At 41.7% G+C, this 144,179-nt stretch overlaps 1 protein-coding gene and 1 non-coding gene across 3 annotated transcripts; one reads left to right on the forward strand and one right to left on the reverse strand.

Moving 5' to 3' along the window:
- The first annotated feature begins 24,834 nt into the window (after nucleotides 1–24,834).
- Nucleotides 24,835–24,941, forward strand: LOC148802366 (small nucleolar RNA R71). Its single transcript, XR_016083259.1, has one exon. It is a non-coding gene; the product is annotated as a small nucleolar RNA R71 (small nucleolar RNA).
- Nucleotides 24,942–30,779: 5,838 nt separating this feature from the next.
- LOC104587803 (EAP30/Vps36 family protein) lies at nucleotides 30,780–95,917 on the reverse strand. Of its 2 annotated transcripts, none has more exons than XM_010245525.3 (9): nucleotides 95,210–95,917; nucleotides 79,457–79,660; nucleotides 54,147–54,240; nucleotides 54,016–54,073; nucleotides 53,740–53,812; nucleotides 41,832–41,967; nucleotides 41,666–41,750; nucleotides 31,219–31,272; nucleotides 30,780–31,116 (listed from the first exon to the last, which is right to left on the reverse strand). In XM_010245525.3, the coding sequence occupies exons 1-9, from the start codon at nucleotides 95,816–95,818 to the stop codon at nucleotides 31,113–31,115; spliced, it is 1,317 nt and encodes a 438-aa protein (XP_010243827.1). In that variant the 5' UTR covers nucleotides 95,819–95,917; the 3' UTR covers nucleotides 30,780–31,112. The 2 variants fall into 2 exon arrangements, with proteins under 2 accessions (XP_010243827.1, XP_010243828.1); XM_010245526.3 differs by having other exon boundaries at nucleotides 53,740–53,809; nucleotides 95,210–95,915.
- Between the last annotated feature and the right edge of the window lie 48,262 nt (nucleotides 95,918–144,179).

A 144,179-nucleotide genomic window follows, 5' to 3' on the forward strand; every position in this document is an offset into this window, starting at 1 on the left:
ACTGATAAAAGAAAAACAAGAATCAGTCAGATAGGGCTGTTCGCACAATCCATCCTACAAAACAGAGGTTAGATCACAGTTTATAGTTTCATAAACTGCAAATCGCAGATAGCGATTCTCCCATCTGCGAAATCTCCTTCCTTGCACCGCCATCTTCGATCCAAAATAAAAATAAATAGATAACTTAAATTCTATTATAATTACATCAGATCGAATGCCTATACATTCAGTCTAAAAATAAAAAAAAAATATATTTTATAGACCAAATGTAATAAAATAAATCAAGAAACTACAAAATCGCAGGTTCCCTGCACCATTCAAGATTTCGATCTCCTTGTGTACGAACAGCCCATAAATCAAGAAAATTACAAAGAACAATTCTAAATAATAATTAGAATTATAAAATTTAATTTCAGATTAATTGCCCATCAACTGGAAACAAATTTTCCAGAAAAACCTTATATTTGCGCAAATTGGGTAGAACGCCTTCTGCCCATTTGCGCAGGTTCAGATTTGATCCAATTCGGTTCAAGATTTGAACCATGGCTCTGATACCACTAAAGGGATGAGATATCCATCGTATGGACGCCCGAATCTTACGAAATAGAATGGGTGAATTTCAAAAATTTCTTTCCATCCTATTGGGAATCATATTCCCTATTTTAGAAAAATCATATTTTTCAAGGATCAATCTTGAACCAAGAACCAAACCAGATCTGAACAAAAATAGTAGGAGAGGGATATACCTGATACAGAGAAATAGTATCTCCCAATGGAGGTGTTCACACCCAAGGAAGAAACCAAAAACGGTTCCCACTGAAGATGGCGTAGTGTAGGATGGAGCAGAATCAGCAACATTTTTCAAAAGAACTAGATCTTTCGCAAGAATCAGTTGGATGACATGTGAGTACTACTTCCAATCAGCCCTTTCACAAAGGACTGATATCAAGATCCAATCTTGATCACTCCTAACAAGAGGAGATCGAACTGGCAGATATAGCGGTGGCAGGAAGGAGGCGGCAATAGAGATTCAACGCAGTGATGCAGAATTCTCTCTTCTGTGATTTCAGCTCTGAAGAGGATGTGAATATGAATGTCTTCTAAAGGCTGCCGCCCCCTACTCCTTTTATAAGCTTAAAGGGATCAGCTCCTAATCCCATTAGGAGTTGTCGATCCAAATCATATTTGGATCAGAATTCCCTTTAAGTGATAAGGGTAAACCCTTATCTTATCTGTAGATTAGATCAGCCCCCTCCTAATCCTATTAGGAGGTTTCCAGATCTGAATCACAATCAGATCTGGACTCTCTGATTGGATAGGGTTGAGACCCAATTCTATCTGCTAATCTAATCTCAGAATCTGCCCCTTATTTAACTGATCAAATCAGCCCAGTTTGAAATGGGCTTTAGGCCCAACAAGGTTATGTGCTCACTTAGCCTTCCAAACTGCTGCCCAGTTGGGCTTCCTTGTATGGTGTGGGACCCAAACATTGATCTACACATCCGCCACATGGGTTTAGCCCAACCTTTGTTACAAGGCCTGGCCGAATACACTGTTATGGACAGTTCACCCCCTGAAACCCATCACATGGGCTTTATGGATCCAACACTTACCCAAAGTGGTCCATGGGCCAAGCCACCTTGTAACACCCAGGGACTGCGGGCAGATGCAAGATTAGCCCATCAGGTATTACCCTCAATGGCCTTACACTTAACCTCTCAGCCCATAATGATCAAACACTGCCCGACAAGAGAGGACCTCTCCCTCGGCTGCAAGGAACAGTGTTGCACTCTCTACTCACATGGATCTCGGGAATTAAAACCTTTTGCAAACATTTAGAAACCGTAATATATATACTTTTATATCTCATATAAAATATATTTTGCAAAACAAATCTCAACAATTGAAATCGGCTGCCGGCAGTCTTAGTTTTCATCAGAGAGAGTGCATTCCCGATCATTACCTTTGTTTGACCAAGGGGCTGATCCTGTCACTATGATTACCCACTCAGATGAATTCTCAGATTGTCCCAACATACCCAGGTTTTGACCCCCGCTAAGGATCTCACTGATTGGCATATCAAAGACAGCCCAATCCGACACCTAGTGCAGTATCATAATCGAGTCTAGGGGTCAGGTGTAACTTTCCAGTTTTGCCCATCAATCTCTAAGGTCCTGGGCAATACTCAAAATCTGGTCCGGTTCAAAGATTCAATTAATCCTACACTGCATGTACCTCGGGTCTCACCCTGGTGGCAGAGACAGGCCACCCTATCCGACTTGGTGGCACATTAGTGTCAGTCTTATTAGAATAGATCTCCACAGACCGACCTACTGGCTGTGAACATTCTAAACTAACACGAGTCTCATAAGTGTCTAGTTTAAGGGTATTACACAGAAACACACCACAGGAACATGAATCAAATATGTATTTTATTCATTTACAATAAATGTCATAAGTTCATCAAACTGATTGGAGCTAATGGCATACAAAACTGTCTAACACCAACTGTTGCCCAACTGAAATCTTATGGGTGAACAGTAGTTTGGCCCATCAAGGAGAACATCCCAACAGCAGTTTGGCTCACCAAGAACAGCAGCATAACCGCAGCCCTAAGGGAGGCCCCAAAAGGGCGGCTAACTTTAGAGAATGAAGAGAGGCTGAAAGGAAGAGTATAAAAGGAAAAGAAAAAGAGAGAATTAGGGTTCGGACCCCTGAAGACAAAACCAAAGAAGAAGAAGAGGAACTGCTAGAGAAGAAAGAAGGCTGCTGAATGCGAATTGAAGAGGAGATCGAAGGTTGATGCAGAAATATTAGGTTGTCTTCTTCTTTGATTCTGCAATTTGGTAACCTAGATTTGATTAGGGTTTCTTGATGTTTCTTTATTGATTCTTTCCTTTCATTCTTTCTTTTATGTGAACCCTAATGGACTTCAAATCTGATATGTGATTAATGTTTTAGCAGATCCGATTGATTGTGATTTATTCTTGGGATTCTTGATTAGGGTTTTTGATTAATAGAATAAGCTTGGCCGAATTGTTCTTGTTCTTGGATTACTTGAATTGCTTGAGAAAGGGTTTAGGTAATCAGATCAACTAATCAAGAAAATGTACTGGGTATGTTCCCTATGCCTGAAGGATTACTTGAATTGCTGGAAGAAGAGGAACATAATTCTTAAAGGATGTTCCCTACGCCTCGGCCGTGGAGAGCATCATGTATGCCATGCTGTGCACTTGTCCTGACATTGCTTAGGCAGTGAGTGTGGTAAGCAGATTCCAATCCAACCCAGTGTAGGAGTATTGGACTGCTGTGAAAAACATACTTAAGTACCTTCGAAGGACAAAAGAGTTTTGTCTGGTATTCGATGGTAGCTCACTACAGATCCAGGGGTATACTGATGTCAACTTCTAGTCAAATCTAGATGATAGAATGTTTACATCTAGGTATGTTTTCATGATAGGATCGTGTGTTGTTTGCTAGAAAAGCAGGAAACAGGGGTCCACGACGGATTCCACAACCGAAGCCGAATACATTGCTGCAAGTGAAGCTGCTAAAGAAGTCGTATGGATGAAGAAGTTCATTCATGAATTGGGAGTAGTTAAATCCAGCACATCACCCATTCCACTGTTGTGTGACAACACTGGAGCTATTGCTAAGGCTAAGGAGCCACGAGCCCACTCGAAGTTGAATCACATCGATAGGAAGTACCATGTACAACAGGAGATAGTTAGAAGAAGGGACATCCTGATTCAGAAGGTAGCATCAGCAGAGAATGTAGCAGACCCATTGACTAAAACCCTAACACAAAAAGTGTTTGAGAAACACGTGGAAAGTATGGGACTTCGGCTTGTACCAGATTGGACCTAAGTGCAAGTGGAAGCTGTTAGACAGTGTATGCCCTTAGCTCCAATCAGAATGATGTACCTAATGACATTTATTGTAAATGAATAAAGTACATATTTGATTCATGTTATTATGGTGTGTTTCTGTGTAATACCCTTAAAATGGACACATATGAGACTCATGTTAATTTAGAATCTTTACAGCCGTTGGATAGATCTAGGGAGATTTATCCTGCCAAGGCTAACGCTGATGTGCCGCCAAGTTGGTTAGGGTGGCTCGTCTCAGCTGCCAGGGTGAGACCTGAGGTACATGTAGTGTGGGTTTTCTTAAAGCCGCCCTGAACTGGACCAGAAATCTAGTATTGCCCTGGACCTTGGAGATAGATGGGCAAAATTGGAATGTTACACCTGACCCCTAGACTCGATTATGATACTGCACTAGGTGCCGGATTGGGTTGTCTTTGATATGCCAATCAGTGAGATCCTTAGAAGGGGTCAAAACCTAGGTATGTTGGGACAGTCCGAGAATTCATCTGAGTGGGTGATCATAGTGACAGGATCAGCCCCTTTTTCGGACAAAGTGAATGATCAGGGATGCACTCTCTCTTATGGAAACTAAAGCTACCGGTAGCCAATTTCAATCGTTGAAATTTGTTTTTGCAAAATATATTTATATAAAGATATACATATATATATTATGGTTTCAAAATGTTTGCAAAAGGTTTTAATTCCCGGGATCCATGTGAGTAGAGAGTGCAGCAATGTTCCTTGCAGCCGAGGGAGAGGTCCTCTCTTGTCGGGCAGTGTTTGATCATTATGGGCTGAGAGGTTAAGTGTAAGACCATTGAGGGTAATACCTGATGGGCTAATCTTGCATCTACCCACAGTCCTTGGGTTTTTATAAGGTGGCTTGACCTAGGGACCACTTAGTGTAAGTGTTGGGTCCAAAAAGGGCCCATGGTGATGGGCTCAGGGGTTCACTGTTTCCTACAGTGAATTCGGCCAAGCCTTGTAAAAGAGGCTGGGCTGAACCCAAGTGGCTGATGTGTAGATCAATGTTTGGGTCCCATGCCATACAAGGATACCAAATTGGGCAGCAGTTTGGAGGCTGAATGAGCACATGACTTAATGGGCCTAAAGCCCAATTCAAACTGGTATAATATGATTATTTAGAAGGGGGGCAGTTCTTGGATTTAGATCAGCAGATAGGATAAGGAGTTATCCCTATCCACTCAGAGAGTCCAGATCCAAATAAAGATTTGGATTAGGAAACTCCTAATAAGATTAGGAGGGCTGATCTTGATCTATAGATAAGATAAAGGTCTATCCTTATCGAGAGTTCAGATCCAAATAAGATTTGGATTAGGAAACTCCTAATAGGATTAGGAGGAGCTCTCTTTAAGGCTATAAATAGAGGAGGAGGGTGAACCCTACTTCATCCTTCAAGTCTACAGAGTCAAGAGAGAAGACAGCTCCAGTCAAACTGACGCCATCTTCTACTCTTGCCTCCCTCTATTGCTTCCGCCGTAGCCAGTTCATTCTCCACCTGTAGGAGCGATCAAGAAATGTTCTTGATATCAGTTTTTGGTGAAAAACTGATCTGAAGTTGGGCTCACTCACCCTCCATCGAATTCTTGCTGAAGAGTTCGGTTCTTGCTAAAGAACCACCTATAGATTCCGCTCCACCCTATGCTATGTCATCTTCAATGGGAGTAGTCTTTGGCATTTTCCTTGGGCATGAACACTTTCGTTGGGAGTTACTGTTACTCCATATCAGGTACATCCCTCTCCTACCTTTGGTTTCAGATCTGGTTCGGTTTAGGGTTCAAGATTAATCCTTGAAAATGCAGTTTTCTAAAAGGGTTGTTCCTTGCAGCCGAGGGAGAGGTCCTCTCTTGTCGGGCAGTGCTTGATCATTAAGGGCTGAGAGGTTAAGTGTAAGACCATTTAGGATAATACCTGATGGGCAAATCTTGCACCTGCCCATAGTCCATGGGTTTTTATAAGATGGCTTGGCCCAGGGACCACTTAATGTAAGTGTTGGGCCCATAGGGTCCATGTGATGGGCTCAAGGGTTTACTGAGTTTTTCAGTGAATTCGGTTGGGCCTTGTAATAAAGGCTGGGCCGAACCCACGTGGCTGGTGTGTAGATCAATGCTTGGGTCCCTCGCCAAACAAAGAAGCCCAACTGGGCAGTAGATTGGAGACTAGTTAAACACTGAACACTTAATGAGCCAAAAGCCCATTTCGAGCTGGGCTGATATGATCACCCATCCATGGGGCGAATCTGAGATTAATGTTAGTAAAAGGATAGGGCCTTTAACCTTAATGTGCTCCCTCCTTCTCTTCAAGAAACTTCTAGGAGTTGCCGCCCCTAGTTCCCTCTGGGCTGTCATTTGGGCTGCAACTTAGCTTGCTTTTGAGCACATGTAGGCTGCACTCTAGGCTATTCTTTGGGCTGAAACTGGGCTGAAACTGGGCCGAAATTTCCTTCTTGCTAGGCTTCTTCCCTTGAGTTTTCCAAAGAGTTAGCTTGCATTACTTGGGCCGAATGAAAACTCCCTTGCTCTCAAGGCTGGGCTGGACTGAACTTGATAAATTTTGGGCTTTCTTTTCTTGCTTTTGCCTTCTTTTTCTCGAGTTGGCTGCCCCTGAAATCTTTTATTGCAATTAAGCTAAAAATAGGGCAAAATTTAATTAAACCGGCATAAAATTTCATGCAAAAACCACATAAAAATATAGATAAATTGTAGGTTCATCACATTACCTGGGACACCTCCCACTATCCCTGAGCTCTCCTCATCAAGAACAACTTCCTGACGATGATTGTTCAGGATGTAATCATCTTCCAAAAAATGGGCATTTTGACTACAGAACACCTTCTGTTCTCCTGGGTCTTAGAATAGGTAACCCACAGAGCCTTTGGGGAAGCCTACGAATAGGCAAGCTGGTCTTGGATTCTAATTTGTTCGCACTCGTTCTTTTAACATGTGATAGACAACCCCAAATCTTCAAATGTCTTACACTTGATTTCTTTCCAATCCAAAGCTCATAGGGAGTCTTCGAAACTGATTTGGTTGGAACCCGGTTCAGCACGTATATCGTAATCTCCAATGCGTAACCCCAAAAGGATGTGGGTTACTCTGAGTTCACGAGAAGTAATCAGACCATATCCAATAAAGTCCGGTTCCTCCTCTCTGAAACACCGTTTAGTTGTGGTGTAGCAGGAGGAGCTAACTGTGATACTATCCCATTGACCTTCAAGTAGTCCCTGAATTCGTCAGAGAGATACTTGCCACCTCGATCCGATCAAAGGGTCTTAATTTCTCTCCCTAACTATTTCTTGACCTTTTGTCTGACTCTCTGAACTTTTCAAAGAATTCAGACTTGTGTCTCATTTGGTACACGTAACCACACCGAGAGAAATCATCGGTGAATGTTATAAAATAGACATGCTGGTTACGTGTCCTAACACTCATGGGACCACATACATCAGTATGTATAAGGTCAAACGTACCTGTACATCTTTTAGGCTTACCGTTAAATGGTCGTTTCATCATCTTACCCTAAAGGCAAGGTTCACAGGTTGGAAGATCTTCTACAGTTGGAAGATCTTCTACAGTTAGAAGATCATCTACATGTTGGAAGATCTTCTACGGTAATGCCACAGGCACGTGGGATTAACTGTATCACGGGTTCTTTTCTTGGGGATGTCACCCGAAGTAGTTTCGGCTATGTTAGTTTCTAGAGAATGATGGAGAACATAGAGACCATTCTCAAGCTCTCCGTATGCAAGGAAATCAAATTTCTTCCCAAATTCTGTACATAAAAACAATCTTTTAGTACAATAGTTCCTTCTCTAAAAATTAACTCTATAGTTCATATAGCTGTAGCTGCAACACTTGCAAATGTCCCCAAGTAAATAGTCACTTCTCTGTCACTCAGTCTTCTGCTTATTCTGAACCCCTGCAGTGAGTTACAAACATGAGTCGAAGCCCCAGAGTCAATACACCAGGAAGCAAAAGTTATCAACAAATTGGTTTCTATGACACAGGATTCGAAATTACCTTGTCTCTTGGATTCCAGGTACTGAGGACAGTTCCTCTTCCAGTGGCCGGCCTGCTTGCAGAAGTGACAAGCATCTGATGCTCTGCCTTTCTTCTACTTCTTAGACTGAGTAGATTTCTTCTGAGGCTTTCTCTTTGCCTATCTCTTTGCCTTCCTCTTCTTCTTGCCCGATTTGCTGGCTTCAATAAGCATGGCAATGGGTTCATCCTTCTTAATCATTTCCTCAGCCCTCTACAACATATAGTTGAGTTCCTAGATGCTAACATTTAGCTTGTTCATGTTATAATTCATGATGAACTGATAGAAGAAAGGAGGCAAAGAATTTAGGATGGCGTCCACCTTTGCGACATGGTCAAGCCCGGATCCAAGAGCCTCAAGTTCATTAATATAACCCATCATCCGAAGACAATGGTCATGAACCTATTGGTTCTTGGACATCTGTGCGGTCAAGAACTGCTTCAAGACCTTCTGCCGAGTATAACGATTCTGCTCTTCGTACATCATCCTTAGACTATCCAAGATATCCTTGGACAATTCGATTTGATCAAACTGTCACTGTATCAGATTATCCAAGGAGGCAATGATGTAGCAGTGGGCTAGGGAATTTTTCTCTTCCCATTCCTGGTAGTCCCTCCTACGGGCCTCAGAAGACCTATCAATCGGACGTTCCGGGGCAGGATTCTTAGCTACTTTGTCCAACTTCTCTCAAGTGAGGACCAGTATAAGGTTACGGTACCAGTCAGCATAGTTTGGGCCCTTAATTTTGTTGTCGTCCAACAGTTTAGCGAATTGCCCTTTTGCCATTTTTGATAAAAAGCAAACATTAGTCCACAACCTAATTTGATTCATTTATGCACATAGGTATGGCTTTTAATCTATGTTCCATTTCCATTTATTCATCTCCGAGATTTCCCTCCTATCTTAGTGACGAAGACTGCGAATTATCTCTCTGGAAATGTGGGAAATCACATAGGGTGCATGGAGCCAACTGTTTCAACTGAATAACCCCACCACCTTTCTGTGAAGGATCATATCCACTCATCGTATGAGCTTTCCCTTTGGCCTCTGTCAGACAAGTTTCATTGTCATTTTAGGTTAAACCTTTTTGTCTAGTGAGTGCTCACCCATCATATTCATGAACGCCAAGGTACCGTGAGAGAGTCTTCCATTTTAGGATAGGCCCCTCCCACATCGGTCTATGACTCCGCTATCATCTTATGAAACATTCCAACAAATCCAGCAGCAAATGGATAACCCAATTTTATGGTGCATTTCCTCATTACTGAAGGACCCATCTTCAAGCTAACGATGGAAGGCCTTTAGAGAGTTCATCATATGTATCTCCCTATCACATGCACACATATTTCAGTTGGGAACAAAAGTTACGCCCTAGTTTGATTTAGGTCAAACCAAAGTGGCTCCCACTAACTTTCATAAAGCCAGTTTTTGGTGGGCCCTAAACGGCTAGGGTTCCGCACGGTTCCTCTTGGGAGGTGTGGGGCCCACCACGAAAGGAGGTCATCCAATGACCTTAAGGACACAATGGCAATGATGTGCATTCAGTCATGGTGTGCGCAAGAGCCACTATCGTATCAGCATGAGCCAAGTACTTATAGCCCATGAATGTTGCACATCACACATCCATACATCACATGCAAGGATAAAATTGATCCAATCAATTAATATCTGTAAAACCCATTATTAAAGCCCAATTATTATCCATAATATTACTGATTAATATTATCTAGGTATATGGGCTGAATAGCAAAGAGCAGTTCGGCCCATATAGCTTTTGTGTAGTTAATGGGCTTAAGCAGTTTTAACACTTTAAAACTGGGTTTTACAGGTGTGGGCCAAATTAGGTCTTGGAATTAACTATCAATCCCTTGACCCAAGACTGAAAAATTAGGGCTGAGAACAGCCCCCATTGAACCACAGATTCGGTCCAACCAGTTTGGTCCAATCTGGTTCGAATGGGTCTAGGGTTTGATTTTTAATTCAAGATTTGATCTGAAATTAAATTACTGATTACAGACAATCAAGAATCAGTACTAGGGCTTTTCGCAGATCAGCTACCTGCAAAACAGATGTTAGATTTCTGTTTGCAGTTACACAAACTGCAAATCGCAGATAGCGAAACTCTAATCTACGAAATCTCCTCCTTCTACGCAATCAGCTTCGATCTTTTATAAAATAAAATAGAAAAACCCTAGTTTTCTATTAATGTTACATCAGATCGAATTCCTATACATTCAGTCTAGAAAATAAAAAAAAAAAAAAACTAATTACAGACCAAATGTAAAAGAACTGCAAAACCGCTGATTTCCTACGCCAATCAAGATTGTGATCTCCACCATACGAACAGCCCATAAATCAAGATAAATAAAAAGAACAGTTCTAAATATAAATCAGATAAAAAAATATTTAATTTTAGATCAATTGCCCATAATATGGGAACCGATTTCCCAGAAAATCAATTATCTGTGCAAATCGGGTAGAACGCCTTTTGCCCATTTGCGCAGTTTTAGATTTGATCTATTTCGGTTGATTTGAACCTAGCTCTGATACCATTGAAGGGCTGAGAGATCCATCATATGGATAGCCGAACCCTATAGGTAGGTAGAGCGAAATTTCAAAAATTTCTCTCTCTCTCATATGAGAATCACATTCCCTATTTTAGAAAACTGCATTTTCACAGATCAATCTTGAACCTAAACCGGACCAGATCTGAAACCAGAAGGTAGGAGAGGGATATACCTGATACGGAGTAACAGTAACTCCCAACGAAGGTGTTCACGCCTAAGGAAAATGCCAAAGACTGCTCCCACTGAAGATGACACAGCGTAGGGTGGAGCAGAATCAGCAGGTGGTTCTTTAGCAAGAATCAAACTCTTCAACAAGAATTCGATGGAGGGTGAGTGGGCACAAATTCAAATCAGTTTTTCACCAAAAACAGATATCAAGAACGCTTCTTGATCGCCCTACAGGTGGAGAACAAACGGACTATGGCGGCAGCAATAGAGGGAGGCAAGAGCAGATGATGGCGTCAATCTAACTGGAGTTGTCTTCTCTCTTGAATCTGTAATCTTGTTGGGTGAATTAGGGTTCGCCCTTCTCCTCTATTTATAGCCTTAAGGAGAATTTCTTGTAATCCCATTAGGAGTTTCCCAATCCAAGTCTTATTAGGATCTGGACTCTCTTTAAAACCCTTATCTTATCTGTAGATAAAGATCAGCCCTCCTAATCTTATTAGGAGTTTCTTAATCCAAATCTTTATTTGGATCTGGACTCTCTGAGTGGATAGGGATAACTCCCTATCATATCTATTGATCTAAATCCCAGAACCGCCCCTCCTTTAAATAATCATATTATACCAGTTCGAATTAGGCTTTAGGCCCATTAAGTCTATGTGCTCATTCAGCCTCCAATCTGCTGCCCAGTTGGGTATCCTTGTATGGCGTGGGACCCAAACATTGATCTACACATCAGCCACATGGGTGAACCCCTGAGTCCATAACCATGGGCTCTTAATGGGCCCAACATTTACACTAAATGGTCCTTGGGTCAAGCCACCTTATAAAAACCCAAGGACTGTGGGCAGATGCAAGATTAGCCCATCAAGCATTACCCTGAAAGGTCTTACACTTAACCTCTCAGCCCATAATGATCAAACATTGCCCGACAAGAGAGGACCTCTCCCTCAGCTGCAAGGAACAATGTTGCACGATCTACTCACATGGATCCCAAGAATTAAAACCTTTTGCAAACATTTTGAAACCGTAATATATATATATATGAAGGGAGAGAAAAATTTTTGAAATATGCCCCGTATTCCGCAATCTTTGGGTGTCCAAGGGATGGGATGGATCTCTCATCCCTTCAATGGTATCAGAGCCAGGTTCAAATCTTGAACCAGTTTGTTTCAGATCTGAACCTGCACAAATGGGCAGAAGGTGTTCTACTCGAATTGCGCAGATATGGGTTTTGGGAAATTTGTTCCCAAACTTAATGGGCAAATAATCTGAAATTAATTTTACATGAATCTGATTATTATTTAGAATTGTTCTTTATGATTTTCTTGATTTATGGGCTGTTCGTACAAAAGGAGATCGATTTCTTGGTTTGCACTAGAAACCTGCGATTTTGCAGTTCTTGAATTATTTATGGTTTGTAAATAATTTTTTTTAATTTTCTAGACTCAATGTATAGGTATTCGATCTGATGTAATTATTAATAGAAATAAGATTTCCATTTATTTTATTTTGGATCGAAGATGGCGGCGCAGAAAAGGAGATTTCACAGAGAAGGAGATTTCGCAGATGGAAGAATCGCTATCTGCGATTTGCAGTTTTTGAAACTGCATTCCGTGATCTAACCTCTGTTTTGCAGGATGGATTGTGCGAAAAGCCCTGATTACTGATTCTTGTTTTTCTTTTATCAGTATTTAATTTCAGATTATTTTCTTGAATTAAAGATTTGATTAAAGATCAAACCCTAGACCCATTCGAACCAAGATTGGTTCAAATAGTTTGAATCGAATCTAGGATTTAATCAAGGCTGAAAGTCAGCCCTAATTTTCCCACTAATGGGCCTAAGGATTGGTGTTTAATTAAATCGTTAATTTGGCCCAACCTGTAAAGGCCCAGTTTTAAAAGGTTAAAACTGCTAACAGCCCACTTGACATTTAAAGCTATATGGGTTGAACCATTTGGCCCATATACCTAGATAATATTAATAGTTAATATTATGGATTTAAAATGGGCTTCAAATGGGCCTTACAGATGATTAATGGATTGGATCAATTTTATCCTTGCATGTGATGTATGGATGTGTAATGTGCTACGTACATGGGCCATAAGTACTTGGCCCATGCTCAATCGACAGTGGCTCTTGCGCACACCATGGCTGAATGCACATCATTGCCATGGTGTCCCATTTGGTCATTGGATGACCTCCCTCAGTGGTGGGCCCCACACCTCATCAAGAGGTTACGTGTGGAACCCAAGCCGATTCAGGCCCATCGAAATCTGGCTTTATGAAAGTCAGTGGGAGCCACTTTGGTTTGACCTAAAATAAGAACTAGGGCGTAATTAACTGTTCCCTCCGGCTAATATGAGTGCATGTGATAGGGAGATTCATATGATGAACTCTCTAAAGGCCTTCCATCATTAGCATGAGGATGGGTCCTTCAGTAATGAGGAAACGCACTAGAAAATGGGCTATCCATTTGCTGTTGGGCTTGTCTGAGTGTTTCATAAGATGACAGGGGCGTCATAGACCGATGTGGGAGGGGCTTCACCAGAAAATGGGAACTCTCTCGCGGTACCTTGGTGTTCACGAATATGATGGGTAAGCAATCACTAGACAGAAAGGTTTACCTGAAAATGGCTTTGAACCTTGTCTGACAGAGGCCAAAAGGAAAACTCATATGATGAGTGGATATGATCCTTCACAGAAAGGTGGTGGGGTTATGCAGCTGAAACAGTTGGCTCCATGCACCCTTTGTGAGACGAATAAATGGAAATTGATCGTAGATTAAAATCCATATCTATGAAATGAACATGAATCAAATTAGGTTGTGGACTGATGTTTGCTCTTTTATCAGAAAATGGCAAACGGATCTTTTGCAAAACTGCTTGATGACAACAAGTTGAAGGGCCCAAAGTATGCTGACTGGTACAGGAACCTTATGCTGGTCCTAGCTTCTGAAAAGCTGGACAAAGTGGCAAAGAATCCTGCCCCGGAGCGTCCAGGTGATAGGGCTTATGAGGTCCGAAGGAGAGACAATCAAGAATGGGAGGAGAAAAACTCCCTTGCCCGGTGTTACATCAATGCCTCCTCGGACAACCCGATACAGAGGCAGTTCGATCAGATCAAATTTGCCAAAGATATATTGGACAGTCTCAGGACAATGTATGTAGAGCAGAATCGTTCTACTCGACAAAAGGTCTTGAAACAGTTCATGACCGCACAAATGTCCAAGGGTCAACAAGTTCACGACCATTGTCTTCGGATGATGCGATACATCAATGAACTGGAGGCTCTTGGATCCGGGCTGGACCTTGCAACCCCGACAGATGCTATCCTTAACTCTTTGCCTCCTTCCTTTAATCCGTTCATCATGAACTACAACATGAACAAGCTGAATGTCAGCTTGCAAGAGCTTAGCAATATGTTCCAAAGAGCTGAAGAACTGATTAGAAAGGATGAGCCTGTAGCCATGCTTGTTGAATCTGGCAAGACAGGCAAGAGAAAGAGGAAGGCAAAGAAGCCTCAAAAGAAAGCCACTAAGAGCAAGAAGCAGAAGAAAGACAAAGCATCGGATGCCTGTCACTTCGAAACTTGTGTTATAGAAACCAATTTGTTGGTAGCTTCTGCGTCCTGGTGTATTGACTCCGGGGCTTCAACTCATGCGTGTAACTCACTGTAGGGGTTCAAAGTAAGCAGAAGGCTGAGTGAAGGAGAAGTCACAATCTACTTGGGGACTACTGCAACTGTTGCAGCCGCGGCCATAGGAACCGTGGAGTTATTTTTTAGAGAAGGAATAATTGTACTGAAAGATTGTCTTTATGTACAAAATTTAAGGAGGAATTTGATTTTTGTCTCAAAACTGTGTGCAGATGGTTATTCTGTCTTCTTTAGTAATACGATTACTATTAAAAGAAACAACAGATTCATCGCATACGGGGAACTGGAGAACGGTCTCTATGTTCTACATCCTTCTCTAGAAACTAACATAACTGAAACTACGTCGACTGAAATCCCCAAGAAGAGAGCCCGTGATACAGTTAATCCCACGTGTCTGTGGCATTACCGACTTGGCAACATCGGTGTTGACCGAATCACAAGGTTGGTAAAGGATGGTCCTTTGGATTTTCTAACTGTAGAAGATCTTCCCACTTGTGAGCCTTGCCAACAAGGCAAGATGACGAAACGGCCATTTAATGGGAAGCCTGAAAGATGTACAGGCACACTTGACCTAATACATACCGATGTATGTGGTCCCCTGAGTGTTAGGACACGAAATCAACACGTGTATTTCATCACCTTCACAGATGATTTTTCACGATATGGTTACGAGTACCTAATGAGACACAAGTCTGAATCCTTTGAAAAGTTTAAAGAGTTTAGACAAGAGGTCAAGAAACAGTTAAGGAGAGAAATTAAAGCCCTCCGATCAGATCGAGGTGGCGAGTATCTCTCTGACGAATTCAGGGACTACTTAAAGGACAATGGGATAGTATCACAATTAGCTCCTCCTGCTACACCACAACTTAACGGTGTTTCAGAGAGGAGGAATAGGACCTTATTGGATATGGTCCGGTCACTTCTCATACACTCAGAGTTACCCACATCCTTTTGGGGTTACGCATTAGAGACTGCGATTTATGTGTTGAATCGGGTTCCAACCAAATCGGTTCTGAATACTCCATATGAACTTTGGACCGGAAAGAAACCAAGTGTCAGATACTTGAAGATTTGGGGTTGTCCAACACACGTTAAAAGAACGAGTGCAGACAAGTTGGAATCCAAGACCAGTCGTTGCCTATTTGTAGGCTACCCAAAAGGCTCTGTAGGTTATCTATTCTATGACCCAAGTGAGCAGAAAGTGTTATATAGTTGAAATGCGCAATTCTTGGAAACCGATTATATCCTGGACACCCATCATCAGGAAATTGTTCTTGATGAGGAGATCTCAGGAGCAGTGGGAGATGTCCCACAAGTTCTAGGTAGTGACCAACCTAGAAGATCCACTCGGGTATCCAAGCCACCAGGCCGTTATGGTTATGACTAGGATAGTTACCTGGTGGAAACCTTGACTAGTGAGGAGGACCCCGTGACTTACGCGGAAGCTATGTTGGGCATAGATTCCTAGAAGTGGGTGGAGGCCATGAAAGCAGAGATGGACTCAATGGAGACCAATGGAGTCTGGACTCTAGTAGATCCGCCCTTCGGGGTGAAAACAATCGGTTGCAAATGGATTTACAAGAGGAAGAAGGGCCCCGATGGTAAGGTTGAGACCTTCAAAGCCCGCCTGGTGGCGAAAGGGTACACTCAAAAAGAGGGCATCGATTATGAGGAAACCTTTTCGCCTGTGGCCATGCTTAAATCCATTAGGATCCTGCTAGCTGTAGCAGCATACCATGATTATGAGATTTGGCAGATGGATGTCAAAACTGCATTCCTGAATGGAGATCTTACTGAAAATATCTATATGCAGCAGCCGCAAGGCTTCATTGCTGCAAGATAGGAAAACATGGTATGTAAACTTAACAGATCCATTTATGGACTTAAGAAAGCTTCTAGAAGTGGGAACATCCGTTTTAATTCTGCTGTCAAATCATTTGACTTCGAGCCGAATCCGAATGAACCCTGTATCTACAGGAAGTACAGTGGAGATAAGGTTACCTTCTTGGTTCTGTATGTAGATGACATTCTACTCATTGGGAATGATGTATGAATGTTAACTACGGTGAAAGTATGGCTATCACAGCAATTCTCCATGAAAGATCTTGGAGAAGCCTCCTATATACTGGGTCTTCAACTCTATAGAGATAGATCGAAGCGGATAATAGGATTATCCCAATCTGCTTACATTAACAAAATAGTCCAGAGATACAGCATGGAAAACTCCACGAAAGGAAATGTTCCTTTCAGGCACGGAGTCACTCTCTCCAAGAAGATGTCTCCCAAGACTTCTGAGGAGATTGATGGCATGAAAGACGTTCCTTATGCCTCAACCATAGGGAGCATCATGTATGCCATGCTGTGCACTCGTCCTGACATAGCTCAGGCAGTGATTGTAGTAAGCAGATTTCAGGCTAACCTAGGGCAGGAGCATTGGACTGTTGTGAAAAACATACTTAAGTACCTTCAAAGGACAAAAGAGTTTTGTCTAGTATTCGACGGTAGCTCACTACAGATCCAAGGGCATACAGATGCCGATTTCCTGTTAGACCCAGATGATAGAAAGTCTACATCTGGATATGTTTTCACGATAGGATCGTGTGTTGTTTGCTAGAAAACCAACAAAGAGGGGTCCACTACAGACTCCACGACCGAGGCCGAGTACATTGCCGCAAGTGAGGCTGCCAAAGAAGCCGTGTGGATGAAGAAGTTCGTTCACGAGTTGGGAGTAGTTCCGTCCAGCACATCACCCATCCCATTGTTGTGTGACAACAATGGAGCCATTGCTCAGGCTAAGGAGCCTCGAGCCCACTCGAAGTCGAAGCACATCGAGAGGAAGTACCACGTACTGCGGGAGATTGTTGGTAGAGGGGACGTCCTGATTCAGAAAGTAGCGTCAGCGGAAAATGTAGCAGACCCATTGACAAAGCCACTATCACAGAAAGTGTTTGAGAAACACGTGGAAATCATGGGACTCCGGCTAGTACCTGATTGGACCTAAGTGCAAGTGGGAGCTGTTAGACAATTTTGTATGCCCTTTGCTTCAATCAGAATGATGTACTTTATGAGTTTATTGTAAATGAATAAAACTGCATATTTGATTCATGTTCTCTTGGTATGTTTCTGTGTAATACCCTTAAACTGGACACTTAATGAGACTCGTGTTAGTTTAGAATGTTCACAGCCTGTGGGTCGGTCTGGGGAGACCTATCTAGACAAGGCTGACACTGTGGTGCCACCAAGTCGGTTGGGGTGGCCTGTCTCAGCTGTCAGGGTGAGACCCTAGGCACATATAGTGTAGGATTAATTGAATCTATGAATTGGACCAGATTTCTAATATTGCCCTGGACCTTGGAGATTGATGGGCAAAACTGGAAAGTTACACCCGACCCCTAGACTCGATTATGATACTGCACTAGGTGTCAGATTGGACTATCTTTGATATACCAATCAGTGAGATCCTTAGCGGGGTTCAAAACCTGGGTATGTTGGGACAGTCCGAGAATTCATCTGAGTGAGTGATCATAGTGACAGGATCAGCCCCTTTGTCGGACAAAGGTAATGATCGAGGATGCACTCTCACTGATGGAAACCAAGACTGCTGGCAGCCGATTTCAACCGTTGAGATATATATATATATATATATATATGTATGTATATCTCTATATAAATATATTTTGCAAAACAAATTTCAATAGTTGAAATCGGTTGCCGGCAGCTTTGGTTTCCATCAGAGAGAGTGCATCCCCGATCATTCACTTTGTCCGACAAAGGGGCTGATCATGTCACTATGATCACCCACTTAGATGAATTCTCGAACTGTCCCAACATACCTCGGTTTTGACCCTCTAAGGATCTCACTGATTGGCATATCAAAGACAGTCCAATCCAACACATAGTGCAGTATCATAATCGAGTGATCCCCGATGCTCTTGCTGAAGATGTCGTTCCCCCTCCGGCCCAGGACAAGGCGCAGGCGTAGACTTCCCCCCTTGTCACCAAACTCACTAGGAAGTCCTCATGGACCTGGCCTTGCACCAGGACCCCTAAATGATCATTGGTACCCTAGCAGGGCTCCTCCCTTCCTATTTTGTTCTGTTGCTGTAATAATTCTGTTGTTTTTTTTTTTTAGCACAATACAAAATTTTGTAAAGGCTATACAAGATCAAAATTGAATAGTGAAGGAAGTGAATGAAGCCATTTTTTGTGTACACTGTGTTTTGTGTATGTTGTTTCTTTCCTCCTTCTATCTTTTTTCATTTCTTTTGTATATAAGAGGTCCTTGCCCCTCCGAAAGGTTGAAACCACGATACACAAGGCACATATGTTTCAGACGTAGCATTCGTTTATTTTGTTAGACAGTGTATGCCCTTAGCTTCTATCAGAATGATGTACATTATGACATTTAATGTAAATGAATAAACTACATATTTGATTCATGTTATTATAGTGTGTTTCTATGTATACCCTTAAACTGGACACATATAAGACTCGTGTTAGTTTATAATCTTCATAGCCGTTAGATAGATCTGGGGAGATTTATCCTGCCAAGGCTAACACTAATGAGCTGCCAAGTTGGTTGGGGTGGCTTGTCTCAGCTTCCAATGTGAGGCCTGAGGTACATGTAGTGTGGGCTTTCTTGAAACCCTGAACCGGACCAGAATTCCAGTATTGCCTTGGACCGTGGAGATAGATGGGCAAAACTGAAATGTTACACCTGACCCCTAGACTCGATTATGATACTACACTTGGTGTTGGATTGGGCTGTATTTGATATGCCAATAAGTGAGATCCTTAGAGCGGGTCAAAACCTGGGTATGTTGGGATAGTTTGAGAATTCATCTGAGTGGGTAATCACAGTGACAGGATCAGCCCCTTTGTCAGACAAAGTGAATGATCGGGGATGCACTCTCTCTGATGAAAACCAAAACTACCGGCAGTCGATTTCAACCATTGAAATTTGTTTTGCAAAATATATTTCTATAGAGATACACACACACACACACACACAGATATATATATATATATATATATATATATATATATATATATATATATATATATATATATTTGTTTCAAAATGTTTGCAAAAGGTTTTAATTCCTAGGATCCATGTGAGTAGAGAGTGCAGCACTGTACCTTGCAGCCGAGGGAGAGGTCCTCTCTTGTCTGGCAGTGTTTGATCATTATGGGCTGAGAGGTTTAATTCCTAGCAATATGTCGCAAAGGGCCGAGGACTTACTTAAGAAGGATGAGCCTGTGGTGATGCTTGTTGAAGCTAATAAAACGGGCAAGAAAAAGAGGAAGGCAAAGAAGCCTCGGAAGAAGACTACCAAGCCCAAGAAGCAGAAGAAGGACAGGACAGCAGATGCATGTCACTTCTGCAAACAAACTGGCCACTGGAAGAGGAACTGTCCTCAATACCTAGAATCCAAGAAAGGTAATTTCGAATCTTGTGTCATACAAACTAATTTATTGGTGGCTTCTACGTCCTGGTGTATTGACTCCGGGGCTTCAACTGATGCGTGTAACTCACTGTAAGGGTTCAAGGTAAGCAGAAGGCTGAATGATGGAGATGTGATGCTCTACTTGGGGACTTCTGCAAGCGTTGCAGCTACGACAATAGGCACCGTAGAATTAAAATTTAGAGAAGGAAATATTGTACTTAAAGATTGTCTTTTTGTGCAAAATATAAGAAGAAATTTGATTTCTGTCTCAAAACTGTGTGCGGATGGATATTCTGTCTTTTTCAGTAATACGATTAGTGTTAAAAGAAACAATAAATTCATCGCATATGGGGAACTGGAGAACGGTCTCTATGTTCTACATCCTTCTCTAGAAACTAACATAGCCAAAACTACGTCGGCCGAAATCCCCAAGAAAAGAGCACGTGATACAGTTAATCCCACTTGCCTGTGGCATTACCGACTTGGCCACATCGGTATTGACCGAATCACAAGACTAGTAAAGGATGGTCCTTTGGAACTTCTAACTATAGAAGATCTTCCAACCTGTGAGCCTTGCCTTCAGGGTAAGATGACAAAGAGGCCATTTATCGGTAAGCCTGAAAGATGTACAGGCACGCTTGACCTTATACATACTGATGTATGTGGTCCCCTGAGTGTTAGGACCCGTAACCAACACGTGTATTTCATTACGTTCACCAATGACTATTCTTGGTATGGTTACGTGTACCTAATGAAACATAAGTCTGAATCCTTTGAAAAGTTCATAGAGTTCAGACAAGAGGTCGAGAAATAGTTAAGGAGAGAAATTAAGTCCCTTCAATCAGATCGAGGCAGCGAATATCTCTCTGACGAATTCAAGGACTACTTGAAGGTAAACGGGATAGTATCACAGTTACCTCCTCCTGCTACACCACAACTTAACGGTGTTTCAGAGAGGAGGAATAGGACCCTATTAGATATGGTCCAGTCACTTCTCATCCATTCAGAGTTCCCCACATCCTTTTGGGGATACGCATTAGAGACTGCGATATATGTGCTGAACCGGGTTCCAACCAAATCGGTTCCTAAGACTCCCTATGAGTTATGGACCGGAAAGAAACCAAGTGTACGACACTTGAAGATTTGGGGTTGTCCGGCTCATGTTAAAAGAACTAATCCGGACAAATTGGAATCCAAGACCAGCCGATGCCTATTCGTAGGCTACCCAAAGGGCTCAGTGGGCTACCTATTCTATGATCCAAGTGAGCAGAAGGTGTTCTGCAGTCGGAATGTGCAATTCTTGGAAAATGACTACATCTTGGACAATCTTCGTTAGGAAATTGTTCTTGATGAGGAGAGCCCAGATACAGTGGGAGGTGTCCCACAAGTTCCAAGTAGTGACTAACCTAGAAGATCTACCCGGGTGTCTAGTTCACCGGTCCGTTGTGGTTACGATCAGGATAGTTACCTGGTCGAAACCTTGACTAGTGAAGAGGATCCCGTAACTTATACGGAAGCTATGTTGGACATAGACTCCCTTAAATGGGAAGATGCCATGAAAGCTGAGATGGACTTAATGGAGACCAATGGAGTCTAGACTCTAGTGGATCCGCCCTCTGGGGTAAAAGCAATTGGTTGCAAATGGATCTACAAGAGGAAGAAGGGCCCCAATGGCAGGGTTGAGACCTACAAAGCTCGTCTGGTGATGAAAGAATACACTCATAAAGAAGGCATCGATTATGAGGAAACCTTTTCGCCCGTGGCCATGCTTAAATCCATTAGGATCCTGCTAGCTGTAGCAGCTTACTATGACTATGAGATTTGGCAGATGGATGTCAAAACTGCGTTCCTGAATGGAGATCTTACTGAAGATATCTATATGCAGCAACCGCAAGGTTTTGTAGCTGTGGGTCAGGAACACATGGTTTGTAAGTTGAATAGATCCATATATGGACTCAAGCAAGCTTCTAGAAGTTGGAACATCCGATTTGACTCTATGGTCAAAAGGTTTGATTTTGAGCAAAATCCGGGTGAACCCTGTGTTTACATGAAGACCAGTGGTGACAAGGTTACGTTTCTGTATCTGTATGTAGATTTTGCTCATTGGGAATGATGTAGGAATGTTAACTATGATAAAAGTATGGCTATCACGGCAATTCTCCATGAAAGACCTTGGAGAAGCCTCCTATATTCTGGGTCTTCGACTCTATAGAGATAGATCGAAGCGGATAATAGGATTATCCTAATCTGCTTATATTGACAAAATAGTCAAGAGATACAGCATGGAAAACTCCAAGAAAGGAAATTTTCCTTTCAGGCATGGAGTCAATATCTCCAAGAAGATGTCTCCAAAGACCTCTAAGGAGATCGAGAGCATGAAAGACGTTCCCTATGCCTCAGCCGCAGGGAGCATCATGTATGCTATGTTGTGCACTCTTCCTGACATCGCCCAGGCAGTGAGTGTAGTGAGCAAATTCTAGGCCAACCCAGGGCATGAGCATTGGACTGTTGTGAAATGCATACTTAAGTACCTTCGAAGGACAAAAGAGTTTTGTCTGGTATTCGATGGTAGTTCACTACAGATCCAAGGGTATACAGTTGCGGATTTCCAGTCGGATCCGGATGATAGAAAGTCTACATCTGGATATGTTTTCACGAAAGGATCGTGTGCTGTTTGCTGGAAAAGTAGCAAACAGGGGTCCACAGCAGACTCCACAACCGAGGCCGAATACATTGCTGCAAGTGAAGCTGCCAAGGAAGCCGTGTGGATGAAGAAGTTCGTTCACGAATTGGGAGTAGTTCCGTCCAGCACATCACCCATCCCATTGTTGTGTGACAACAATGGAGTGATTGCTCAGGCTAAAGAGCCACGAGCCCACTCGAAGTCGAAGCACATCGAGAGGAAGTACCACGTACTCCGGGAGATTGTTGGTAGAGGGGATATCTTGATTCAGAAGGTAGCATCAGCAGAGAATGTAGCAGACCCATTGACTAAGCCACTGACACAAAAAGTGTTCGAGAAACACGTGGAAAGTATGAGACTCTGGCTTATACCAGATTGGACCTAAGTGCAAGTGGGAGCTGTTAGATAGTTGTATGCCCTTAGCTTCAATCAGAATTATGTACATTATGAATTTATTGTAAATGAATAAAGTACTCATTTGATTCATGTTCTTGTGGTGTGTTTCTGTGTAATACCCTTAAACTGGACACTTAATGAGACTTGTGTTTGTTTAGAATGTTCACAGCCATTGGGTAAGTCTGGGGAGATTTATCCTGCCAAGGCTGACACTGATGTGCGGCCAACTGTTGGAGTGGCTTGTCTCAGCTACCAGGGTGAGACCCGAAGCACATGCAGTGTAGGATTAATAGAACCTCTGAACCCGACCAGATTTCCAGTATTGCCCTGAACCTTGGAGATAGATGGAAAAAACTGGAAAGTTACACCTAACCCCTAAACTCGATTATGATACTACACTAGGTGTTGTATTGGGTTGTCTTTGATGTACCAATCAGTGAGATCCTTAGTGGGGGTCAAAACCTAGGTATGTTGGGACAGTCCGAGAATTCATCTGAGTGGGTGATCATAGTGACAGGATCAGCCCCTTTGTCGGACAAAGGTAATGATCAGGGATGCACTCTCTCTGATGGAAACAAAGACTACTGGCAGCCGATTTCAAATGTTGAGATTTTTCTTTTGCAAAATATATTTATATAAAGATATATATATATATATATATATATATATGTTATGGTTTCAAAATGATTTGCAAAACTTTTTAATTCCCAGGATCCATGTAAGCGGAGAGTGCAACACTGTTCCTTGCAGTCGAGGGAGAGGTCCTCCCTTGTCGGGGAGTGTTTGATAATTATGGGCTGAGAGGTCAAGTGTAAGACCATTGAGGATAATACATGATGGGCTAATCTTGCATCTGCCCACAGTCCCTGGGTGTTACAAGGTGGCTTGGCCCAGGGACCACTTAGGGTAAGTGTTGGGCCCATAGAGCCCACAAGATGGGTTTCAGGGGGTGCACTGTCCATAACAGTGTATTCGGCCAGGCCTTATAACAAAGGCTGGGCTGAACCCATGTGGCTGATGTGTAGATCAATGTTTGGGTCCCACGCCATACAAGGAAGCCCAACTAGGCAGCAGTTTAGAAGGCTAAGTGAGTACATAACCTTAAATGGGCCTTAAGCCCATTTCGAACTGGGCTGATTTGATTAGTCAATTAAAAGGGGCGAATTCTGAGATGGATCAACTGATAGAATTGGGCCTAGACCCTATCCACTTGGAGAGTCCAAGATCTAAATGAGATTTAGATCTGGAAGCCTCCTAATTAGATTAGGAGATGGTTGATTTGATCTGCAGATAAGATAAGGGTTATCTCTTATCACTTAAAGGGACTTCTAATCCAAATATGATTTGGATTAGCAACTCCTAATGGGATTAGGAGCTGATCCCTTTAAGATTATGAAAGGAGAAAGGGGTGGCAACAGTTAGTGATTGACGTTCAATTTTCTTCAGAGCTAAAAATCACAAGAAGAGAGATTTTTGCACCCTGCGAATTCTCTCTTGCCGCCTCCTTCCTGCCACCGCCATCACCTTTAGTTCGATCTCCAGTTCTTGGGAGAAATCAAGATCTGATCTTGATTCCAATTTTTTGGGAAAATATTGGTTGGAGCTGTACTCACAAGTCGTCCAGTTGATTCTTGCAAAGGGTCAAGTTCTTTTGGAAGAACATTGTTGATTCTGCTCCATCCTGCACTGCGCCATTTTCAGTGGGAACAGATTTTGGATCCTTCCTTGGGCGTGAACACCTCCATTGGGAGATATTGCTTCTCTGTATCAGGTACATCCTCCCTCCTACTCCTTTTGGTTCAGATCTGGTTTGGTTTTTGATTCAAGATTGATCCTTGAAAAACATGTTTTTCAATTATAGGGAATTCGATTCCCTACAAAGATGGGAGAAATTTTTGAAATTCGCCCTTTCCATTCCGCAAGACTTGGGCGTCCATGTGATGGATATCCCATCCCTTCAATATTAGCTTGAGCCATTTGGCCAGCACCTCGATCACCATTAGGACACTTTCTTTGCAAGTCTTTGAACCTTTCCCATGCTTCATAGAGAGTCTCTCCATCAAACTGAGTGAAACTGGTGATGTCATGCCTCAATTTAGCAGTTTTTCCTGGTGGGAAGTATTTTGCTAGAAATGCCTTTGTGAGCTGATCCCATGTAGTAATTGATCCCGAAGCTTGAGAAATTAACCATGTTTTCGCTTTGTCTCTAAGAGAAAAAGGGAAAAGCCTCAGTCTAATGGCATCATCAAAAACGCCATTCATTTTGAAGGTATCACAGATCTCCAAGAAATTTGCCAAATGAGCATTGGCGTCTTCCATAACTCCTACCCCGAATTGAGACTGCTGAACCATCTGAATGATTGCTGGTTTGATCTCAAAATTATTAGCTGCAACCGTTGGCCTTTCAATGCTAGGCTGAATTGTCGAAGTTGGTATGGCAAATTCGCGCAAGGATCTATTAGCATCGTTTTCCATCTCTTCTTCTTTTCTTACTCCCTTAAAAGCTTCTTGATTAATTTGTGTTCCTCCTTCCTAACTTTCCAGCTCCCTACCCTGTCTTCTTTCTCCTTTTTGAGCCTCTCCTTTTTGGCTTTAGTTAAAGCTTTGCACCTATGGTCAATTTCAAGATCTAGATCTTCTAATCAGGCATTTGGATCTATTCGCATAAACAGTTAAAAGGTTGTGCAATGAGCAAAACAAAAAGACAGATTTTTTTTTATTTAAAAAGAATAAGTGGTCTAAAGTAATAGAGTGTATCAAAATTTTTTTGATATTGACAGTATTGCCTTCCCCGGCAATGACGCCAAAAACTTGTACGATTTCTGCAAGTATACAGATTGTGGGCAAGTAATAGTGTGTGAATAGAGTGTCGATCCCACAGGGAAGGTGTTTTCACATTTTGAGGTTCCCTGAGTTCCGTGTCCGAGGGGCGGGTCTTCCATCTAAGTTTTCCAGTTGAAATGTGCTGGGGCTGAGAGCTTGCTTGATCCGGTAGGGGCCCAGCTTCCCTAATCCAGGTTCGGGAACCATGACCTTCTTGAGGACAAGGTCTCCCTCTCTGTAGTGTCTTTCTTTCACTCTGCAGTGGTAGTAGCAGGCCATTCGCTGCTGATAGGTAGTCATCCTTATTTGTGCTTGCTCTCGGGCTTCTTCCAGCAGGTCTAAGTTTGCTCTAAGCGCTTCGTCGTTCTCATCCTTGGTATACCCTTGGACCCAAAGCGTTGGTTGGCCAATTTCCACTAGGATCACTACTTCTGTGTCGTAGGTCAGACCGAGGGAGGTTTCTCCCATCGTTGTCTGAGGTGTGGTTCAATATGCCCATAGGACGCTGTGTAGTTCATCGGCCCATAGGCCTTTAGCTCTATCTAGCCTGGTCTTTAGCCCGTCTAGGATGGTTCTATTTGTGACCTCGGCTAGGCCGTTCGTCTAGGGGTACCCCACTGAGGTGTACTGTTGCCTGATGCCGAGGGAGGTGCACCATTCTCAGAATTTAGCATTGTCGAACTGCCTTCCATTGTCCGTGACCAGCATGTGGGGGAGGCTGAAGCGACAAATGATGTTCTTCCAAAAGAAGCTCTGAATTGCCCGCGCAGTGATAGTGGCCAGGGGTTCAGCTTCCACCCATTTAGTGAAGTAATCCACAGCAACGACGAGTTACTTCCTGCCTTTCGTAGCCTGAGGGAAGGGGCCGAGGAGGTCCATCCCCCACTTGGAAAAGGGCCAGGGGTTGCTGAGGGCCAAGAGAGTGGTCGCTGGTTGATGGCGGAGGTTGGCATGTCTCTGACACTGATCACGTTTCCACACTAGCTCGGCCACATCCTTGTGAAGTGTTGGCCAAAAGTACCCTTGCCTTAAAGTTTTTTGGGCTAGGGTCCGGCCATCGAGGTGATTACCGCAGATGCCTTCATAAATTTCCTGAACCAGGTTCTCGCCCTCCTCCCTACGGAGACATCAGAGGTAAGGCATGGTGAAGGACCTCCTATACAACTTTCCTTCTAGCAAAGTGTAGTGCACTGCCTGTCGTCGAAGTTTCCGGGCTTCGTTCCTGTCATCGGGTAGCCTTTCTTTCAGTAGGAAGTTGATGATAGGATCCATCCAAGATGGTTCGGCTTCCACGGGTAGGATTTGGATCCCTTCTATGGAGGGTCGGGCTAGTTTTTCCATGCACACAATGCGGCCAAGGGCCACATCCGAGGTGCTCGCCAATTTGGAGAGAGCATCGGCTCGGGAGTTCTTGGCTCGCGGGACTTGTTGCAAAGAGAAGCGTTGGAAGTGGCAGGCTAACTCTTGAACTTTGGCGAGCTACTTAGCCATGCTTTGTTCTCTGGCCTCGTACTCACCGTTGACTTGGTTCACCACCGCTGCGCGTCGTTGAGGACTTCGACGTGCTTGGAACCGAGGTCTCGGGAGACCTGCAACCCCGCCAAGAGGGCTTCTACTCGGCTTCGTTGTTGGATGCAGGGAACTCGAATCTCAGCACATATTCTATGATGGCATTGTCAGGGGTGAGGAGAATGAGGCCCGCTCCACTCCCTTTGGCGTTGCATGGACCATCAACAAAAAGTTTCCACAAGGCAAGACCCCCTCAGCCGTTTGTGCTTCTATTGGCTCATCTTCGCGAGGCCGGCCGAGAGGCCTACTAAAAGTGCTTTCTTCTACAAAGTCAGCCAAGGCTTGCACTTTGATCGCGGGCCTCGGCTGGTACTATATGTCAAACTCCAACATTTCTATTGCCCACTTAACCAGGCGTCTCGAAGTCTCTGGCTTGGCGAGGACAACCCTAAGGGGCTGATTTGTTAGGACCACTATGGAGTGGGCTTGGAAATACGACTTGAGCTTTCTGGCCGAGGTGACAAGGGCATAAGCTAGTTTTTCCACTTTGTGGTACCATGTCTCAACACCACTGAGGAATTTGCTGACAACGGTTCGGCCAGCGGATTACCGAATCCGCTGGCCAAGGGCCGGTGGCTCGACGTTCTCGTGTTGGCCCTGATCCTCTGACACCCCAACAGGGCGGTCGCCTCGAGAGGGACCTCCTACTTGAGGGAAAATTTCTTTCATTCATTGGGTGAAGCGGTGCAAACGATCGAGGATGGCCTGAAATTGCTCATAGGTGACCAGGTTCTAATTGTTCCTGGTTCTCCTCACCATGGCTTTCGAGCTTAAGGGGGTTTGTATTTAGAGTATTATTATTTTTTATCCTAAAGTGGGGGTCGTCTTAGCAACTGTTTCCCACAGACGACGCCAATTGTTGCCGCGCGGATTGGCCGAGGGCAACAAGGTAAATTCACTCTTCAGGTTCTGAGTGTTGGCCAAGGACCCCGAGGCCTCAGAAAAGGTGGGTTGAAGCCGAGGACCGCAAGCCGATGTGAGGTATTCCTTCCAATGACTATGGTAGCCGAGGACTGCAAGTCGAGCGAGGTCCCTGGTGACCAGAGTTACTACAAGACAGGGACTGTCAGAGGCTCCAACGCTCAAATTAGTACGAGGTGTAAAGTAGGAGAGGGTGTAGGAGAGGCCTTGGAGGTAGTCCTCAAATGCACCAAATCTCCCTGAATTAATTCTAAGAAGACAAGGTAGGTGCAGGGAGTAAATGAGTGAATGGTGTTGGAGTTTTCTGTTTTGGATCTCCTTTAAGGGGCAATTACCTCTTATTTATACTTGAGAGTGCTGGGGGTAGGTGAAGATTAATGCCCCGGATGAGATCCATACGAGGTCAGACTGCAAGCCCTGGTGGGTACGTCTGACAGTCATGTGGTTGGCTCCGTACAGAAGCAATACGACTCCCTCCTATTGTGGCTGATGTTACCAAGCGCCAGTGGGCTGGGCCTCCCAGCCTACGGTGGGCTGGGGTAAGCTAACCCACATCAGGATCCATCCAAACAGAGAATGTAACACTGTTTCTTGTAGTGAGAGGAAAGGTCCTCCCGTGTGGGTAGTATTCTGATGATTATGGGCAAAGAGGTTAAGTGTAAGAGATCATATTACCTGATTGAATTTATTTCACATAAATCCATTATTCTTGGGTCTTCATAGGGTGATTGAATCCAATGATCATTTAGGTGTAAATGTTGGGCGTACACTGAAGTCATGCTAATTAGCTCAAGATTCACTGCCCTGAGTAGTGAATTCAGCCTAACCTCTTTTAAAGGTGAGGTCGAACCCTCATGATGGTTCCACGCCATACAATATTAGAACCAAATTGGTCATGCAACACTTAGGGACATGGGCCCATTACTAATGAGATAGTTAGGCTTAAGTTGTCATGTGATTTGGGTTGAAACTGGGCATGGTTCTAAATATGGAGCATTTATCTTCTCAAGAGGATAATGCTTATCTATTAAACAAGTATAGATCCAAATTAGATTTGGAGAGTGCTCCATAAAAAGGGGTTAAGAGGAAGAGGGCGAATGCAATTTGTACTCCTTTCTTACTCTTTCCTCTTCTCCCTTCCCTCATAGAAACCCTAGTTTGACCTAAGAAATAATTGATTTTTATCAATTTTCTCACTGTGTTTTTGCAAGAAAAATGTTTGGAAAATCAGGCTAACAAATCTCAATCGATCCAAGACAATTGGGTGGCAATTTTGCAAAAAATAGTGTTACTATTTTCAATTGGAGTCTGTTTTTGGGATTGATTTTGGGCATGAACCATTGCTTTGAGAGCTATGATTTATGGACTCCATATCAAATACAATTAGTTTTAATTTTGTTTTCAAATTTGGTCCAATTCAGTTTAAAAATGATCTAGAAATTTCAAATTTCAAAATCTTCAAAAATCCAGCTCCTAGGAAGTTGGAAAATTTTTAAATTTCAACCAACGACTAAACCTGATTCGACTATCCATATTCTGGATTTTAACTCATCCAACACCAAATGCACATAATATCACATGTTAATGGAAGGGTAATATTTGTCCAACGATCACGTGACATGAGAGTAAAAAGTCGCCTATTCAACATAAACGGATACTTGCCCTGGGTTGTGTTGAAATTTATTTGACCAGCATACATTGCAATGCCCAAGTTCACTGGTTTAATATACCCATAAAAGAAAAAAAAAAGGTCACGGGTTTAATGGCTGAAAAGCTTATAATTAAGGATGGAAATCGTACAAACTACAAAGCATGTCAGTATCAAAGCAGATGTGTCAATTGGAACACCCTAATCGCAACGGATGTTTATCATGATTCTTATGGTTAGCTTGGTAGTCATGTTTCTCTTACATTTCTTGAAACGAATTTAAAATGATAAGCCTAAGACCATTTTGGGGATAACAATAAATCTACTTGTGTTTATTCTTAATTAGGTATATAATAATTTTTTTACTATAGATCAGAGTTTCCCATGTGCCTAGTTCTTGTTGATGAGTAAAAGAAAACCAATGAATAAACTAATAGTAAAAGCAACTAATGTTCCAAAATGTTTACAAGCCATAAATGAGAAAACCGCTGAAAACATCCTGCACAAACTGAAGAGAATTCATATATTTGATGAAAAAGATTTTGACAGATCCTTGGAAAAAAAAAGTGACAAATTTAAGTTTCCATAGAACTCCCATAAACATGCTACCTCTGTCTATTAAAAGGTTGCAATTGCCTTGTAAGATTATAACAAGCAAGCTAACCGTCATTTGCCTAAACTTTCTTAGACTGCATTTGGCATTCCTGACTTATCTCCTTTTTGCAGTTAAAAACTCAGAGTTCATTGCGGCAATTTAACAGCAAAAATGGGGACAAGTCCTTAAAATAAGGAATACCAAATGCAGCATTAGAAAACAACTGGAAAAATACAGGATGGCTAAATAAGTACATAAATATTCTTCAGTTTTTTAATCATCCCACCTTTCCAAGACCAATTTACTCAGGAACCAAATGGACCATTGAGATAACATAGTTATATGCCAAGGAGACAAGTTAGCACTGTAAAACACAGCATGCCAAGACAAATCCCACGTAATCCCATATTTTTGCACAAAACCCTCCAGGTTTTACATTTTGCAATAACTCTCAATATTGGCCTGTAAGGTAATAACAAACACAAACCAATTATGTGGTATGCAATACACTTTTAAATTCACCCTTCGATCTAAACCTGTAGATCTCTATATTCTTTATACGATAGGTAAACAATTAGCAACCAAATCATCCCTATAATGACAACAATTGGACTTTATCAACTTCAACTTAGAAATAAATTAGTTTTGAAAACAACCAGCGGCTTCATGAAACTGCGTTCTCATGTAACCTCAGGGTTACACCCTTCCCAGTTTACCTGATACATGACAAATGAAAAGAATCCAACTTACCAGGGATTAAATTTAGAATCTCCATTGAATAAAAGGCGACAAGAAATAAACGAGTATTTATATCTAACCCAGAGACGGTTACAGTAGACACCCAAGTTTGGTAGTTTCCATGATCTTTCACCCTGCATATACATGGCAGATATTAAAAATTCAAACTGAAATTTTTACATCGAATAAGTAATATGATTTGGAAAATCACATTATATTGAAGTAATATGAAATTTTTACATCGAAGAAGAACTAGCAAGGATCTTGAATGGAGAACTAAAGAAGTAATATGATTTGGAAAGATACAAGTGAAACTGATAAAATTACAATAGCCTGAATTCACTAAGAATTGGCCATTTACAACAGACATTGCAGTGTGCCACTGAGATTGACTAGGTAATCATTGAAGACTCAAGTGTATAATGGAAAGTCTAAAAGGGCACATGACATGACAAAATTAGAAAATATCTGTTTTTTTTTTGAGTGGTAACTTTTAACTTTAACTAGATGTATTAAAATTTGGTATTAACATAAACATAATAGGCTTTTAGGAAAGCTTATTATGCTTTAACAGAACATATGCTACTAGGAAGTTTGGATAGTGGAACAGCACTTGTGAAGATAATCAACATAGAAACAAAATGAAAATAACCCATAAAGGAAGCAACTAAAGGCAAAATTTTATTGAGACAATATAACTATTGGATTGGCAATAAAATCTCTACATTGCAATTTTTAGTATTAGGCTTCTGTACATGGAGATATCATCAATCAAGTATTTGCAAAATTTTACTATTATTTTCTTTTTCTATTTTCCAGGATTCTCCAAAAATACGAACTTAACCTAGAGAATCTTACGAAAGCTAAATATGATGGGTAATAAATGCAAGTGTTTACCTTTCCTCAGAACAATGGGAATATCAAGATTAGGAAACTCGACACGGCAAGTATCTAGATCTGTTGTCCTTGAGGTTAACTGGTTGTATAACAGGCTCTCTAACAGGAGTGGAAACAACCTTCTTAAGATTTTGATAAACTTGTAAAACCATCTGGGGAGTTGATCTTGACTGATAGCTGGAAGAACAGGGGATTATCAACAGCAACACATGGAACATGAATAGGAACTAGAATCAGAGAAGGATCAAAGACGCTATTGTCCTCTCCCTCACCATAAATATGGTATCCATAGACACAAGCTTGCGCTCAACAAACCAAGTCATTTTATCCCTTTAACCAATATCTACCATATCTGTAAAGTCAACAAGCCAAGTGCAGAAGATATGAAAAAGTGTTCATAGAGCCAGTGGGGAATCTCCATGATTCATTAAGATGGTTAGAGGCTTGTCTAGTAGGGTGATTCATCAACTCTGAACCTGAAGTGATGGAGGTTCTGAGTTGGGTGAGTTCTGAGTGGAAAACAAAGAAGAGAATACTAGTGAGAAACAAATGATGTAAACAAGAACATGAAAAGCATATGCGAGGTTCAAGTCAAGGGAGGAAAATGACTTGGACAAGGTTGTTTCTAGTGAAGAGTTGAGTAGACAGGGAAAAGAGAAAGTAAATCAATCGGTGGAAGTTGCAAGAAAACCCCAATTTTTGGTCTGTTTCGTTTGGGGTCTGAACATTGCAATTGAAAATGCCTTGGACAAGGTTGTTTCTAGTGAAGAGTTGAGTAGATGGGGAAAAGAGAAAGTAAATCAATCGGTAGAAGTTGCAGGAAAGGCCCATTTGTTGGAGTTCTGTTTCGTTTGGGGTCTGAACATTCAAATTGATAATCCTAGAGAGGGGCTTGAAGAGGACTCATCAGGTTTTGAGGAGTAGGTCAAGGTGGAGAAAGTGGAGACTAATGTCGTGGTTGAAGATGAGCAAGGTGAGTCATGGCTGAAAGTGGCAACATTAAGAATGGAACTATGAAGAAAAAGAGAATCAAGTTGACCTTCTAGATGTATATGCTGAAGAAGGCAATGTGAGGAGATGGTCAGAAGGGGCTTGGATAGGTTTTGGAGAAACTTATGTAAGAAGGGATAGGGAGCAAATTTACCTAAAGATGGAGGAGTTAGGGGGTGGAGGAAAGGAGAGCTTTTCTGAAAAAAACTGTTTAGTGGGAGGTAGGGATTCATGAGGTGGAGAACCGGGCATCAAAAGTTTGGATGGGAAATAACCACCTACTTTTCAATTGGTGGTTAGCAACCATAGGGTGCTTCTACCCAGAGACTAAGGAGGATCTAAGCATGTTTGGATCAAAGTTGTTGGCCTTCTGTTGCTTCTTTGGTGCTCAAGCATGATGAGGGCTATAGAAGATCTGTGCGGCAGCTCATTGATCTCCGTGGGAGCTTTATACCTGTGAATGGACCAAGTTAAAAGTTAAGGGGGACAGATATAATTCGGAGAAGGTAGAGATTGTATAAGGGAAGGTCACCTATTAAATTTGGCTTTGGTTGGAGAAAAAACCGTCAGTGAGAAGGTGGAGTGTGGGGAGAAAAGGTGAATGGGGTAGTGAGCACAGCTTCAGAATTGTTTCTTCCATCAAGAAACAATATCTAGATCAAATCTTGATCACTTTCAAGAGATGGAGATCGAACAGGGTAGGGCAGCAAGAGCACAGAGAGAAAATTGGAGGTAGAAACAGTCAAACTGTGTAACCCTTTTCAGGTCCGCCTTGCTCTTTACGTATAGCCCTTAAAGATATAATCTCTTAATCTGATTAGGAATTTCTTAATCCAAATCTCTATTTGGATCTGAACTCTTTAAGTGATAAGGATAATCTTATCTGCAGATCAAGATCAGCTACTCCTAATCATATTAGAAGTTCCCTGATCCAAATCTCTATTTGGACCTGGACTCTTTAAGTGGATAAGAATTATCCTCTTATCCTTATCTGTTGATCCATACCCAGATTTGCCCTTATTTAATTAATCCAATTAACCCAGTTCAAAATGGGCTTTAGGTCCATTAAGCTTTCAACCTCACTTCCTTTTAATGCTGGCAAGCTTGGCTCTCTTTGTATGGCGTGGGACCTTATCATTGATCTACACATCAGCCACATGGGTTCGGCCCAGCCTTAGTAACAAGGCCTGGCCGAATTCATTGTAGGACACTGTGAACCCCTGAGTCCATCACTATGGGCTCTTAATGGGCCCAACATTTACACTAAATGGTCCTTGGGTCCAGCCATCTTATGAAGGCCCAAGGACTGTGGGCAGATGCAAGATTAGCCCATCAGGTATAACCCTCAATGGTCTTACACTTAATCTCTCAGCCCTTAATGATCCAACATTGCCCGACAAGAGAGGACCTCTCCCTCGGCTACAAGGTATAGTGTTGCACTCTCTACTCACATGGACCCGAAGAATTAAAACATTTTGCAAACAATTTGTGAAAACATAATATATAAGTATATTTCTATATAAATATATTTTGCGAAACAAAATTTCAAACGCATTTGAAATCCACTGCCGGCAGTTTAGGTTTCCATCAGAGAGTGCATTTCCCGATCATTCACTTTGTTCAACAAAGGGGCCAATCCTGTCACTATGATCACCCACTCAAGTGAATTCTTGGACTGTCCCAACATACCCAGGTTTTGACCCCCTCTGAAGATCTCACTGATTGGCATATCAAATATAGCCCAATTCGACACCTAGTGCAGTACCATAATCGAGTCTAGGGGTCTGGTGTAACATTCCAGCTTTGCCCATCTATCTCCAAGGTCCAGGGCAACACTGGAATTTGGTCCGGTTCAGAGTTTCAAGAAAACCCACACTGCATGTACCTCAGGTCTCACCCTAGCAACTGAGACAAGCCACCCCAACCAACTTGGCGGCACATCAGTGTCAACCTTAGTAGGATAAATCTCCCTAGATCTATCTAATGGCTGTGAAGATTCTAAACTAACACAAGTCTCATTAGTGTCCAGTTTAAGGGTATTACACAGAAAGACACTACAATAACATGAATCAAGCTGATTGGAGCTAAGGGCATACACTGTTTAACAGTTGCTTCAAGTAGGCAAAACAAAATACTAGAGTTACAACTTACAAGTTAGAACTTAAAAGAAGGGGGCAGAGCCCCTGTTCTAGATCCAAAAAAGCTAGTGAAAAAATATTAAAATAAAAGAAGAAAAGAAATATGAAAAAGAAAAAAAAAGGGGGTGGGGGCCGAGCCCCTGTTTTGGATCAAGAAAATCTAGGGAACAAATACTAAAAAAGAGAGAAGAAAAGTAGGGGGCAAAGCCCCTGTTCTAGACCCATAAAAACTAGTGAAAAAATTACGAAAATAAGAGAATATGAAGAAGAAAAGAAGGGGCAAAGCTCCTGTTCCGCCCCTGTTTCAGACACCAATAATGAGAAAAAAGCTGGAAAGTGTAAGAAAATTTAAAAACAAAAGTAGGGGGCGGATCCCCTATTTCAGTCCAATAAAATGATTAAAAAAGCTTGGGGAAAAGATACAAAAAGAAAGGAAACAGAGAAGAATATGGAGAACTCACCTTGACTTAGGGGGCTGTGTGGGAACAATAGAGGAATCCCATTCCCCCCAAGAATGGGAATCAAAATCCAATTCCTCCAAACAAACAGTAGGAACAGGAAGGGGCCATTCCAGTGATTTAAAAGGCACGCCCCTAGGCACATAGGCGAGGCGCATTAGGTCCTAAGTGCAGCCCTTTCAAAAGGCGCACACCTAGGCACTGATGTACCTCAGCCCAGGTGTGCGGCTTTTGAAAATTTCACACCTCGCCCGCTCACCAAAACTTTGAGAACCCCCTATTTGCTAATGATGTCCATTCATTCATCCTCATAATATATCTTCTTAAAAAGCAATTATGGGTTTTACATGCTTGAAAATGGGTTTTACATGCTTGAAAATGTTTTATATGTTTGATTTTATTTTTAAATTTTCATTTAAATATGCTTTACATGTTATGCTTAAATATTTATTTTTAGAAAATAGGTTTTTTAAAACATTTATTTTCAAAATTAAGTTTATATTTTTTATTAATATTATGTTTAATATTTTTTTCATTTCTTTTGCAATTTTTTGAATTTTCTAACATTTTTTTTATTTTAAGCCTTTTTTTTTGTATTTTTGCACCTTGCTTCAAAAAGGTGCGTGGCTTGCCTTGCACCTTGTGCCTTGGGCACAAATTGGCCCCTATGCCTTTTTTGCGCCTTGCGCTTTTAAAGCACTGGGCCATTCCAATTCCGATTCCAGGCACCTATCTAGAAACCAAACAGACCCTTAATCTTTTTTTGGACACCAATAAGAAATGTGATGCTTTATTTGTAGTCTATTTCTAGTGGATTTTGAGCAATGACTGAAGTACCCCCTATTTATTTCACAAGTTTGTAGTTTATTTGCATTAAGACTATTTTAAGACATGAGAGAATGAAATAGAGATTGGGGCTTCAGCCCCAAGTGTATATGATGCCTAACCCCTTCCACATTGATATCTTAATCATCCCTAGGTTGATTAGACTTGGTTGCTTTGGAGTCATTTTAGGGAACTTTGAGAATAAAACTTCTATGTTTTCTTAGACTAAAATGCCTTCAAAATACCCCCAGTTCTTACTTTCCATCTCTTTTCCATAATTTTTGTGCAAGAATTAAGTGGCAACTCCAAACACACCCAACTTTCGTTGTGGTCTCGTGCCCACAGGCTAGTTGTCACACATTTCTACTTTGTCAATAAGCCAATCCCTCTACAATGAAGACTCATTGCTGATCACAGTCTAGATTTGACCTTCCCACACCCCTTGTTGAGGAGGTGACGAGTCCTAGAGAGATTAACCCTGCTTACTAACGCTTTGATCCCAAGGAGAGCACCATAGATCACTAGGAACATCCCTCATCATCACTCTTGGTCATTCACTTTGGCAAACGCTACTAGCGTCACTCATCTATATCCTTTGGATCCTCTCACAAGAATGGTCGAGGGATTGCCCCTTGCTCTAAAACATGTTGCACCTCCAAAGTGGTACATAGATGCCGTTTGACTTGTAGGATGTATCATTAGGTGAGTATTATCCAAAAGCTGCTTGCAACAATTCTTAGATTTTTGGGCTTCTAATCGTTCTTTGCATATGGAGATTGTGAGACAATAGACATATATTCGAGGACTAAAAAGTAAAATTACAACTAAAATGCTTAGCAAGGCTGATCCCAAACAGAAAAACAAAGATCTCACAATGAATTAGTAGAGTGAGATAACGACCTCACAAGAAAACACTAACGATTAAGTGAGACTGCCTCAGAGATCAGGGCAAAACAAGACCTAGCAAGGCTAAGTGAAACCCAACAAGAGAGCCTCGCTATTTGGATCAAAGCCTCAACACTCAAAGGTTGGTGATCCAATGACCTTGTGATCCAATTCGACCTTGCAAGGCCAAATCAGAGTCTCAATCGGAATCTCGACACTAAGAGATAGAAAACATGACTTTGCGAGTACGTCCAACCTCGCATGGCCATATTAGAATCTTAGTACTCAGGTGTTGCTTTGAAATTGTCAATGGGTGACCATTACCCCAGGGAAACCACATTTTGTTGTACCTAGTATTGTATAGACACATGTCACTCTCTTAGAGAGCCTTGAGATCTGTGGAGACTCAGTAACTTGATGTATCTTATTAGTATAGTCCTTGTTGTATATTACTTATACATCTTATTCTTCTTTTCTCTTTCAGCCCTATATGGGCATTCTTGTAATTGTACATATCCTTTAATATATAAAAGACTCTTTGAGGTGGGGGTCAGTTATTCTTGACACGTCTAAGATTATTCTTGTTCTTTTCTCTATTCAGCCAAGAGTGTTGACATGGTATCGGAGCAGGTTGCTCTCTGATCTATTTTCTCTCTCTCTTGAACCTCACTACAAGTAGTAATCATGTCGTATTAGGGATGTTTTGATCAACCCTTTTCTGTTCAGTCTTCTTTGCGCAACCAGCAGGAGAGATTCCATTAGATCTCTCTTGGGAGACATTGGTTCGAGGCCAAACTTCAGATCTGGTGTCGCCTAGACCTGATCTATTCTCCCTACAAACAGCATCTGATTTGGTGAAGTTTTCGAAGGAGTTCTGATCTTCTTCTTGGGGCGGCAACACTATACAGTTTCTTTTTTTGGACTGCAACAGCTTTGGACTTCAGATATCGTGTCACCTAGACCTGATCTATTCTACCTACAAACAGCATCTGATTTGGTGAAGTTTTCGAAGGAGTTCTGATCTTGGGGCGGCAGCACTGTACAATTTCCTTTTTTGGACTGCAACATCTTTGGACTTCAGGCCTTCTACATCAGACTACGATTTGAGTTTTTCTCTCCAAATTGAAGGGTTATCTCAAGATCTTCTTAACCCTACACTCAGTTTCTGGTTTGGAGATTTCTAAGGACTCTTTCAATCAGCACAAGATACCTCCTTGTTCTTGAAAAAGACGCCTGATGTGTTGGCAAATCACGGTTTTCTCTCAATCAACTGGCTCAATCAACCTATAACCCTAGATCTGGTGTCATCCTAGGGTTTTCTTGCTTCACATTTGTTTGATTCAGACTTCAGATTCATATTTGAAAGGCTTTAGACTCGACAGTCTTAAAACTTGCCTTTTTTGGACTGTCATCTTGAGTTCTTGATTGCTGAATTTGGTTTTCTCTGATATCCTTGTGCTTGGACTGCTGTTTTCTTGCTGAAATGGCCTCTGATAGAGATGATATTATTCCTATAAAACTAGAAGGATCAACCTATGGAATTGACACTACTGTTGTAGCACATGGGAGTAAGAAATCTACTACTGGTGGTGATTCTTTTGTTAAAGGTGATTCTCTAGCATCTATGGTTGAGGAAAACATTCAACAACTAGTAACATCTGCTATTTCTTCTCCTCTTTCTGCTATTGGTTTACCTGGTAAATTTTTCGGTTATTGTGCTTCTCCTCATATTTGGATCATTGACTCTAGAGCTACCAACCACATGACAGGAGCCTACCCTAACCAACCAAGTAACCTTACCGAAACCTATCACAAACATTGTTACTGCCAATGGTGAAAAGTTAAACATCATTGGTAGTAGTAGATGCCTTTTAAACTTTCACCCACTGCATCTTCCCCTCTTACCAAGACCCTTCTTGTTCCTAATCTCACTACAAATTTGATTTTTATTGGCCAATTAGTTGATGAAGGTAACGTCTAATCTTTTTTCAGGATGGATGTTTGGTTCAGGACCATAACACTGGGAAGGTGAAAGGGAAGGGGAGCAGGTTGGGCCATTTGTTTGCATTGGAGTTCGAGAAGTCTCAAACAGCAGCATCATCAGCTTATTTCAGATCCTCCACTTCTAGTTCCTTTTTTAGTCATAGAAATAATGTTTGGGACTTATGACATAAACATTTAGGTCATATACATGCTGAAAAATTAAAATTTTTGTTTGATTCAGGCCTTATTAAGAATAGAGTTCCTTGCACACCTTTGATACATCTTGTGTTTCCTACTACTTAAGTAAGAGTCGTACCTTACCATTTCCTCACATATTTGAGCATGCTACCTCTTCCTTCAAGTGTATACATAGTGATGTCTGGACTGCATCTGTCACTTCTTGCTAGCTTGTGGGGTCCCTCATTTATTTCAATATGACTCAACCTGATATTTCTCATGTTGTTCAGGTTGCTAGTCAATTTTTTTTGCTCCTCATCAGCCTCATATGACTGTTGTTCATCGCACCATTCGATATGTTAGAAGCACAACTTCTCAGGGATTGTGCTGGTTGTCCAGACACTTGTAGGTCCACTTTTGGTTGGTGTGTTTTTATGGGTGATTCACTCATCTCTTGGAAGTGTAAGAAACAACAAAGTCTCAAAGTCTTCCACTGAAGCAGAGTATAGGGCCATGTCTTCTGTTTCCAGTGAGATTGTTTGGTTACGATCTCTCTTTATGGCTCTTGGCATTCAACTTCCTACTCATATTCCTCTCTATGCAGACAATACGAGTGCTATCAAGGTTGCATCTAACTCTGTCTTCCATGAGAGGACCAAGCAGATTGCTATCAAGGTTGCATCTAAGATCTTTTCACTACTAGGTCTATTTCACTTCCTCATGTAGCCTCAGACATGCAGATTGTTGATATCTTCACCAAAGCTGTGACTAGAGTTTGACATCTCTTTCTTATAGACAAACTGACGCTTATGTCTAGGCATCAGTTTGAGGGAGAGTTTGGAACCTCTGTAACTTGATGTATCTTATTAGTATAGTCCCTGTTGTATATTACTTATACATCTTATTCTTCTTTTCTCTTTCATCCCTATATAAGACTCTTTGAGGTGGGGGTCAATTATTCTTGACACCTCTAAGATTATTCTTGTTCTTTTCTCTATTCAGCCAAAAGTGTTGACAAGATCATGACCTAACAATTTTGTGGCCCTAATGGGCATGTGTCCTTGGAGAGAGAAAGACGGGATATGTTCCCCAGGTGTTGGTTGAAACTACGAACACCCCAACCCTTATGCCTCCATGCACATAGCTTGGTTCCTCGCTTCTATAAATATGTGAGAAAGTAGGGCATTGGGGGACATTGATCCTTAGCCAATTCCATGCAATTCCCTAACACTCCAAATCCCTATCAAATTTAAGACATTTTCCTCAAACTTCCACCAAACTACTTTCCTCAATTCTAGAGGCATTTCTTGATCCACTTTCCTCAGTTCAAGACTATCTAGAAGTAGAAGGTTACACAAATGCAGATTGGGCTTTCTTAATATCTAATAGAAGATCCACTACAAAGTATTGTACCGTTTTTAGAGGAAATTTAGTGACATTGAAGAGTAAGAAACAGACAAATGTAGAAAGAAGCTGTGCTGGAAGCCGAACATAGAGCCATAACACACACTCTCTATGAGCTAGTGTGATCAAAAAACCTCCTATAAGACATTGGGTACTTAGTAAATAGTCCTATGAGATTGTACTGTGACAACCAAGATTGTACTGGAAGCCTATACTACCCCTGTTTGAAATAAGTGCTTTTTAACCAAATGCTCATGAGCACTTACAAGAATAAGCACTTACTTTTCAAATAAGCACACCCAAACTCTACCTTAGTTTCATCTAAAACTCAACCTCAAACCCTAGATTCTAGAGTTTATAGATTTTCCCAAGCCAATATTTTTGTCCTTTTATACAAGAACTGCACCAAATCCAACTAGACAACATTGCCCTCTAAAATTACTATCCTTTCCAAAAACCTCCCAGCAGAATTTCATAGAAAAATTCCAATCCTACACCTATTTTCTTTAAGGCAATAATTTTCACTATTTTGGAACAAAAATGCAATTGGTACCAGAGCAACATGTCCTACATCAAGAGGCAGTAAGGAGTGATTTGTTCTCAGGATCCACCTATCCAAGGGATGTGCAGGTAGTTGAACTTTATAATCTATATTCTTGTATTGCTTATGTACTGATCTAGTAGGCACACTTCTTTATAAAAAAATACTGTTATTAAGCAAAAATGACAAAACACAGGACAATAATGATGTGAACTGGTTTTCTACTCACAAGTAGATATTGTTTGGATCAATATCTTTAAACAGATTAATGTAGAAGCGGAAACCTTCAGGGCTGATATCTCTGCACAGTAGACCTGCAGAGGTGTGTAAACAAATTTAACTAAACAAAGATATATACATGCAATCTAATCGAATAAACACGTGCAGAGGCACACCTTTGCTCTCGGCGGTTAGAAGATGTTCCTTGGCCATTAATGGAGCAATCCCAAGTGCAATGGCAGCATCACTTGGACTTATGCCATTTTTCAGAGCTTCAGATTTTAGTACAATGGACTTAATTTTTGCAAGAACCTACAGTCAAACATAAAATCTTGATTATTGTAATCATGTTCTTGAAAAGGTCTACAAGCAATGAATGTTTAAATATTGTAATTAGAGATGCCCAAAGCATCAGAACAAATCTACACATTTTAAGTATTGCAGAAACAGAATGGACTCATCCTGCATGCACTAAAGCCATGAGCTAAAAGCCAACAAAAGAGCAACAAACCTTAAAACCATTAATCCATATTTAAGTGGAGTTCAATCCATATTTTATGTAAAATCTTGTTCATTTCTTTTACAAAATTTTCCAGTTTACTGCAAAAACAAAATATCAAACCACTTTTTATATAAAACATATAGTGCTTCATAATTTTCTCAAAATTATTTATTCAATTAAATATAAAACCTCGAAAGCTTTGTTCATTTTTTTCCATTCTTCTATTTACTTCCAAATTACAAATTAAAAGTAGTTCTTGTTTTATCTTTTATTAACATGTTAGATTACTACAAAGTGAGAGAACACAAAAACTAACTTTAGTAAAGACATTATTACAGATAATACTACAGTTAAGACAGATTCCAAAGGGATAGAAAGCTAACCACGTTTTTTATTATCTCAGTTTTGTTATAGAAAAGAACAAGATCGATAGAGATAGTCCACAAAGAGACCTTACGTTCGGTTTCAATCAAGTATACAGATCTTACGTTCTAACTTGGGGGGAGAATACATTGATGGAAAATTTCTGGTTTACTTGAAAACATCATGGCATACAAGTTGAACGGAGCTATCCTGATAGTCCATAGCAAAATGGTGTAGCAGAACGGAAGAATGGCCACGTTCTCAATGTTGTGAGGACTCTTCTACAAGAGTCACATGCGCCTCCCTAATTTTGGATGGAAGCTGCTTGTATTGATGTGCATCTAATTAATTGTATTCCTTCATCTGTTCTTGCTAACATGTCTCCTCATCAGAAAATGTTTCTTGCCCCCCAAATCTTTCCCATCTTCATTCATATTTTTTGATGTATATGTTTTGTACATCTTTCCTCTCATGAACATTCTAAGCTTTCAACTCAATCTGTTATGTGTGCCCTTGTGAGACACAGTCTTAACCATAAAGGATTTCTTTGTTATGATCCCTTTGCACATCGTATTCACATTTCCCGGAATGTGGTTTTTCTTCAACATATCTCTTTCTTTTCAAGAGTAGCCAAATTTGCACCTTTTGTTTCTGTTCTGTATGACTTTGACTCACAGGATGCTTCGTCTTCAACTGCTGTGAAGGTTTTTCTCATCTTCTGAGTCAAAAGTCAAAAGACTTTTGACTTGTATTTGATAAAGTAGATCTAAGTGTGCCTAGTACAAAATCATCAATGAACAATACAAAATATTTGTATCCCAAACATGAAACAACAGATGAAGTCCATACATCACTATATATAATTTCAAAGGTGAAGTAACATGTTCAACTTTGTGAGTAAATGGAAAAATACGACTTTTACTCAAAAAACAAGAAACACAAGATGTATCAAAAGTTTTCACAGAGGAATTTTAGTTCTAATGATGCTAGAGTCAAACAAAAGTTTAAGTTTATCAAAGTTTGGGTAGCCCAAACGTTTATGCCATAAATCCCAAACATTATTTCTTTGACCTAAAAACAAGACTCAATGAAGAAGAGTTCAAATAAGCAAAGGATAATGTTGATTGAGATTTCTCAAACTCCAGTGCAAACAAGTAGCCCGGCCTACACCCCTTCCCTTTCATCTTCCTAGTGCATTGGTCCTGAATCAAACAACCATCAGAGGAAAAAGTTAGAATGCTACCTTCATCAACCAGTTGACCAACTTGAAATAAGGTTAGTAGTAAGTTTAGGAACAAAGAAGGTCTTGGTAAGGGAAAATGAGTTTGAAGGTGAGAGTTTGAAACACAAATCATCCTTCCCAATGATATCTAGTTTCTCAACATTGGTAGTAACAATATGTTTATGGTGAGTCACAGAAAAGTCGTTTAATGGTTCAGGATAGGCTCTAGTCATATGATTCGTAGCACCAGAGTCGATTATCCAAACATGAGAGGGAGAAGAGTGGTAACCAGAGAACTCACCAAATAGGCCAATAGCAAAAAAGGCAGATGAGATAGCAGCAAATACCAGTTGCCAAATTTCTTCCTTATTCATGGAAGCAGAAGATTCACCTTTGGCAATAGAGGCATCAGTCGTCTATCACTCATACACCTGATAAGCTCGTGGATGATTCTTCTTCATAGAACCATTAGAGGGACGAACTGGGCAGTCTAGAATGATATGACCATGTTGTTTGCAATAAGTGCATACATTCTTCTTGCAATGTGAAACTATGTCCAAAACCCTTACATTCATAACAGTGGGTTTTAGAGAGATCCTTTCCACCAGATTTCTTACTCTCGTGCGCAATGAAAGCAGTATGAGTCTAGTTTCTTCCCTCAACAACTCTCCCATCACAAAGTCTAATCCGGAAGAGTACCTCTCTACTCAAGACATTAGACCTGATTGTTTCATATTTTGGTCTCAGTCTCATAATGAACTAGTTCACCTTTCTATTCTCAAAATGGTTCTATAGATACTTAACACACACTAGGGGATCAAAGGGATTAGTGTGAACCAGTTCATATTTTTCCAATAAAACAATGAAGCTTGCATAGTACTCATATCTTTTTATCCCCTTAGCAATAAGCAAAGATCTCAGACTCAATCTGATATTGTTTTAACAAGTTGGGCTGATGATAAACCTTCTTCAAATACGAATACATCTCATAGGTTGTTCATAGTCTTCTCATGGGCTCAGTTTGTTCCACCCATGGCCTACTACTGAAACTTGCTTGTATGGTTGTAGTTTAAGGAAGACTTGCTCCCCAACCTGGTGCTGGACGGGCCTATGCTTTCTGTTGTAAGAATCTTCCATCCATTGTTGGGCTCGACGGAGGTGGGATTTGAGATCTTGTAACACCGTATCCCATTGGAGGAGTTGGTCTTCCACTACTACTACTGCTGTAGACCCTTTCTCATATGGGAGTAGGGGAGGTGGGTCCCGTCCATATAGAGCCCGGAAGGGAGTCATTCCTACTACACTGTGATACGTGGTACTATACCACCATTCTGCCCAATGAAGCCACTTGAGCCACTGACGTGGCCTATCCCCTGCATAGCACCTTAGATAGGTTTCCAAACTCCGGTTGACCACCTCAGTTTGCCCATCTGTTTGAGGATGGTAGCTGGTAGATTTGAAGAGTTTCACTCCCTGTAGTCGAAAAAGTTCTGCCCAAAAACAACTCATAAAAATTGGGTCGCGGTCTGAGACAATAGAGTTAGGGGTACCATGCAGTCATGCCACCTCCTTAGTAAAAATCTCAGCCACCATTGAAGCTGTAAAGGGGTGGAAAAGAGGGAGAAAATGGTAGTATTTGGTGAGTCTGTCAACAACTACGAGAATGATGGACTTGCCATAGGAAAGGGGAAGCCCCGTTATGAGGTCCATGGATACATCCGCCCACACTTGTGTAGGAATTGGGAGTGGTTGTAGCAAACCTGCTAGACACTGGGTATCAGCCTTATTTTTCTGGCAAATGACGCATTCGGCTATGAATTGTTGGACCGAATTCCGCATGCCTTTCCAATGGAATTGAGTGGCTAGTTTCTTGTAAGTGCGCAAAATCCCCGAGTGTCCACCTGTTGGTGATGAGTGGAACACTTCAAGAAGCTGCTGAATATGGGCTGAATCCTATGGTATCACCATTCGACGTTTATACAACAGCAAGTTATTCTACACTATGTACCCTGGGTGGCTAGTAGGGTCCTCTTGGACCTGTGAACGTAGCTTGCTTGGTTGTGGGTGTCTTTCAGCTTCTTCCCTTAACTGACTCATGATGGAACACGTTGTGCCCATGAGAAGTAATGAAATTAGTTGTGGTTGGCGTGACAGTGCATCTGCCACCTTGTTAGTGTGCCCTAACATGTATTCAATGACATAATCGTAGCCGAGTAATTTGGCTATCCATCGTTGCTGTTCCGGGGATGATACTGACTGCTCCAACAAATATTTCAGGCTATGGTGGTCAGTTCGTATGATGAACCTCCTCCCTAGAAGGTAGGGTTGCCACCGCACAATTGCTATCAGTTCTCGTTCGTATACTGACTTGGCCCATTTTTGTGTTGTCAATGCTTTGTTGAAAAATGCTAGTGGCCTTCCTTCTTGCATGAGAACCGCACCCACTCGATGGTGTTAGACAGTTATGCCCTTAGCTCCAATCAGATTGATGTATCTTTTGACATTTATTGTAAATGAATAAAGTACATAATTGATTCATGTCATTGTGGTGTGTTTCTATGTAATACCCTTAAACTAGACACTTATGAGACTCGTGTCAGTTTACAATCTTCACAGCCGTTGGATAGATTTGGGGAGATTTATCCTACCAAGGCTGACACTGATGTGCCGCCAAGTTGGTTGGGGTGGCTTGTCTCAGCTGCCAGGGTGAGACCTGAGGTACATGTAGTGTGGGTTTTCTTGAAACCCTGAACCGGACCAAAATTCCAATATTGCCTTGGAACTTGGAGATAGATGGGCAAAACTAGAATGTTACACCTAACCCCTAGACTCGATTATGATACTGCACTAGGTGTCGGATTGGGCTGTCTTTGATATACCAATCAGTGAGATCCTTAGAGGGGGTCAAAACCTAGGTATGTTGGGACAGTCCGAGAATTCATCTGAGTGGGTGATCATAGTGGCAGGATCAACCCCTTTGACGGACAAAGTGAATGATTGGGGATGCACTCTCTCTGATGGGGTCCAAGAACCAGGATGACAGCACCAGACAAGGAGGAAGGAATACTGGGCCCATGCCCATTGGTTCCTTTCAAACGGCTGACCTGGACAAAGACAAAGGACTCTGTTACAAATGCGAAGAGAAATTCAGGTCGGGCTATCGGTGCAAGAAACAACAAGCATTTCTCCTCCAAACAGATGTCGAAGAGGAAGATGACCTCACCGGTTGCAGGGAATCTAACCTAGGGTGGGAAATACAACCCAGTGGCACACCTGAAATATCTCTACAAGCCCTTACGAGACTTGCGTCCCCTCAAACAATGAGTTGCAGGGCTAATCCAGGGATGCCAAGTGTCAATCCTCATAGACAGTGGCAGTTCCCTTAACTTCATAACTCAAGTCTTGGTGGATAAAATGGGACTCCCGGTTCAACCAACAACGGCTTTTTACGATTCATGTGGCCAACGGTAATAGCCTATCCTGCAATAGCATTTGCATGGGCTTACCACTAAAGGTTCAGGGTCACCAGTTTGCGGTGGACCTATATCCTCTTCATCTCAGTGGAGCGGACGTGGTGCTAGGCATTCAATGGTTAAGACAGCTAGGGCCCGTGATCTGTGACTGGGCCTGTCTCACCATGGACTTCACATCAAGGAACTCTACAGTCCATCTACAAGGGCAAACATGCAAGGGTCCATGGCCCATCAATCTTGCAACATTAACCAAGCGAATAGGAGATCCGGATCAGCCCATATTCATGCACATGGACTCAAATTGGACCAGCCCATCTTTAGCTAACAGCAGCCCAAATGGGCCTAGAGACTTCCAAAGCCGCCTACAACAACTCCTTCAGCAATATGGCAGCGTGTTCGAAGAACCCCAAGAACTTCCACCACATCGGGAGAATGACCACCGCATCCCCCTCATGCCGGGAGCTGCCCCAACCAATGTAAGACCCTACCGATACCCTTACTTTCAAAAATTTGAAATCGAGAAGCAAGTTCAAGATATGCTTAATCAAGGGATATTACAGCCCAGTCACAGCCCATTCTCTTCACCGATATTATTAGTCAAAAAAAAGGATGGGATGTGGCGATTTTGTATTGATTACAGAGCCCTTAACAATATCACCATTAAAGACCGATTTCCAATACCGGTCATTGATGAGCTGCTTGATGAACTCAGTCAAGCCACAATATTCTCAAAATTAGATTTACGAGCTGGGTATCATCAAATAAGGGTACATAGGGAGGATGTTCACAAAATGGCTTTCAGGACACATGATGGCCACTATGAGTTCCTGGTCATGCCATTTGGGCTGATTAATGCTCCAGCCACATTTCAAGCATTAATGAACGACATATTCTGGCCATATTTACGTAAGTTCATCCTTGTTTTCTTTTATGACATATTGGTCTATAGCCCCAATTGGGAGGAACATCTGAATCATCTACAGGTCACCCTTGCAACACTTGAGGCCCACTAGTTGTTCGCTAAAGAGTCCAAGTGCTCCTTTGGACAAAACCAAGTTCACTACTTGAGACATGTTATAGAGAATGGAACTGTAGCGGCCGACCAAGATAAAATCTTCAGTATAATGGGCTGGCCGCAACCCAAAAGTGTGAAAGAGTTGAGGGCCTTCTTGGGCCTGACTGGGTACTACCGCTGCTTCATCAAAAACTACGGCCTAATAGCTACCCCGTTGACCCAATTGCTGAAACAAGACACTTTTCACTGGTCAACCCAGGCCCAACAAGCTTTTGAGCAGTTGAGACAGGCAGTTGCGAGCCCTCCAATATTAGCATTGCCCAATTACACAAAAGACTACATCATTGAGTGTGATGCCTCTAGTCAAGGTGTTGGGGCTGTTCTCATGCAAGAGGGGCGACCACTAGCCTTTTTCAGCAAGGCCTTAACATCACAAAAGTGGGCCAAATCAGTTTATGAATGAGAATTAATAGCAATGGTCTTGGCAGTCCAACGTTGGCGATCCTACTTGCTCAGTAGACGGTTCATAATTCGGACCGACCATCAAAGTTTGAAGTTCTTATTGGATCAATCAGTCCTATCCCCGGAACAACAACGATGGATATCCAAGCTACTGGGGTACGACTACATAATTGAGTACAAAGCAAGGGCTGCTAACCGGGTGGCTGACGCCCTCTCACGGCACCCACAATCATTTCAGTTACTAGTATCTTCCCCAACTTCTCCACTCCTGGATCTACTTCGAAAAGAAGCCCAATCCCATAGGGAGTTACAACAGTTGAAGGCCCAAGTATTGGCAAATCCCTCACTGCACCCCGGGTACACCATTAAGAATGATCTACTCTTCTTCAAAGGACACCTGGAAATTCCGGCAAATTCTGCTCATCTCAGGAAGCTCCTGGAATTATTCCATGCCTCACCCACAGGTAACCACTCCGGCATCCTACAAACACAAAAACGCATCGCCACACAATTCCATTGGAAAGGCATGCGTACATCTATCCAGAACTTCATAGTCGGGTGTGCAGTATGCCAACAAAACAAGTCGGCCACTACAACACCAGCAGGCCTCTTGCAACTCCCAATACCAACCCAAGTCTGGGATGATATATCAATGGATTTCATCACAGGATTGCCCATTTCTGTCGGCAAAACAGTTATCCTTGTGGTAGTGGATAGATTGACGAAATACAATCATTTCCTACCTCTATCACACCCATTTACAGCAATCACAGTTGCTGAATTGTTCCTCCGGGAAATTGTGCGCCTACACGGGCTCCCCAGCTCAATTGTATCAGACAAGGACCCTATTTTTATGAGTCGTTTCTGGGCTGAGCTTTTCTCCTGCACGGGGTTAAACTCTTCAAGCCAACTAGCTACCACCCCCAATCTGATGGACAGACAGAGGCGGTTAACAAGAGTCTCGAAACATATCTGAGATGCTTCGCGGGAGATCGACCAAGACAATGGGTGAAGTGGATCCACTGGGCTGAATGGTGGTACAACACCACTTTCCATAGCACCGCTGGGATGACACCCTTCAGAGCTCTATATGGTCGGGACCCTCCCCTCTACTTATGAAAAAGGGACCACCAAAGTAGCGGCCTTAGAAGAACAGCTGACGCAATGAGATGAGGTGTTAAAGGAACTGAGACATCATCTCTTATAGGCACAGCAATGGATGAAGCACACCTACGATAAACATCACAAGAATGTCCAATGTGAAGTCGGTGATTGGGTGTTTCACAAATTACAACCTTTCAGACAGATTTCAGTTGCAAGCCGACAATGGAACAAACTCACCCTGCGCTATTTTGGACCATCTAAAATCCTTGAGAGAATAGGGTCAATGGCCTACAAACTGGACCTTCCGGCAACATCAAAACTGCGCCCTGTATTCCATATCTCCTTACCGAAGAAAGGGCCGAAATCAGGAGTCATTACAAGTGCGACCCTTCCCACATTTTCAAAGGAAGGACAAGTGCAGACTGAGCCAGCCCGCATCATTGATTTCAGATGGGTGCGCCGGGGTGGAAGAGTCATACTAGAAGCATTAGTTGTTTGGTCTAAACTCCTAGAAGAGGATGAAACCTGGAAATCCTACTTAGATCTGCAATCAAATTTTCCCACATTAGACCTTGAGGGCAAGGTCGCTCTAAAGGAGGGGGGATTGTAAAAACTACTGGAACAAACCAACAGAAAGCAGTTAATCAGTTTTACAAGAGGAGGCCACGTCAACACAACTAATCGTCCACTTGCAACAACTGTAACAGAAAGAAATCAAAGATTGTAAACAGTATAATTAGCGAAGCACAAAGAGAAATAAGACAGTAATTCTTTCGGCATTAATCTCTCTCTCTCCTTCCAACGAATTCAAGAGGTTGGCTCCCTCGAAGAGCCCTGAGTTAAGCAGGTTCCTAACACCCATTCCCCCAAAGATTGTTGTTTTTTGTTGGGAAGTTTATTATGGTAAGATTAACACCTTTGAAAACCTTCAAAAGAGAAGACTAAATTGGTGTGTTCTTTGTAAATCTCAGAATGAGGACTGTCACCACTTACTGATCTCTTGCTCCTTTGCTACAGCTTTATAGAACTGGATTCTTACGTTGTTTGAGTGTAGGTGGAACCTGCCATCTGATACTAGTTTGTTGTTTAGTCCGTCTATTTTTGAATGGCACACAAAGAGAGGGACAATTATGTGGAAGTGCATAAGAGCAGCTTTGTTGTGGACAATTTGGGAAGAAAGGAACACCAGAATCTTTTGTGAAAAAGAAAGGAGCTTCTCGGAAGTTAAAGAATGTATTTTGACAAGGGCAATTCAGTGGCTGAAAACTCTAAAGATCTTTGATGCATACCCTTTTGATGACCTATGGAGAAGTTGGTTAGCAGTGGCTAATACTTCTACCAGGAAGGACAGACATGGGGTTGAATGGTTGCCACCAGGGGAGGAGTTTATCAAGCTGAACTTTGATGGAAGTAGCCAAAGAAATCCAGGACCTTCAGGCATAGGAGGAGTGCTGAGAAACAAAGATAGTAACGTGATATCTTTGTACTCAGGTCCTGTGGGTGTGGGAGACTCTTTAAGGGCCAAATTACGGGCTGCTGTACAAGGAATCCAGCTTGCAAATCAGCTAGGCATAGAGCATCTGATTATTGAAGGGGATTCCCAAGTGATAGTGGGTTGGTTGAAGGATCCAGACACTGTTATTTGGGGTTTTAGAGATCTTCTCAAAAAGGTTAAATGGATAACAAGGAATATGACAATCAGAGTTTAGTGGGTAGGCAGATCAGCAAACTCATTGGCTGAATTCACTTGCAAAACAAGGGGTTTCCCGAGATACTTTATTTTGGGCTTCAGTGTAATTTCTTTTGTACTTATAATTCTGTAATTAGTTTTAAAGGAAAGGTCACATCTCGTGCCTTTCCACGGGATGCATGTAACTCTTATTTGCTGGTTTAAAAAAATTTCACTCATTTATCAAAAAAAAAAGAGAGGAGAATAGAGAAGAAGAAAATTCTGGTTCAAACTAGAGAACTCCGATTTCTCTCTAGTCGGCCAGATTGAACTTATATGTTTCTATCCATAATAACAAAAGACTACTTTGTCCCCACTTAAGTATGGGACGCATCACCTAACAGAAACATTACACATCAGCAGCTTTAAACATAAATATAAATACTAAAATACCCCTACATAGTCGACATTAACAGCATGAAAACCCCCAGAAGGAGAAAATGATCAATCCATTTTTTTTCTTTTTGAGAAACTCCTAGCTATCAATGAGAATTCTGCAAAACCCTGGGAGAGTATGCACAGAACAGAGAGAGAAAAGAAGATTGATCTGAACTAGTTATCATGGTTCTAATACCATAATAAAATTCAGATGTAGTGTCCGTATGATCTCAGAATAATAATAATAGGTGAAAGACTTTATTTATACCTTTCTAAACAAACCAGAATTACACTTATACCTTCACTTAAGTGAGAGCCACATCAACTAAATTAAGATCTACTCATAAGTACAATTAACAAAAAACTTAATGTAAAAAGCCTATACTATAAGCCAAAATTTTAAAATAGGTGAAAGACAAAAGAGCCCCATAAAAATTTTAAAATGACCGTAATGCCCTTCATATAAGCCAAAATTAGGTCATTCAACTCCTCCCCCCATTCAAGAAAGGAGATTCGTCGCTGGGAAGTTCTTCTCCTTCGTCTTCTTCTTCTTCTTCTTTCCCGCCACCACCGCTTCTGAGAGTGGGGGGCTCTGTAGGTTTTAATGAGAGATGAATCTGTTGAGGGTGGATCGGGACTATTGAGGGCAAGTGGGTTAAACATGCCTTGGCTGCTTTGACCCGACCTTCTCACCACCAGAGGAGAAGAGCGGCATTCCAGCCACAGGCAAGCCAACTTTTGGTTATGTCGAAGGCCGAGGATTTATAATCCTTTAAGCAGGTTCGTTTATGACACCCCTCACCCGATCCTCCTATAAATGTTTTGTATTCACAGTTTTCTGGTTCGGCGAAGTCAAATTCCGACGAGATTGGCTTTGCAAACTGATGGGAAAAGGAAGGCGGATCGACTGACAGGTGAATAGGCAGATTGAAAAGGGAATCCCCAAACTTTTGTACTTCGGAGGCCCAAAAATTCCACTCATTAAAACACAGGACCATCCCCTTCCCTATACTACTCCCCTTGTATATTTTGCAGCCATTGAAGGAGTTATCAGAGACTAAAAATTCATCTCATTAAAACACAGATTAAAATTAAACAAAATCTGACTTTGGCAGATTCACCTCCTTCAGAGACTTTGATAGAACCAATCCTCCATCTCAACATTAAGATATTAATTTAATAATTATTAATTTTTTTTATTGCTTCATCATCTTCATTACTATTTTCATTATTATATTAACTCTTTATAATTTATTTTTAATTTACAAATTGATATGTATTTTTCAATAGTAATTTTGAATTTAATAAATCATTTTTTATGAAATAATGCAAATTGAACTCAAAATTACCAAAATTTACTATTTTAGGGGTAAAATAGTAAAATCAATGAATTTCAGATGCTGAAGGTTTGATCCAACACAAACAACCTTCTTTATTCAGAGCCTCTAAAAAGTCGAAAAGAAACTATGGCTCTTTTCATATTTCAGACACTTTTAATATCTTTTTAACTTTTCAGATTTCAGATTTATCAAATGCCACCTAAGACTATATGACTATTAAACCTTTACGGTCACCAAGTATTATACCCCTCTTTTCTCAAACAAGGCATGTGCTTAGGAATGTAATTAAATAAAAACAGAGGTTAACACTACATTACATGACAATTAAACCTCTTCAAGCACCAGATTTGACACCCTTTTCACCTAAAGGCATGTGCCTAGTGTAATGACTACTGGTTCCTCAAAAAATAGGTGGCTCCTATTTTGTGTTCAAGTAATTTTAATCGTAACTAGATAAACATGTTGAGATAGAATAGTGAAAGCCAATAAGAAATACCTCCTCATCACTGTGAGACTTATTCTGGATTACCATGACTCCACTGTCAAACTTTCTAAGCATTACTGGGCTGCTGGGCAGAACACAAATGTATACAAAAATTATCCCAAAGTAAACAAATAAGAGTATGTGAATAAGAACTTCATACAGCTTTATGTCATACCTAATGACGGTCTAAAATAGACTTAGATTTGTCAATAGTTTCTGTTTTTACATTTTAAGTTTATTAAATGGCAATTTGTAAACTAAAGAGCTTTAGTGTTATGTTGAACATACACATCAAATTTCTCCCAAATAGCACAGGCTTGTAACAAGTCTTCTGGTGAAATAAGTTCTGTATTGAAGGGAAAAAAACACAAATTAATCAAGAGAAGTATAGAACAAAAACCTGATCCACAAAAAAATACCTGTTCCCCGAGCACGATTGAAGAGACAGTAGACATCAATTAGAGCAATCATACCCCCAGCTCTTTCTAGAGGTATTCTCACAAAGTCTGCCAACTGGAAAACAAGAAAAATTAGTCAAAATGTGATGAGCCAAAAAACAAAGATTAAAGAAAATGATATAAATATGTTTTGAGTTTGCTTTTGTAGTAGGATCCCAAATAATTGTCCTAGGAAGCATTTTAGTTGCTTTGATGGTTCAGACAAAAGTTCTGTTCAGAGATAGAGAGAGAGAGAGAGGAGAGAAGAGGAGAAAGGAGAAATATGTCGAACCAGAGAGTCTAAACCCTCCTAGTCAACCATAACCTTTTATTGTATTCATTAAGGGTACAAAGTCAAATATGCCCCTACTTAAGTATGGGACAAGAAATTTAAAATAAAATAGTATTGCCAAGTCACCACTTAAAGTAAAATGAAAAACACTAAGTTACCCTACTCAGCCAACTCTTAACACCCTCAAGCTGGAGAATATATGTCATATAATCCCAGCTTGTTACATAGTTCACTCTCCCTGAACTCAAACCTTTTGTGAACAAGTCTGCCCATTGATCACCCGAACTAACGTGCTTTGTGCTTATTTCTCCACTAAGGACTTTCTCCCTTACAAAATAACAATCAACCTCTATATGTTTCGTCCTCTCATGAAAAACTGGATTAGATGAGATGTAGATTGCAGCTTGATTATCACAGTACAATCTTCATAGGTTTGCTCATTAAGAATCCAACTTGTAGAAGATTTTTCAACCATACTAGTTCACATGTGATATGTGCCATGGCCCTGTATTCAGCTTCAGCACTACTCGCCACAATAGTTTGCTTCATACTTTTCCATGTCACCAGATTTCCTCCAAGAAACGTGCAATACCCTGTAGTGGATCTCCTGTCAAACACCGAGCCTACCCAATCTGCATTTGTATACCAACTATCTCAAGACTTCCTCCTAGCTTGTACAACAACCCACGACCTAGAGCTCCCTTCAAATACCGTACAATTCTAAGAACTGCATCCCAATGAGGTATTCAAGGATTTTGTATAAATTTGATCACCACACTGACAGCAAAGGAGATGTCTAGTCTAGTAATGGTTAGGTAGTTCAGCTTCCCCACTAACCGCCTATATCTTCCAAGATCATCAAACATTTTACCTGCATCATTGCTCAACTTAGCATTTGGTTCCGTGGGTGTTTCAGCTGGTTTAGCACCTAGCAACCCTGTTTCTTCCAACAGATCAAGAACATATTTTCTTTGGCACAAATTTATACCTTGTTTCGACCTGGCAACTTCTATACCCTTGAAATACTTCAACTTCCCAAAATCTTTTGTTTGGAAATGGTCTTGTATGAAGGCCTTTAGCCTGTCAATCCCTACTCTATCACTACCAGTTATGACTATATCATCTACATAAACCACTAACAAAATCTTTTCAGCTTCAGAATCATAGTTGAACACTAAGTGATCAACCTGGCATTGTTTCATTCCAAAATCTTTCACCACTTCACTAAACTTCCCAAACCAAGCACGAGTTCAGCCCATAAACTGATTTTTTGACTCTACACACTTTACCATCCTCCCCCTAAACAAAAAACCCTAGTGGTTGCTCCATGTAGACCTCCTCCAAAAGGATCACCATGGAGGAAGGCATTTTTAATGTCATGTTGAAACAAAGGCCAATCATACATAAACTGCCAAAGAAATCAATACACGAACAGAACCAATCTTGCAACAAGAGAGAAGGTCTCCATATAATCCACCCCATACAATTGAGAGTAACCATTAGCAACCAATCGGGCTTTCAACCATTCCACACTACCATCTGGTAAAAATTTAACAGTAGACACCTATTTACGACCTACAACATGCTTACCTAGAGGAAGAGTGGTGAGCTCACACGTGTGATTATGTTGAAGAGCAGAGAGTTCCTCCTCCATTGCTTTACACCACCCCATTAAAGTAAGAGCCTCCTGGACATCCTTAGGTATAGATATAGAGGACAACAAAAAAACAAATTGGCAATGTGAAGTGGAAAGATGAGAAACAAAAACATAATTGAATATGAGATGTAGGGTACAACTACGTTTACCTTTCTACAATGCAATGGCAAGATCTAGGTCAGAAGAGGTAAGCAATTCTGGGATAGGAGCAACTATAGGATCCGCAGATGAGGTAGAAGCTGGAGGAAGTGCCAGTGTCTGTCGATGAGTATACACATGCCGGATCGGCGGTCGTTCAGTAGGAATTTGCACTAAAGGAGTTGAAGGCTCAGACATAATAGGAACAACTAGAATGGGATCACCAACGGCACGGGCTCAAAAAAAAGTGAAATCAGGATAGACAAATGACTTCCGAGCGATAGGATTGTAACACTTTGTTAGTGTCGAATGTATAGGGGTATTTTAGTCTTTATATTTATGTTTAAAGCTGATGTGTAATGTTTATGGTAGGTGATGTGTCCCAAACTTAAGTAAGGACATAGTAGTTTTTTGTTAATAAGGATAGAAACATATAATTTAATCCGGCTGACTAGAGAGAACTAAGTTCTCTAGTTCGAACCAGAATTTTCTTCTTCTCTATTCTCCTCTCTTCTTCTTCTACTTCTTCTAGTCTCTCTGATATTTCTTCAACTCTAATTCTAACAGAATTCTAGTGCAGATCAGGTTTATAATATGGTATCAGAGCTATTGTGACAAAACCGAATCTGCCCAGAATTCTGGTTTTCTCACATTCAGCCTAGGGTTTTTTATTTTTCTCTTCATCATCGGTTGAAGATAGGAAAGGGGCTGAAAAGGAGTGGTCGCCCTTTCCCCTTGGAGGTTTCTATGCCTCCGGTCAGCAGGTTTGTGGGTGTTTGCAGTGATTTGTAAGAAGCCCCCCCTAATCGATGGTGAGAAGAGAGTTGGTTCGGGTGATGCAGTGGTGTGTTAAGTGCAGGTCGATTGTTTGGTGATTAGAGAGGTGGGTTTTGTGCAGATTTCAATGAGGATCAAATGGTTAGTGAGTTCCAAGTAGTGTGGTGAGAATTCAGGTTGTCGTGTAGTAGGGTTGTGGTGTGGAGAGTGAAGAATTTAGCGATGGGTGGTGTTGAGTGCAATGTGGTGTTGTGTGCAGTGTGGTGAGAAGTGAATTAGAAAAAAAAATAATTTTAAGATATGGGAGATAACAGTGAAAACAAAACTAGTGTGAAGGTTCCCACCGACTACCTGAATATTCATATGACTTCTATCAAATTGAATGGGGAAAACTATGTGCCTTGGGCGAAATCTGTAGAGGTCTTTCTTAAAGCTAAGAAGAAAGTGAAGCATATAAGGGAAGAAAACCCTCTACTGAGTCTCATGAGTATGGTGATTGGGAACAAGAGGACGCACAGATTCTAACCTGGTTATGGAATAGTATGGAACCCAAGATCAGTATGAATTTCATGTTCCTTGATACAGCCAAGGAGGTTTGGGACCATGCCAAGAAGTTGTATTAGGGACAAGACAACACAAATAGAGTGTATACATATTATCATGAATACTTTAACCTGCAACAGGGTAATCAGAATCTTGAGGAATACTATGCTAGCATGAGAAACCTTTGCAATGAGCTGAATGTGTGCCATCCCCTCACCTCTGACGTTAGAATTCAACAACAACAGAGAGAACAACTAGATGTGAAAAGATTTTTGGTAGGACTGAAACCTGAATATGAACCAGTGAGGGCACAAATACTAGGAGGGTCAGCTCTTTCGTCTTTAGAAGAGGTGTTTGCTCGTCTTCGCAGGATCTCTATTGGGCCTACAGAGAATTATAATATCTCTGATAGGTCGGCCTTTGCAGTGTCAAGAGGGGGAGGTCTTGGTGTTAGAGGTGGAGCTCAGGGAGCTCAATCTAGCCGTAGTGGTAGTAGTGGACCGGTGTATGATCGTAGTGTTGGTGGTGGACTTATGTATAGTCGTGGTGGACGTATTGGAGGTCGAGATTCAGGGGAGTTCGTGGTAGAGGGCATAGTTCTGGTCCAAGAAGATGTACACACTGTGGTTTAGAAGGACATACCATCAATTATTGTTATGATTTGCATGGCCCACCTTCAACTTAGGAAAATCATGCGGTGACCGGTGATAGTAGTTCCAGACAGGAGGGTCATCAAGCTGATCAGATGCCCTCTATATCTATAGATGTTCCCCGGAAGAAGATGATGAGTGTTCCACGTGATGACTATGAGAGATTTGTTCAGGCCACATGTCAACAGAATATAGCCACTCTTGCACACTTAGGTATGGCTTGCCTGGCATCCAAACCCAACCCCTAGATTATTGACTCTGAAGCATCCAATCACATGACTAGAACTCCAGGTGTGTTTTCCTCCCTTTCTCAATGCCCGACATCACATTCTGTTACCCTTGCTAATGTTCGACACCTTCCATTTGTGGTGTTGGTAATGTTAATATAGACCCTTTATCCTCAGTTTTGTATGTTCCCAAGTTTCTTTTTAATCTTATGTCTATTAGTAAGTTGACCAAGTCCCTTAATTGCTCCATCACTTTTTACCCTTCTTCTTGTGTTGTTTAGGATCTCAAGACGGGGATGAAGATTGGTGGAGGGCATGAAGCTGGTGGATTGTATCATCTTCATGGTAGTGACAATGCGTCAACAGCTCTTCAGACATCTCTTTCTCCTCTTCAGTGGCAATGTAGATTTGGTCATCAATCACTTAAAGTTTTGAAGTCTCTTGTTTCGTCGTTTGAGTCATCCTTCTATTTTGGTTTGTGAGTCATGTCAGTTATGGAAACATCACCGTGTTCCCTTTAGTCCTAGGGTTGATAATCATATGTCAAGTCCTTTCTTTAGTACATTCAGATGTTTGGGGTCCAAATAAAATAATGTTATACAATGGTTATAAATATTTTGTTATTATTGTTGATGATTATTCAAGGATGATGTGGCTTTACCTAATGAAAGAAATGAGTGAATTGTTTTTCATTTTCCAAAATTTTACGCTGAAATTCGCAACCAATTTGGTGTACACATTAAGATTCTCCGTTCTAATAATGGTCATGAATATTTTTATACATCATTTCAGGAGTATTTAGAACATGGCATTATCCATTAGACTTCAAGTACCTACACCCCACAACAAAATGGGATAGTTGTGAGAAAGAACTGTCACCTTTCGGAAACTGCTCAATCCTTTATGCACCATATGAATGTACCCAAACATTTTTTGAGTGATGTGCTTACATCTTGCTTTATGATTAACCGAATGCCCATGCCCATCCTTGAAGGTCCTTCTCCCTTTACCACTTTGTTTCCTACCTTGTCTTTGTTTCCCCTTACTCCTCGGGTTTTTGGGTGTGCTTGTTTTGTTCATAATCATAGAACTAGGAAGGGACAAGTTAGATGCACAATCCATTAAGTGTATTTTCCTTGACTATTCCCGGACCCAGAAAGGGTATAAGTGTTATAACCCTAGCTCCCAATGTTCTGTTATGGGCCCGGGCGTAGGATCGCGTCACGGGTCGGTCCACGGGGAAAAGCTCCTGTTTTCCCTTGTTCCTCCCCTTCCTAACCGAACCTATCTTGGCGTCCGAAAGGGTGATTTGTCCAAGAGAACATCGAACTCTCCTTTTACTCTCTTTCTTGACTAGAAATTTGATATCTTTATTCAATAATTTCAGCTCCTTAAATAGAAGATTACAAGAGGTAAGAGTCCTCCTTGTAGGAAGACTCCTTGATAACTAAACTGCTTACAGATAAGATAGATAAGACTCCTAGATAAGACTAACTAAATTGCTTACAGATAAGATAGATAAGACTCCCTACTCAAGAAGGATAAAAACTCCCTAAGATAAATCACTCTATACTAAGCCAAATAAGATAAGAGTAAGAAAGCAGACAAGATAAAGATAAGGTAAGATGAATTCTGGCTAGCTAGATAACCTGATGAGGGTCCCACGTTACTGTTGCTGCCGGCGGTGGTACTTCTTCCCCACGAATGCGTCCATAACATTACTCCCCTCCTGGACTACGAGCTTGTCCTCAAGCTCGAAATCTGGATATGTGTCTTTGAGTTCAGTCAAGGGAATCCAGGATAGGTGGAATGATTTAGCCCTCCTGGATCGGGTTCCAATGAAGGGGGTTCATCCTCATCGTCCTCTTGTTCCACCAGGAGGCAGAAAAGCCTCTTGCACTTGTGCCTTGCTGAGTAGAGTTCATCACAATTAAAACACTGTCCCCTCGCCCTACGTTCCGCCATCTCAGCCTGGACAAGTGCTTAATAGGGGGTGCAACAACGTTGCTCCCCTCACTGGATGCTGGTCTGGAATTGTGGCTCGTCTGTGGTTTCTGTTCTTGGCTGGCTGCTGAAGATGGAGCCATTCCGAGTGGTTCCGGGGATGCCCATGCGGTTGGAGGCCGCTCCATACTGAAGGTTCCGCGACTGAGCTGCATCTTCCGTTCGAAGGCGCGAGCTAGATTCATGGCTGTAACCAGGTTGGGGGGGTGTTGCATCTCCACATCCACCCTCAAGGGTTCTACTAACCCTGCGGTGAACATGTCTACCTGCTGGTCTGGTCGTACCGAAGCTGCTCTGGCAAGGAGGGTCTGGAATTGGCGCTGGTATTCAGCCACCGTTCCCGTCTATTTGAGGTTGATCAGTTCACCCAACGGGTTGGTCGTCAATGGGGGCCCAAACCTGAGGAGGCAGTAGGATTTGAATTGGGTCCAACTGAGCCCGGGTTCCTCCTGCTCCAATTTATAAAACCAGAGTTGCGCCTCCTTCGTCATGTGGAATGTGGCCAAGCTTACCTTGTCGCTGTCCCCTGTCCGTTGGTTGCGGAAGAACTGCTCGCATCTGTACAGCCATCCCAAAGGATCTCCGGCGCCACTGTATGAAGGGAACTCCAGCCTGCTGTACTTGGGAACAACTGCGGCTACCGGGGGGACGACCTGCTATTAGCCGGACGACTCCATCAAGTCTAGTCGGCAGCTGTTTGTGGTTACAGCCCCTTCTGGATTCCTCTCCTTGTTCGTGGACCTCACGAACATCGTCTTTGACCTCACGAACCTCCACGCTGGTTTCCACGAGCCTATGCTCCAGTTCGTGGACCCTGGATGATAGCTGCTCCAGATCTCCCATGACGGTAGGCTCTGATACCAAGATGTTATGGGCCCGGGCGTAGGATCGCGTCACGGGTCGGTCCACGGGGAAAAGCTCCTGTTTTCCCTTGTTCCTCCCCTTCCTAACCGAACCTATCTTGGCGTCCGAGAGGGTGATTTGTCCAAGAGATCACCGAACTCTCCTTTTACTCTCTTTCTTGACTGGAAATTTGATATCTTTATTCAATAATTTCAGCTCCTTAAATAGGAGATTACAAGAGGTAAGAGTCGTCCTTGTAGGAAGACTCCTTGATAACTAAACTGCTTACAGATAAGATAGATAAGACTCCTAGATAAGACCAACTAAACTGCTTATAGATAAGATAGATAAGACTCCTAGATAAGACTCTCTACTCAAGAAGGATAAAAACTCCCTAAGATAAATTAGACTCTATACTAATCCAGATAAGATAAGAGTAAGAAAGCAGATAAGATAAGGTAAGATGAACTGTGACTAGCTAGATAATCTGATGAGGGTCCCACGTTACTGCTACTGCCGACGGCGGTACTTCTTCCCCACGAATGCGTCCATAACACGTTCCTTTGTGTGTGCTGATGTTACTTTCTTTGAGTCCACTCCGTTTTTCTCGGGGTCAGGTGATGTTTCTTCTTCCTCACCACCTCCTCCTCTTCCAGTCTCAATTGAAGACCCCATTCCACTTGTTCTGGTTGTGACCAAGACTTTGCCTCTAGTGCAACTTCCTGTTGAACGGCCACCTATTTTTTTGATGAATGATAATAAATTTATTAATTCAGAAGCAGATTTAGAGTGAGTCCATACAACATCCCAGAGAGAGACGCGAGCTGCAGCCCCTCCTTGAATCTTACAAGTAAACTAGGAAAGAAAAGCAAGAATCACAACTGAGCCCAAAACAATTCTTCCCTATTTACCCCTTGCTTAGCTAACACATCTGACAAAGTATTTGCTGATCTCCCCACCCACTGTACAGTGACCAACATATTCCTTGTCAACCAATTAAATTTCTTCATTTCATTTTTATAACACCACATAACCTCTTTAGGATTTTTCAACCAACCCACCACCACTTTGGAATCCCCCTCGATTGTTAGGTGTTGTACCCCCAGCTGGTTTGCAAATTGCACCCCTTGTACAGCAGCTAAAAGTTCTGCCCTGATGGAGTCCCCAATTCCCAAGGGACCCGAGTAGAGCAACAAAATCTCTCCCTTCTCATTTCTCAAAGCACCCCCCATTCCGGATAATCCTGGATTACCCATGCTACTTCCATCAAAGTTCAACTTCAGTGAGCCTTCGGATGGAGGAGGCCAGCTTGAAATTGATTTGTCCTTTAGGGATGAACACCTCGCTACTACTGACCAATTTCTCCAAAGGTCATTAAAGGAGAATTGATGAAAGATTTCCAAGGTCTTCAGCCAAGGTATTGCCCAATTTAACACACAATCTTTCAATTCCTAACTGCTCCTTTCCGTTTCTTGAAAAATTCTAATATTCCTTTCTTCCCAAAGGGTCCAAATCAAGGCAGCATGAGCACATCTCCACATAATTCTCCCTATTTTTGTAGGCCAATAAAAGGTAGAATGGTTGAAGAGCATGTGAACTTCTGCTGGTAGACTCCAACTACTCCCAAACAACGAAAGTAGTCAAGCCCAAAGGTCTGTAGAAAAGGGACAAGATATTAATAGGTGACAACAATCCTCACCGTGAGCTCTACAGAGGATACACCAATTAGGAGAAATACAGAGGAAAGGTCTTCTCTTTTGTAGGTTATCTAGAGTGTTTACTTTCCCATGGAATACTTTCCAAAAAAACCCCATAATTTTTTGGGGAACTGGCCTGCACCAAATTTCTTTTGACGAAAAGGGTTGGTGAGTAGAAAGTTGAGAGATGGACTTGAAGAAAGAAGCACAAGTGAAGCTTCCATTGGGTCTAGGAGTCCATACCCTCTTATCTGGCTTGGAGGGATCCAAACAAACCTGATTAAGACAACCAAGCAAGACAGAAAGAGATTCAATTTCATCATCCCTAAGTCCTCTACGAAACCCAAAATCCCAAGTAGGATCTAAGGGTGTTCCCAAAGGTGAGACAAATTTTGAGACCACCTCTTTTTTGTACAAAGAAACAGAAAATAGAAAAGGGTACAAATCCTTTAAAGGTGTGTCTCCTACCCAAATATCCTCCCAAAAATGAACAGTGTTGCCAAAACAAACTTCATACCTGATAAAATTGAGGAGTTGAGAAAGGGTGTTGTGAATGGCCTTCCAAGGTGCTGCTAGGTTAGCTTGCCTTGATACACCAGCATCCCATCCATTCTCTGACCTCACATGAATGCTTCCCACCACCTCATGCCACAATCTCTCTCTTCCAATGGCCATCGCCACCACCATTTCCCTAACAGAGCTTGATTTTTTCTAGTTACCCTCCCAAGTCCCAAACCCCCCTCTTCTTTACTTCTGCACACAATTTCCCAATTAACCAAGTGATCCTTTTTTTCTTGTCCCGGCTCCCATAAGAAATCTCTCCAGTTTCCTAGCTTCCCTAACTGGTATCCTAAATACAGACAAAAAATAGGTAGGTAAGTTAGCCAAGGTAGCTCTTATTAGGGTAATTCTCCCTCCTAAAGAGACATAATTCTTCTTCCATGAGGCTAATCTCTTCTCAAACTTTTCTATCACTAGGGTCCAAAATCTACTCTCCCTAGGATTTGCCCCTAAAGGAAGCCCTAAATATGACATAGGCCAAGCAGAGGTGGAACACTCAAGGCACTCCGCAATAGCCTCGACCTCCCCTACCTCCAAATTTATACCCGCTATGCAGCTCTTTTCCAAATTTATTCTCAAATTAGAAATACTTTCAAATCCTTTGATTAGCTCCTTTAGGTTTGCTACCTTTTCGCTAAAACCTCCTTCACAAAAGATCATTAGGTCATCTGCAAACTGAAGGTGGGTGACGGGGACTTGGTGTCTCCTTATTCTCCAACCCCTAATGGCATCTTCACTGCCAGCCTTAGTAACGATCCTACTAATCACATCAGCTACTAAGGTAAAAAGGAAGGCTGAGAGTGGATCCCCTTGCCTGACACCCCTGCAAGCTGGAAAAAAAGTCCCTCGCCATACCATTTACCAAAATAGAGTAGTCACAAGTACTATACACCCAAAAATCCAACTACACTTGTCCCCAAATCCACAGTTTCGCATAACCTCTAATAGAAACTCCCAATCCACCAAATCATAAGCCTTTTCAAGATCCAATTTACAAATGAAACATCTCTTCTTAGACCTTTTCATTTCCTCAACACACTCATTCGCAATTAAGATCTGATCGTTATTTGTCGCCCTTGAATGAAAGCCCCCTGGGTTTCACTAGTGATAGAAGGGAGGACTGTTTTAATCCTCAACAAGAGCACTTTAGCCAAAATTTAATAGATGCTTGTCACCAGACTAATAGGCCTATAATCTTTTGGGTGGTTGGCATCATTCTTCTTAGGTATCAAGGCCAAAAAGGTGGCATTAATTCTAGGGCTTATAATGTGATTGTCTGCAAATTCGTTAAAGACTTCAACTAAATCCTCTTTCAACACCTCCCAACAATCTTGATAAAATTCCATTGTAAAGCCATCTGGACCTGGAGCCTTGGATCTATCCATTGGAAAGACAGCTTTCTTAATCTCTTCTTCCTCGAAATCCCTTTCCAGCCACCTTGCCACACCGTCATCAATTCTTGGCCATTCCACCCCTTCCACAACTGCTCTCTCACTCAAAGGTCTTCTATAAATCGATTTGAAGTGGTCCACAAATTTTCTGACTATGTCATCCTGGTTGGTAATCACCTCATCACCTATCTCTAGCTTGGTCACAAGATTCTTTCTTCGTCTCCCATTTGCCAAATCATGGAAAAATCTAGTGTTCCCATCGCCTTCCTTAATCCACTTGTGTCTAGATTTTTGTCTCCAACTGATTTCTTCCCTCAGTAACACCTCTTCCAAATCCTTTTTCAATTGTCTCCTTAACACTCTGTCCTCCTCGGTCAACCCATTTTGAGATTCCTTTACATCCAAGTTTTCTATTCGAGAGATTAGGCACGATTTTTGCTCCTCAATTCTACCAAAATGATCTTTATTCCACTCTTTTGTTTTGGCTCTCAACCTTTTTAATTTCTTATGAAACTTGATCCCCTTCCATCTTACCCCCCTCTCCTCCTCACCCCACCATTCCTTCACTTTTTTCACAAAATCTGGATGGGTAAGCCACATATTTTCGAATCTAAAAGGTTTGGGTCCTATAGGAAAAAACTCAGTACCTATCTGGATAGGACAGTGATCGGAGGTGACCCTGGGTAACGCTCTAGCAACCAAGTTTTCCAAACTATTCTCCCAAGCAAGGTTAAATAAGAACCTGTCCAACTTCGAACACAAAGGGGTTCCCTGAAGGTTGGACCAAGGGTAACTAGCTTGCAGCAAAGGTATTTCCTTCAATTCACATTCATCAATAAAACCATTAAATTTCCTCATGCTTGTTGTAATTACCTGTTGGGGATACTGGTTTCATCAGAGAATCTAATGACATTAAAATCCCCACCCAGACACCAAGGGCCATCCCATACCCCCTTGATTGCATATAGTTCCTCCCACATTCATTCCTCTATCTATAGGAATTAGGGCCATAAACATTGGTTATGACCCATACACACCCATCCTCGACATTCTTACACTTAATGGAAACTTTACTTGAGTTGCCTTCTCCGGCCCACCAGAAAAGGGATCCACTTGACTGGGCCCATTTTCTAAGTCTTTTCCTCCCACGTGAGCTCTTAACAAATCACGCCCCCCTGTTTTAATGGTCGAACCAGCAACCCTCCCTGTCTGAGGTTGCTGGTTCAGCCCTCTCCCTTTAGACACTGGTATATTTTTGTCTATTTCCCCTGACACCACCTGCGCAAAAGATCTGCCATTTGTCATAGCCTTTTCTTGCTTTCTACAAGTTTGACCTTCCATCTGCCCCAAAGCTTTTTGGCTTCCCAGAATTTGTTGGTCCTTTTTAATGAAACATTCCTTCCCATTTGAATTAACCAATCTCACAAGTCCACGTAATGCTTCTTCTTCCTCCTCCTCCCCTCCTACCATACGAGCCTCCTTCCACAACCATGCTTCAATGGAGGATGCTAGCCACACAGAGACAAAACTCCTCTCTGTTCATACCTCTACCTTTCGTGGAATGTGTTCTGGCTTCACACCACTTAGCAGGATTGCTAATGAATAAAGATCACCCCAAAAAGCTCCTTTCAAGATTCCTCCACACAATACTGCTATAGACTCTGCTACTTCTTGTTTCCACAGATAAAATGGCAAGCCTATTACACGCACCACCACACCATCTTCGACAAATAAATCCTTGGAGTTGGATGTTGGATTCCATTTAAAGACTGTGAATGATCCGAAATCAGCATGAACATTGATAGCTGATATTTCCAATTCATTCTCTACTGGATCTAGGAGGACTTTACAGTTATCGAAGGGGGTTACTATGAAGACACTCTTCAGCTTCAACCTGGTTGCCAGTAAGTCAGCTACCCTCCTCCAATCATTAACCTTTTCCTTGGCTTGTATCACAAACTTACTATCCCACTCTTCTCTCTCTAGACCTCCCACCATTCTGCATTGGCCTTTTGTTTTTGCCATGACCACTGTGAAGGAATGGAAAGATCCATCGTATGGATGCCCGGATAATGCGGAATAGAATGGGCGAATTTCAAAAATTTCTTTCCTTCCTACAACTGGGAATCGCATTCCCTATTTTAGAAAACCGGTTTTCAAGGATCAATCTTGAATCAAGAACCAAACCAGATCTGAAACAAAACAGTAGGAGAGGGAAATACCTGATACGGAGAATTAGTATCCCCCAACGAAGGTGTTCACGCCCAGAAAAGTCACCAAAGACTGCTCCCACTAAAGATGGCGCATGTAGGATGGAGCAGAATCAGCAACGTTCTTCACAAGAATTGGATCCTTCGCAAGAACCCACTGAATGGCAGGCGAGCACAACTTCTTTTCAATTCTTTCACAAAGAACTGAAATCAAGAACGCTTCATGATGACTCCCACGTGAGTGGAGATGAACTGCTAATGGCAGCGGTGGCAGGAAGGAGGAGGCAGAGAGAAATTGGCGCAGTCTCACTGTATGCTGATTTCTCTCTTCTTTGTTGTATCTGTATCTCAGATGAGTGTATTTTGAGGCTGCCGCCCCCTCCTCCTTTTATAATCCTAAAGGGATCAGCTCCTAATCTTATTAGGAGATGTTGATCCCCTTAAGTGATAAGGCAGAATCCTTATCTAATCTGCAGATCATGATCAGCCCTCCTAATTTAATTAGGAGTTTCCAGTTTTGAATCATATTCAAATCTGGACTCTTACTGAGTGGATAGGGACTTTACCTTATCCTTTAAGGCTGGTCCACATCTCAGATCCGCCCCATTCAAGCTAATCCAATTAGCCCAGCTCATATTGGGCTTTTGGCCCATTAAATGTATGTGCTCACTTAAGCCTTCCAAATTGCTGCCTAGTTGGGCTTTCTCTGTATGGCGTGGAACCCAAACGTTGATCTACACATCAGCCACAAGGGTTCGGCCCAGCCTCTGTCATAAGGCATGGCCGAATTCACTGGAAAGCCCAGTGAACCCCTTGAGCCCATCATATGGACTCTATGGGCCCAATACTTACACTAAATGGTCATTGGGCCAAGCCACCTTGTAACACCCAAGGACTGTGGGCAGATGCAAGATTAGTCCACCAGGTTTAACCCTCAAAGGCCTTACACTTAACCTCTCAGCCCATAATGATCAAACACTGCCCGACAAGGGAGGACCTCTCCCCCGACTGCAAGGTACAATGCTGCACTCTCTCCTCTTACATGGACCCTGGGGATTAAAACCTTTTGCAAACAATTTTGGAAACCTATATATATATATATATATAAATCAACTGCCAGCAGTTTTGGTTTCCATCAGAGAGAGTGCATTTCCCTGATCATTACCTTTGTCCGACAAAGGGGCTGATCCTGTCACTATGATTACCCACTCAGATGGGTTAATGAACCGTCTCAACATACCCAGGTTTTGACCCCCTCTAAGGGTCTCACTGATTGGCATATCAAAGATGGCCCAATCCGCCATCTAGTGCAGTACCATAATCGAGTCTAGGGGTCAGGTGTAACATTCCAGTTTTGCCCACTAACCGCCAAGGTCCAGGGCAATACTAGAATTCTGGTCCGGTTCAAGGTCTCAAGCTGATCCCACACTGCATGCACCTCGGGTCTCACCCTGATGGCAGAGACAGGCCACCCCTACCGACTTGGCGGCACATTAGTGTAAGCCTTAACAGAATAGGTCTCCCCAAACCGACCCACTGGCTGTGAACGTTCTAAACCAACACAAGTCTCATAAGTGCCCGGTTTTAAGGATATTACACAGAAACACACCACATGACACGAATCAAATATGCACTTTATTCATTTACAATAAATGTCATAAGTACATCAAACTGATTGGAGCTAAGGGCATACAAAACTGTCTAACACACTGGCCCTTGTTCTACCCTGTTGTTGCTGAGATATGCCTTCTCCTCCCTTATGGAGGCTTTTTTATCATTTGCTACTCTTTGAGCTAAAAACTCTTTGAGCAACTAGTCAACTTCCCCCCATCCTTGGTTCTGTTTTCCTGTTGGTAGACACACCGGTTGCCTTCGTCCCTTACCAAAAAATTCAGCCAAAGCTATGAAGAAGCCTTTTCTATTCCTCTTACATTCAACAACATATCTTCTCCCTTTTAATGTACTAAAATCCTACCAGTTTATCTACTTACCTTTTGAACAGGCTCCAGCTATGAACTCTCTTACCCATTCGATCGCTTCTAATCCTTCCAGCAATATTGTACCCTTTTTCGCTTCCCTTACCTTCCCCTTGATTCTCATCTCTTCAAACAAGAAAATTTTTGCTTCTATCTTCAAGGATCTCCTTCACTGACCTGCCTGCACGAACCCCATTTCTCTAATCTCCTCCACTGACCTCATTCTGAAACACAATGTGACCTTTTCTAGTACCTTGGTTCAATAGTTCATAACAAGGTAGAGATTGGGGAGGATGTTGCCCATAAAATTAGAGCAGGATGATGCCCATAAAATTGAACGGCCACCTATTCGTCAAGTGTAAACGCATCAACAACATGTACCGGCTCCTCCTCCAACTGCATCACCGTCGACAGATCCGACAGTTGTTCCCACACCAGTTACAACCCCAGTTTCTGACCTTGATCTTTCGATTGCCTTGGGGAAAGGTAAACGTAGTTGCACACTTCATCCTATTTCTAATTATGTTTCTGTCACTCATCTCTTTGTTTCCCATCGCCAGTTTATTTCCTTGTTGTCTTCTATTACTGTTCCTACGGATATCCAGGAAGCCCTTGCCTCTCCAGGGTGGCACCATGCAATGGAAGAACTCTCTGCCTTAACTCGTAATCATACGTGGGATCTTACCACACTTCCTCCTGGTAAGCAAGCCATCGGTTGTAAGTGGGTATACACCGTTAAGTATTTACTTGATGGTAGTGTAGAGCAGTTAAAAGCTAGACTAGTCACCAAAGGGTATTCCCAAACATATGGTATTGACTACATAGAGACCTCTCCTATTGCTAAAATTGGTTTAGTCCGTGTTGTGATATCTCTAGCTGCTATGTATGATTGGCCTCTCTTTCAGCTTGACATCAAAAATGCTTTATTACAGAGTGATCTACTTAAGGAAGTCTATATGGAGCAACCACCAGGTTTGTTTATGGGCTTAAACAATCTCCTCTTGCGTGATTTGGTAGGTTCAGTGAAGTCATGATTCGCAGGCTGGAAAGATCTTATTGGTGGTATATGAAGGAAGGTGAGATCCATCACATGGATGGCCGAACCATGCTACATGGTTGAGCGAAATTTCAAAAATTTTCTTTTAGCCTTCCAAGAATCGTATTCCCTGATTTAGAAAAACTACATTTTTCAAGGATCATTCTTCCACCGAAAATGGGTTGGATCTGAAACCAAACTAGAGGGAGAAGTATACCTGATACACATTCCACAAGTATAGCTCCCAAAGTGGTAGTTCACGCCCAAACCGAATCCCAGAACTAGCCTCCACTGAAGATGGCGCAGCTTGGAATGAAGCTAGTTCAGCAACGCAGTTTTCCACAAGACTACAATCCAACTCTTTGGATCGTACAATGGAGGTGAGCACGAATTATTTTTGATATTTGCTTGCAAAAATCAGAGATTAAACTAATCAAGATCAGTCACAAAACAGGAGAACAAATTAGGGTTTCTAGGGCGGCAAGAGTAGAGAGAGAGAGACAACTGAAAACAAACCTCTCCTAATCAAATTAGGAGGTTTGTAATCCAAATCTTTATTTGGATCTAGACTCTATCCAAAGATAGGTCTTATCATCTTATGAGAATGGGAGATCTAGACCCATATTCGCCCAAGTCACATGATAGCTTTAAGCAGTCATGTGACCACTTGATTAATCCAATTAATCATGGGCTTTAGTCCCATTTAGCAAGTGGCTCACGTTCCTAGGTAGTTGCCAGCCCATATAGGTACAATTTGTATGGCGTGGGACCCCAACAATGGCCTTACATAAGCGCGCATTGGTTCAGCCCAGCCTCTGAGAAAAAGCCTGGCCGAATTCATTGTCAAGTACAGTTAACCCCTGAGTCCATTAGTATGGGCTCATTACATTTATAGTTAATTGATCCTTGAGTCCAGCCATCTTATGAAGGCCCAAGGTCAATAGACTTTTAAGTAAGATATAGCCCATCAGGTAAATAGCCCTTAATAATCTCTTACACTTAACCTCTCAGCCCATAATGATCAAACACTGCCCGACAGGGAAGGACCTCTCCCCTAGCAGCAAGGTGCAGTGTTGCACTCTCTGCTCAGATGGGTCCCGGGAGTTAAAACCTTTTGCAAACACTTTTTCTTAAAACATAATATACATATATTATCATATAAATATATTTTGCAAAACAAATCTCAAACACGGTTCAAATCAATTGTCTGCAGTTTTGGTTTCCATCAGAGGGTGCAATCCCGATCATTCATTTTGTCCGACAAAGGGGCTGATCCTATCACTATGATCAACCACTCGAGTGAATTCTTAGACTGCCCCAACATACCCAGGTTTTGACCCCCAAAAGATCTTACTGATTGGCATATCAAAGACAGCTCAATCCGACACCCAGTGCAGTACCATAATCAAGTTTAGGGTTATGTGTAACTTTCCAGTTTTGTCCACAACTCTCTAAGGTCCAGAGCATAACTAGAAAATAGTCTGGGTTTAATGCTTCAAACAAACACACACTACATGTGCTTCGGGTCCAACCCTAGCAATTAAGACAAACTGCCCCAACTTCTTTAGCAGCACATTAGTGTTAGCCTTGGCAGGATAAATTCCCCAAATCTATCCAATGGCTGAGAACATTCTAAACTAACACGAGTCTCATAACTGTCCAGTTTAAGGGATAATTACACAGAAACACACCAAGTATAACATTAAACAATTATGTACTTTTATTCATTTACAATAAATGTATCTATACATCAATCTGATTGGAGCTAAGGACATACACTGTCTATCAATATATGTAGACGATATTGTCATTACCGGGAGTGATAGATTGGGAATTAATAGGTTGAAGACCTTTCTGTAGGAACACTTTCAAACAAAGACCTCGGTAAATTAAAATACTTCTTGGGGATAAAAGTAGCAAGGTCAAAGCATGGCATTAATTTGTGTTAGAGGAAATATGTTCTTGATCTGTTGGAAGAAACAGGATTATTAGGTGTCAAACTAGCTGAAACACCTATGGAATCAAATACCAAGCTAAGAAGTGATATGGGTGAAGAGTTTGAAGATCTTGGAAGGTACAGGCAGTTGGTGGGTAAACTAAACTACCTAACCATTACCTAGCTAGATATTTCATTTGCATTTAATGTGGTGAGTCAATTCATGCAAAACCTCGGGTTCCACATTGGAATGCATTTCTACGAATTATAAGGTATTTGAAGGGAGCTCCTGATCGTGGCTTGATATATAAGAGTGGAGGAAATCTCGAAATAAAGGGATATACTGATGTTGATTGGGCTGGCTCTATATCTGAAAGAAGATTCACTACAGGTTATTATACTTCCCTTGGGGGTAATCTGGTGACATGGAAAAGTAAGAAACAAACAGTTGCGGCAAGTAGTGTAAAAGCCGAATTTAGAGCCATGGCACATACCACTTGCGAATTAGTGTGGCTGAGAAATCTTTTCCAGGAGATGGGATATTCGATTAACACTCCAATGAAGCTTTATTGTGACAACCACGATACAATCCACATCTCTTCTAATCCGGTGTTTCATGAAAGAACAAAGCATATAGAAGTTGATTGTCACTTTGTGAGAGAGAAGGTGTTGAGTGGAGTGATAGATACTGAATATGTTAACACAGGAAATCAATGGGCAAACCTGTTCACCAAAGGGTTGAATCGGGGGAGAGTAGACTACATATGTAACAAGCTGGGACTATATGATATATACTCACCAGCTTGAGGGGGAGTGTTAGTGTCGACTGTATAGGGGTATTTTAGTCTTTATATTTATGATTAAAGCTGATGTGTAATGCTTATGTTAGGTGATGTGTCCCATACTTAAGTAGGGACATAGTAGTCTTTTGTTATTATGGATAGAAACATATAAATACAATCTGGCCAACTAGAGAGAACTGAGTTCTCTAGTTCAAACCAGAATTTTCTTCTTCTCTATTCTCTTGTCTTCTTCTTCTAGTCTCTCTAATATTTCTTCAACTCTAATTCTAACAGAATTCTAATGCAGATCAGCTTTATTATACACTTGTACCATTTTTGGGTCCGAGAATAGCCAAGAAAGATGCACTTAATAGAATGTGCGTCCAACTTGTCTAAAGACCCAGGGAGGTAATGGAAATGGAGATAAAGTGGGGAACAAAATAGAAAAGGGAGACTAACCATGAATGATGGATGAGGACATCTGATTAATGAGGAAACAAGCTGTGAGCATTGCATCACTCCAAAAACGCTTAAGAACATTCATATGATGAAGGATAGACCAAGCAGTCTTAAGGAGATGACAATTCTTTCATTCAACCACCCCATTTTGTTGAGGGGTGGATGCACACGAAGTCTGATGAATGATGCCATGTTGTTCCAAATATTGTTGAAAGGAAGTAAGAAAGTATTCTCTGTTGTTATCTGAACGAAGAATTTTTATTGGAACACCAAATTGCGTACGTATTTCAGCATGGAATTTTTGAAAATTAGTAAAAATTCACTTTTTCTTTCATTAAATAAATCCATGTCATCCTTGAACAATCATCAATGAAAATGACAAAATATTTATAACCATTATAGGACTCAATTCTGATTTGGAACCCAAACATCTAAATGAACTAAAGCAAAAGACACAACATACGATTATCGACCCTAGGACTAAAGGAAACACCATCGTGTTTCCCATACTAACACAACTCACACTACAAAGAAGACAAATGACTCAAAGAAGGAACTAGTAGCTTGAGAACTTTGAGAGATGAATGTCCCAGCCAATAGTGCCATTAGAGAGGAGTCAAGGAAATTTAAAGTGCAACTGAAGATCCATCACCATTAAGATAATACAATCCACTGGCTTCATGCTCTGCACCAATCTTCTTCCCCGTTTTGAGATCCTAAAAAACACAAGATGAAGGGTAAAAAGTGATAGAACAATGAAGGGCCTTTTTAATTTACTAACAAGCATAAAGTTGAATGGAAACTTGGCCACATATAGAACAGAGGATAACGAAAAGTATGCAATATCAACATTACCAACACCAAAAATGGGAGAACAAGAACCATAGGCTAAGATAACAGTTTGGGATGTAAAAGTTTCAGAGAGGGAAGAGAACACACCTAGAGTCCCAATCATGTGATCAGAGGCTCCAAAATCAATGATCCAATGAGAAGGTTTGGATGTCAAACAAGCCATACCTAAATGAGCAAGGGTAGTAGTGTTATGTTGTGAAGTGGCGCGAAGGAACCTCTCATGCTCATCTCGTGGTACACTCATCATCTCCTCCCCAGAAGAAGATGTAGATGTAGAATGTGTTTGATCTGTCTGTTGATTATCACTCACATCACCACTACCAGCAACTACATGGTTAGCCCATGTGGAAGGTGGGCCATGTAGATCATAATAGAAATTAATTGAATGTCCTTCCCTACCACAATGTGTACACTTCCTAGTAGTGTGCCCTCTTCCTCAACCACGGCCTCCCCCTGAGTCATGACCTCCACCACTTCCACTACCACGACCAAACATGGGACTACCACAGCATCCTCGAAATGCATGTCCTCCCCCTCTATTTCCACGTCCACCTCCTCTCGCTACAACAAACACTAATTTGTCAGAAGTTGTACTCTATGTAGGTTCCCGAGAAATCCTACGGAGCTGAGCAAATACTTCTCAAGTGTAGAAGAGCAAAACCTCCCAATATTTGTGCTCTAACTGGTTCATATTCTAATTTCAGCCCTACTCAAAACCTAGATACATCAAGTTGCTCCCGTTGTTGTTGCTGAATTTTGACATCCAAGGTGAGGGGGTGATAAACATTAAGTTCATTCCTGAGGTTCTTCATACTGGCATAATACTCTTCAAGGGTTTGATTTCCTTGTTGTAAATTAAAGTACTCCTGATAGAGCTGATATACTCTTGTAGTATTGTCCTGTCCAAAATAAAGTTTCTTTGCATGTTCCCATATTTCCTTGGTTGTATCTAAGAACATAAAGTTTGCACTTATCTTGGGTTCCATACTGTTCCATAACCAAATGGTCTGGGCATCCTATTTACTTTATTGGAAAATGGTCTGGATTCAGTGTTTCAACCAAACAACACTGCATGTGCTTTGGGTCTAACCCTAGCAACCGAGACAAGCTGCCCCAACTTCTTTGGCAGCACATCAGTGTCAGCCTTGGCAGGATAAACTCCCCAAGTTTATCCAACGGATGAGAACATTTTAAACTAACACAAGTCTCATAAGTGTCCAGTTTAAGGGGTAATTTCACAGAAATATACCAATATCAACATGAAACAATAATGTACTTTTATTCATTTACAATAAATGTATTTGTACATCAATTTGATTGGAGCTAAGGGCATACTCTATCTAACACTCTTTACCCATGTCCGTCGATCTTCCAATATCCTTGGTCAGCCAGTTAAATTTCCTCTTTCAATTGTTGTAGCTTCAAAGTCTTGAATTGTCTTCTTTTAACCAGCTCACTACAGTCTCAAGTCTCCTTCTATGATCAGCTTGTTTGAGTGCAAGATCATTAGCCCTTTGAACCCCTTCCAGAGCTGCTAAAATCTCAGCCCTCAATGAGTCTCCCACTCCAATTGGGCCAAAAAACATGGCTATTACGTTCCCTTTCTCATCCCTCATGACTCCCCATATTCCAAAAGGCCCTGGATTACCCATGTTGCTGCCATCAAAACTCAGTTTGGTAAAGCCAAGAGGTGAGAGGTTCTAGTAGGAGCTTGAGACCTTACTGACTAAGGCTGAATTTGCAATGCCCTTACTATATCAGTCACAAAAAAAAAAGTTCAAGTGTCTTTATCTAGTGTGCAACTTTGATTTTTATGACCTCAAAAATTTCCCTCCTTCAATCTGCTTTTCTCATTGAATATCCTCTCATTCCTTTCCTCCCAAATGGTTCACACCTTTGCTGCCCTGACTGCTTTCCACATAATTCTCCATCTCTTTTTTTGGGTGCCTTAGGAAGCTTGAACTAAAAAGACTCTACATCATAAGGGGGATTCCACCTCCAAGCAAAAAGAGAAAAAAAAAAAAAAAAAAACTCCCAAACACAATACAAATAAGCAAGATAATAATAAGTGGGATAAGGATTCACCACTTGCAACGCAAAGGAAGCACATATGAGGGGATAGGCATTTGTTTGGCCTCCTCTTTTGAAGCATATCACAAGTGTTTACCTTTCCAAGAAAAACTTCCCAACACAATGCTTTAACATTGGGTGAATAGGCTTACTCCAACTCTCTTTCATAGGGAAATTCTCCCCCAATGTCTTGGACTGCACAAGGGCATTGAAAAAGGAAACACAGGTGAAAACACCATTACGAGCAAAAGACCAAACTCTACTGTCTTCCATTGACTGGAGAAAAAAGGCTTAATTAAGTTTATAGAATAATTGAATAAAGGCCTTACACTCATTATCCTTCAATCCCTTCTAAAACCAAAATCCGAGTTTAACCTAGAAGGAGAAAAAGTGACAAATATCAAGATAGGTTGTGGTTTATAATTTGACAAAAAAGTATAGGCCAAGGAAAGCATAGTTGATGGGAGTTTCATCCAACCAAAGGTCTTCCCAAAACAAGACTCTAGTCCCACATCCCACACCAAACCTGGTGAAATTAATAAAAGTTGGGTATACCTCTTGTATTGATTTCCGAGAAAGTGAAGTTGAAGAAGGGGCAATCTTTGCATCCCAACCATTGTTCAACATCCCATGAATAATTACCTTTGGTTTTTGGTACTAACACTATTGTTGATGCCTTTGCAGATGCACTAATTCCCACCTGTGGCTCTGATTTTCCCATTATAATGCTAGAAGGTGGTAAGTAAATTGTAGAGGAAGGTATTGAAGGAGATGAGAAGGTAGAAGAGGACCATAGTGAGGAGAAATTTGGGGAGATTGAGGGAGGCAAAGGATGTAGAGGTAGAAGGAGAACTGAAAAAGAGTGGGGGAGGAGTGGAGTTATTGAAAGAACAATTATAGGGAATAATTTAATAGAGGAAGGCGAGAGCAAGTGAAAAAAGGAATAGAGAAGATAGAATGGAAATAAGTATGGAAGAAGAGGGATTGAGGGAATGGGCCTTGAGGTGGATACGCCCAGGAATTGAAGTCCTATGCTAGAAAAGGTAAAGATGGGAGGGAAAAGGAGGAGAAAAAGGAATGGAGTTGAAAGGCTCTTTAATGATGTTGAAGGAGACAAAGAGCTCAGTGCCAAGGGAGGGAGAAGAAAGGGAGGGTGATTGTAAAATGGTAGAGGACTGGGTTAAACTCTAGTGGTTGCCATGAAGATTATTAGTTGGAATGTTAGGGGCTTAGGGAGTGATACAAGAAGAAGAGCAATTAAGGAAATTCTCAAAAAGAAAATGCATGATATTTTGTTTATTCAGGACTCCAAAATTCAAGAGATTGATAGGAGATGAGTTAGAAATTTCTAGGGAGATAGAATCATTAATTGGAGCTTTGGAGGAAACAGTACATTACAGTGAAAAGTTGATAGGGAATTTTACAATATTTGTGTAGTAGAAGAGTGTTCAGGATGGGTTTGAATGGGTTATCACAAGGCCAAACCTTTGTAGGGAAACGAAATTTTTGTGGGAAGAACTTGCAGATATAAGGAGGCTTTCGAATAGACCTTGGTGTTTAGGAGGGGCCAGGGGACTTTAATGTGATTGGATTTGTTAACGAGTCAAATAGTGCAAGGTAAAGGGTAACTACTGGCATAAAGAGATTTAATGATTTTATTGATGCCATTGAGTTGAGAAAAATTCCTCTAAGACAAACCAGGTTCACATGGTTAAGGCTTCTACTGTAGTAGAAAGTTCAGCATTGGTAACCATGATGACAGAGTATTAAGGATAATAGGGTGAAAGTAAATACGATGCAATGCCAATATAGACAAAAGAAATCACAAGTAATTAAAACTCTAAACTAATGCAAGGCACTCTCAGCAAATTTAAAATTTAAAAGAGAAACTATGCTATGCTCATGCAGGAATATGGGTGCAAGTTGTATATAGAATTAAACTATAGAAATAAAAGGTCAATTTTTTTTTGGGATCTTTGTTGAATGAAAGATGATGCCACACAATAATCAGGTTACCAATGATAAGATGGTGTTAATATATATTTTCGGCTTTCACAAAATTTCTAAGGAACTGATAGTTATAACCAGCTTACTAAACAGGTAAAGAACTAATCCAAATCCCAAATTGAAAAGGTGTACCTTTTGAAATTCCCAGAAATCCCTTCCTATTTAACTGAGGTGTGTTTATGGAACACAAGCCAGAACTAGATGCTTGAACCTTTAGGCTGGCAAACTCCAACAACTCTTGATTAAGCAACAGCAAATCGTACCAAAGTCTCATGTAGGAACACAAGCTGTTGGCATAGATGATGAAGTTACCTAATGAGGAGGCTGTTGTTATGGTGCTACCTCAGTCAGAAACAAACAAAGATAGTGGGCTTAGTCACCACAGCAGGGGAGAGAAAGAAGCAGATGGCTGACTGTGACAGCAAAGCTGTGTTGCGGTGGCATGGAAAACAATGGGATAAAGAAAAGAGGAAGAAAAAAGAGACAGAAGTAGGAAGAGAACAAAGCAAGGGTCCCATATGGTACTCTGTTAGGTCGCCACCTTTGTTATGCTTGGTCAGCAAAGGAAAGTAAAAAGAAAAAAAGAAACTCTACAAATGAACCCAAATTCTACATTAAGGAAAAAGAAGTGCTAAATTAATCGTCTGCACCTAATGTATGTGAAACATGTGTGGTGCATCAGTCTCAATGTGATCTCCATCAAAACAATAGAAAGATCTTTAATATAAGAAAATAAGTCTGAAATATCTCCATTATGAGGACAAATCCTCTCCTCAATCCAACAAATTTTTCTTAAAATCTAAACCCATTCCAAAAACCAATGGCATCTAATAAACTACTTAAAGCATGAGAATATATTACTAAAAGATTTGTGAGGCCAAACGAAGTTGAGACAACTTAAGGGACCGGCAAGACAGCATCTGCTCTCTGATATTTCATTAAATTTGGCATGTTTCTCTCAAGCATTCATTCACCTGAGTGGAAAATTTTGTTACTGTTTTAAAATGTCTGACAAAAATCCCCTTTCCCCAGGTTTATATAACCATCAAATATCAAATTTTTAGATCTTAATTTGTCACTTGATTTGCCCCAAAGTCCAGCTTTCTTTTATTATTTTTTTCTTGGTAATAGGAAAGAACAGTTAAATAAAAGAATCAATGCAAAAACAATAGTAGACATGAAACCTGGCGAGACAATTGTTGGTGATATAGAGCACCTGCAGACTCTTTGGTAACTGGTGAGACTATACCAACACTCAACAACCAATCTTGCATCTCTTGGTTCGAACCTGCCTCCTCATCATTTGTTGCATTGCCAAAAGAAGTTGAGCCAGATAAAAGCTTTAGCCTCATCTTCTCTGCTAGCATCACCATCTCTTTAGCCTTACTCTACAAAAAGGATAGGCATATTATCAGACATTTAATTATTATATAATAAACCGAACTTAGTGAAGAAGATTCAGTATACTAAAAATACAAAAGCAATAAAAGTTCACAAATCTGAATTACAAATCAAAAAAAATGCTTACAAGTCCGAACTAATCACAGACTAAATACTTCTTTTGGCAATATCATTCTATAAACAAAAGAGAGAAAACCAGCCAACCCCAATTTCCCTAATTCTATTGCAACTTCAAGAAAAAAGAAAAAGAAAAAGAAAAGTTATATTTGTTAGAGTCAGCTAGTCAGAATTCTTTTGGCCATTAACTCCTTATTTATTAAGTTCTAGTTAGACATTTTAGCTGTGCCTTAAGTTATATGTCCCTTACTTAAGGGCATGATAGTCTTTGTACATTGTTTGCAAACCTATTTAATAAACAGGTCAACTGGGCTCAGAGATTATTCTCTCCAATTCAATAATTCTTTTTCTCCTCTCTTCTCCTTTCCTTCTCTTCTTTCTTTTCTTCTTCCTTCTCTTCTTTCATGTCCTAGCGTGTAACTACAAGAGAATTAAACCATTATAACATGGTATTAGAGTTCTGAAAGGAGGATAGAAATCTATGGTCCTATTCTTTAGAAGATTGCAACAAGGGCTGTAATCAGATCGGATTCAGTCCAAATCTGGTCCGATTATTTAAAATCTGCATCCAAATCCAATCAGATTTGAAGACCTTGGAGTCGAATCCAAATCCTAACAGACTCGGATTGGATTCGGATTTAATCCAACTCAGCTTTTATTTTTTAAAATACAAAAAAAAAAAATGATTACTTTTCAACATTTATATAAAATAAATTAATGTAAATATAACACACTAAATTTATTATATACAAATTCATATACAATATAATATATAAAATATACATTTTTTATAATTTTAAATGTAATTACGTAAATTATATATTAAAATCAATAAATATTATAGTATAATCGGATGGATGGAGTCAAATGTGAATCCAATCTGATTATTAATCACATGCAAGTTGCAAAAAGCTTATGATTTGGTGGACTGGAAATTCTTACTAGAAGTAATGCAACAATGGGGGTTTGGGGAGAGATGGTGCAAATGGGTCTTTGGATGTGTTCGGTCTTGTCACTTTTGTAGTAGATTCCTCTCTAAGGCAGATAGGGAAGATGAAGTTAAGGGCTGGAGAGTGAGTAGAAACAGGGTTCCAGTTACTCACCTCCAATTTGCAGACAATATCATAATATTTTGTAAAGGGCGAGATCTTAGGAGAGTGAAGAAATTAACAGAACTAATTCGGAAGTTTGAAAAGGTGTCCAATCTGAAAATCAATTTGGACAAAAGTTGTGTAGCAAGGATTAATATGGAGGAGAGTGTCCTGAATTTGGTAGCAAGTGCTTAGAGTGTCAAATTACCCATTGGCCTTTGACCTATTTGGGACTTCCCCCAACCCTAAGGAAAGCAGATTTTGGAACCCAGTTGGAGAAAGATTTGAAAAGAGATTGGGCACTTGGAAGAGGAATTACATCTCTTTGGGAGGGAGGATTATCTTGATAAGATCTACTTTGGCTAACTTACCTATCTATTTCCTCTCAATTTTTAGGATCCCACCAAGGGAAGAAAAATAGTAAGAAAAATTATGAGGGATTTCCTTTGGGAGCTAGGAGAAACAAGAAAAGACCATTTAATCAACTGGGAGATTGCTTAAAAGTAAGGAAGAGGGTGGATTAGGTCTTGGGAATGTGAGAAAGAAGAAAACAGCTCTCTTAGGAAAATGGTTATGGAGATGGCCTCTAGACTCTAGAGAGGGAAAATTTGTGGGCTGAAATAGTGGATAGTATTCATGGGTGATTGGAGAGTGGCGGGGATGTTGGTGTATCATGTTGGGCTACTTTGGCAGCACCTTGGAAAGCAATCTACAACTTGCTTCCTCAGTTCCTTAGTTTATTAAAGTATGATGTTTGCTCAAGGATCCTAGTTCGCTTTTGGGAAGACATTTGGTTTAGTGACCAACCCTTAAAGGACTTGTTTCCTTCCTTGTACAAAAATAAGGTGATTACGAGTTTTCTAGTCCATTCTACTTTACCTTTGAATCACAATTGGGATTTTGGGGATGAAGAAGGCACCTGTTTGTCAAAGCTTCTCTTACTTCTAGATAAAGTCTGCCTAGAACCTTCTAAACCAGACAGGAGAGTTTGGTGTCCAAATCCTAAAGGCTTCTTCTCTTGTGCCTCTTTTTTTAAAGTTCTTTGCCAATCCTCTTCCTCTTTGTTTTTTCCTTGGAAAGAAGTTTGGTTTCAGCCAATTCCCCTAAAATTAAGGCTTTCTATTGGGAAGTGGTATATGGGAAAATTAACACTTTGGATTCCTTGCAAAAGAAGAGGCCTTTTGTGTGTATTTCACCAAATTGGTGCACTCTGTGTAAATAGTCTATTGATAATTGTATCATAATGACCCTCCCTAAAACTCTTGAACTTGTTTTCAATGTTTTGCCCTTGGGGCCCATGGACTCCACCATTCAAGACCTCGTAACCACATGACAACTCTTATTTCTGTCATTAATATTTGGAGCCAAAATAAATTGTGCCATACAACAGATACAACGGATGATTATTCAAGGATGAAAAGGCTTTATCTTATGAAAGAAAGAAGTGAATTATTTTCCATTTTTCAAAAATTCCATACTAAAAGTTGCACTTAATGTTCCAATAAAAGCTCTTTACTCTAGTAATGGGACAGAATACTCTCACTTTGTTTCAACAATATTTAAAACAGCACAGCATCATTCATCAAACTTCCTTCATACACCTTACAACAAAATGGGGTGGCTGAACAGAAGAACCGCCATATACATGAGATAGCTTGGTCTCTTCTTCATCATATGAATGTTCCAAAAAGGTTTAGGAGTGATGCTTTCCTTACAATTTGTTTCCTCAATAACCGGATGCCCATGTCCATTCTTGGTGGTCGTTCTCCCTTTTCCATCCTATTCCCTACCTTGTCACATTTTCCTCTCACCCTAGAATTTTTGGTTGTGTTTTGTTCATAATTTGGGCCCAGGTGTGGACAAGTTAGATGCATGCTCTATGAAATGTATCTTTCTTGACTACTCTAGGACTGAGAAGGGGCATAAGTGTTATAATCCTACTTCCTAGCAGTCATTTGTTTGTCCTAATGTTACCTTATTTGAATCAGTTCCCTTCTTCACTGGTTTGATATTACCTCTTCACCTCTAGTATTCCCACTTCTGGTTCCTATTGATGATCCTATTCCTAGTGTTTCCAAGCCTAAGCCTCTGCAAGTGCAGACACATATTGGATGACCACCAATCAAGCAAGCTTATACTCATCAATAGCACTGGCTCCTCCTCCAGCCTTAGCTCTGTCGGGAGATCCAACACTTGTTGTAAGATGCTGACGGGTATACATTGTTAAATACTTACCAAATGGTCGTGTGGAGTATCTTAAAGCCAGGTTGGTAGATAAATGTTATTCAAAGTTGTATGGTGCAGACTATATGGAGACCTCTCCCTTTACCAAAATTGGTTCAATTTGTGATCTCTCTAGCAACTATGTGTGAGTAGCCCCTATTTCAGATCAATATCAAAAATGCCTTCTTATATGGTGATTTGCTTGAAGAAATCTATATGGAGCAACCACTAAAGTTTATTGCTCAAGGGGGAGGATAGTAAAGCATACAGGTTTTAAAAAAAAAAAAAAGCAATTTGTGGGATGAAACAGTCTCCACATGTTTGGTTTTTGTAGATTTAATAAAGTGGTGAAAGACTTTGGGATGAAGCAGCACTAAGTTGATCTCTGGATCTAATTGCTGGTGAATGGATGCCTTTGATAAAGAACAGGATTCTCTTAGTGTTGCTGCCTTGGCTGATGGTGATGAAAACTTCTCTTTCAACCAGCTGAAGAGCAGGTCCTGCTTCTCTTCAAATTAGGCAAATATTTGTTGTTTTTTTTTTATAATTAGGCAAATATTTGTTGTTGCAACTCATCTAAACGCCCCTCCATGCCATAGACCTTTCTGGCAAGACTAGCCAAATGGTCATTCAATGTCTCATCTTCCGGTTGCTCAAATGGTGATTGGATGGGTGACTCCAGCAGTATTTCTTCCAATGAAGGAATCTATTAAGGTTCTTCCCTAACCGTGGCTTTCCTTGACAGCATCTTCTTCCCAAGACAAAGCTAAAACCAGAGATTCTTAATGTAAGATAATGGTGGTGGAGGTGATCTTAGCTCTAAAGTTGAGAAAGAGAAGTAAGGAGAGGAATTAGGGTTCGGTCAAGGAAAATTTTGGGAAGGAAGAACGGATGATCAAATGACCTCTTCTTCTCTATCAGAAGGACCATTATTTATAGGAGATGAGGGCTCATAGGTGCATGGAATGAAGAATTCCAGAATATTCTTAAGGCAGTAATTTGCTCGCATGCCCAGGTTGATTCGATGGGGACATGAGCCGAATCATATGGTGGGGACCAATTGTCAGCCTGTGCAAGCCACAATTATCACCTCCTCTACGATTCTACCATGTGTCGCACGCAAAACGTTCTTGCAGATCTCACATGCCTGTGTGTGTTTTTATCTTTTGTAAACTTTACTTCTATATCGCGGCTCAGTGCTTACCTATGGTCGAGGACCGCAGCTTATTATATACAAGGAGGATGACCATGGTTAGCCATGGTGCATAACTGTGGTCATCCCATGGTAGTATAGTCGTGGTAGCATGTCAACAATTATCCTATGTTATCACAGTTGCAATAGCATGACCGAGGTTCTGTTGCGGTAATATGATTTTGATAATATATGTCCATCCCCTTATGATCAATAAGTGGTAACAGACCTCATTCTAAGCTTTGCAAAGAGTACACCAATTTGGAATAAGCACATGAAAAGTCTCTTCGTTTGCAAAAACCGAAGGGTCGGAATTTTAGGGGGAATAGACCTAGTCCAAACTTCTTTGATTGGGAACACCCAAGGGTCGGAATTAGAAAAGTGGTATTTATAAAAAAATAAAAAATTAAAAAAAAAAACAAGTAACCGTTTGGGATAGGGCAGGGGCCCAAATCCTTTTGCCAGGTTTAAGTAGATCCAAGCAAACAAGCTCAAGTAAAAGTTCAAAAACACAAGCAATTCATCATCCCTCAGCCCTCTACAGATGCCAAAGTCTCAGGAACAAGGGAAGAACCATAGAAGAGAGAAATTTAGAAACAAATTCCTTTTTATAAAGAGAAATAGAATAAAGAGAGAGAAAAAGGACTTTAAGAGGTAGATTATCCACCCAAATGTCTTCCCAAAAAAGAATAGAATTCCTAGAGAAAACACCATACCTTACAAACTTGAGGAATTTAGGGAGTATACCATGTATTGCTTTCTAAGTAAAAGTAACCCACAAGCCACTACCTCATGCCATAATCTCTCACTCTCCAAAGGCCATCTCTACAACCATTACCCTAACAAAGCTTTGTTCTTGTGAACTAAGTTTCCTAATCCCAAGCCCCCTTCTTCCTTGCTTTGGTTGACTAACTCCCACCTAATCAAATGATACTTTTTTGCTTCCCCTAACTCCCACAAGAAGTCCCTCGTTAACCTCCCTGGAGGTAAATACAAACAAAAAATAGACCAGCAAATTGGCAAGAGTAGCCCTAATCAAAGTCACACTACCCCTAAAGAATCGTTTTTTTTCCAAGCCACCAACCTTTTTTCAAATTTTTCCACAATAGGGTTCCAAAAATGACTCTTCTTAGGGTTAGCACCTAGAGGAAGACCCAAATAGGTCAAGAGTCATCACGAAATGGAACAATCTGCAATGAACTCAATCTCTTGATCATCCAAGTTAATACCAACCACACAGCTCTTTTCGAAATTGATTTTCAAATTAGAGCCACTTTCAAAACAATTAATTAAATTCTTCAAATTTCTCACCTTCCTCAAATCACTCCCTTCACAAAATATTATATTATCATCTGCAAACTGAAGGTGGGTTACCGAAATATTATTTTTTCCTATCCTCCAACCACTTGTTGACTCCTCCCTATCTACTTTTGAGGTCAATCTACTAAACACATCAATGATGAGTATAAAGAGGAAAAGGGAAAGTGGGTCACCTTGTCTTAAGCCCCTATAAGCTTGGAAAAGTCCTTCACCACTCCATTGACTAAGATTGAGTAATAACAAGAAGAGAAATAACCACTTACCCAATTGCACCACCTATCCCCAAACCCACTACTCCTTAGCTCTATTAAGAAATTCTAGTGAACCAAATCATAGGTGTTCTCAAGGGGTGGGCACTCAATCAATCAGGGTCCTTCTCTTGAAAGTCCTTTTTGAATTTTCTTGTTGCTATCTCCCCCTCTCCTTTCCTTGTCAAGGAGATTTGGTTTCAGCCATCCCGCCTAAAGTTGGTGTTTTCTGTTGGGAAGTGTTCCATGGCTCCATTAATACCTGTGATTTGCTTCAGAGTAAAAGACCAAATTGGTGCTTGTCCCCAAACTGGTGCTCCTTATGTAAGTTGTATGATGAGATTGCATTGCATCTTTTAATCTCCTGTCCTTTTGCTAACTATATTTGGGAGTGGTTTTCCTCTTTGTTTGGTTGCAGGTGGACTCCCCATGATAATCTAGAAGGCTTCTTTAGTTCTCACATTATCAGGTGCTCTAAAAGACGAGGTAGGATTATGGGGAGATGCAATAGAGCAGCAGTGGCTTGGACAATTTGGGAAGAAAGAAACCTAAGGATTTTTTATGACAAGGAAAGAAGAAAAGAAGCCATGATCGAAGTGATAACTTTAAGGGTGGCACATCGGCTGAAAACCTTAAAGTTGTTTGTTGACTTTAAGGTAGAAGATTTCTTCAAATCATGGGGAACAATTGCTGACACTTCATCTAGAAGACCTTTAGTACATGAGGTCTGGTCTCCTCTAGATGCAGGATGGAAGAAATTAAGGGTGGCACATCGGCTGAAAACCTTAAAGTTGTTTGTTGACTTTAAGGTAGAAGATTTCTTCAAATCATGGGGAACAATTGCTGACACTTCATCTAGAAGACCTTTAGTACATGAGGTCTGGTCTCCTCTAGATGCAGGATGGAAGAAATTAAATTTTGATGGCAGCTGTTTGGGAAATCCTGGCCCATCAAGTATTGGTGGGGTAATAAGGGAAGAGGACAGAAATATTTTAGCCATGTGCTCAGGTCCTGTTCAGCAAGTGATGTGGTAAAATCAGAACTAATGGCAGCAGTGTGTGGAGTAAAAAAAGCTAAAGAAATGGGGATTTACAAGCTGATTCTTGAAGGGGATTCAAAAATTTTTGTGAATTCGCTGAAGAAGGGGGAAGGATTAACATGGAAGCTAAGGAATGAGCTCAGGCGCTTCAAGCAGATATCTAAAGACATGTTGATCCAAATATTGGTGGGGTAACAAGGGAAGAGAACAGAAATATTTTAGCCATGTACTCAGGTCCTGTTCAGCAAGTGATGTGGTGAAATCAGAACTAACGGCAGCAGTGTGTGGAGTAAAAAAAGCTAGAAATGGGGATTCACAAGCTGATTATTGAAGGGGATTCAAAAATTTTTGTGAATTGGCTGAAGAAGGGGGAAGGATTAACATGGAAGCTAAGGAATGAGCTCAGGCGCTTCAAGCAGATATCTAAAGACAAGTTGATCCAAATAAGGTGGATTAGGAGGTCAGCTAACAGCATGGCTGATGGTCTAGCTAAACAAGGGATTCAAAGACAACTCATGTTCTGGGCTGTTTTGTAATTAGTGGGATAGTCTCTTTTGGGCTTTTTGTTTTCCGCCCACAACTTCTTGTTGTATATGCCTTTTTAATCTATTGAATCAATTTTTGTGTTGCTGATCAAAAAAAAAAGAACATTAAATTTGCTCTAAAAATGTGGCAAATCATCACTAAAAGATAAAAAATCTTTTAATATATTAATTTCATTATTTTCAAAAGTAATACTACTATAATAAGTATTTAATAGAGCAATTTCATGCCAATTAGCAGCTAAAGAAGGTTATTAACTTTATACAATAAATATTCAATAAGGAAAGTAAAATAGAAAAAAACAAGGATGGAGTTTCTGTTTTATTTAATTAGAGAGAGAGAATAGAAAAAAAAAAGAACCTCTTTATAATTCAATTCTTTGTTTCCTCTTTCTTTTTTTTCTTTCTTTTTCTCTCCTCAAAACCCTTTGATCTTTTAAATTTCAATAGTAAAACATTAAAACAAAGTACAATTGATATATATAGCATATAATAAAATGTATAAACATATGCATTAAGAAGATATAACAATAATGATATTATAAAAGACACCCGCCATTGTCATTTTTGTCACCTAGGCACCTAGTTGCTAAAAGTCAAGGCATTTGGACAAGGCACCCAGCCAAGGGCGCCTACGCGACGCCTTGACAATTATGCCTACATCTGAACAATTTTGGCAAAAAGCCATGGTAAAAACATCCAAACTAGGAGCCTTGGATCTATCCATTCAGAATATTGCTTTTCTGATTTCCTCCTCAAAATTTCTTTCCAACCATCCCATATTTGTCTCAATTAGTCTTGGCCAATCCAACCCATCCACTCTTATTCTATAACCTACAGGTCTTCCTAGAATCAACTTAAAATGGGTCACAAAACACCTAACTATCTCTTCCTGAGAAGAAATTCTTCTCCATCAATCTCAAATTTAGCCACAAAATTTTTCCTCCTCACATTAGCCACAACGTGAAAAAATTTAGTGTTCCCATCACCTTCCTTAATCCATTTATGCCTTGATTTTTGCCTCCACAAAATTTCCTCTCTCAATAGAACATCTTGTAACTCCTTCAATTTCCATCCCAATTCTCTTTCTTGCTCATTCAATATCATTTGGGATTCCTTAATGTTTACATCCCCAATCTGGGACTTCAAGGACGTTTTTTTTATAAAAACCAAAAGGAGCTACACAATGCGGGGGATAGCACGTCCCCAAGAATCAGCAAAGAAAATGAAAATTCAAGAGTTGGGGGAGGGAAGAAATACACAAAGATAAGGAGTTCGTAGTCGACACCAGAGCCTCACAAGCCAACCAATCCACTGCCATGTTTGCCTCATGAAAAGCATGCTTGTATTTTAGGCCTCCAACGAACACATCCTTCATTTGAGTGCAATTCGAAATAATGCCTCTCATCATCCGGGGGGTTTAGGATTTTCTTTAGACACGCAATCACAAATTTGGAGTCACATCCTTTACCTTTCAATTCCTCCATTCTCCCAAGCTGGTCCCTATTCCACTCTTTCAACTTAGACCTCAATTTTTTAACTTTTTATGGAACATAATCCCCTTCCACTTCACCCCTCCCCCTAGTTCCTCTCTCCACCATTCCTCAACTTTATAGAAAAAATCAAGGTATGTCAACCATGTATTCTCGAATCTGAAAGGTCTAGGTCCATTTCCTAGAGGTTCTTGGACTAACTCTATCGGGTAGTAGTCAGAGGTAACTCTAGGCCAAGGTTCAAAGTATCGATACAATACGAGTTTCGGTCGTATCGTATCGGTACTTAGAAACGGCCGAAACTTTTTTTTTAGTTCTTTTTTCACATTTTGGTTTTTTGGGAAGCTTTTAGCATGCTTTTTATTGTTAAAAAAAATTGGGGGTCCGAAACACCTGGAAACATGCGTTTCGAACCGTATCCTTTCCAAAAGATACAATATGATACGCCCCACATTGGGCGTATCGTATCGATACTTTGAACCTTGCTCTAGGCAAAGCTTTAGCCACCAAACCCCTCCAGTGATTCTCCTTGTCTTCAATGAAGAGGAAAATCCTTTGAGTTCAAAATTGGATAGGTTCCTCTTCAACCTCGATTGGGAAAACTATTGTGGTAATTTAGTCTTTGGAGCTCTGCCTAGAGTCACTTCTGACCATTGGCCAATTAAGGTAGGTGTTGAATCCTTTAGCAATGGCCCTAGACCCTTCAGATTTGAAAACATGTGGTTAACGCATCTAGAGTTTAAGGCTAAAGTGAAGGAATGGCGGGATGAAGAGCTAAGTGGGGTAAGGTGGAAGGGAGTGAGGTTTCACAAGAAGTTGCGGAGATTAAGATTCAAACTGAAAGAGTGGAATAGGGATCACTTTGGTAGAGTGGAGGAACAAAAGTTGAATATTATCACTCAAGTTGAGGCCTTAGATGAAAAGGAGTCTCATGGGACTTTGAATTGGATAGAGAGAAGACAGTTGAAGAAGGACTTAGAAGATGTGCTACTTAGAGAAGAGATTTGTTGGCGACAGAAATCAAGGCATCAATGGATTAAGGAAGGAGATGGAAACACCAGATTTTTTCATGATTTGGCAAGTGGACATCGAAGGAGAAATTTTATACCCAAACTAGAAGTGGAAGGGGAGGTAATTGCAAATCAAGAGGAAATTGCTAGAACCTTTGTCAATCACTTCAAAAATCTATATGGAAGACCTTTGGCTGAGATTTGAAAACATGTGGCTAACGCATCTAGAGTTTAAGGCTAAAGTGAAGGAATGGCGGGATGAAGAGCTAAGTGGGGTAAGGTGGAAGGGAGTGAGATTTCACAAGAAGTTGCGGAGATTAAGATTCAAACTGAAAGAGTGGAATAGGGGTCACTTTGGTAGAGCGGAGGAACAAAAGTTGAATATTATCACTCAAGTTGAGGCCTTAGATGAAAAGGAGTCTCATGGGACTTTGAATTGGATAGAGAGAAGACAGTTGAAGAAGAACTTAGAAGATGTGCTACTTAGAGAAGAGATTTGTTGGCGACAGAAATCAAGGCATCAATGGATTAAGGAAGGAGATGGAAACACCAGATTTTTTCATGATTTGGCAAGTGGACATCGAAGGAGAAATTTTATACCCAAACTAGAAGTGGAAGGGGAGGTAATTGCAAATCAAGAGGAAATTGCTAGAACCTTTGTCAATCACTTCAAAAATCTATATGGAAGACCTTTGGCTGAGATTTGAAAACATGTGGTTAACGCATCTAGAGTTTAAGGCTAAAGTGAAGGAATGGCGGAATGAAGAGCTAAGTGGGGTAAGGTGGAAGGGAGTGAGATTTCACAAGAAGTTGCGGAGATTAAGATTCAAACTGAAAGAGTGGAATAGGGGTCACTTTGGTAGAGCGGAGGAACAAAAGTTGAATATTATCACTCAAGTTGAGGCCTTAGATGAAAAGGAGTCTCATGGGACTTTGAATTGGATAGAGAGAAGACAGTTGAAGAAGGACTTAGAAGATGTGCTACTTAGAGAAGAGATTTGTTGGCAACAGAAATCAAGGCATCAATGGATTAAGGAAGGAGATGGAAACACCAGATTTTTTCATGATTTGGCAAGTGGACATCGAAGGAGAAATTTTATACCCAAACTAGAAGTGGAAGGGGAGGTAATTGCAAATCAAGAGGAAATTGCTAGAACCTTTGTCAATCACTTCAAAAATCTATATGGAAGACCTTTGGCTGAGAAGCTACCCTTGGAAGGATTGGATTGGCCAAGACTAGGCAATGAAAAAGCTTGCTAGTTGGAATTTTTTTTTTCTTGATCAATAACACCAGATTCATTAAAATAAAAGAAAAGAGGGAATATGGATACAAAAGGGAAGATAAAATATCTTAGCTCCCCAAAAACAGAATAGAAAGGGAGTACAAAGAGAAAAAATTAAAAACTAGCCCAAAATACAGACTCCCTATTCACTCCTTGCTTGGCCAACCCATCCGCAAATGAGTTGGCACCCCTCTTCACCCAGCTGTACTGAATCTCAATGTCCCTACCCAGCCATAAGAATTGTTTTTCTTCATTGTTAAAGTTCCACAAACCACTGTCCTCTTTCTTCAACCAACTAACAACCACCTTTGAATCAACTTCCAGGATCAAACGGCTGATATTTAATTCCTTTGCTCTTCAAATTCCTTCAAGCGCTGCAAGGATCTCAACCCTAAGAGAGTCACCTTCTCCAATAGGGCCAGAGAATAGAGCAATAACAATCCCTTCCTCATTCCTGAAAACTCCTCCAATCCCAGAGGGCCCTGGGTTCCTCACACTGCTGCCATCAAAATTCAGCTTTATAAAGCCCAAAGGGGGAGGGGACCAAGACAGACAGAGAGTCCTCTTGCATCTATCAATGGAAGCAATCTCTTTCCAATTTCTTAGCAAGTCATCCACAGGAAAATCTAAAAACAACTCCAAAGATTTTAGCCAGTGGACAGCCCTTAAAAGGGATAAATTTGGATAATAGAGAAGTGGAGGCAATTGTAGGGTGCTTAGATTGTTTTGAAGCCACTTCTTGGCCCATGACCTACCAACCTAGTACTTCCTTTAGGGGCAAACCCTAGGGAGAGCAGCTTTTGGTGCCCAGATTTGGAGAAGTTCAAGAAGAGATTGGATTCTTGGAAAAAGAATTAGATCTCTTTGGGGGGTAGGATTATCCTAATTAGAGCCACCCAATCTAACCTACCAACTTATTTCTTGTCAGCCTTTAGGATTCCTTCTAGAGAAGCTAAGAAGATAGAAAAGTTGATGAGGGACTTCCTTTGGGAACCGGGGGGAAGTAAGAAGGATCATCTGGTGAAGTGGAAGGTGGTATGCAAGAGTAAAGAAGAGGGAGGTCTAGGAATAGGGAATCTGATGCAAAAAAATATGGCTTTGTTGGGAAAATGGCTATGGAGATGGCCATTAGAGAAAGAAAGATTGTGGGTTGAAGTGATAGGAAGTATTCATGACCACTCGAAGAGCAGATGGGATGTTGGGGTCTCTCAGAGGGCAACTTGGCAACACCTTGGAAGGCAATTCACAGCGTTCTCCCTCAACTCAACAATTTTCTCAAGTATGATGTGTGTACTGAAAATTCAGTTCTCTTTTGGGAAGATATCTGGGTTGAAGAGGCTCCTTTGAAGGACCTCTTTCTGTCTTTATACACTATCTCCCGGTACAAGAAATAGCCTATTTCTTTTTTTTTCTCCCCTTTGGATTCTCCGTTGACTCCAGTTTGGGACTTTGAGTTCCGACGATGTCTAAGGGATAAGGAGATTGTGAGTCTTACTTGCCTATTGACTACCCTTGAAAAAGTTTGTTTGGACCCCATGGAATCAAATAAAAGGCTTTGGACTCTTGTACCCTTGGGTAGCTTTTCTTGTGCCTCCTTCTCGAAAGCCCTTTGTTATTCATTTTCTGCTCCTCCTTTCCCTTTTAAGGAGGTTTGGTGCAAACCTGTTCCCCCTAAGGTCTTGGCTTTCTGTTGGGAAGTGGTTTATGGGAAAGTAAACACCTTGGATAATCTACAAAGGAGAAGACCCTATCTCTGCATTTCACCCAATTGGTGTACCCTTTGCAGATCCCATGGTGAGGACTGCAACCATTTGCTAATTTCCTACTGTTACAGCAGATTTGTGGGATTGGCTCTTCTTGATTTTTGGATGCTGGTGGAATAGGCCAACAGATGTAAGCTTACTTTTTGACCCTTCTACCTTTGCTTTGCGCCATCGAAGAGGAAGAATAATGTGGAGGGTTCCAAGAGTAGCATTGCTTTGGACAGTGTAGGAAGAAAGGAATGCCCAAATATTCCAAAAGAAGGTGTGAAGCCAACAAGATTTGAAGGACTGTATCTTGTATAGGGCTATAGTGTGGCTAAAATCTTCAGAGTTATTTTAACAATTTTCTTTTAATGACCTGCGGTGGAGGCATTGGGCAGAAGTGTCAAGCAGTTCTTCATTGAAGACAAAGTTGCACATGAACTAGGTACCTCCACCTAAAGGCTTCCTGAAATTAAATTTTGATGGGAGTAGCTTGGGCAACCCAGGCCCTTCTGGGATTGGAGGGATTATAAGGAATGGTAGTGGTTCTGTTGCTCTTCTTTTTTCAGGTCCTTTAGGTGAGGGGGACACCATGAGGGCAGAACTTTTAGATGCACTATAAGGGGTACAGTTTGTTGTATAGATAGGAGTGGAGCAGCTACTAATAGAAGGTGATTCTAAGGTGGTCATGGGGTGGTTACAGAATCCAGAGACTGTAGTGTGGTGCTTCAGAAGGTGATTCTAACTTGTATTTTAGAATACAATGGGTAGGGAGATCTGCTAATGCTATGGCTAACTGTTTAGCCAAGCAAGGGGCAACGAGGGAACATTTGTATTGGGCTCAGTTGTAATCTTTTTTAAGTTTTTGTAGGGTTGGAGAGATCGCAGCTCATACCTCTCCAAGTGTCTCCTGTAAAAGTTGCTTCTATTTTCTTTCTCTAATAAATTCTTCATTTATCAAAAAAAAATGAAGAGGAATCTATCTAACTTCAATAAATGGGTTTTCTTAGAAGTTAGAGCAAGTGAAATAGTTCGTAGGTCGTAGCAACGAGAATTCCTTTAACTCACAACTATTAATGAACTCATTGAATTTCCCCATACTAGCTGTAATAGATAGTTAAGGGATTACTAGATTCACTGGTGAACCTGATTACATTAAAATCTCCACCCAAACACCAAGGACCCTACCATAACCCTTGAATTCCATATAACTCTTCTCACATCTTATTCCTCTCTACAATTATTTGACCAATACACATTGGTTAACAACCATGTAAATCCACCCTCCACCATCCTAAACTTTAGGGATATAGAAAAGCTACCTATCAATTCCTCCACTGCCTCTACAACATCCTCTCTCCAAAGAGTAACTATATACCCCCAGAGGCTCCCCAAGAAGGAGTTGAAATCGAACTCACACCTCTTGATTTCCACACACTTTTGGCCCATCTTCCATCCAGTTCTACCAACTTGGATTCCTGTAACATCACAATATCAGGTCTTTCTCTTCTGAGTAAATCCTTAATTAGATCAAGTGAAAATAGTTTGCTAACTTGAAGTTTTTTTTTTTGATAAGTAATGAATTAACTTATATATTATATATTCGCATAATCTAAACTTGAAGATTCGTTACATATATAATATATATTTGCATGACCTAAACTTAACATGCATTTAGTCAGAAGTTAGAGACAAGAAAATGGAAAAAAGTGAAGACGCTATTGTACCAGCAACATTCACACTCAAGCTCGGGAGGTCCACCCTTCTGACAGCCAACAAACAAAAGTGAATGGTGTAATTTGGAAGTTGCACAACTTCACCTTGGAATATGCACTTTAGTTGCTTTTCTCATGGAACTTTTTTTGTCAGTTTTTCTTATGGAACTCAACTGAGGATTATTGATCAATGAACTACCGATCAGAAAGTATTTAAAGATCAAACTAAATAAAAGAGACCCACATGAAGTAAACAATATCACCTCTACCTAATATTGGTCAAAAAACAAAAATCGTTACTAGTTAATGATGAAAATAATGACAGTACATTCACATACAGATAGAACGACTGAAAATACATGGATAAAAGAAATATAACTCTCATCGTTCACGTTCGTTAATAAACAAGCTAAAAGAAATCCTGGATTTTACCTAAACCCAATTATGCAGATTAAGATCTTATTGATGTAACACAAAACCAATGGAAGAAATGAAAGGGAAAAAAGAATTTTGCATACCATAAGAGCATTCAAATCCTGAAAAGCTTCCTGCAAGCTCTTATCTGTACTCTCCCACATCTCCTGCTCCTTCCTGAGAATCCCTGAAACTCCAGCCATTCTCACTCCGCTCGACCCCTCGAAAAACCCACTGCTATTCTCCCTTGAATCAGAGCGTCCTGGATTTGAACTCGAAGCTTCCCACGACCTAGAACTCCAGGCATCCCGAAGTCGACTATAAAATGAATCGAGATCCGATTTCCCTCTCAAAACAAGTGCGATTACAATCGCCGTTGATCCTCTCTCATCAATCCTCCCATCGGCCGTAGCAGAAACCTGAAGTCTAACTTTGCTTTTACCAAACATGGTTTTGATCGATTTACTTGGCGAATATATGTGATTTACAGCACCGAGAGGGATGGCCGCTGCACCTGATTTATTAGTTCCGTCAATCCATAGAATTCGGTGGGTTGTAAGAATCAAAACTCCGGATCTGAAAGGAGGAAAATTAGGTTTTTCTTCACATATTATATCGACAGAGGAAAGTGTATAACATTCGACTTCGCCAGGATGAAGGACCGGCCTGCCGCTGCCGGTGAGCTGAGCCTCCAGAAGCCATCTTCCGGCCATTGGATCGACAGAAAGCTTGTGTTTCCGTTCGCCGGGAACCGAGGAAAGATCTTAATTAAGGGGTCAGTAACTCGGTGACAAAGTCGCCTGTACTTGGTTTTTGGACAAATACCCCCTGAACTTTAGCCGTTAGACAAAGAACCCCTTGGATGATGAAAAACGTTAAATTACCAAAATACCTAACTAATCTTTTTCTATTTTCTTTTTCTTGCCCTTTTTCTCTTAAAACCTATTTAACCTATTGTTTTTTTTTTTTTTTGAGTTTCACTTTACATACCATGATTATGGCTGATGTAGGCGCATTCAGTTGGCTTGTACAAGGCTGATGCGTGTCAAATGGAGGATGCCCGCATAGGCTTACCATGAAGATGCTCAGGGTTACCTGACGCGGACCCAGTCATAGGGCGCTACATGGCACTGGCAGAACATCTTGTCAGGCCCTCATACAGCTCGCATCTGGACCATCCGAGCCCAACTACCCCCTGGCAACTCTAGCAATAAATGCAAGGCACCCCACAAAGTAAGGGATTCGACTCAAAATCTTTGTGATCTCTAGCGCTCTCTCCACTAAGGACTTAGCGTTATCTGAGGCCTCGTCTGGACCCCTCGGCTCCAGACTCATCACTTACCTCGTGCACATACTAACTTGATCATCGAAGTCCTCGCCTCCGGTAAGCACCCAAGGCCTCTGACACCTTCTCCCTTACAGGTTCATAACTATGGTAATCACGCCTCGTCCTCCCTCGGACACCCTTCTTGGTACAAGCCCTCGGTTTCTACAATATCATCCCAAGGAGCGATACGCCTCGGCCTCAGCTTAACTCCCTGGGACCCTCAAAGCCTTCGGCCTTCCCTTGAGGCCTGGGAGTGAAATTACTTTGTTTCCCTCGGCCAAGCCGAGCATCAACAATTGGCGTCGTTTGTGTGAAATGTTGCTAAGACAATCCCTCAAAACACTACAAGCTCGAGATCTCCTAAAGCTTTAAACACCATGGTACGAAGAGCTAGGAACCCCCAAAACCTGGTCACGAGTGAATAGTTCCAAGCTGTCCTCGACCGCCTGGAATACCTCACGCAACACATGAAACAAGCCTATTCCCAAGTAGGAGGTCCCTCCCGAGGCGACTACCCCACCAGGGTGTCAGATCACCAGGGTCGACATGAGCATGTCGAGCCCCTAGCACTTGGCCTAGCCAACCCCCAGCGGGCTGAGCCCACCGAGTCTGGCAGCAGTCGACCAGCCAGCCCACCACGAAGGAACGAAGGACCTCCCAGCCGAAGGGAGGAAAAGTCGGCGCAGTCTGAAGACAACCGCCAACCTTCGGAGCAACATCATCATCGCCGGAGGGAGAACCCCCAGGATGAGGGCAGACATCTCGTCCATTGTAGTGCCCACTCAAGGGCTGAGGGCCGACGTCGCGCCTCCCCCGCACTGGTCTCAGACCACTGCAACATCCTAAATGATCGTTGCGCCAGACGGGAGGCGTGCGGTCCTGTCTTGGAGCATTCTTGAGTTTGTGCAGATCCCCACCATGCTCGCGAAGACAAAGATGGGTGGCAAGCCCTAGCCGACCCTCGGATTGCTAAGCTGTGATCCAAGCTCGGGGCCGTCAAGGACAAGCTCCACCAAGTCTGAGAAAGCCGAGTTGATGCCTCGGCCAACCAATGCAATCTGACGGGGAGAATGGATGCCTTCACCCCGTATATCATCTCCAAGCCTCTCCCCCAGCACTTTAAGGCCTCTACACTGGACTGTACGACGGGACCTCAGACCTTGACGACCACCTAGAAAGTTTCAGAGTGCTCATGATACTTTACGAGCATTTCGACACCTTGATGTGCCAGACTTTCTTGGCCACCTTCAAAGGAGTCGACCGTCGTTGGTTCTCCGGCCTCCCACCTTGGTCAATTAGTTCACTGGAGCAGTTCGCCAATTTATTCCTCGCTTGCTTCATCAGCAGCAAGCGATGCTACAAGAGAGCCATCTCGTTGATGTCTATCAAGCAAAAGTAGGGAAAGAGTCTGTAGTCCTACATCGACTGCTTCAAAAAGGAAGAGCTCGAGGTCCGTGACCTCAGACCCATGGTCTCTATGCATGCTTCCATTAATGGACTCCGCGCTGGCTCGGCCCTGAAGTGCTCGGTTGCCAAGACCCCGCCGAAGACGAAACTAAAGTTCCTCAACAAGGCCCAAAAGTATATTGCGGCCAAAGAGGCTTCAGCCAGGGACCACCAAGAAAGAGAAGTCGAGTGCCACAATGGGCCCCCTGAGAAGAAGAGGAAGGGCGAAGACAACCACCACCACAACAACAATAGCAGCAAGGACCACAAGAAGCCACCAGCCTTGGCCCTGGCTTACAACCAATACACGCCACTCAATTCCACCCGGATGCAGATACTGATGCAGATCGGGGAAGAGAAGTTCATTAAGTAGCCCGAAAAGATGAAGAGGAACCCCAAGAGGGGAAATCCCAAAAAATATTGCAAGTACCACTGCCGTATTGGCCATGACACCGAAGATTGCTACGACCTGAAAAACGAGATTGAGTCCCTCATCCAACGAGGGCACCTTAAACAGTTCGTGGGTAGTGGACCTGGCTCACCAGCCCTTTAATCAGATTTGATAGTGTATGCCCTTAGCTCCAATCAGATTGATGTACTTGATAACATTTATTGTAAATGAATAAAAGTACATAATTGATTCATGTGTTTTGGTATGTTTCTGCGTAATACTCTTAAACTGGACACTTATGAGACTCGTGTTAGTTTAGAATCCTTACAGCCGTTTGATAGATCTCGGGAGATTTATCCTGCCAAGGCTGACACTGATGTGCCACCAAGTTGGTTGGGGTGGCTTGTCTTAGCTGCCAGGGTGAGACCTGAGGTACAATTAGTGTGGGTTTTCTTGAAACCCTAAATCAGACCAAAATTCCAGTATTGCCCTAGACCTAGGAGATAGATGGACAAAGCTGGAATGTTACACCTGACCCCTAGACTCGATTATGGTACTACACTAGGTGTCGGATTGGGCTGTCTTTGATATGTCAATTAGTGAGATCCTTAGAGGGGGTCAAAACCTGGGTATATTGGGACAGTTTGAAAATTCATCTGAGTAGGTGATCATAGTGACAGAATCAGCCCATTTGTCGGACAAAGTGAATGATAAGGGCTGCACTCTCTTTGATGGAAACCTAAACTGCCGGCAGTTGATTTCAAACGTTGAAATTTGTTTTTGCAAAATATATATATATATATATATATATATATATATATATATTATGGTTTCAAAATGTTTGCAAAAGGTTTAATTTCCCGAGATCCATGTGAGTAGAGAGTGCAACACTGTTATTTGCAGCCGAGGGAGAGGTCTTCTCTTGTTGGGTAGTGTTTGATTATTATGGGCTGAGAGGTTAAGTGTAAGACCATTGAGGGTAATACTTGATGGGCTAATCTTGCATCTCCCATAGTCCTTGGGTTTTCATAAGGTGGTTGGACCCAAGGACCATTTAGTGTAAATGTTGGGCCCATTAAGATCCCATGGTGATGGACTCAGGGGTTCACTGTCTCCTACAGTGAATTTGGCTAGACCTTGTAACAAAGGCTAGATGAACCGATGTGGCTGATGTGTAGATCAATGTTTGGGTCTCACGCCATACAAAGAGAGCCAACTGGGCAACAGGTTAAGGGGTAAGTGAGCACATAGGCTTAATGGGCCAAAAGCCCAATTCAAATTTGGCTTAAATTAGTTAATTAAAAGGGGGCAAGATATGATTTATAATCTGATTAGGATTAGCTGAAAGGATAAGATAAGTCTTATCCATTTAAGAGTCTAGATGCAAATATCAGATTTGGATATAGAAAGTCTCTCCTAATTAGATTAGGAGGCTGATCCAAAGAAGACTATAAATAGGGGGCAAATTCCTCAGTTTTACACACAACAATCTGTAGAATTCTCTCCTTATTCTTACTATACCTACCCAGTTCGATCTCTACCTGTGGAACTAATCAAGAAGAGTTCTTGATATTGTTTCTTAGCTAAAGAAACAATCTGAAGTCATGCTCACCAGCCCTTTAATCCATTATTGCTGAAGAATTCGGTTCTTGCTGAAGAGCCGTCCTGCTGGTCCTGCTTCACTATGCATTGTGTCATCTTCAATAGAAGCGGGTTTTGGTTTTTTCCTTGGGCGTGAACACCTTCATTGGGAGTTACTACTACTTCGTATCAGGTATATCCCTCTCCTCCCTTTGGTTTTAGATCTGGTCCGGTTTTGTTTCGAGAATGATCATTGAAAATATAGTTTTCTAAAATAGGGAATTCAAATGGGAGAGAGAGAAATTTTTGAAATTTCGCCCAACCTTCCTACAGTGTTCAGCCATCCATATGATGGATCTCTCATCCCTTCAGTGGTATCAGAGCCAGGTTCACATTCTTGAACCAAAATCAGACCCAATCTGAGCCTACGCAAATAGGCAGAATCGGTTGTACCTGATTTGCGCAGATTAAGTTTTTTCTGAGAATTTGGTTCTCAAACATGGGCACTTAATCTGAAATTAAATTATTTTTTTGTAATATATTTAGAACTGTTCTATTTATACTTCTCGAAATCCGGGTTGTTCGTATGGTGGAGATCGAATTCTTTAATTGGCACAAGAGCACATGACTAGCGACGAACACCCTAACTTAATGCCTCACCAAACTAAAACACATCAGGATAGTCGAGGCATCACACGCCTCGCACCTGCCTCAGCGGTGGATGGCCTCTTGATCATATACACTTAGCGTGATTAAGTAAACGGCAATCCCGACCAACTCGGCTATTCGCCTCGGCCCGAGGCCCTGACCTCCTTGGAGCGCCACCTCAGCCTCGCCAAAGTAACCATTTGGGAAAGAGACTAGCCAGGGGAGCTGCATCTCAGCCTCGGCTTCCCTCCCATACTTTGGCAGACCACCTCGGCCTATCCTAAGTAAACACTTGGGTAAAAAACGAGCCAGGAAAGTTGCACCTTGGTTGCATACCTCTGCCTTGGCCTCGGCCCCTTGACAATCTAAAGCGAGCGTGTACCTAAAGCAAGCCATACGAGGCATTTTTTGAACCATGATCTCTACATTGGGAGGGGCAGAGACCTCTTAGTTAAAAAAAAAACAAAATAACAAATAGTAATTGACAAAAGGAGAGAACACATTGTAAAAAAATGCTTGTGTATTTCATTTCATTTCAGTATAAGCGTTTACAAAAAAATTTTTCTACGGCCTCGGATGCCGAGCACATTTACATCAAAAAAAGAAGAAGAGAAAAAACAAAAGACTAGAGGAACCATGTCAAGCCTCGCCGCCAGCCGGAGGAAGGGCAAAACCGTTAGCAACCTAAGTCTCGTCAGGGGATTCGGGAATCACCTACAACCCCTCAGCGTCAAAGTCAGACATCACTTGTAGGAGGGCATTCTTGGTGTCCTCAATTCCATCCAAGTAGGATGTGGACGCATACTCCGCAAGGGCCCGCTGGTACTCGGTGGACTTCTTGAAAGCCTCTACTGCCTCAGTTGCCGCCTACTTCTCCACCTCGGCTGCCTTCTTCTCAGCCTCGGTAGCCCACCCCTCGGCCTAGGTCACCCGCCGCTCTACCTCCGTGATGATGCCCTCGAAGCGAACCCTCTCCTCTTGCTCTTTGATGAGAAGCACCCACGTTTCCTTCAGGTCGGCCTCTATCTTCATTCAGAGCATCTATTCATCCTTGTAAGCCTTCTTGAAGGTTTCCCGCTTGTCCTCGACAATGGCGACAGTGGCTTGTAGCCTTTCCGTCTCCTTCTTGAGCTTCTCCAAGCATGACAGGGTCAGACTCGTTTGGTTTTCCAGACCGACGAAGTGAAGAGAGGCTTGCAACAAAAACTATTAGTAAAGACTACAAATAAAGAAATAACTGTGAGACAAAGCATGATAACAAAAGTTACCTCGACTAAGTGGTACAACACCTTGTCATAGACGGCTCTCGGCTCACTCTACATCATGCGGAAATGATCCCTTGAGAGGATCGCCCCGCTCACTAGGGCCGAGGGCCGACGCTGAGCCTTTTCCCTTCACATATTGGATCTCCGGGACGTCCTGAACGACCGCCTTGGCAAGTGTGGAGCGCACGGTCTCGCCTCAGAATATCGAGAGTCTGCACCGACCCTCACCGCGTCCATGAAGACCTGGATGAAGCGCAGGCCATGACCGACCCTCAGTTCGTCGAATGGCGAGCAGAGCTTGATGCTGTTAAGGCCGAGCTCTAACAAGTCAAGGAAGGTCGAACTGACACCTCAACCGGACAAAGTAACTCTAATAGGGAGAATGGATGCCTTCTCCCCCAACATCATCATCGAGCCATTTCCCCCAAACTTCAAAGATCCCACCTTGGAGATGTACGATGGGAACACAAACCCGAACGATCACCTAGAGAGCTTCAGGGCACTCATGATCCTATGTGGATACTTCAACGCCTTGACATGCCGAACTTTCCAAGCAACCTTCAAGGGAGCTGCTCGACGGTGGCTCTCAAGCCTCCCACCTTGGTCCATTAACTCGTGGGAGCAGTTCTCTACTGTTCCTCGCCCGCTTCATCAGCAGCCGATGCCCCTAGAAGAGTGTTGTCTCCCTAGTGACAGTCAAGCAGAAGTGAAGAGAGAGTTTACGGTCATACATAGACCGCATCAAGAAGGAAGAACTCGAGGTTCGCAACCTTGACCCCATGGTTTCCATGCATGCGGCCATCAGCGGACTCCTCCCTGGCTCGACCCTCAAGTGCTCAATCGCCAAAAGCCAGTCGAAGACGAAATTAGAGTTCCTTGAGAGGGCCTAGAGGTACATTGTAACCGAAGAGGCTTCGGCTAGGGATGTTCAAGAAAGGGGCACTGAGCAGCGGGATGGAGCCCTAGAAAAGAGGAGAAAGAATGGAGATCACAACCGCAACAACGATAGCAACAACAACAACAGGAAGCCACCGGGCTCGGCCCTGGCTTATAATCAATACACGCCACTCAACTCCACCTGCACGCAAATTCTGATAAAGATCAGGGAGGAAAAATTCATGAAGTGGCCTGAGAAGTTGAAGAAGAATCCCCGAAGGGAGAACCAAAAGAAGTATTGCAAATTTCATAGAGGCATTGGACATTACACCGAGGACTGCTATGATTTCAAGAATGAGATAGAGTCCTTCATCCATTGTGGCTACCTCAAGGAGTATGTCAGGGGTGAGGCCGGTGCCTTGTCCTCTTAGTAGCATAAGCAAATAATTGACATCATCGACGTCATATCCGGAGTCACGGCCTCAGCTTGCAAAGCCTACGCCAGGCAATTAAATGTCCAGGGGTCGTCCCCCAAGAAGCAAAAGTAGGAAGAATCCCTCTCCTTCACGGACGAGGATTTGAAGGGGGTAGTAGTCCCCCACGATGATGCTTTGGTGGTTTCGACCATCATAGCGAACTTCATAGTCAAGAGGATTCTCGTTAATAGCGGCTCCTCGATCGACATCCTCTTTTACAAGCATTCGAGAAGATGGAGATAGTGCCAGAGAGCCTTCAGCCAGTAGATATCCCACTAGTTGGCTTCTTCGGCAATGTTGTCAAACCAGAGGGCAAGATCGCCCTACCAGTCACAGTAGGAACGGAGCCCCAGCAGGTGGCGAGGATGGCTGAGTTCCTGGTCGTGAGGATCGGCTAACCCTACAACGCAATCATGGGGAAACCAACCCTTCACGCGCTCCGGGCAGCCATCTCTTCCTACCACCTCACCCTCAAGTTCCCCACCGAGCACAACGTCGGTGTTGTTCGTGGGGACCAGCATGCTGCCCGCTAGTGCTATGTGGTAGCACTAAAGGGCAAGAATAAAGAAACTCTGCCACTAGAGGGCCTCGACCTCAGGGAGGAGCCAACGAGCCGAGGCCTATCAGCCGAGGACCTCGTCTCGGTCCCCCTAGATGAGGACGAGCCTGAAAAAACTGTCCACGTCGGATCCACCCTTCCCTCAAAGGGCCTACCTGAACTGGTAAGTTTCGTCAGACTCAATACCGACGTCTTTGCTTGGTCTGCCGCTGACATGCCCGGAATTGACCCTTCAGTCATCACTCACAGGCTGAGCATGGACCTGAGCTCTAGGCTAGATCGGTAGAAAAAGAGGAACTTTGCATCAGAACGTTGGAAGGCCATAGAAGAGGAAGTTGGGAAGCTACTCGACGTCAGCTTCATCCGAGAGGTACACTACCTTAACTAGCTGTCAAATGTGGTTATAGTAAAGAAAACTTATGGGAAGTGGCGGATTTGTATTGATTTCATAGACCTTAACTAAGCCTGTCCTAAGGATAGTTTTCCTTTGTCGTGGATAGACCACCTCATTGATGCCACTACAGGGTATGAACTACTCAGCTTCATGGATGCATTCTTTGGATACAACTAGATAAAGATGGACTCGGATGATGAAGAGAATACCTTGTTCATCACTGAGCATGGCACATCTACCGAGTGATGCCTTTCGGCCTAAAAAATGTCGGGGGCCACCTACCAATACCTTGTTTACAAGGTGTTCAAAGATCAGATGGGGAGGAGCATCAAAGCCTATGTGGATGACATGGTAGTAAAAAGCCTAAAGGCCGAGACCCATATCTCGGAACTAGCCAAGACCTTTGACACTTTGTAGAGGTACAACATGTAGCTCAACCCCAGCAAGTGTGCCTTCGGCGTCACATCAGGCAAATTTTTAGGCTTCGTCGTCACTCAGAGAGGCATTGAGGCTAACCTTGAGAAGATACAAGCCATACTGAATATGGTGCCTCCTCGGATGGTGAAGGAAACCCAAAGACTCATCAGTCGGATAGCAGCCCTCAATTACTTCATGTCAAAGTCAGCCGATCACTGCCTACGCTTCTTTCGTGCCATCAAGAAGCTAAAAATTTTCCAATGGACGGAAGAATGCTAGCACGCCTTCGATGATCTCAAGGCGTATCTTACCTTGCCTCGCCTTCTTGCCCGACCGACCGAGGGGGAGACCCTGTACCTGTACCTCTCAGTCGGGGATGAAGTAGTTAGTTCAGTCCTGATCAAGGAAGATGGCGGGCAAAAACCTGTTTATTATGCCAACAAGGTTCTCTACGATGCTGAAACCAAGTATCCCGAGATAGAGAAGTTGGCTTTCGCCCGTGTGGTTGCGAAGACCATACTTCCAAGCACACTCAACTGTGATCCTGACGAACCATTCCCTCAAGGTTGTCCTTGCCAAACCTGAGACCTTGGGACGCTTGATGAAGTTGGCCATCGAGCTCTCCGAATTTGACATCCAGTACCAGCCGAGGTCCGTAATCAAGGCACAAGCCTTAGTAGACTTCATAGTGGAATGCACCTTCTGCCAAGCTCTTTGCTAGGCCCCGGAGAACGTTGAAAGGGATCACATGGATGACGAGGCTCACTCCGATGGAAGCTTTTTGTTGACGGTTCCTCAGTTGGTGGTGAATCAAGTAAACGGGGAGTACGAGGATAGAGAACAAAGCATGTCCAAGTACCTTGCCAAAGTCCAAGATTTAGCCTGCCACTTCCAGCGCTTGTCCTTGCAACAGGTTTCGTGAACCGATAACACAAGAGCTGATGCCCCCTCTAAGTTGGCAAGCACCTCGAGCGGAGTCCTCGGCCGGACCGTGCATATCGAGAAGTTACTTTGGCCCTCCATCGAAGAAGTCCAAGTACTCCCAATAGAAGTCAAGCTGTCATGGATGTATCCCATCATCAACTTCCTATCAACACGACAGTTGCTCGAAGACATGAATGAGACAAAATGACTCAGACGTCAGGCAACCCACTATGCCTTATTGGAGGGAAAACTATATTGAAGATCCTTCACATTGCCTTACCTTTGATGCCTCTGTCCAGAGGAGGGCGAGTACATGCCATGGGAGATTCACGAAGGCATCTGCGGCAATCACCTCGGCGGGAGGGTCCTAGCAAAAAAAAACTCTAAGAAAGGGGTACTTTTGGCCGACCCTCCACAAGGACGCAACCAAACTAGTGCAAAAATGTGATCCATGCCAGAGGCATTCTAACTTAGGCCACTAACCGACCACCCTCTTTTGGCCCTTGGTAGCCCTTGGCCATTCGCCAAGTGGGGCATGGACCTCCTCGACCCTTTTCCTCAAGCCACGGGTGGCAGGAAGTGCCTCATTGTTGCCGTAGACTACTTCATTAAGTGGGTAGCAGTCGAGCCCCTGGCCACCATCATGGCCTGAGAAATCCAAAACTTCTTTTGGAAAAACATTATCTGTCGCTTTGGCCTACCCTGCATGCTGGTCACTGACAATGGGAAACAGTTTGAGGACGCTAAGTTCTAGGAGTGGTGCACCTCCCTTGGCATAAGGCAACAATACACCTCGGTAGACTACCTTCAAACCAATGGCCTAGCTGATGTCACCAGCAGGATGATGCTAGACGGGCCGAAGACCAGGTTAGACCGGGCAAAAGGCCTATGGGCTGATGAACTAAATAGTGTACTCTATGCTTAGCAAACCACACCTTGGACAACTATGGGGAAACCCTTTTCGGCTTAACCTATGGCACGGAGTGATCCCAGCAGAGATCGGTCAGTCGACACTCCGAGTTAAGGCATACAATGAAGCCGAAAACAGTGAAGCCCTCAGAGCAAACTTGGATCTATTGGAAGAAGCTTGAGAGCAAGCACAAATGAGAGTAGCCGCTTACTAGCAACGAGTGGCTCGCTACTACAACTCCAGGGTAAAAGAAAGGCACTATCAAGAAAGAGAGCTCGTCCTCAGGAAGGTCATGATCCCCGAACTTGGGGTGGGAAAACTGGGTTCCTACTGGGAAGGCCCTACAAGATCAGACAAGTCGTCGGCCCCGACACCTTTCACCTAGAATATCTAGATGGAAGACCTATCCCTCGGACATAGAACTCTGAGAATCTCTGGATGTACTACAAGTGATTGTAATGTCTTTTTGGAATGATTAAGTGAATGAAGCAAAGTTCCTGTTCGGCTCAATGCTTAGTGCGTGTAACTACTAAGTCCTTACAACTCTTCGGCTTCGCAACTAGCAAAAGCACATGGCCTCCTCAGAGGGCCAAGCCCTCTCGCCGGACTGACGCTAAGACTTAAACGACTAAGTAGTGAACACCCTAGCCAAACAACAGGTCAGAATATACCAGGACAGCCAAGGCCTTACGCGCCTCAACGCCCCACCTCGGCGGTGGCTAGCTGGTGTTACCGGAAGCATGTCGTTAACCACTTCGGAACACCAGTTTCAATATTTATAAATTATTTTATTCTCAAAATAACTACAAAGTGTAGTTAGTTGTGAGAAAGTGGTCGTATCCACAGGGAAGCGAGGGAAAAATTGTTACGTCCATCAATCTTGACAAAATAACACGATTGGAGATTGCAGGAATACAAAATTTAATTAATTAAACTGGAATCCATTAAAATAAAATTCTAACAATGCTAAAAGTGAAACTAGCAAAAAGATAAATAAATGACAGAAATAAATAAATAAATAAACTAAATAGAAAGGCTGCAACTCAGTCAGAGGTAGCAATCTCCAGATCTATCCTTTGACCCTCAAACTCCTCGAGCTAGGCCTTCCATCTAACTTGGCCGAATTTCAGATCAGCAGAGAAGAAGACAAAAATTAAACTAGATAAAAGTAAATTGTAGAAATAAAAATAAGGACTAGAAATTAAAGAACGGAAAGTAAATCTGAAACTAATGGAAAATTGGTTGGGATCCAAACTCAGAGGTGGCTGTAGTGTCTAAGCGAAATGCAAGAAGGAACCCCTCCTCTTGCTTGGGCGTTCTCCTCTTCCTTTACCCTTGAACTTCTCAAAAACATCCTTCTATCTTACTTGGGGGCCGAATACAACGTAAAAGAAAATAAAGAAAACGAAAGGGGATGGTTGATCAAATCTAGTGGTGGTAGTTGCAAATTGGCTGGACTACTTGCAAGAACCCCTCCTGACAAGATCTGGGCATCCTTCCCTTCTATAACCCTTGAACTTGTCAAGAAACCTTAGCCTTGTGAATTGGGTGAATTGACTAACCCCCTCTCCTGGGCCCTTGGGATCATTTTTATAGAGAAGGGTGGACAAAACTGGGATTAGAGAGAAAGAGAGGGACGAGGCAGTGCATAGAAGCGGACGAGGGAACATATTATGGATGGTTATTCTGTCTCAAAACTGTGTGCGGATGGTTGTTCTGTCTTCTTTAGTAATATGATTACTATTAAAAGAAACAACAGATTCATCGCATACGGGAAACTACAGAACGGTCTCTATGTTCTACATCCTTCTCTAGAAACTAACATAACCGAAACTACGTCGGCTGAAATCCCCAAGAAAAGAGTCTGTGATACAGTTAATCCCACGTGCCTGTGGCATTACCGACTTGGCCATATTGATGTTGACCGAATCACAAGGTTGGTAAAGGATGGTCCTTTGGATTTTCTAACTGTAGAAGATCTTCCCACTTGTGAGCCTTGCCTACAAGGTAAGATGATGAAACGACCATTTAACGGTAAGCTGAAAGATGTACAGGCACACTTGATCTTATACATAGTGATGTATGTGGTCCCCAGAGTGTTAGGACACGCAATCAACACGTGTACTTCATCACCTTTACTGATGATTTTTCACGATATGGTTACGTGTACCTAATGAGACATAAGTCTGAATCCTTTGAAAAGTTCAAAGAGTTCAAACAAGTGGTCGAGAAACAGTTAGGGAGAGAAATTAAAGCCCTTCGATCAGATTGAGGTGGTGAGTATCTCTCTGACGAATTTAGGGACTACTTAAAAGACAATGTGATAGTATCACAATTGGCTCATCTTGCTACACCACAACTTAATGGTGTTTCAGAGATGAAAAATAGAACCTTATTGGATATGGTCCGGTCACTCCTCATACACTCAGAGTTGCCCACATCCTTTTGGGGTTACGCATTAGAGACTGCGTTTTACGTGCTGAATCAGGTTCCAACCAAATTGGTTCCAAACACTCTATATGAACTTTGGATCGAAAAGAAACCAAGTGGCAGACACTTGAAGATTTGGGGTTGTCCAGCACTTGTTAAAAGAACGAGTGCAGACAAGTTGGAATCCAAGACTAGCCGTTGCCTATTAGTAGGCTACCCGAAAGGCTCTATGGGTTACCTATTCTATGACCCAAGTGAGTAGAAGGTGTTCTGCAACTGAAATGCACAATTCTTGGAAACCGATTACATCCTGAACACCCATCGTCAGGAAGTAGTTCTTGATGAGGAGAGCTCAAGAGCAGTGGGAGATGTCCCACAAGTTCCAAGTAGTGACCAACCTAGAAGATCTACTCGGGTATCCAGGCCACCAGTCCGTTATGGTTATGGCCAGGATAGTTATCTGGTGGAAACCTTGACTAGTGAGGAGGATCGCATGACTTATGCGGAAGCTATGTTGGACATAGATTCCCAGAAGTGGGTGGAGTTCATGAGAGTTGAGATGGACTCAATGGAGACCAATGGAGTCTGGACTCTAATAGATCTGCCCTCCGAGGTAAAAGCAATTGGTTGCAAATGGATTTACAAGAGGAAGAAGGGCCCCGATGGTAGGGTTGAGACCTTCAAAAATCGTCTAGTGGCGAAAGGGTACACCCAGAAAGAGGGCATCGATTATGAGGAAACCTTTTCGCCTGTGGCTATGCTTAAATCCATTAGGATCCTGCTAGCTGTAGCAGCATACCTTGACTATGAGATTTGGCAAATGGATGTGAAAACTGCGTTCTTGAATGGAGATCTTATTGAAGATATCTACATGCAGCACCCGCAAGGCTTCATTGCTGCTGTGCAGGAACACATGGTTTGTAAACTTAATAGATCCATTTATGAACATAAGTAAGCTTCTAGAAGTTGGAACATCCGTTTTGACTCTACTATCAAATCGTTTGACTTCAAGCAGAATCCGGATGAACCCTATGTTTATAGGAAGTCCAGTGAGGATAAGGTTACTTTCTTGGTTCTGTATGTAGGAATGTTAACTACAGTGAAAGTAAGGCTTTCGCAACAATTCTCCATGAAAGATCTTGGAGAAGCCTCCTATATACTAGGTCTTCGACTCTATAGAGATAGATCGAAGCGGATAATAGGATTATCCCAATCTGCTTACATTGACAAAATAGTCAAAAGATACAGCATGGAGAACTCCAAGAAAAGAAATGTTCCTTTCAGGCACGGAGTCACTCTCTCCAAGAAGATGTCTCCCAAGACGTCTGAGGAGATTGAGGGCATGAAGGACATTCCCTATGTCTCTGCCATAGGGAGCATCATGTATGCCATGGTGTGCACTCGCCCTGACATTGCTCAGGCAGTGAGTGTGGTAAGCAGATTCCAAGCCAACCCAGGGCAGAAGCACTAGACTGCTATGAAAAACATACTTAAGTACCTTCGAAGGACAAAAGAGTTTTGTCTGGTATTCGATGGTAGCTCACTATAGATCCAAGGGTATACTAATGCTGATTTCCAGTCGGATCCAGACGATAGAAAGTCTACATTTGAATATGTTTTCACGATAGGATTGTGTGTTGTTTGCTGGAAAAGCAACAAACAGGGGTCCACTGTAGACTCCACGACCAAAGCCGAATACATTGCCGCAAGCGAGGCTGCCAAAGAAGCCGTGAGGATGAAGAAGTTCGTTCACAAGTTGGGAGTAGTTCCATCCAACACATCACCAATCCCGTTGTTGTGTGACAACAATGGAGCAATTGCTCAGGCTAAGGAGCCACGAGCCCACTCGAAGTCAAAGCACATCGAGAGGAAGTATCACGTACTACGAGAGATTGTTGGTAGAGGGGAAATCCTGATTCAGAAGGTAGCGTCAGCGGAAAATGTAGCAGACCCATTGACGAAGCTACTATCACAGAAAGTGTTTGAGAAACACGTGGAAAGCATGGGACTCCGACTTGTACCAGATTGAACCAAAGTGCAAGTGGGAACTGTTGGATAGTCATTGTATGCCCTTAGCTCCAATCAGAATGATGTACTTTTGACATTTATTGTAAATGAATAAAGTGCATATTTGATTCATGTTCTTGTGGTTTGTTTCTGTGTTATACCCTGAAATTGGACACTTAATGAGACTCGTGTTAGTTTAGAATGTTCACAGCCAGTGGGTCGGTCTGGGGAGACCTATCTTGATAAGGCTAACACTGATGTGCCACCAAGTCGGTTAGGGTGGCCTGTCTCAGCCGCCAGGGTGAGACCCAAGGCACATGCAGTGTAAGATTAATTGAATCTTTGAACCAGACCAGAGATTAATGGGCAAAATTGGAAAGTTACACCTGACCCCAAGACTCGATTATGATACTGCACTAGGTGTCGGATTGGGCTATCTTTAATGTACCAATCAGTGAGATCATTAGCGGTGGTCAAAACCTGGGCATGTTGGGACAGTTTGAGAATTCATCTGAGTGGGTGATCACAATGACAGGATCAGCCCCTTTGTCGGACAAAGGTAATGATCAGGGATGCACTATCTCTGATGGAAACCAAGACTACCGGCAGCCGATTTCAATCATTGAGATTTGTTTTGCAAAATATATTTTATATGGGATATAAAAGTAGATATATTACGGTTTCTAAAATGTTTGCAAAAGGTTTTAATTCCCGGGATCCATATAAGTAGAGAGTGCAACACTGTTCTTTGCAGCCGAGGGAGAGGTCCTCTCTTGTCGAGCAATGTTTGATCATTATGGGCTGAGAGGTTAAGTGTAAGGCCACTAAGGGTAATGCCTGATGGGCTAATCTTGCATCTGCCCACAGTCCCTGGGTTTTTATAAGGTGGCTTGGCCCAAGGACCACTTAATGTAAGTGTTGGACCTAATAGAAGCCCATGTGATGGGTTTCAGGGGGTGCACTGTCCACAATAATGTATTCGGCCAGGCCTTGTAACAAAGGCTGGGCTGAACCCATGTGGCTGATGTGTAGATCATTCCTTGGGTCCCACGCCATACAAAGAAGCCCAACTGGGCAACAGTTTGGAAGCAGTTTGAGCACATAGACTTGTTGGGCTTAAAGCCCATTTCGAGCTGGCCTTTTAATTGGTTAAATAAAGGGGGCGGATCTGGGATTAAATCAGCAAATAGGATAGAGTCCTACCCTATCCACTCAGAAAGACCAGATTTGAATTCAGATCTGGAAACCTCCTGATAAGATCTAGAGAAGTCTGATCTAATCTGCAGATAAGATAAGGGTCTTATCCTTATCACTTAAAGAGAGTCCAAATTCAAATAATGATCTGAATTAGGAAACACCTGATAGGATCAGGAGCTGATCTCTTTAAGCCTATAAAAGCAGGAGGGGGCAAACCATCAAAGCATCCCAGAGATTCCAGAGATATCAAATCTTGAATTACAGAGAGAAGAATGCACAGTGAGACTACGCCTTCTCCCCGTAATCCCTTCATGCCACCGCCATACTGCCAGATCGTTCTCCAACCTTGTAGGAGTGGTCAAGATTGGATCTTGACTTCAGTCTTTGTTGAAAGGCTGATAGGAAGTTGTGCTAACCGCCTCCATTGGATTCTTGCTGAAGAATTCGGTTCGTGGGACGGACCCTGCTGATTCTGCTCCTCCATCCATTGTGTCATCTTCAGCGGGAGCAGTCTTTGGTGATGTTCTTTGGGCGTGAACACCTCCATTGAGAGATATTATTTCTCTGTATCAGGTATATCCCTCTCCTACTGCTTTGTTTCAAATTTGGTTCGGTTTATGGTTCAAGATTGATCCTTGAAAATATGATTTTTCGAAAATAGGGAATGCGCTTCCCAGTTGAAGGGAGAAATTCGCCCACCCTATTCCGCACCTTTGGGCGTCCATGTGATGGATCTCTCATCCCTTCATTAGCTCCAATCATCGTGATGTACATTATAACATTTATTGTAAATGAATAAAGTACACATTTGAATCATGTTATTGTGGTATGCTTTTGTGTAATACCCTTAAACTGGACACATATGAGACTCATGTTAGTTTAGAATCTTCATATCCGTTGGATAGATCTAGGGAGATTTATCCTACTAAGGCTGACACTGATGTATCGCCAAGCTGGTTGGGGTGGCTTGTCTTAGCTGCCTGGGTGAGACCTGAGGCACATGCATTGTGGCTTTTCCTGAAACCCTGAATCGGACCAAATTCCAGTATTACCTTAGAACTTGGAGACAGATGGGCAAAATTGAAATGTTACACTAAACCCCTATACTCGATTATGATACTGCACTAGGTGTCGAATTGGGCTATCTTTGATGTGCCAATCAGTGAGATCCTTAAAGGGGGTCAAAACCTGAGTATGTTAGAACAGTCCAAGAATTCACTTGAGTGGGTGATCATAGTGACAGGATCAGCACTTTGTTTGACAAAGTGAATGATCGGGTAAATGCACTATCTTTGATGGTAACCTAAACTACCGGCAGTGGATTTCATATGTGTTTGAAATTTAGTTTTGCAAAATATATTTGTATAGAAATATACTTGTATATTATGGTTTCACAAATTGTTTGCAAAAGGTTTTAATTCCCGGGATTCATGTTAGTAGAGAGTACAACATTGTACATTGCTACTGAGGGAGAGGTCCTCTCATGTTGGGTAGTGTTTGATCATTAAGGGCTGAGAGGTTTATTGTAAGACCATTGAGGGTTATACCTGATGGGCTAATCTTGCATCTGCCCATAGTCCTTAGGCCTTGATAAGATGTTTGGACCCAAGGACCATTTAGTGCAAATGTTGGATGCATTAAGAGCCCATGGTGATGGACTCAGGGGTTTATCGTGTTCAATAGTGAATTTTGCTAGGCCTTGTAACAGAGGCTGGGCTGAACTCATGTGGCTAATGTGTAGATAAATGGTAGGGTCCCACGCCATACAAAGAGAACCAAGCTAGCCAGCATTAAAAGAAAGTGAGCCTGAAAGCTTAATGGGCCTAAAGCACATTTCGAACTTTAAGGCTATAAATAGAGAGCATGGCAGACTTGAAAAATACACACAACACAGAAGACAACTCAGTTTGACTGTTTTTGCCTTCAGTACCTTTTCTCCCTGCTCTTGCCGCCCTACCCTGTTCGATCTCCATTTCTTGGAACTGATCAAGATTGGATCTTGATATTATTTCTTGTTAGAATAAACAATTCTAAAGTTGTGCTCTCTACCCCATTTGATTTTTGCTGAAGAATCACTAGTTCTTGGTGAAGAACTACCTACTGATCCTGTCTCATCCTAAGCTGTGTCATCTTCAATAAATGTAGGATTTGGTACACTCTTTGGGCGCGAATACTTGCGTTGGGAGGAGTTTTTTGCGAGGATCCCATATTAGGAATATCCCTCCCTAATTCCCGGATGGGGGTAAAGAAATTTTTGAAATTTCACCCAACCTCCTGCAAGGTTCAACCATCCATTTGATGGCTCTTCCATCCCTTCATTGATGACAGCTCCTCTTCCAGTGTCCGGTCTGTTAGCAAAAGTGACATGCGTTCGATGCTTTGTCTTTTTATGCTTTTTAGGCTTGCTAGCTTTCTTCTAAGGTTTCTTCTTAGCCTTCATCTTTTATTTGCCTGACTTGCCACCCTCAACAAGCATGGCTATCAGCTTATTCTTCTTTATCAGTTCTTCGGCCCTCTACCACATATTGCTGAGTTCCTGAAGGTTTACTTTTAGCTTATTCATGTTATAGTTCATGATAAACTAATTGAATGAGGAAGGTAGAGAGTTTATGATCACATCAGTTTTAGTGTCATCATCTAGCCTAGAACCAAGAGCTTTTAGTTCGTTAATGTAGCCCACCATTTTTAAACAATGGTCATGGAACTGTTGGCTCTTAGTCATCTATATGGTTGTCAACAATTTGAGGACCTTCTGTTGGGCAGAACGATTCTGCTCCTCGTAGATTGTCCTCAGATTATCCAGTATATCCTTGGACACTTCGATCTTATCGAATTAAGATGATCTGGGGCCCATTAAGATGGGTGATCATCCAATTATCTTTATGGCACCATGGAAATGATGTACATTCAGTTATGGTGTTCGCAGAGAGCCACTAATGATTAAACATAGGCCAAGTACTTATGGCCCATGTACGAATCACATTCAACACATCGCATACATTCACAGGCATAAATTTATCCAATCAATTAAATAAACTATAAAACCCTAATTAATTAAAGTTAACACACTATCAGCCCATTAAGGCCCATGTATCATCATATAATATCATCTAGGTATATGGGATAAATTGCAAAAAGCAGTTCGACCCATAGAGCTGTTATGCTAAAAATGGGCTGATGCTACTTTAACTTAGCAAAACAGTGTTTTATAGCTGTGGACCGAATTGCATCATGTGATGGGCCATCAAACTCTTGGCCCATAATCGAATTTGGATCACTTAAAACGTGACCCATGGGTTTGAACCAAAATAGGTCAATTCGGCCTAGGGTTTGGAGTCCAAAACATGTTGCAATTTTCAAGGTTATGATCTGAAATTAATTACAACCAAAATTGACATTCAAGAGCAGCAAGTAAACACAAGTAGGGCTGCAAGTGTGATGGTTTGAATCTGATCCAGGAAAACTGCAAACCTACAAGAAAAGGGTTAATCGTAGATTGCTGATTTCTTTTCTGTAGAATATTCTTCTCCTTCGTGCATTCCAACAAATCTGCCATTGTAAAAAAATAGAAAAACCTAATTTTCTATTAATTAGATCAGATCAAATCCTATACATTTTGTCTAAAGATAAAAAAATATTTACATATCAAAATTGAATAGAATAAAATGCAGGGTGCGCAAATCTTAGCGCCATAAAAGAATTCAATCTCCATCACACAAACAACCCAAAAATTCAAGAAATAATCATAGAACCCTTCTAAAACTATTGCAGAATAATAAAGAACTATTTTCAGATCAAACGCTCAAATCTGAGAACCAAATTCTCAAAAAAACTGCTAATTTGCGCAAATCAGGTAGAACAATTTCTGCCGATTTGTGTTGCTTTATATCTGATCTAAATTTGGTTCAAGTCTTGAACCCGACTCTGATAACACTGAAGAGAAGGGAAATCCATCATATGGATGGTCGAACCATGTAGGGTGGTTGGGCGAAATTTCAAAACTTTCTTTTCTCCCTTTCAGGAATTGTATTCCTAGTTTTAGAAAATACTGCATTTTTTAGCAATGTAGTCTTTCAGCATGAACTATAAGCCTTTAGCAAGGATCAAGCAAGGGATGGTGAGCCCGAAGTAAATCTGATTTTTCTTGTAAAAATCAGAATCAAGATCCAATCTTGATTAGTCCAAGAAACTGGAGATCGAATAGGGTAGGGCGGCAAGAACAGAGGAAGAGAACTAGGAGCAGAAAAAGGGTGAAACTGAAGCAATCCGCCCCCTCTATTTATAAGCCTTAAGGATCAGTTTCTCCTAATCCAATTAGGAATTTCCTAATCCAAATCTTTATTTGGATCTGGACTCCTTAAGTGATAAGGCTTATCCCCTTATTTTATTTGCTGATCCAAACCCAGATCCATACCCATATTCGCTCCATGTCACAAGATTGCTTAACCTGTCATGTGACACCCTGATTAATCATATTAATCTTGGGCCCTAGGCCCATTAAGTAAGTGGGCTCACCTCCCCTTTTACTTGCTGGCTAACTTGGCTCTCTTTGTATGGCGTGGGACCCAAACATTGATCTTCACAAAAGCCATATGGGTTCAGCCTAGCCTTTGTTACAGGGCCTTGCCGAATTCACTATTGAACATAGTGAACCACTGAGTCCATCAGTATGGGCTCTTAATGGGTCCAACATTTACACTAAATGGTCCTTGAGTAAAATCCCTAAATGGTCTTACACTTAACCTCTCAGCTCATAATGATCAAACACTGCCCGACAAGAGAGGACCTCTCCCTCAATTGCAAGGTGCAGTGTTGCATTCTTTGCTCGGATGGATCCCGGGAATTAAAACCTTTTGCAAACCATTTCCATAAAACATAATATATATATATATATATATATGTTTCATATAAATATATATTTTGCAAAACAAATCCCAAACATGGTTGGAATCGATTGCTGGCAGTTTTGGTTTCCATCAGAGAGAGCGTAGTCCCCAATCATTCACTTTGTCCGACAAAGGGGCTGATCCTATCACTATGATCACCCACTTGAGTGAATTCTCAGATTGCCCCAACATACCTAGCTTTTGACCCCTGCTAAGGATCTCACTGATTGGCATATCAAAGACAACCCAATCCAACACCCAGTGCAGTAACATAATCGAGTCTAGGGGTTAGGTGTAACTTTCCAGTTTTGCCCACCTGTCTCCACGGTCTAGGACATAACTGGAAAATAGTTCGGGTTCAGTGTTTCAAGTAAACACACACTACATGTGCTTCGGGTCTCACCTTGGCAGTTGAGACAAGCTACCCTAACCGACATGGCAACACATTTGTGTTGGCAAGATAAACCTCCACAAGTCTATCCAACGACTGAGAACATTCTAAAGTAAACCGAGTCTCATAAGTGTCTAGTTAAGGGTAATTATACAGAAACATACCAGATATAACATGACTCAATTATGTATTTTTATTCATTTACAATAAATGGATCTATACATCAATATGATTGTAGCTAACACTAACATTTTTGGCATTTATGGCATCTACGCACATGTTTCTGATTATCTGACACCATTGTGGAACAGTAGAAACCTACGTGTAGGATGTTGTTGTATAAGGTCATCTGCCCTTGGAGTGGAGCAGGTTCAGACCTATGGGCCGCCTCCAGAACTTCCTCAATTTCTTCACCGGCCAAGCATCACAGAGGCTTTCCAGCATGGGATTTCTTGTATAATATTCCTTTAAAGGTAGAACCGCTTGTCTTTGGATAGGAGCTTCCTTCTCATTGTTGGGTCGATCAGTAGTGTGTTATCTTCAAAGTAACTTATATAGATATTCATCCAATCTTCCTCACCTACCACGAGGAACTCTCTCCCATCCACCTCCGGGATACACTTTTTGCAGTTGCGTTGTACTCTGGTGGCGTCTGACTTCATCGCAGGCCAATAGTACCCCAACCTTTACAATTTTCTATACAGGGTGCTGGTGATGTTTCCGCAGTGAGCTCTGTGGGTTCCATTCAATACCATCTCTGCCTCTATTGACCTTAAGCACCTCGTTCTGACCCCATCTTCCTGTCAATGGTACGACACCCCATTCACCAGTTGAAACGTCAAAACCACTTTGCTATCCTGTATTCCCACTCTTTGGCTGCTTAGTTTTTGAATTATGCCGTGCCTCCAATCATCTGCCTTGATTTCATCCTCCTTTTCCACCCAGTCCCCTAATGTGACAGTTGATGGCTTACCAAGTGTCTAGATGGTAATTTCGATTGGGTCTTTATTGGACTGTATTTTCGATCCCAAGGTAGCTAGTGCGTCAGCAAACCTATTTTTGGCCCTATTTTGGTGTTGGAAGTTTACTTCCAGGTCATGGATTAGCCTCTGGATCGAGGTCCTATATGGCAAGATTGTCAACTCTTTAACCGTTGTTCTCCCTTCAAGCTAGCCAATTACCAATTTAGAATCATCAGCCATTCTGATCTTCTTGGATCTAGACTCTATTGCCTTGATCAAACCCAAAACTAAGGCTTCATGTTCGGAAATGTTATGGGAACATGGGAACTGGAGTTTGAATGAGTAAGCAGAGGTGTGATCGTCTGGTGATGTTATGGTAACTCCTGCACCGGTTGAAGTACTAGTACTACTTCAGTCAAAAGTTAGAACTTACTCTCTTCCTTCATCTACTGCTGTCATGGGTATGTCTCTAGGGATTTCTTCTAATATGGGAAAGTCATCAATAGAGGGAAAGGCGGCTAGGAGGTCTACCGCTGCTTGACACTTAATGGCCCTAGGTCGAGTATACTCAATCATGTACTCACTCAGCCGCATCATCCACTTGGCGAGTCTTCCAGAAAGAGGAGGACTATCCATGAAGAACCTGATTGTGTCACTTTGTGCGATAAGCCTCACCTTTTGTCCTAGGGTGTAATGTCTAAATTTTTGTGTGGAAAACACCAGTACGAGGCACTATTGTTCCATGTGAGAGTATATCGGACACTCGACTCCTTTCGTCCTCTTGTGCCAGCAAACATCCTATTGCCTCTGAACCTGATGATATGTATATCCTGAATTCATGACCTTCCTTGGGCGATGACATGGTTGGGGCCTTAGCCAGGGTACTCTTCAATTGCTCGAAAGTCTACTGGTGCTCCTCTATCCATTTGAATTCTAAAGATTTCTTAACGAGCTTCATCAGCGGCATTGCCACATGTGCAAGACCGGTGATGAACCTCCTAAGGTATGAGACTTTTTCTAGGGAGGATTTTCATTGGAACTCATTAACTAGAGGCGGGAGGTCTAGTACTGCTTTCACCTTGTTCTCGTCTCGGTGTATCCCTGTATGGTCCACTTTGTATCCCACAAAATTTCATGATTGCACTCCAAATGCACACTTCAATGGATTGAGCCTCAAATTGAAAGCTCTGCACCGACTGGACACTTTCCTCAACACATCGGGATGGCCTTCCTGTTAGACAGTGTATGCCCTTAGCTCCAATCAGCATGATGTACATTATGACATTTATTGTAAATGAATAAAGTACTTAATTGATTCATGTTATTGTGGTGTGTTTCTGTGTAATACCCTTAAACTGGACACATATGAGACTCGTGTTAGTTTAGAATTTTTACAGCCGTTGGATAGATCTGGGGAGATTTATCCTGCCAAGGCTGACACTGGTGTACTACCAAGTTGGTTGGGGTGGCTTGTCTCAGTTGCCAGGGTGAGACCTGAGGTACATTCAGTGTGGGTTTTCTTGAAACCCTGAACCAGACCAAAATTCCAGTATTGCCCTGGACCTTGGAGATAGATGTGCAAAACTGGAATGTTACACCTGACCCTTAGACTCGATTATGATACTGCACTAGGAGTCAGATTGGGCTGTCTTTGATATGCCAATCAGTGAGATCCTTAGAGGGGGTCAAAACCTGGGTATGTTGGGATAGTCTGAGAATTCATCTGACTGGGTGATCATAGTGACAGGATCAACCCCTTTGTTGGACAAAGTGAATGATCAGGAAAATGCACTCTCTCTGATGGAAACCTAAACTGCCAGCAGTGGATTTCAAATGTGTTTGAAATTTGTTTTTGCAAAATATTTTTATATAGAGATATACTTTTATATATTATGGTTTCAAAATGTTTGCAAAATGTTTTAATTTTCGAGATCCATGTGAGTAGAGAGTAAAACATTGTACCTTGCAGCCGAGGGAGAGGTCCTCTCTTGTCGGGCAATGTTTGATCATTAAGGGCTAAGTGGTTAAGTGTAAGACCATTGAGGGTTATACCTGATGGGCTAATCTTGCATCTACCCATTGTCCTTGGGCCTTCATAAGATGGCTAGACCCAAGGATTACAACAATACCATTTTGCGGAAATTGTCCAATGAAATAGTTTTAGTTGAAGCATTACTTAGAGTCTTGTTAGAGGGAGAATTATGATTGCGTTACTCATATTATTAGGGGATAGTTTGGCCAAAAAGAAAGAATTCATATATATGTCTTTGGAAACGATTTCATAATGACATTTTGCAACTAACTAAACATACTTTGGAATGCTGCAAAGTAAATGATAACTTAAACACGAAGAACCACACACATTCATACCTCGGGAATGGCCTTCTTAGTTACCAGTGGCTCCTCACCTTCATAGTCTACGACAATGGTGTAATAGCTTTTTCCGTCATCGCCGGTTACCCACACACATCTAGTTCTCTTTTTCTTTTCAACTATTGCTGGAGGTTTACTCTGCGTGAGGTCTGGTTTGCTTCAACCCCTATACCTTGGCTATCTGCGTTCCCCCTTTGTTTGCCAGTTCCGTATAATAAATCACATCTTATAGGTGAGTCTCAGACATATCGAAAGGGACTTTGGTAGTCGGAATTCTGATCATACGCCCCGTGTGCTTGGCTTTTATACACTGGTGATACGTTGACAAGACCAGGGTTATGCTGTGTATTAGAGGTCAACCCAAGAGGACATGGTATCCAGTCCTTCCCGAGATAACCTGGAACTCATATGTGATGGAGAATGGCCCAATCGCTACCCATAATTCAATGGATCCTTCCGCGATAGACGTGTTTCCATTGAAATCCGTTACCTCCATCGGCAAGCCTCTGATGGTTTTTCTCTGTATGCTCATCAGCTTTAACGTGTGGATAGAGATCTAATTAATGGAACTCCCAAGATTGATCATTGACCTTTTCATTTCATAGCCCCCCACTCTTGCTGAAACATACAAGGGCCAATTGTGGTGGGGGTCAACAACCAACATGTCTTCCAGTTTAAACTCCACACTAGTGCGATCAGGCCAATAAGGTTCTAATGGCCTCCTTAAGGCTTCTGCAAGCGCTCTAGTAGCCATCTTCCTCATCGATGTGCTTGCCCCTGCTTACTGAAGAATTCTTGGAGCTCCTGGCTTTGTTCAAGTCTCTCTATTAGTGTGTCAAACTGATATTGGCTTGATGTCCCTACCATGTTGACACTTCCACCTTAAGCATGGGTCGGAAGGGGATCAGTTTCTACCCGCGCCAGGTCTCTTTTCACAAATTCATCTAACTTTACCTTTTGCACAAATAGCCTTCTTAGAGAAAAATAGTCCATCAAATCATGGTGTGGCGACTAGTGATAATTGCACCACCTTCTGCCATGTCTGTCTTTCTCCAGGTCTCTTCCTGTTGGTGCTGGTGGCAGATTAATCACCTTGTCTTCAACCAACTTGTTCATTATCATGATCACCTCCACTTTTGTGCAGGGGAAGGGAGGAGGGATTGGCAGGTCATGCCTCTTCCATGGGTCAACATTGTGGTAGTAGGGCCCTTGCTTGGGTCCTCCGTTGTTCCAAGGTTTCAATCGACTGCCTATACTTTGTTCCTTCCATATGGTGTAGACTGCATTAAGGTTGTCTTGACTGTGTGCACCATTCTCTCCGTGCACTTCCATAATTGACTGAATGTCTCTACTTCCATGTTTTCGATATCTATCCTGTAAGTGGGTTGCATTCCTTGTTTTTATTGTTTGACAAAACTTTTCTCCGTAGCGTGTTTGTCAAAGACGAATTGAGTTAATTTCTGAAACCTCATGACATATGCCAAGAGGTCTTCTCCCGAACCCTGCTCTATGTTTCTTAGATCAACCATTGTCAGCTTTCTTTCCAGGGTGAACCACTTCAATAGGAATCTTTTCGTTAGTTTGCCCCATGTATCGATACTACTGGTGGTAAGGCTGACGAACCAGGTGTACATTGGGCTGGTCAGGGATTATGGGAATTCACGGACCTTGAGGTCCCCATCAAGAGTGAAGGATCCCAGGACATCTTCAAACTTGCTTATGCGCTTTTATGGGCTTCCCTTTTGCCCATCATACTATGGCCATTGTTGCGGAGAAATGTAACCAACGGGGTAAGGCTTGTACATGATTCGGTTAGAGTATGGCTTCTGTAAGACGGTCAAATCCTGTGCTCGGTTATGGCTCTCTACGACCAGCCCCTGGACATACTCTCTCAACTCGTCCCGACTGAGTGGGCCTTCCGTTACTGGGTCTACTTGGGGGAAGGTTCGGGGATGGTTGGTGGGGTGTTGCCCTGTTTGCACAGGCGTGGGATTGATTCTGCTGGGTTGTTCTGGGATGGCAGGAATTGGGTTAGAGGCATGATGGCTGGCAAGGATGTCAGTAGGAACAGTGCTGGAGGAGTGAAGGGAGAATGTTTGGCTTGAGCCAAGCGCTGAAGGAGGATCTGTAGGGCATTTCTTGTTCTATCTTGTCTCCTTTTTATTTTTTCAGGTCGAACCTCAAAGCGGGCCTCGAACTCGAATACCTTGTTCAAGAGTATCTCAATGTCGACCTGATTATTCGTCTCTGCCTCGTATTGGTTGTTGACCCCTGGGTTGGTATTCTCCGGGATGTTATCATGTTCTTTAAGGATTGGTGTAAGGTTGATTCTATGAGTGACCATCCTCTGGAATTAAGGATTGAACTAGAGATCTTACTGCAAGTGTAGATGAGGTGGTGGTCAGGCAAGGGGGTGGTCTCCTTGAAGGATAGAGGAAGACAAGGAATCAGGGATCAAATGGGAGGTTAGGGTAAAGGGAAGTGGTGACGACTGAGTAGGGATTCCAATGATAGGGTTAATTAGTCATTGATGAATTCCATTATGAGAGGGATCTCTATTTATTGGTGAGATCCCAAGATCCTGGAAGGAAGGAGCCAAAAGTGTTTGTTTTCTACTAGGAAAGGGAATATTGGATTTGTTGTCAATCATTAAAGAGCATTACTAGGGTTTCGCTACGTGTTCTTATGGAATCTCTTCGAGGATTGACTTTCCTTTCACCCGAAGATCCTCATAACCCACGTGTGCTACTTCCCTTTTGCACCTTACTCAACCAACGTGGCGTCATTGACGTCATTACTTGGCGGGCTGGCTCTTGTTAGACCTACATGGTATTTTGTCACATTCATTGCTTCGACAATACACACAGCTAATATCTGAGCCCAATTCTTAACGAATTAGGATCCCACAGTGATCCAGGGTTTGTCGCGAGGCCAGATGTTTGTAAAACATCACCGCAGGTTCAATTCAAGTATGTTTTGGGCTTGCACTAAGCGTAAGTTTATCGCAAGCGTGTGTTGAACTACGGGTTCATCGCATACCTGCATTGTACTATAAGTTCATTGCAAAGGGAAGAAGAGCTGTAGGTTGATCGCAAGCATCCATGTGGCATCAATTTATTGTTAATAGTGCTCTGAGGGGCTGAGCGAGCACTATGTACCTACACGAATCGTTTGCCCATGGAAAGATGAAGGTGGAGGAGTGGATAGCGTACTGGTACGAGAGCAAGGGTTTGGATGACATCTTGGTTCAAAAGGGGGGTAGCTAGTGTCATCTTGCAGCATTTATCCTTTATGTTGCATCTTGATTCTTGTTTCCTATTGTCACTTACTACGACCTTCGGATGGTTTTGGTTCCTCTTGTTGTTCTTGCTTTTGGTGACCATCAATTGCCATTGGCCTCTTTGTTTTTGGGCTACTTGTTGCACTAGATGGACGACACTATCCATCAAATAATAGATCCAAGCTGCAAGCGGCGTTGTAGTTACATCTTCTCTCCTTTTCTCTTTATGTTTATCTGTGAGCGGTTTCAGATCAATGCTACTCCCCATCGGCTATTTCCTTTAATCGTTACCATTGGGACTTTGGAGAGGGATCGGTTTGAGGAACAGTCTCTGAGTATTTTCCAAGGAAAACGGTGGCTCAGTGCCAAGAGGCTGAGACAATTTGGTGTTGTCGAGATTGAGCTGAAACTATCTTTCGCTTGAAGGTTTTGTTTGGAGGCCAATTGTTCATCTTGTTCATCATTCCATGCCATTCTATATTGGTGCTAATGTTCCTGAGGATGGCAATCAGTAGAGTGCCATTGAGGCCAACCATCCTCTTGCTCATGTTGTGCAACTTGTTCTCTGGCCCGGAGTTACCACATTTCTAGATTGTGCCAGAGAGGCTCAAGCGACCGCTTATCAACCTAACCGACTACTCCGCCAATTTGCTTATGGTGACTAGTGTGTCGTTAACCACTTCGGAACACCAGTTTAATTATTTGTATTATTCTGTTTCTCAGACAACTACTAACGTAGTAAATGGGTGAGAATGGGTCATATCCATAGGGAAGCAAGTGAAAAATTAATATATACTTAGATCCGGACAAGAGAATGCAATCGGGAATGGCAGAAAATATGAAAATAAAATCTATTATTGCTGAAATTAAATGTTTTGAATTTAAATAAGACAATAAATAAAAATCAGAATTTAATAAAGTATTGGAATCAACAAGGGAAATAAAAAAAAAATGATCCAGAATTTAGATCCGGTAGCGGTAGCTGCATATCGACCAGACAGCTTGTAGAAATCCCTCCGGACAAGAACCGGGCGTCCGTCCTTTCTACAACCCTCGAACCCCTCGAGACACCTTAGCCTTGAGCCGAAAGAATTCAGATCTGCAAAATATAGAAATAAACACGAATTAAACCTAAAAGATTACAGAGATAAAAATAACAGAAAATAAAAGAATGGTTGATCAGTAAGCTATTGCCTCACCAACTAGCTAATCAGACGCGAGCCCCTCCTCGGGCGGATTCCTCCTTTTGCTCCTCAGCCTACGGGGTATTAGCAGCCGTTTCCAACTATTGTTCCCCTCCCAAGGGCAGGTTCTTACGCGTTACTTTGATCTAGTGGCGGTAGTTGTAGAATGGTTAAATAGTTTGCAGGAACCCCTCCTGACAAGATCTAGGCGTCCTCCCCTTCTACAACCCATGAACTCCTCAAGAAACCTTAGCCTTGTTAATTAGGTGAATTGACCAACCCCTACCCCAGGGCCCTTGGGACCCTTTTTATAGAGAATGGTGGACACAACTGGAAATAGGGAGAAAGATAGGGGGCGGCAGCTGGGATTTAACAAAGTTAGGGATGCCCTAGGGTTTCTAATGGATGGCTATGATGGTTTTGGGGTGATCCTATGGCTGAAGATGGAAGGAGAGGGCACCCAATATTATGTAGGGATGAGATTTGGGTGCCCAGAAATGGAGGGTGTAGATTAGAACATCTAGGGTTGAAGGGAAAGAATATGTGGTACCCTAGATTGAACGTTTGAGATATAAGATGGAGGGAGTGGTTGAGATTTAATGGTGGGGAGCTGAATGGTGAGGATTAGTAGAATAGGTGGCTCCTAGCGTTAGAATGCTAAAAAGAGAGTATCCTACAATGGATGAAAGAGATTAGAAGGGATAGATGGTGAGGATTTACCAGTTAGGGTGGCTAGGGATTGTTAAGAGTGAAAAGAATGGGTTAAAAGGCTCCCTAGGGCTTGCTAAGGAGAGGAAATTATGGTAATACAGTAGGGAGGGCACCAACTGGGTTTAGCAGATAGGCGGCGCGCTCCTGTTCTTAGTTCTTTACAAAAACACCCCCTCTCTCAGCTGGTCTTCACACCAGCTTCCCAAAAACTGCAGTTCTGCCTATAAAACTTACAAGTTTTCTACATGATTTGCACATAGACCCTCAGAGGTCACATAATTGATTTTAATTAGGAAAATGGTACACTTTGACTACTTTAACGAAAATACCCCTGAATTGATGCCCTTATGGCATCAAAATGCAGGGTTATCACACCCCCAACTTAATCATTGCTAGTCCATTAGCAATGCAGCCTTAAAATTATACTGAGTATATAGATCTTTTTCCATTACAATGTCATCCCTAACAGAATTAATCAAGCATCCTGATTCCAGCATTCTTAAATTCTGTGTAGATCGGTATTTGGCTTTTTGGGTAAAACTATCTTATTTTGAATATTACCGAAACATGGCTTAAAAATCTTATTTACCCTTCCATTTGCAAACTATCTTGATAAGATGAGATTGATTTTTTAAATCAAACAGGTATTCTTCTTATTATTTCTGACAACGGATTTCTACCCCTGAACTTATTTTTTTTGTTACCTTTCATCATTTTACATGAATCTCAACACTTGATTTAGGTGAAGAGACCCAGTTACTAAATGTTAGGTAAGTGTCTTTGGCATTCCCTTTTTCGTTTGACGCGAATCTCGACACTTGACTTAGGTAAAGAGACCCGGTTACTAAGTCTAGGGTGTCCATTGACCTTTTATTCTCTCTCTCTTTTTTTTGTAATACTATTCATGTTAGTCCACTGTCTCTTAACAATTTGAAGAATTTTGTCTAATTCCTTAATCTTTCTCTTCCTATCTTGACAAGGGCAAACTTGGGAGTATTTTCTAATTTCTAAATGGTTTCGACAATATTCAAACAAGATCAATTTCTTACTCCTATCACTTGCTACCAATTTCTACAGAATTCAATATTCTTTTATCAGTTTCCTTAACTTTTTTTGTTTGGGAATCTCTTTTAGTGGAAATTTTTAAAAATTTCAGTGAAATTTTAATTCTCCATCTTTAAAGGCTTCGCTTCACAATTTTTTTTTTCAATTTTTCTCTCTCTTTCCTCACACCCAACTTAAATGCCTTTGTCCTTAATGGCATGACTAGAATGATGCAAAGAAGATTTGGGCCAAAGGGAACAACAACAAGTAGGGTTTTCCTGAGGGGTTCAAGGTATGCCACTAGGTCTTGAATCAAGAAAAAAAAATCTCTCTAATCCTAAAAGTAGAAAAACTAAAAATTACGTTGGGTTGCGTCCCAACCAGCGCTAAATTTAACGTTTTCAGTCGTACATAACTGGATCACCCAAACTAAAGGTCTCAACTCCTCTACTCTTAGATACTCCTTCAAGCTTTGGTTTAAGCCTTTGGCCATTGACCTTGAACATGGTTCCATTCTTGGGATCAACTATTCTAACCACACCATGCTCGAACACTTTATCAACAACAAGCGACCCATCCCATCTAGCTTTTAATTTCCCTAGAAATAACCGCGGCCTAGAATTAAAGAGCCAAGCTTTTGACCAGGTTCAAATGTTTTTCGAGAAATGTTTTATCATGAAACACTTTCATTTTGGATTTATAAATGCGAGAGTTTTAATAGGCTTCATTGCGAAGTTCTTCAAGGTCACTTAATTGTAGAGTTCGGTGGGGTCCAGCTTGGGTTAGATCAAAGTTGAACTTTTTGATGGCCCAATAGGCTCGATGCTCTAATTCTACAAGAAGTTGACAAGCTTTGCCAAAGACTAACCTACAAGGAGACATTCCAATGGGAGTTTTATGTGTCGTCTGATAGGCCCAAAGTGCATCATCCAATCTATCGGGCCAATCTTTTCGGTCCGGCCTAACAGATTTTTGGAGAATACTCTTAATTTCCCGATTGGAAACTTCCACTTGTTCATTTGTTTGGGGATGGTAAGGGGTTGCTATCTTATGAATGATTCCGTATTTGCGGAGTAAAGCACGAAATTGTACAATAGTGAAATGTGACCCCCCGTCATTAATGATTGCTCGCGGGCACCCAAACCTAGAGAAAATGTTCTTTTGAACAAATTTCATTACAACTTTGTGATTATTGGTTCGGGTTGCTACCACCTCAATCCATTTTGACACATAATCAACAACCACTAGGATGTATTCGTAACCGGATGATGGCGGAAATGGTCTCATGAAATCAATACCCCAAACATCGAAGATTTCTACAGTTAGAATGGGATTAAGTGGCACCATATCCCTACGGGACATATTCCTGATAGCCTAGCATCTTAGGCAATTTTTACTGAAAGCATGGGCATCCTTAAATAAACTTGGCCAATAAAAGCCACTTTGTAGTACTTTGGCCACCGTTTTCTTCCCTGAAAAATGCCCCCCACAAGCAAGAGTGTGACAAAAATTAAGGATACTTTGGTGTTCAAACTCGGGGATGCATCTTCAGATTACTTTGAACAGAGTCGGAATAGCTCTAGGTCTTCCTAGAAATAGTGTTTGAGCTGTGAGAAGAATCTATCATTCTCATTCTTGGAACACCCCTAAGGAATTTTACCCACTGCTAAATAGTTGAAAATACGAGCAAACCACAGAGGTGTGCTATGGGAGACCGCCAAGAGGTGTTCATCTGGAAAAGTGTAGTCATGCACAGGTTCACTCTCCTCAATTTGGAATCTGGATAGATGATCAACTACTACATTTTCAGAGCCCATTTTATCTCGAATCTCAAGGTCAAATTCTTGTAAAAGAAGGATCCATCCGATGAGCCTAGGCTTGGCCTCTTTCTTAGACAACAAATGTCTTAAGACCGAGTGATCAGAATATACAACCACTTTGGTGCCCAATAGGTACGGGCGGAATTTTTCCAAAGCAAACACTTAATGCGCTTAGAAGACACTAGCAAGTGCACTAGCCGATCAAGTAATATAATGATGAGTAGAGTATCGTTCCCATGGGGATTGATCTAACCACTACTAGTACTGAATTAGCCTTTTGTTATCTGATAAACCGAAAGATTAAACAAAGAAAAACCTAACTCCTACTTAGTAAACTACCCTAAGCATTCTCGGATCAGACCACCTTTAATGATGAGAAGAACTACTGCATGTAAAAACTAGCAGAACCGGTTTAGCAATTAAATCTTTAAACTGTCCAACCGAAGTGAATTCGATCATGGGTTGGCTAGACCCTAACTGTATGAGCAGCCTCTCTCGAGCACAACCCTCTCTATCCATGAGCAACAATTCCTATATCTCTATCAGAAATTAAATCACCATAGATGCACTAAGAACAAAGAATTCATAGGAAACCTATTCTTGTTGAATAAATGCCAAACGAATCATGCATGTTATCTCTAAAATGCATTCAATCCGTTTTCTTGATTTGTTGATCTGATTACCTAAACCCTTTCTCAAGCAATTCAAGCAATCCAAGAAAGAAGAATAATTCGGCGAAGATTACTCTATTAATCAAAAACACTAATCAAGAAATCCCAAGAATGAATCACATTCAATCGGATCTACTTAAAATATTACTTACATATCAGAATTAAAATCCATCATGGTTCGCATAATAGAAAGAAGAAAAGAAAGATTCAACAAAGAAAAATCATGAAACCTTAATTGAATCTAGGTTACCGAATTCACAGAATCAAAGAAGAAGACAACCTAGGAATTCTGCATCAATCTTCGATCTCCTCTTCAATTCACATTCAGCAGCCTTCTCCTTCTTCTCTCCTTCACCAACACTTCTCCTCCTTGATTTTGTCTTTAGGGGTCCGAACCCTAATTTTCTCTTCTACTTTATCTTTTATATTCTTTCTTTCAGCCTCCTCTCCATTCTCAAAAGTCAGCCGCCTTTTGGAGCCTCCCTTAGGGCTACGGTTGGGCTGTTGTCCTTGGTGGGCTGTTCTGCTGTTCTCCCACAGGGTTTCGGTTGGGCTGCAGTTGGGCCTCTCTCCTTGGTGGGCCGAAGTGCTTCCCATGGGGTTTCGGCTGGGCTTTTCTTATTGATGGGCCAAAGTGTTTCCCTTTTCGCCATATCAACATGTCTTCATGCTCTCTTCACCCTAGAATGTCCCAAACTCCTAGTTTCCTGAAATTCTGCTCAATTAGGGTACAAACCATTGTAAATCTTCATCAAAACCATGTAAAAAGCAATAAAAATGATGTGTAGCATGCACACACATCAACACTATAGCTAACAATTCTTTCTCTATGGTGGTATAGTTCAATTGGGCATCCGAGAGGGTACGACTAGCATAATAGATCACCACAGGACGTTTATTGACCCTTTGTCTCAAAACAACTCCAATGGCTTGGTCGGAGGCATCACACATGATTTCAAAGGGCAAAGACCAGTCGGGAGGTTGCAGAATTGGAGCCTTGGTCACTGCCCCTTTCAAATACTCGAAGGCCTTAAGACATGCGCCATCAAAGCTGAATGGGACATCTTTTGCTAGGAGGTTGCACAATGGTCTGGAAATTTGGTAGAAGTCCTTGATAAATCGTCGGTAGAAGTTGGCATGTCCAAGAAAAGAACGGATTTGCTTGACAGAAGTGGGAGGTGAAAGTTTAGAGATTAGGTCAATTTTTGCTTTATCCACCCCGATACCCCGTTTAGAAACTATGTGGCCTAAAACAATGCCTTCTTTGACCATAAAATGACTTTTCTCCCAACTGAGGACCAAGTTTGTCTCGATACATCATTGAAGAACTTGTCGTAAGTGTTCGAGACATGATTCGAAGGAATCCCCAAAGACCAAGAAATCATCCATAAATATTTCCAAGAAATCACCACCATTTCCGAAAAAATTGCCGTCATGCACCTCTGAATGGTTGTTGGTGCATTACATAATCCAAACGGCATTCGTCGGGAGGTGAATGTTCCATAAGGGAAGGTAAAAGTTGTTTTCGCTTGGTATTCGAGGTAAATGGCCACTTGGTTGTACCCAAAATACCCATCTAAGAAGCAGAAATATTTTTGCTTGGCTAGTTTTTCTAGAATTTGGTCAATGAAGGGCAAAGGGAGGTGGTCATTTTTTTGTGATTGCAATGAGTTTCTTAAAGTCAATGCACACTCACCATCTCGTGGTAAGTCGGGTAGGGATTACTTCACCTTGATCATTAGTGACCACGGTAAGTCCAGTTTTCTTAGGCACCACTTGCGTAGGACTTACCCAACTGCTATCCAAGATCGGATAGATAATGCCCGCATCTAACCACTTAACTACTTCTTATTTGACCACCTCTCTCATATTTGGGTTCAACCTTTTTTGCATCTCCCTACTAGGTTTTGCTCCTTCCTCTGTACAAATATGGTGCATAGAGATGGACAGACCCTTTAGATTAGCTTTTGACCAACCAATAGCACCCCTATACTCCTTTAATACCTCAATCAGTTCCTCTTCCTATCTAGGGGTTAAGTCTGTGGTTATGATCACTGACAGTGTTTGGTCGGGTCCTAAAAACACATACTTAAGGGAGTCCGTTAAGGGCATTAGTTACTTCCAGTTGCGGGGGAGATTCCAAAGAAGGCGTAGGTGGCCCTTTAGTTTTGGTAGAGGTTCAACAGTAGGCCAAGATTGAAATGGGTGAGGAGACTTCATTAAGGCATTAGCTACCTCCGTCGGGTCCTCTACTGTGACCAGATTGGTTTCTTTTGGGTTTCTTTCTACATCTATCGTACAACATTTCTTATTCTTTTCTAGGTAGGTAAAAGGACTTCCAAACTCATACAGGTCTTCACACTTTTCCTCCTTTTGAAAAGCTGAGGTTTCTTCAGCATTTTCTAATTCTACGGTATTAAAGGTTGTAGGATCTTGGTATTGATGAAGACCTAAGGATTCATCTATGGGGTTTACAACTGGTTGACTAGGCATTGAATCATTTTCCCATTGTAGGTTAGCTTCCCTAAGCTGAATTACTTGGCACTCTAATTTTAGGATTGATTGTTGCTGAGCTAATATCATTTATTGGAGCTGCCAAAACCTATCATCAAATGAATCGGTTTGATAATGCTGAACCGGTTGGGTCCTAGAGTAATCATTATACTCACAGTGAGCCTGGCTATAGACCATTGAGAGTGCAAATCTTGCAGGGTGGTTTCTGGGGCTTGGGCACAATTGGCAAAATTTGGTTGATTCTTCCACCCAGGATTATATGGATTAAAGGATGGGTTAACATTGGATTGGAGAAAATTGTTAGCTGCATGTACTTTCTCTGGAATTATTGGTTGACATGGGCCCACTACAGGGCATTGATTCAGATGATGGGCCAGACTTGAATAGATGGAACATGTTGAGTAGGATGACAAGGTTGGGAATTGTTGACGATATGCAAGGATTTGGTCAAGTCTTTGGGCCATCCCATTGATCTTGTCCAGTTGTTGAGACACATGATTCCAATCTATTTGTGGCTTAGGTTGGAAGTAGTTTCTCATTCCACACACTCCGGCCATTCCAATTTTTTTTCTTCTTTCTATTTTGAAATTTAAATTCAAATTCCCTGAATTCGTTAGAGAGATATTTGCTTCATCGATCTGATCGAAGGGCCTTAATGTATCTCCCCAACTGTTTCTTGACTTCTTGTCTAAACTCTTTGAACTTTTCAAAGGATTTAGACTTATGTCTCATTAGGTACACGTAACCATACCGAGAATAGTCATCGGTAAAGGTTATGAAATAATTGTGCTAATTACGTGTTATAACATTCAGTGGACCACATACATCAATATGTATCAGGTCAAGTGTGCCTATAGATCATTCTGGCTTTCCCGTAAATGGCTGCTTTGTCATTTTACCCTGAAGGCAAGCCTCACAGGTTGGAAGATCGTCTACAGTTAGAAAATCCAAAGGACCATCCTTTACCAACCTTGTGATACAATCTATGTTAATGTGTTCAAGTCGGTAATGCCACAAGCATGTGGGACTAACTATATCATGAGTCCTCTTCTTTGGGATTACTTTCGACGTAGTTTTGGTAATGTTGGTTTCTAGAGAAGGTTGGAGAACATAGACCATTCTCATTTTCTCCATATGTGAGGAATTTGTTATTTTATTTAATAGTAATCGCATTACTAAATAAGATAGAATAACCATCCAAACACAATTTTGAGACAGAAATCAAATTTCTTTTTAAATTATGTACGAAAAGACAATACACTAGGAAGCAGAAATGATCAACAAATTGGTCGCTATGATAAAAGATTCGAAATTACCTAGCTTCTTAGTCTCTAGATATTGAGGATAGTACCTCTTCCAGTGGTCGGTTTGTTTGCAAAAGTGGCATGCATCTAATGCATTGTCCTTCTTCTGCTTTTTCGGTTTGCTAATCTCCTTATCACTTACACTTATATTTTCAGGAGGGAACGAATAATTACGCCCTAGTTTTATTTAGGTCAAACCAAAGTGCCTCCCATTGACTTTCATAAAGCTAGATTCAAAGTGGGCCCAAAACGTTTAGGGTTCCAGGGTGTTCATCTTGGAAAGAAACTGAAATGGGCCCCACTGAGAAAGGGAGATCATCCAATGATCTTAAAGGGCACCATGGCAATGATGTACATTCAGCCATGGTGTTCGAAAGAGCCACAATCGAATTAACATGGGCCAAACACTTATGGCCCATGTATGCAGGACATCACATCACATACATCACTTGCATGAAATCCATAATTGATCCAAACAATTAAATAACTACAAAACCCATAATTAAAATTTAAAAACTTTTTCAGCCCATTAAAGCCCATAATATTATCAAATAATATTTTCTAGGTATATGGGCTGAACTGCAAAGAGCAGTTCGGCCCATATAGCATTTATTTTGAATTGGGCTGAAGCAGTTTTAACAAATCAAAACAGGGTTTTATAGATGTGGTCCGAATTCCATCTTGCAATTAACCATCAATTCCTCGGCCCATGAAGAAAATTTTAAAGCTGAGAACAGCCCCCATCAAACCACAAATTCGGTCCAACCAGTTTGGTCCAATTTGGTTCGAATGGTTCTAGGGTTTGATCTTTAATTCAGGATCCAATTCGAGAAGATGATCTGAAAATTAAATAAAGCTGATAAATGACAATCAAAATCAGCAAACAAACACATTAGTGGGTTGTTCATGTGGATCCAAACTTGCAAGAAAAAGGTTAGTCGTAGCTTGCAAATTCAATTTCTACAAATCGCAGATCGTAGATTTCTTATCTGCGCAAATCTTCTCCTCCATGCAAACCAGCTTCATCTTCAATGAAATAAAATAGAAAAACCTAATTTTTCTATTAATATTACATCAGAATGAAATCCTATAAATTCCATTTAAAAAAAAAAATTAATTACAGACCAAGAATGAATAGAAACGCAAATGCGTAGATTTCTTGCACCACAGAAAGATTTCGATCTCCCCCATATGAACAGCCCAAAATTCAAGAAATATAAATAGAACAGTTCAAAATATACAATAGAATAATAAAGATTTAATTTTCAGATCAATCGCCCAAAAGTAGAAACTATTTTCCCAGAAAAAATGCTAACTGCGCAAATCGGGTAGAACACCTTCTGCCCATTAGCACAGATCCAGATCCAGATCTGATCTAATTCGATTCAAGACTTAAACTTGGCTCTGATACCACTGAATGGATGGGAGATCCATCATATGGATGGCCAAATCCTGCAGGAAGGTTGGGCGAAATTTCAAAAATTTCTTTTCTCCCATCCGGGAATCACATTCCCTAATTTAGAAAAGTGCATTTTTAAGCTTCGTTCTTGAATCCAAAACCGGACCAGATCTGAAACCAAAAGGGATGAGAGGGATATACCTAATACGAAGTAACAGTAACTCCCAATGAAGGTGTTCACGCCCAAGGAGAAGACGAAAACCTACCTCCACTAAAGATGACACAATGTGTGGTGAAGCAAGATTTGTAGGACGACTCTTCAGCAAGAACTGAAATTCTTCAACAAGAATGAAACAAGAACTGGTGAGCACGAGTTCAGATTGTTTCTTCAGCCAAGAAACAATATCAAGAACCTTTCTTGATCAGATCCACAAGTGGATATCGAACTGGGTAGGAAGAGCAAGAACATGAGAGAACTCTGTAGATTGTTGTGTATAAAATTGAGAAATTTGCCCCCTATTTATAGTCTTCTTTATATCAGCCTCATAATCTAATTAGGATATTTGGATCTGGACTCATAAATGGATAAGACTTATTTGGATCTGGACTCTTAAATGGATAAGACTTATCTTATCCTTTAGCTAATCCTAATCAGATTATAAATAAAATCTTGCCCCTTTTAATTAACTAACTTAAGCCCAATTCGAATTGGGCTTTAAGCCCATTAAGCTTATGTGCTCACTAACTCCTTATCCTATGGCCCAGTTGGCTCTCTTTGTATGGCATGGGACCCTTACATCGATCTACACATCAACCACACGGGTTAGCCCAACTTTAGTTACAAGGCCTGGCCGAATACACTGTAGAAGACAGTAAACCCCTGAGTCCATCACCATGGGCTCTTAATGAGCCCAACATTTACACTAAATGGTTCTTGGATCCAACCACCTTATGAAAACCCAAGAACTGTAGGCAGATGCAAGATTAGCCCATCAGGTATTACCCTCAATGGTCTTACACTTAACCTCTCAGCCCATAATGATCAAACATTTCCCAACAAGAGAGGACCTCTCCCTCGGCTGCAAAGTACAGTTCTACACTCTCTAATCACATGGATTCCGGGAATTAAAACCTTTTGCAAACATTTTGAAACCATTATATATATATATAAGTATATTTTGCTTAAAACAAATTTCAACTTTTGAAATCAAGTGCTGGTAGTTTAGGTTTCCATCAGAGAGAGTGCATTCCCCAATCATTCACTTTGTCCGACAAAGGGGCTGATCCTGTCACTATGATCACCCACTCAGGTGAATTCTCAGACTATCCCAATATACCAGGTTTTGACCCCCTCTAAGGATCTCACTGATTGGCATATTAAAGATAGCTCAATCCGACACCTAGTGCAGTACCATAATCGAGTCTAGGGGTCAGGTGTAACATTCTAGTTTTGCCCATCTATCTCCTCGGTCTAGGGCAATATTGTAATTTGGTTCGGTTCAGGGTTTCAAGAAAACCCACACTACATGTACTTCAGGTCTCACCTTGGCAGCTGAGACAAACTACCCCAGCCAACTTGGCGGAACATCAGTGTTAGCCTTAGCAGGATAAATCTCCCCAGATCTATCAAATGGCTGTGAAGATTCTAAACTAACATGAGTCTCATAAGTGTCCAGTTTAGGGGTATTACACAAAAACACACCAAATCACATGAATCAATTATGTACTTTATTCATTTACAATAAATGACATATTGTATATCAATCTGATTGGAGCTAAGGGCATACACTGTCTAACAGGATTTTCAAGCCGGAGATAACCCTAAAGATTAAAGAGGAAATAGAGCGACTTTTGAAAGTGGGCTTTATCAAACCTATAGCACATCTTCAGTGGCTAGGCAATGTAGTCCCAGTGAAGAAGAAGAACATATAGTTGAGGTTAGTACCTTCCCTAACTTTTTCACAATAGTGCGTCACCCAAACACTAATTCCATCTTATCGCATATGTTGCATCAACTTTAGGGACCTAAACAAGGCCTGGCCAAAAGATAAGTTTCCTCTACCCAACATGGAGGTGTTGATGGATTCCCTATAGGACATGAACTCTTCTCCTTTCTAGATGCTTGTAGCGGATACAATTAGATTTTCATGGATCCCACAGACGCACCCCCCATACAGCCTCTAGTGCACCTATAGGAAATTTTTACTATAAGATGATGCCCTTCAGACTGAAGAACGCAGGGCCACATACCAAAGAGTGATGACTAGCGCCTTCCACAATATGATCCACAGGGAAATCGAGTGCTATGTGGATGACATAGTAGTCAAAGCAAGGAAAGAGGCGGACCATGATAACTCTACATTTTGATGCCTTGAGGGCATCAATTCTGGGGTATTTTTGGCCTTAGAATAGTCAAAGTATGCCCTCTTCTCTGTTAAATTCATTGTTGTGACCTCCAAGGGTATCTGTGCAAATTATGGAGAAAACTGAGAAGTTTTCATGGTTGAAATGTAGATTTTGGGAGGTTGGTGTGAAGTCCAACTGAGAGAGGGGGTGTTTTTGCGAAAAACTGAAAGCAGGAGGGCGCCTCCTAGCTACTAAACCCAGTTTGGCACCCCTCCTACTGTATTAGCATGCTCCCCAAGCCTTAGCAAACCCTAGGGCGCCTTTTAATCTCCACCATCCATTCTAGGGCACTCTCTTTTTATCATTCTAACCCTAGGAGCCACCTAACTTCTAATCTTCACCATTCAGCCTTTAGCCTTTAAATCTCAGCCTTACATAATATTGGGTGCTTTCTCATTTTCTTCTCAACCTTAGGGTCACCCTAGAACCATCCTAACCCTTCATTCTAAACCCTAGGGTACCCATATTTTTGCTAAAAACCAGCTGCCACACCCCTCTATCTCTCTATTCCTAGTTGTGTCCACCCTTCTCTATAAAAAGGACCCCTGGGTTCCTGGAGAAGGGGTTGGTCAATTCACCCAGTTAATAAGGCTAAGGTTTCATGAGGAGTTCATGGGTTGTAGAAGGGGAGGATGCCTAGATCTTGTCAGGAAGGGTTCTTGCAAGCTGTTCAACCATTCTGCAACTACCACCACTAGATATGATCAACCATTCTTTTCTTTACTTTACTTTCTTTTCTATTATTTTTATTTCTACAATCTTTTAGATTTAATTCTTGTTCGTTTCTCTGTTTTGTAGATCTGAATTCATTCAGTTCAAGGCTAACGTGTCTCAAGGGGTTTGAGGATTGTAGAAAGGACGTACGCCCGGTTCTTGTCATGAGGGGTTTCTATAAGCTGTCTGGCCGATCTGCATCTATTGCCACCGGATCCGGATTTTGGATCATTTTTTTATTTATTTCTTTTATTTTCTTTGTTGATTCCCATACTTTATTAAATTCTTATTTTTATTTATTTTCTTGTTTAAATTCGAAACATTTAATTTCAGCAAAAATAGATTTTATTTTCGTATTTTTTTGCCATTCCCGATTGCATTCTCTTGTTCGGATCTAAGTATATATTAATTTTTCACTTGCTTCCTTGTGGATACGACCCGTTCTCATCCTTTTACTTCTTTAGTAGTTGTTAGAGAATCGGAAAAAATTTATAAATGTTTAAATTGGTGTTCCAAAGTGTTTAACGACACACTTCCAGATACACCCAATTTTTGGCGTCGTTGCTGGGGAAGCAACGGAGACAAATTTTTATTTGCTTTATCCGGATCTTTTTCATTATTTTATCTTTTTCGTTTCATTACTTGATCCGTTATTTAGTTTAATTATTGTTTCACTTTGATTCTATAGGACGGAATAACGAAAGGTGGGGTACCGGAGCGTTGCAGGACTATAGGACAGAAGAGAAGATAAGAGAAATTGGATTGCGCTTCAAGTGTAGTCGTCCCATTTAATTTTTAATTTTTTGTTTTTATTTTCAAACTCTTTTTTTGGTAGAATAGTAACTTTTGATTTTTTTTAATTATTTTTTTCCTAAATCCAATTTATTTTCTTTTAGTATTATTTTTCTTCAGTTTTGTTTATAGATCTATTTTTCTTTCTTCATTTTAATTTCTTGTGCAAATTTCTATTTTATTAGGATTGTGTTTTTCTTTTATTTGAAAAAAAATAGTTTATTTTATTTTTTTCAGTTTAATTTTTAGAATAGCAATTTTTTTGTTAGAATTTATTTTAGTAGTTGTTAGTCTTTTTAGCATAATTATTTCTTTTATTTTCTATTTGTTATAATTATTTGTTGCCTTATTTAATTTCCTTTTATTTGGGCTTTAATTGAATAATCAATTGTTAAACAAAGGAAATTGTCCAAATTTTCAAAATTTGAAATTTAAGTTTAAGTTCAGACCATTCCGGGATTTTGAGGAAAGTGTTCACAAGATGTAGAGAGTTCAAGTTGAGATTGAACCCACTAAAATGTGCGTTTGGGGTATAGTCGGGGAAGTTTCTAGGCTATTGGGTAGACCAGATGGGGATACGTCTAGACGGAAGAAAAATTAAGGCCATCCAAGACCTCCCGCCACCAATAAGCGAATCCCAGCCAAAAACGTTCCTAGGGAAAGTCTTATACCTAAGAAGGTTCATCCCCAGCCTCGCGCACGTAGCTCTGCCACTTGTAGGTATGTACCACTCACTCAGACCCTCAGATAACACCCAAACATCATGATTAACACCATGGAAGCATATGCGTGCAGCTCACAATCAACCCCCGCGCTGCGATGAACTTGCGAGGCATCATCACTCCTATGATAAAATCACAATGCATTTTGCAAAACCGTGTTAAACCTGTGGTTCACCGAGTCTAGTCAGTGCCAAAACCTAAAGAAACCACAATTGTACCCATCTGAGGGTCCCAAGACCACCTGAATGTGTGATGAAGCTACGTCTGCTAAGGCGTGCGATGAACCTGTAGCCTGTGAACTCGCTTGCGACGATGGGATAGAAGGGATTTTGGCCAATCCCATGACGAGGCCCGTGCGTACTTGGAGGCACGTAGAACCGACAACAGCAAAGGACATAGCGAGCCGCCACGTGGAGTCGGTGAAGCGCCACCTGCCGAACGAAGATGTCACTGATGCCGCATAGGATTAGTTATAGTGCACAAAAAGGATGTAGCACACATGAGTAATGAGGGATCTTAAGGATAAGGAAAATCAATCCTTGAGAAGATCCTCACGAAATGCATGGCAAAACCCCAGTTGTGCATGCAATAATTGACAGCGAATCAAATATTCCCTTTTCCAATATGGAGAAAATATCCTCATCTCCTACCTTTTAGGATCTCAGGATCTCCTCCACAAATAGAGATCCTGCTGGTATTAGAGGAGATCGAATCCTAAGCATTAGCCACCCAGTATTCTCGAGTATGCCCTAACTCTCCCATTCTACATCCTTAACCTAGAGATCCTCACTTCCCTACTTATCTGACCTTTCTCTGTCTTTCAAAGAGTCCGCTCTCCAATCTAGCTTTACTCAGCCTATACTAGAATCTTTGGTTTTGTCTTTGATCATAGAGAATGGCCTCAAGAAGGACCAACCTTACCACCATCCCAGAGGAAAAGAGCAACACTCAGGAGAACACCAACCTTAGAGCCGAAAACCAGCCGGAGATGGAAATACCAATCCAAGCTGATATCGAAATATTGTCAAACAAGGTTAATGGGTTTGATGCACTCTTTGAAGAACGATTTAGGAAACTTAAGTAGAGCTTGGAGGAGACAAGGAGCGCCCTCCAAATCCTGCTCAACCGTTCGGCCCAAGCTGAACAGACCCTTGCTGCCACTCTCTCTGGTGTCCTAAATTCTAACCCTAACCCCAACCACCACGCCTCCAACCCTACACCTGCTATCCCAGAACTACCCAATAGGGCCAACCCAATCCCAACCCAAACAAGTCACCAACCTGCCCACCAATTTCACACCTTCCCATGCACTGACTCGATAATGGAGACCCCTCTCAACTGGGACAAGCTGAGGGAATACGTCCACGGATTGGTAGTTGAAAACCGCAACTGGGCCCAAGATTCGGGCATCTTGCAGAAGCCCTATTTTGACCGTATTACTGTACAAGCCCCACCCTTTCGGGTACACCCCTCCTCAGCAGTGGCCACAATACGACGAACAGAGAGGTAGCCCGTAGGAGCACATCAGCAAGTCTGAAGACATCCTCGGTTCCTTTGCTCTTGACGGGAACCTCAAAGTATAAGAGTTTTCGAAGTCGCTGACCGGCCTGGCGTACACATGGTTCGTAAGTCTCACCATTGGGAGCATTGATTTGTGTGGTGAACTAGTTAAGAGATTCCTATCAAAATGGTTCACTTTGGAGAGAAAATTAACAATGACCGACCTGCGGAATGTAGAGCAAGGGCCTGGAGAAGATTTTCTGGCCTATGTTATGAGATTCTAGAAGCTTACACACTTTGCCTTCGATGAACATGCCATTGCGAAGAGTTTCATCGAGCAGTGCGTGCAAGGCATGCGTCCCACCTTCAGGATCGGCATTGAAAACATCGAAATCAAATTCTTCAGCAAACTTTGGAGGTGCGCGGAAAGGACAACGTGAACCATTAAGGACACCGCGCGGAAAGGACAACGTGAACCATTAAGGACACCTCCCCATACAACAGGAATGAGGCATATGCGGTCGATAGAAGACCCAGAAATAGTGGGGGAGCTAGACAAGGGTCGTATCAGCGAGACAACACCCAAGGGAAGATAAAGGCACCACCACCTCCCCGCTTCCCCTGCACAAGGGAGGAGGTAATCATGATCATTAACAAGTTAGCAGAAGACAGGGTCATCACCCTATCGCCACCACCGTCAGGAGTAGACCCAGAGAAGGACAAGCGTGGAGGCAAATGGTGCAACTACCACCAGACACCGCACCATGACGTAGTGGACTGCTTCACTTAGAGAAGGTTATTCGTACAAAAGGTGAAGTTAGACTAGTTCGTGAAAAAAGACCCGGCTCGCATGGAAACCAACCCCCTCCCAGCCCATACACAAGGAGGTAGCATCAACGTGGTCAGGGCGTTCGACCAATACCAATCTGATGCTCTAATAGAGAAACTAGAATAGAGCAAAGAACTACAATAGTTCTTTACCAAACATGGGTCTAACACAATGACACCAAAGGTGGCCATCAGAGCGTTGGCTGAGGTTTTTCGGTACACATTGCAGCCCTACAGTCATGACCGCAGTAGTGTGGAGTTTACAACGGATGACATGTTGGCTGCTGATCCCCATCACAATATACCCATGTGCATCATGGTGAAAATAGGGGGTTCGATATGAGAAGATCGATGGTCGAGCCAGGAAGTTCTGTTAACCTCATTTCTGTCCACACGCTACAATTAATGAATGTTTGAAAGGAGGACATCAAGGGACTGCCATTAAAAGTATTAGACTTCAATGGGAACCCGTCCATCACCGAAGGATCCATCGAGCTATAAGTGGCGATAGGGCCATTCAGCATAATGCAAGAGTTCCAGGTAATCCCGGGAAGGACCTCCTATCACGCTCTTTTGGGGCGTCCATTGATACACGGCTTGGCCCTCATCTCCTCGACACACCACCAATGCGTCAAAGCCAGATACCAAGGGAGATCGACAAGGATCCGATCCACCAAGGCCCAGTTTGACAAGTCCGAGACACACTTCCAGGATGCCATTTACTTCACGGAGTTGGCAAAAGACAGCGAAACTAAAGGGATGAGAGATCCGTCATATGGATGGCTGAAATCTATAGGAAGGTAGGGAAAATTTTCAAAAATTTCTCTCTCTCTCCCATCTGGGAATCACATTCTCTGTTTTAGAAAATCTACATTTTCAAGGATCAATCTTGAACCATGAACTGAACCAGATCTGAAACCACAAGGTAGGAGAGGGATGTACTTGATACGAAGAAACAATCTCCTCCAATGAAGGTGTTCACGCCCAAAGCAGAATCAACAGTGTTCTTCCTAAGAACCGAATTCTTTTGCAAGAATTCGATGGAAGTTGTGAGCACGACTTCAGATCAGCCTTTTTCCAAAGACTGATATCAAGAACTATTCTTGATTGCTCCTACAAAACTGGAGATCGAACTGGCAGTAGGTGGAAACTGGAGGAGAACGCAAGGAGAAGATGGCGCAGTCACATTGTTGTCGTCTTCTCTCTGTGTGATCTGAGATCTGATCTCTGGGATTGAGTGAAGAATGGTTCAACCCCTCCTCCTTTTATAGACTTAAAGAGATCAACTCCTAATCCCATTAGGAGTTTCCTGATTCAAATTCTTATTTGAATATGGACTCTCTTTAAGTGATAAGGATAAGTCCTTATCTTATCTGCAGATTAGATCAACTCTCTCCTAATCTCATTTGGTTTCAGATCCAAATCTCTATTTGGATCTAGACTCCCTGAGTGGATAGGGTAAAACCCTATCCTATCTACTGATCCAAATCCCAGATCCACCCCTCTTTAATTAGTCTAACTAAACTAGTTCGAAATGGGATTTAGGCCCAATAAGTCTTATGTGCTCAGTGGCCTTCCAAACTACTGCCCAGTTGGGCTTCTTTGTATGGCATGGGACCCAAACATTGATCTACACATCAGCCACATGAGTTCAGCCCAGCCTTTGTTACAAGGCTTGGCCGAATACACTGCTATGGACAGTGAACCCCCTGAGCCCATCACATGGGCTCTTAATGGGCCCAACACTTAATGAGCCCAACACTTACCAAAAATAATTCGAAAATAAAAACCAAAAAAACAAGAATAAATTGGGACGACTACACCATAATCGTAATCCCAATTTCTCTTCTCTTCTCTTCTCTTTTCTTCAGCAGTCCGACAATGCTTCGGTACCCCACCTTTTGCTATTACATTCTGCAAAATCAAAGAGAAACAAGAATTAAAATGAGATTACAAATTAAGTAATCAAACAAAAATAAAAAAAAATAATGAAACAGATCCGGACAAAGAAAATAAAAAATTTTCTCCATTGCTTCCCCGACAACGACGCCAAAAACTTGGTGTAGCCAGAAGCATGTTGTTTACCACTTCGGAACACCAGTTTAATAATTTATAAATTTTTCCAATCCTCACGTAACCTTAAACAACATAGTACATGGTGAGGAAGGGGTTGAAACCCATTGGGAAGAAAGAATAAAAAGTATTATCTTTTGTTCTAAACAAATAAAAGGAAAATGGATGTAGGATTTGTAGAAAATAAGAAAAGAAAATTTATTAATGTTGAAATTAAAGGTTCGGAATTAAACAAGACAATAATTAATGTTCAAAAATTAAAGAACATTGAAATCCACAAAACAAACAAATAAAAGTGATCCAAAATTTGGATCCAGTGGCAGTAGCTGTTCAGGAAGACGAAATACAAGTTTTCTCCTTCCGTTCAGCCCTCGAACCCCTCGAGACACCTTAGCCTTGAACAGGACGAATTCAGATATGCAAAACACACAAACAAATAGAAATTAAATCTAAAAAATTGCTGAAATAAAAATAACATAAAAGAAAATAAAGAAAATGAAAATGATGGCTGATCAAATCCAATGGCGGTAGTTACGGATTGGCCGGACTGCTCGCAGGAACCCCTCCTAACAAGATTTGGGCATCATTCCCTTCTACGACCCTTGAACTCCTCAAGAAACCTTAGCCTTATGAACTGGGTGAATTGACCAAC

The sequence above is a fragment of the Nelumbo nucifera genome, chromosome 2, assembly GCF_055504915.1.
Source record: "Nelumbo nucifera cultivar China Antique chromosome 2, China Antique-T2T, whole genome shotgun sequence".
Taxonomy (NCBI): Eukaryota; Viridiplantae; Streptophyta; class Magnoliopsida; order Proteales; family Nelumbonaceae; genus Nelumbo; species Nelumbo nucifera.

Coding starts and splice junctions, on each gene's coding strand:
- LOC104587803 (XM_010245525.3), bottom strand. CDS start 95,818: ATGGCCGGAAGATGGCTTCTGGAGGCTCAGCTCACCGGCAGCGGCAGG. Junction 79,661..95,209: donor AGGATTTGAATGCTCTTATG/GTATGCAAAATT, acceptor TCCTTTTTGTAG/AGTAAGGCTAAAGAGATGGT. Junction 41,751..41,831: donor TCTAACCGCCGAGAGCAAAG/GTGTGCCTCTGC, acceptor ACACCTCTGCAG/GTCTACTGTGCAGAGATATC.